Source organism: Homo sapiens, chromosome 6, assembly GCF_000001405.40.
Source record: "Homo sapiens chromosome 6, GRCh38.p14 Primary Assembly".
In the NCBI taxonomy this organism is placed as follows: domain Eukaryota; kingdom Metazoa; phylum Chordata; class Mammalia; order Primates; family Hominidae; genus Homo; species Homo sapiens.
In genome coordinates, this window is record NC_000006.12 from 169,151,607 (window position 1) to 169,272,443 (window position 120,837).

The following is a 120,837-nucleotide window of genomic DNA, read 5'->3' on the forward strand; positions in this document are numbered from 1 at the left end:
CTTTTCCAGTTATGGCTACTCTGGTTGTTCTCCAGAATCTTCCAACAGCTCTTTAGAAAATGTTGTACATATATAGACACAGGGAGAGGAACAACACACACTGGGGCCTGTTGGGGGGTATGGAAGGAGGGAGAGCATCAGGAAAAACAGCTAACGCATGCTGGGCTTAATGCCTAGGTGATGGGTTGATGGGTCCAGCAAATCACCATGGCACACATTTACCTATGCAACAAGCCTGCATGTCCTGTGCATGTACTCCAGACCTTAAAATAAAATAAATAAATACATAAAGTAAAATAAAATGAATAAAATGTCGTTCATGTTTAGAGTCATTCCCAGCAGGAACTACTTCATCATCATCACATAGATAAACACTATAACCACATTCTGATTCTGATCCACTCAGTATTTGAACAAAATATGTCGATATTTACACACACACAAGAATGAATAATAAGAGGGTAATTGATTTGCAGTCTTTTCTAGTTACAGCAGTAGGTAACATGAACTGATCAAGAAAGGAACTTTACCTGTATAATTAAGGATGTATTTTCATCAAGTTTTGCTTTTATATTTAATACTCTTAAAACATATAATTTTTATGTTGTTTTAACAAGTTAAGCATTAAAACAATAGTACTAACACAATCAGAAACTTTAAAAATATGCAGTCTTAATGACATCATTTTAAGTTATATTTCTCAATTACATATTTGTGTTGAAGAGGAGTATGATATAGTGATCCCTCAAATGTTTCTATTCTAAAATTTATTATGTAAGGTTAAAAATAATAATTAGAAAAATAGAAGGGAGTTGCAAATTCAAGAAACGTGTAATAATTTAACATTTTGACTGTTAAAAAGCTTTTCCTAGTATTTTTTCATGTGGATGATTCTGGTGTAAAGCAGACGTGGTATTTCAATGCCCCTGTATGTATTTGAAACTGGTGTGGCAATTTTACTTGACACGTCAATGATATTGTTTGCAACTATTTAAACTTTGGAGAAAAATTTAGATACCTACTTACAAATGTGCAGTCTTTTACATTCATGAGCAAAGAGCTTGAAGACTGCTCCCTTCAATCCTCCCTCTCCCTAGCAATGGTGTGATTGAAAACAGTTTCCTTCTTTTTTCTTGTGTCCACTGCCTTTGAAGAAATTCATTTTGGAAAGCACTCAATCCTGTTCTAGTTTACACAGATCATGTTCCAGGTGTGAGGCATACCCACCATCCTCATGGCTTTGTGCACAGCCATGTGGCTGTTGTTGGTTTTTGTCTTTCTTAAGTTTAAGTAATTATTTTGCTAGAACACTTCCTTAAGCAGTTTGTCCAGAGAAGATCACCTGGTTGAATATGTTTTATTGTGTTCCTTCAACATCTTGAATTATTCCTGTGCATTTTAATAATAGTGGTGGCACATCTGAAGATTGCTTATATGTGTCCCATTCTTTATGTGTCAGTATTTGAATACTGGATCTAAGAAAATGTAATTATAAAAATAGGTTTTCTGTAATTTAAAAAAATCTCAGAATACTGACACAGATACAAATCTAGCACAAGAACGAGGACTTCATTTCTGACCAGAACACAATGCATTATTTTATTCATAAAAATGTTAAATTATTTTCAGAATTAACACGTGAATAAGCTCATAAATTTCAGTAAACTCAATTGTTTTTTCCCCCAAAGTGCTTTACTGAGGTGTAGTTGACATATAAAAACCGCATATTCAATGTATACAACTTAATGGGTTTGGAAATAAGTAGACAGCTTTGAAGCCATCACTACAATCATGCCCTAAGCCTTTCTATTACTTCCAAAAGTCTCTTCCCACTCGATGATGCTGCTGCTGCTGCTGCTGATGATGATGATGATGATGATGATGATGTTGGCAATAAGCACACTTCACTGTATGCTCTGTGCTGAACTGTAGAGTTCTAGGGCTTCTTCATCTTTCATTAACACCTCCCTGTTTCCCTCTCCTCCAAGCCCCTGGCAACCGCCCTTCTACTCTCTGCTTCTGTAAGTTTCATTGTTTTAAATTCATTACATACATGGTATCTATCAAGCAGTATTTGTCCTTCTGCGTCTGGCCTATTTCAGTCAGTATAACATCCTCAGGGTTTATCCACGTGGTTGCAAATGGCAGGATTTCCTTCATTTTAAAGGCTGAATAATATTCCATTCTACATGCATACCACATTGTCTTTATCATACATTCATCAGTGGACATTGAAGTTGCATCAACGCCTTGGCTATCGTGAATAACGCTGTAACAAGCAAGGGAGTGCAGCTCCCCTTTGAGATCTTCGCGTCAGTGCCTTTGGATATATGCTCAGAAGTGAGATTGCTGGATCCTTGGAGAGCTCTATTCTTAATGTTTTGAGGCACCTCCACTCTTTCCCAGAGCAGCTCCAGCACTTTGCATGCCCACCAACAGTGCACAAGGGTCCAGTTGCTCCACATCATCAACCCACACTTGTTGTCTTCTAGTTTTGTGTTTTTTTAGCCATCCTCACAGGTGCGGTGATATCTCATTGTGACTTTGATTTAAATTTCCCTGATTATTAATAATGTTGAGTGTCTTTTTACATGTTTGTTGTCCATTTAAATGTCATCTTTAGAGATATGTATGTTTCAAGCCCTTTGACCATTTTAATTTTATTTTTGCTGTGCTTTTATTTTCCTTTTTGCTATTGAGTTGTGGAAGTCCTAGATGCCACCACAATGTGAAAAATTGCAGCTGTGTATAGAGCCCAGTGGTATTCTAAGAATCACTTTCAAGTCAAAGTCAACATGGTAAATACCTTGTTCTTTTACCTATTGGGAAACATCATCTTCAAACACGAAGTTTAATGGAATTTGTATGGATGTATAAACAACAAAGAATGCCATTAAAACCTATAATTGAGTGTTGTACCATGATGATCAGAGATTACACTTTCAGTAAAACTTTTTGGTTTACCATGCTTTCTATAAAAGGGAAGGCCTAAAATATGCTCCGAATGCATCCCCCATGTCTGAAATGGTGCGAGTAGCCATGGAAAGGCTAGCATCCTCATGGGAACAGTCTGACCGTTGAAACAGTAGGCTCACTGTGGTATATTTTACCTTGCGGGAAAGTCATGAGAAAACACACCCTGCTGGTTTGGAGGTTGCTGAAGAAACAGGCCACCGCAAGGGGATTGCATTACTGTGGCAGAAAGCTGTTCCTTCAAGACTTCCAAATTGGTAGTTGATACATTGTGGATGCTGGGGAGATTTCAGTACTCTACCAGCCCTCTCAAAAATATATTTTTAATATAAAAGGGTGTTGACATTAAAAATGTGTGCTAAGCAAGAGCAGAAGCGCTCCTCTGTACGCTCACCGCTCGCTCTCAGCACCGTCCAGCTGGTGCCTTGACTCTCACTCTCCCAGAATGATGAAGTTAAATGCCAAGAGAGTTAACTGAAACATTTTTAAAGGAGCCAACTTAGTATGAAAATGTCTCTATAATAGGCAATAACTAGTACAATTAATTCATGTAGGCCCCTGTTATAGCGCCCTCAAACTATCATGCTTCCCTCATCGGTGAGGGAATTCATGCACTGGATATTTACTGAACACCTACTACGTGCCAGGCATTATGGCAGGTTTGGGGAACATGACAATGGAAAAGAAAAAAGGGGAAAAAACCCTGCCCTTACAGGGACTGATATTTTAATGAACCAAAAAGGGAAAGATTACAAAAAAACAGATATAAAGGCCATGAATGACCCAGTTCATTAGAGAATGATGAGAGATGCATCAGCGAAGAGAAAAATTGAGCAAGACCAGTGGTCCAGGGTGCAGGGTGAGCAGGGCAGGTGGTGCCTTTACCATGAACTACGTTGTTGGGAGGTGGTTTTTGTATAAACCGAGGAACAGGTGGGGAAATTAGGCAGGTGGTGATCCCAGGGGACAGAGTTCCAGGAAGAGGGGAAAGCAGTGCCGAGGCCTCTAGGCAGGAACACCCATGGGTGTGTTCAAGGGGGAGCGAGGAGCCAGGGTGGCACAGCCTTCATGATGGAAGGAACTCCCCATGGAGAGGAAGGAGAGGAATAGGACAGCCATGGGAGAGCCACTGCACTCACTCAGGTGGGCAGTGATGGCGGCTCCACCAGGGCGTCACCAAGGAGGGAAGGAGGTGTGTCTGGACATGCACTAGGAGGGTAATTGGACGGACTGGATGTGATGTGTAAGATAAGGGAGAATTCAGGGGCTCTTCAAGGTTTTCGGCCTAAGCAACAGAAAGGACGGCATTGCCCTCACCTGAGGTGGGGTGGCTGCAGGTGAGGACGGATTGGAAAGGGAGATCAAGAGCTCAGTTTGGACATTTTGAATTATCCATGTCTACTGAGAGGAGAGGTTCGGTGGACAGACCCTATATGAGTTTTGGGGTCGGGGAGTGGTCTGAACCTGAGGTATGAATTTCGGAGTCAGAGGTGTGAGGATGGTGTTTAAAGCCATGTGGACAGAGAAGAGGAGTAAATCCGGGAATGAGTCTGTGGTTCCTTCGATATTCAGAAGCTGGGAACAGAGGGATTAGCAGAGGCAGCTGAGAACCAAAGAGCGGGACCCTAGAGGCCAAGTGAAGAGCAAGGAGTGAGCTGAAGACGCTGTCGGAGTTTCCCTGTGTGCTGACAGGCCCGTGGAAGGGGACTGAGAGGCACCGCCGGGATCACCCGAGTGCTGCCCCCACAGACACAGAGTGGTATGGACTAAATGGTGGGGGTGACGGCTGATGGGAGTGGGTGCAGAGCAATGGGGACGTAGCTTACTGACAGCATGGGTTGGGAGAATCTGTTCTGTTTTGTTTTAAGATGGGTGAAATCACATGTCTATCTGCTGTTGGGAATGACCTGGCATCCGTGGTTCATTTTCCTTTGTTGGTAACAGGCTCCCAGGGTGCTGTACACACACCCCTCCCTCGTGCATTTCAGAGGCTCCTCACCAGGCTTGTGATTCACATCCTTGAAGCAGGAAAGGCATGGATGGTCGTTTGATGCAATCAGCCACATAGTGCTATCTGGGAGTGACGGCCGGCGTCCAAGACAGTCTTCCCAGGTCCTGGCCTGCTGTGGCTCTCCCTGCTCCAGCCTGCCTGCCTCATGCTGGGGTCTGTGTGCTCAGAATATGGCAAAAGGGGGGTGTGGGCTTCTGAGACCAGGCCACAAGTGGCCGCAGCTTCCTGCCAGGCAAATCCTTGCCCTCCTGGATCACTCACTTGGGAAGCTGAGGTTTCTGATGGCCGCAGGAGTGTGCTTGGAAGCCTCACCTCCAGTCCCATCCAGTCTTCAGATAACTGCAGACCCAAGGGACCCCCTGAGCCTCAGCCAGCTAGTCAGCCAGCTAGGCTGCTTCTCAACTTCTGAGCCCAGAAACTGTGTGAGATGAGAAAGGGTTGTTTAATCAGCTAAAGTTGGAGGTGAATGGTTATGCTGCAATAGATAACCAATTCTCAGGGACAGATAGGCTTGGTAGACTGGAGATCTTGTCAACCTGAAGCACATGTTTTCTTTGAGGCTAGTTTCTACCAAGAAAAAACAGAGATGGAAGATTCTAGACCACTCAGTGCCAACTTTTTTGTATGTTTTATTTCTGTGTCCTTGCGGAGGTCACTCAGGCAAAAGCAGTGGTCTCTTGGCCGTTTACACACATATGACAGCATGTTTATCACACACTTGGTTACTCTCTGCAATGCTCCCTGTGGCTGGCACTATTCACCGTTTACGTCCTCACCACCCCATCAGGAAGACATGTAGGTTTAATCCCTACAGCCAGAGATTTCTGCAACGCCAGGGCACAAGCTTCTTACGTCGTCTTTGAAGGAGCACAGATGATTTAAAAGAAAATAACACTAATAGCCAACAACCGGGGACCCCTTCCTGCCTTATGGAAGCTTCCCCCACAGAGAATCCCATTTAATATTCATAGGAAGCCAATGAGGCCTCTGTGGCTCCCACTGGCCTGACAAGGAAGAAGAGGCCCCGGAGGGCACGGAGCCCGCCTGGAGTCAAAAAGCCAGAGACTGCAATGATCCCAGTTGCAAAGCTGGCACAACAGGCTGTACCCTTTTATGGGAGGGTCACTGCCATGCAGGAGAGGGGAGCAGTGTGGGTTGTGTGAGATTTCCTAGAGGTGCCTCTCGCCATGGCCCTGCCAGCACCTCTGGTGGTTCAATTATCACCGAGGAACGGCTCCAAGTCTGAAGGGTTTTTTGAACCTTTTCCCTGCTTTTCTTGCAATGAGAACTCTGAATGAGGGGCAGAGGAGAAGCAGATGCCAAATCGCCGAGAAGCACTCCAAGCCCTCTGGCAATGGAGTTCCGAGAAGAAAGAATGGGGCGCAGTTTCCAGGTTCTGCCTGCCCCTCCTACCCCAGCACTTCCCTCCCGCCCTGAACTCCTTCCACAGGAAAGGCTATGAAGCCCACCATCCCTGTCTGAGGTAGACCGGGCAGAAAACACGCAGGTTTTGTTGCGAAGTGGAATGTGCTAGTGTGCTGTCTGCTCAACCAGTGTCTTCTGCTTTGATTTCATTTTTATTTTTTTAAGAAGAAAATAAAAATCTCAAAGACTAAGTTCTCATACTGTAATTCCTGGAAATCATTCTGGAGTCAAATACTTTTGTCTGTTAAGAAAAAAAATAAAATGTAGAGATTTCCTGCTGCTCCGGGAGTGTCGCCAGCAGACAGGGGTTTCAGGCTCCCCCTGCCAGAACTTCTGAGCAACGTGGCAGCTGCCGGGACCGGGCCTCTGAGTGCAGAGAGCAGGCGTTGCCAGGAGCGGACTCAGACAGTGGAGGCCCCTCGCTGACCCTCTCCGGGGCCACTGCAAAGGAAGAAGAAAAGCACAGGCATCAGCTTCAACAATGCAAAACAAAGTAAGCTTGAATTCAGATGAGGGGCAGTTAAAATCGCAGCCTAGAAGTCCAAGTGTGGTTTGTAACACTCCAAACCCCATGTCAGCCTTCAGTGATTGTTCTGCTGACCATGTTGCTACAGAGCGGCTTGGGTTTTTCCTTGTGGCAACTCCCCAGGGTGACAGATTATTCGGCAATGTCACCATTTTGTAGATGTATTCGGGATTTCCAGCCATAAGCCATGGATGATATTGGGGATCCTTTATTCCTGGTGGGTGCCCATAAGAGTTTGCAAACTATACCCAAAAGGGCACGGGAACCCCTAAACTTTCCAGGCTGTCTTGGCACACGGCTCACTAGAACTGTTAACGCCGTCAAAGTATCTCTGACACGTCCTTAGCCTGTGTTTGAAAACCTGCAGAGATGGGATACGCCCCTTTACCAGAGACAGTGCATTCCGTCCACTGGGAGTGACACACGGCCAAGCCAGGCTTCAAAGAGAGAGGTTCACCGTATTCCAGTAGTGACTACTGGGATTTAGGGTTGGATCACCTTACCAGAGCTTGGAAGCTGCTAGAAGTTAACATTAATTTTATTGTTCTTTAAAATGAAAGTCCAGCAGGAGGGCCAGGATTTGGGCATCTCGGTCCTTCACGAAAAGAAAGGGTGATGTTGATTAGCCATGTTCCACATCCCCCGAGTTAAATATAGGAATAGTTCTGACATCTGACTCAAGAATGTGTTTTCTTGCATGATATTAAGGCAGATGCACAGATCCACGTAGATTAATCCCCTTCACTAGTAGCAGGGGCCCGATGAGGTAGCTGATGAGGAAGAGCCCCCGAGACCAGGCCCAGCGTGGGGCCACGGCCTTGGGATCTGGACGACACCCCAGCGGTTCTGTGCCGCCAGCAGGCCCTGCCGCATCTCTGGGCTGGAGCCCTGACTGTCAGCAGATGAGGCCATGGGTTGGGGTGTCTCTCCCACCAGAACGGCTTCGTGGGGTGCTCACTATCCCCTGGTCATGCTTCGGCACAGCTGGCACCGGCTCCCTGAGGGCCCACTGATTGGTTTTACACAAGTCTGTGAAGCTTCCCACAATGCACGATGTCCTTAGCAAATACAACACAGCCCGCTGGTATCGCCTCTTCCTTCACTACCTCCACAACCACTTGTGGCAGAGGAGGAGCCTCCAGTTGCACTTGGCCAAGGCGGCTTTTGTAAGAACTTGACGGGACCAAGCCACCCCCACGGCATCATTTCCACGGGAGAACACATCCCAGCGAAACTCCAAGGAAAGGGTAGTTTTGTGAAGAAAATGCTTGTGTTCTAGGACACAGCCCAGCAAGTCCCTGACTTTAAAAAATGTGTAAGAAACAGGAATGTAACATTGACGAAACATGCCTGCCAAGATGGACTTTCCTTGTGGCGAGACCCTTCCTTCTCCTCAATGCCTGGGTGCTAGCAGGGTAGCATCCCCAGCCTCAGAGCTCAAGCGTCATGATTGGGGAAATGAGACTGGGCAGCCATTCGGAAGGCCGGGCAAAGAAGAGTGTAAAGAGACATTGGTCTCGTGCTGCAGAATGAGTTACAAATAGTGAATCCTCAGCAATACTGTCTCCCCGTGGACTGGAATTTGGACCCGCTGCTGTGGCGGGCAGCTTTGACCCAATGAGGACCACGCCTGGAAGGATGTCAGAGCAGCAGGGACCTGGGTGGAGTGACCTGGTGGAACGGAGACGCCTGCCGGCTCAGCAGCCACAGCAGCAGCTGCCCGTCATGGGACAGCAACGTGGCAAGAATTCCCCACGGGTTCCGGGGGAGCCTGTGTTGCTGGACCCTTTGCCACACCACCGAACCTGGCCCAGAGGAGCAGGAATTGGCCGAGTTCCAGGCCCTGCACCTGACGGGGGCTTCCTCAGCCTCTCATGTGATCCTCGCAGCAGGCTAACGTGCAGGCCCTTCTGTTTTCCAGATTTGACAGTTGAGAGGGGAAAGCCATGTTTTCAAATGTTACAGTAGAAGAGGCAGGATGCAAATCCAGCCCTGGCTGGTGCTGAAGCTGGGGCAGGTGCATCTGCAGGGTGCTGCCTTCAAGGCAGAGGGGTGACTGCTGTGTTTCATGGCAGGGAAGCCCCCCTTGATGCTCACACCACCCAGGTCGTACGGCTTTGAGGACATCCCTTTCTTCAAACCCAGGTCATCTGAACAGTGTGGCCTGAATCCCAGGTTGGGAGTGAGTAATTCATCATCCAAACTGATTAGAGAATCTGAGTGAGGGACCTTCAAGTCAGGGATAGAGAACGGGCTTCGTCTTCTGGAGCTGCCATAACAAAATGCCGAAGACTGGGCGGCTTCAACCACACAAGGGCCTTTCGACACAGCCCTGGCAACTGGAAGCTGGGGGTCGAGGTGTGGGCAGGGCTGGTTCCTGGGGAAGGATCTCCTCCCGGCTGCAGATGGCCGCCCCTGGCTGCATGCCCGCCTGGCTTTCCTCGGTGCTCACTCACCCCGGTGCCTCTTCTGCTTCTTAGAAGGATCCCCAGCAGATGAGGGCCCCAGCCTGGTGACCTCACTTACCCTCCATCATGTGCTGAAGGTCCTTCTCCAAATGCAGTCAACGTGGGGATTAGGGCTTCAACTTAGGGCCCGGGGCGGATGCAATTGAGTTCGTAGCAGACGTTATCTTCGGGATCCCCTGTCTTCCCCCTGACCCTGTGAGGCTCACTGTGAGGGGAAGGGAGTTCCATTTCTGCTAAAGCCATAAACTGGAGATCCTAAGAACTTATGGGACCACTCAGTGCTGACTTGCATAATCTCCTGGTGGCTTCCCTGTCTGCACCCCATCTCTCTCGAAGCCTGGCCTCAGGCCCTCAGCCTGGCACCCTGTCTTCCAGCCTCCTCGGCTCCACTGCAGGGCTGCCTCATCCTCAGCACAGCCCCTGTCAGCTCAGCCTCTGCACCCATGCTTTGGCCACCTCCTCCTGTCCTCTCCACTCACCCTCTGGGAAAGGGGTTCATACAATCTGCTGGCCCTGCTGCCAGCTCTAACCCATTGATCCTATCACTGTTTTGGGGTCAGTCTCCCATCCTCCAGCTGTCCAAACTCTCCACCTTACATATTTGAATTCCATGACAAATCATTTTTAACACTGCCTTGCCTGCAATCTCACCATTTTTGGATTTCTGTTTATTGAACTTGCTTGGTTAAATCTTATTCTCTTCCATCTCTGTGTGCAATTACACAACTGGTCATCACTGGTAAAAATCTCAAAACCACCCACAGAGACAGTCCAGCAGGCCGCATCATGCCACCAGCCAGCCTCATGCGCCTCCCTCATGGTCTCCTACCCATCTCCTGGCTGACACTGGTGCCTTCTCCCTCTCCTCAACCTGCACCAGCTCGGGCCTCACCCTCCCGCTGAGCACCAGCCTTGCTCTCTCCTGGTCCCTGGCAAGGTGGGGGTGATCTGAAGGAAGTCTCGGTCTCCTCCCCCTGCCCTGTCCACGGGTGCCCCGGCCCCTGTATCCAGGGCCCTGCCCTCCACACTGGGGACCACGATGCACATCCCCGCCCCGCAGAGCCAGTCCGTGGCCTGGCCTGCCCGCCCCGTGTGCAGCTTTCTGCCAGCACAGCTCTGCTCACCCTCAACTTCACTGTTTTTCTCCTGGATTCTCCCCATCAGCAAACACACATGCTGTTATTTGTCCCATTTTAAAACACAATCAAAACAAAACAGAGTACTTTGGACTGCACTTTCTGCCAGCCACCACCCTCGAGCTCCTGGCCTGTGCAGCTGACCCCACGGCCAGGTCCTCCTTCACGTTCTCGCCACCCCAAATGCGGGCACCGCGGCGCCAAACCTGCTCTTCCCACTGTTGTCAATAACCGCAGCCTGGCCGAATCCAGTGATTCATTTCTGTCTTAATCTCTCCTGGCCTTTCGGCAGCGTTTAACGTGTGCGACCCCTCCCTTCTCCTGTCTTCAGCCTTCCTCGGGATCCGCGAGGCGCCCTCTCTCCCATCTCCCTCTCAGGAGTGTGTCTCCAGCCCCGCACCTGCCCTCTCTATTCTCAGTGCATCCCCGCCGCAGGCATCACCCTCTGACTTGTCATGCCATCCGCCCCCTCCCTCACTGTATCTACGCTTTATTACCTGCCTTGGCTCGTACAATGTCAGCTTTGCAAGGGGTTCTTCCAAGGTCTTATTTTCAATTGATCAATGCCGAGGATGGGGAGCAATGCGTGTACCAGAGGGGGCTGGGCACACGCAGGCTTGTTGTTGGATGGAGGAGAGGCAGCATCCCCTGCATGCCTGGGTGGTCCCCATCTCCAGGCCTGCGACAAGCACTTCTCATCTTCCCATCCTCTGACGGAGCCAGTCCCACCCACCACGTGGACGTGGGTGTTGTCTGTGGACCAAGGTCAGTGTTTTGTTGGTTTTTCTTATTGTTTGGCACCAGCATTACATAGACCAATAGACCTTGTTGTTCTCCGCCCGGAGGGGCTGGTGCTGTGGCTGGGGCACCGCCCTGGGTAGGCCCCGCCCCAGGCCATGCAGTTCCCAGGCTCCTTTCTGGGAGGGGTTGGTTCTCACAAAGGGGGAAAATCATGAAATGGCAAACCTGAGTCACGGCAGCACAGAGGACAGCCCCTGAAGGCATAAGCAGGAAGGGCATAATGCTTTCCAAAAGAGAAAACTACATGGACTTTACTGACTCATCACTGAGTTCTGAGATCACTGACACTTACACATGTGTCCACGCTGTTGTGAGTCATGGGGAAAAATGGAGGAGCAAAATGACCAAGTGGCAGGGTCTGTAAGAGTCTCTCACTGTAGGGATGGGCTGCCCTGAGGAGACACTGCCCAGGCCTGGGTGCCCCGGGCCAAAGTCCTGACCCTTGCAGGGCTGTGTCCTGTGGATGACATGTGGCACTGGACTGCTCACTGACAGGTAGGAACTATGCACTGAGAGGTGGGAACTGCTGGCCGGGGGGTGGGAACTGCTGGCCGAGGGGTGGGAACCGCCTGCTGAGGGGTGGGAACTACTGGCTGGGGAGTGGGAACTGGGCACTGAGAGGTGGGAACTGCTGACCAGGAGGTGGGAACTGCTGGCCCGGGGGTGGGAACTATGCACTGAGAGGTGGGAACTGCTGACCAGGGGATGGGAACTGCCTGCTGAGGGGTGGGAACTGTGCACTGAGAGGTGGGAACTGTGCACTGAGAGGTAGGAATTGCTGGCCAGGGGGTTGGAACTGCCTGCTGAGGGGTGGGAACTGCCCACTGAGAGGCAGGAACTGGGCTGAGTGCTCAGTTTTCCTGTTCTGCTGATATCTTCAGAGGCATCAGGATGTGGCTGCCTTTGGGGAAGCTGCATTTACCCAGCCAAGGATGCTGCCTCCAGAAACAGAAGTGGCCTCAGGCCAGAAATAGGGGTCTGCCTTTTTAATATATTGTGTTGGTTAAATCAGCAGTCCCCAAACTTTATGGTACCAGGGACCAGTTTCATGGAAGACAATTTTTCCATCAACTGGCAGTGGGGGCAGTGGGGGCAGTGGGGGTGGTTTCTTGATGATTCAAGTGCATTACATTAATTAATTAATTAGTTTGTTTTTTTTTTTGAGACAGTTTCGTTCTTGTTGCCCAGGCTAGAGTGCAGTGTCACAATCTCGGCTCGCTGCAACCTCTGCCTCCCGGGTTCAAGCGATTCTCATGCCTCAGCCTCCCGAGCAGCTGGGACTACAGGTGCCCGCCACCATGCCCAGCTAATTTTTATACTTTTAGTAGGCACAATGTTTCACCATATATTGGCCAGGCTGGTCTCAAACTCCTGAACTCAGGCCATCCACCTGCCTCCCAAAGTGCTGGGATTACAGGCGGGAGCCACCGCACCCAGCCCAAGTGCATTATATTTGTTGTGCACTTTATTTCTATTATTATTACACTGTAATATATAATGAAATAATGATACAGCTCACCATCATGTAGAATCAGTGGGAGCCCTGAGCTTGTTTTCCTGCAATGAGATGGTCTCATCTGAAGGTGATGAGAGACAGTGACAGATCATCAGGCATTAGATTCTCATGAGGAGCACGTAACCTAAATCCCTCGCATGCACAGTTCACAAGAGGATGTGAGCTCCTGTGAGAATCTGATGTTGCCGCTGATCTGACAGGAGGTGGAGCTCAAGGGGTAACTTGAACCATGGGGAGCGGCTGTCAATACAGATGAAGCTTTGCTCACCTGCTGCTCACCCCCTGCTCTGGGGCCCAGTTCCTCACAAGCTATGGAACGGTACTAGTCATGCTCCCAGGACTGGGAACCCCTGGTTTAAATCATAAGGGAAATCTCAGTTTAAATCTTTATTTTAAAAAAATAACAAAAATGAATTTTCTGCTTATGATGGCCTTATATTAACAGAAATGAGTAGTGCTCACATTTTGGAAGTAAGCCTTCTAAGTTATGATGATGATGATGATTTACTTTTCTATGTTATATATACATGGGCGGTATGAGTTCAACAGTCACTTGCGTATTATCAGCACATGTTAACTTAGGAGGATTCTAGAACTTTTTTCTTTCACAGAATTAGAAGTACCTTTTCCAATATTCATGCCATGAAGAGTTTGTTGGTGAGTTCTGATCCACCCCTCTCAAATCTGCCTATATATGGGGCCGTCCATGGTGATGGGGTGGACAGCTGGGCTCTGCAACCTGCCAGCGTTTTCCTGCTGTGCCCTGAGGCAGTGCTCAGGCTAGCCAAAGATCTGTGGGTGCTGAATGCAGCTGTCCTCATCGTGAGCTCCCTTTTTGTCACCAAAGCTGCTTCTCTTGGTTGATTCTGTTAGGTGTGGGGTGTATCCACAATTTCTTAGGTTAATACTTAAAAGATAGAGACGTACTCAATCCAGGTCCAGTGGAATGCCTTTGGTAGTGGGATTGTACCCAAAGTTCACAGAAGATAAATTTTATATAAAATGAGCCAGGTTTGCTTTGTACATTTCCAACTGTAGAATGAAATTTAGGGGACTGAATAGTCAGTGTCTTATTTCACTTGTGTCTTTGGATACAAATGTTTTTCTTTTAAAACTCCTGACTGCATATTCCTTGTGTGTGTGTGGCTTTTAGTCCTAGATTGTAAAGCTTGCCAAGTCTGCCTGCTGGGAACTGACTCCTCTATGCAGAAGCTCCCCTTCCTCTGACACAGTGCAGGTGGGTCAAAGCCTCCTCCTGCACTTTATCCTTGAATTACACAGGAACTTGCATTGAGGCCATTGAAAGGGTGATGGCTTAGAGTGCATGAGAGCCTGGCCACCATGTGCTAGTGACCGACTGCACCCGCTGTGGCCCTCAAAGGGAGTCATCATCACCTGCCTTGCCAGGCACTGTCTGGTGAAGCCCCTGACATCTCTCCCAAGCCTGTGGGCAGTGGGGATGCTCTCTATGGCACGGAAAGCCTTTCACAGTCAGCGTGAGATAGTAATCAGTGTAAAACTGAAATGCGTCTTCTCCTTATCCACTGAGGCGTCAGCTCCCCCGCCGGCAGCAGGTGTGCTGTTTTCAGTGGCTCTGGCACCCATGGCTGTGGGTTGTGCTCTAGCAGTGTCTTCATCACAGAGGCACTTCCCTGTGTGCTGCGGCTTTGCCACCAGGACATCTTCTGCACACACTGTCCTGGGTAGGCCTTAGAGCTATGTCTGGACCAGAGAGCTTGAAACTGTGCCTACAAACCTGCTTCTGTCTCCCTGTGAATTTGAATAGGGGAGGTTTGGAGATCATGAAGATGAGCCCTTAGCGACATAGAGACGACGATTCCCTTTTCCTACTAGCAGTGACCCTCTTAGCCAGCAACCTGAGTAGCAGGTTTATCTAGGCGTCTTGTCTCCTGGTCTGTTTCTAGAGCTTTCTGCTTTGCCTGGCTTTAGAGAACTTGCTTTCTGTCCATGCCCTGTAAGGGATGGAGTGACTGATTTGCAGTTTCCAGGGGGACAGTGACTTTGAGAAGATCCCTGCATTGCACACACCACAGGATTTTACCGTACAGCAGAAACACTTCTGCCTCTGTTCATGAGGTGGGCTGGTAGAGGGCGGGCGCGTCCCCTAGGAAAGCTGAAAAAAGGGGAAAGTAAGAGAGTTCTTGGTGGAAGTATTTTTGTTTGTAACTTTGCCTCCTATAAGATATTAGAGAAGAAAATCGTCCGAGAATGGGGAAGTAGGGGAAGAGAACGGATAATCAATCCCTGGATTGGAGCTCTAGTCTAGTTGATTGGTCAGGAAGACTGCAGAGGTTTCCAGGTTGGATTGTCAATTTCAGTTCATCACAACAAGGCCCAGGAATCAGAAACAGGGCTGCAATCAGCAGAAACAGCCCTGCTCTGGACATCTCAGGGGCCTGAACATGAGGGCTGGGTCCAGGAAGGACAGGGCAAATGACGGCAGGACAGCAGCCCAGCCCAGCCAGGGCTCACAGAAGCGCTCCCAGGCAGGGCAGCAGAGGGCCCAGCAATGCTTCTTGAGAGCACGCCGCGGACATGACTTCATGTGGATGTGCTTTCCCTTCTAGAAAGACACACGCCTGGGGCACCATCATCACTCGGCATCCCTTGATGATGGAACTGCCCTGAGACAGTTCCAAGGAGTGGCGGCCCAAGGCCTCACACTGGACGGAGGCTGAGCTCCACTGCGGCCCCGGCAGGCGGGCTTCCTAAGAGCAGCGTGGAATCCCGGGGCTCTGCGCACCGTGCCCGGCCCCGGGCTCCCTGACGCGAGGCAATGCCTGGGCACAGCGTACGGCCACCGGCACCTTCACTCCTCACCTGTGCACGCGAGTGTGGGGGATGAAGCGACATCGGTGTGTGGCGTCTCAGTGCAGCGCCGGCACACACAGCCCTAAGCAGATGCGGAGCAGAGATGACGGTGGAGTCACCCCGCGGGTGCAACCCCATCTTAGCAGGAGGGCCGGGTTTTGGGCAGCTCGGGCCTTCAGAAAAAGGATCATGTCAGCGTGCATGCCACGCTGCACGTCCCGGGAGTTAAATCTAGGAATAGTTCTGACACCTGACTTAGGAGTGTGTTTCACTGCAAGTATTAAGGCAGATCCGCAGACCCATGTAGATGAATCACCTTCACTTTCAGCTACTAGGAGGGGCCCCATGAGGTAGCTGATGAGGAAGAGCCCCCTAGACGAGGCGCAGCGTGGGGCCACGGCCTTGGGATCCGGGCGCCACCCCAGCGGTTCTGTGCCGCCAGCAGGCCCTGCCGCATCTCCGGGCTGGAGGCTTGACTGTCAGCAGATGAGGCCACGGGGTCGGGGTGTCTCTCCCACCAGAACGGCTTCGTGGGGTGCTCACTATCCCCTGGTCACGCTTCGGCACGGCTGGCACGGGCTCCCTGAGGGGCTGTTGGAGAACCCCCAGGCCCCCTGGGTCTTGCCACGGAGACCACCCAGCCTCAGGCTGGTTCTCAGGTGGCCCCTTCTCTACGCTTAGGACGTGGCTTTTCCCAAGCTCTTTCCCAGCTGCCTGTCACTTTTCTTCCCAGCTTTCCCTTCCGAAGGGAGCTCGGCTTCATTCCATGGCTTTCCAGTCACGTCATAAGCATTTCCTCGTCTGACCCACGAACTGATAAAACGCTCTGGACGGGGCGGCCTGCATGCTCCAGGGACTGCATCATCTCCGTGGGCGGCAGGGCGCCTGCAGGCACCCAGCCTTGCGCGGGGCAGGCGGTCTTCTGAGGGTGCAACCCTGTCCCCCCAGGGCCCTAAACACAGCGTCAAAACTGAGCTACCTCCACAAAAATTTTGAACAAACTAGAAATCATAAGGTGGTGAATAATGATATGTTACCATACGCAAGTAGAAAATTGAAAGTTTCAGCAAAAACTAAGTCCAAAGCAACAGCTGCGCCAGGACGGAGAGCCCACAGTGAAATTGCTGCGTGCGCCCAGGGCGGCGGCGGCGCCAGGCAGGCGCGGATCCCGCTGCGAGGGACTTGCCTGCTGACCTGGGGCCGCAGGGAGCTCTGCTTTATCAGGAGAATATTTGAAAAGCGATCTATTAAAAGGAATGCTTAAGTGAATTATAAAAGTCTGAGAAAGGAAATGGGAGAACCAAGTTATCTAAATTTTCTCAAAACTAATTATTAGCTGGGCGAAAATGTAGATATTCGGGGCACTGAGGGTGGTGAGTGCGATTTTGCTTGCACCATTGGCAAAGTATACCTTGAATTTATCAAAATTTTGTCATCATCTAGTCTTAAATAGTTAAACGGTAAGCAAACGACGCTAAACAAAATAAGGAGACAGAGAAAAGTGCGGACAGTTCTCACAGGAGTTTCCACTGGGGCTGCATTCCCAGGGCGCTGGCCGGGAAAGCTCAGTCCACTGAGCACAATATGCTTTCTCCATAGCGTGAGGGCTGCCACCATCTACCGAGTGGATCATTAGGCCTGTCTCCCAGAGACAGCAAAAAATGTGCAGAACTACGTACACATCCGTGGGCCGGAAAGCACTTTCCCTATAGATTCTGGTGCCCTGCGGCTCTCGGATGGGGAGATGCGCGCACTCCAGACCCCCACAGGCCCCCAGAGCACGGTGGAGGGTGGGGGCAGAGTCATAAGAGACGTTTTACCAAACATCACTGAATGCAGCTTTTTCTCTCCCTTGAGAAAAATGAAACACCCAGTAATTTAATTTTAAATTTAAAAGCTGCCTCTTTAAACTTTGTTGAAAAATACAGAATATGCCACCATTCTGCAGTTTCATGTCATGAATGGATAAAGTACGAGGAAAGGGAGGGGAGGAATTTGTAAAAGTTTAATGGAAAAGGCAAGAAGAAAGCTGGCCAAGAAAGAGAGAGGGAGAACCAAGAGAGACGGGATGTGGGGAGGAGAGAAAAGCGTGCAGATGAGGAGAGAGCGGGGGAGGAAGGGGACACAGACAGCCCGGAGCGTCCCTTTCCGAGGAGCGCTGTGGACAGGCCTGAGCAGCCTGGACGGGAGTGACTTGATGATGTGATGGGCGGATTTCCTGGCAAACTTTCCACCTCTTTCAGGTCACACCCATCTTCAGTCTCTGCTCACCATGACAGAGTCACAGCCACACCCGGGACAGAACCTGGGCTCCGGGCAGCAGGTAATAGGAGGATATTCTACCCAGGGCCGGAACAAGCCAGGTCCAGCCTCAACTGCTCTGTGGCTAGTAAGTGCGAGGATGCTGTGTCACAGGTGTCACACGTCACTAAGAGAACGTCGTGGGCGCACGGGGAATGTCTTTATGGCACTGTCTGGAAGCAGGCTGCATCTCAGCAGCTCCAGAGGTTACAGGGGCTGGTTTTCACCAACACAAGAAGTGTTAGAGACAGGAGACGTGGAGGAACCTGTCGAACCTGGTGGGGATCGAGTTTAAACACATCTGCACACACTTGGGTGTGTGTGTCCCAGCGCATCTCAGCCCTGAGTGCCCACACCTGGCTTCCCTGCCCCCCCACCCCTCCTACCCCACAGTCCACACTGCCCCACACCTACTCGTGTCCAGAAAGCTCTCGCTGAGCCTCCTCCCACATCAGCCACTCTTGGAGGACTGAGAAAACAGTGGTGGGGGGCCAGTTCCCAAATCCAGGCGCTCCTGGCACATCCAAATCCGGGACGACTGACCAAGGGCTCGCACTCAGCCTGAGGAAGCAAGTGGTCCTTTGACTCGGAGTAAGAACTGCTCAGAGGCCAACGTGCTCTGGCTCGGGTCCCCCTGGCACCTCCAGGCAGGTCTTTCTAATTTGGTTCCTGAACACGCTCCAGCTCCCATCCTGAGGCCTGCCCTTGCCCTTCCCTCCCCCATTGCTCTTCCCACCCTCCTCCCTTGCCATTCCCTGTCCTCATTGCTCTTCCCACCTTCCTCCTTCCGCTCCCTCTCAAGGCCCTGCCCTGTCTGGTTCACCATCCTCCTCTCGTCCTCTCCTGGCTCCTCCCCAGAGCTTGGTGTTCATTCGGACGCCTTCTCCCTGCAGCCTCCACCAGGGCCCTGGCTGCCCTCGCCCTCCAGCAAGTCACTGTATTTTACGTTCTTCATGGAGTTTTTTACTTTTGAGATTTATCAACTTTACATGCATGTTTGCTGCACCCCCTCACTAGATTTCATCTACATGGGAACAGAGACCCCTCTGCTTTGCTCCCTGCTGTAAACATCCCGGCTCGGGAAAGTCTCTATCTACAGACACTGCTGGGTGCTGAGTTTCCAGAGCAGTCAATGCGATGTGCGACTCCGTGGTGAGAACTGAAGATGCATGAGGATGAGGGGCGCTCGATCCCTGTCCTCTGTGATCTGGTACAACAGAATCAACCCCTGCATGGTGGGCCCCAGTGAGCAGCCTGCGGGATGCACGGAGCCACCCAGAAACACGTGAACTCGGTGGCAGCAGCAGAGACAGAAACATCTCACAGTACACCAGGAATGAAAGTGTAAAATACTTAGCATTTGACAAGGTTTCCAGTTATATGTTCTTCTTTGAGCATCAAATGAGGGTCCCATACCTATTTCTGTGCTCATGTTACAGACAGAATGGAAACACAGAGAGTTACAGAGATGTGATCCAGGTGGGGGCTGGGAAGGGGCTTCCTGCAGAGGTTTATACCCAGGCTCGTGGAGAAAATGCCCTACGAGGGACCAAGCCAAGGACTCAAGCAAACGCAGGGAATGAGACAGCGTTTCCAGGCCAGAATGCGGGAGCCCTTCAGCAGAATCAGGGGTTAGGAAGCTCGGTGACTTCAGGCAGGAAGGCGATGGAACGGGAACAGGGTCTTTCTGTTTCACGTAGGCGATGGAACGGGAATGGGGGTCTTTACTTTTCACGCAGGTGATGGAACAGGAACGGGGTCCTTCCATGTGGGAAATGCTGAGCCTGCGCTGCCAACCGCCTCCGGGTGAGACATCTTGTGGACAGCTGGGACAGGCGGCAGAGTAAGAGGCAGTGGTTTAGAAGTCAAATGCCCTTGGACAATTGTGGAAGCTTTTGATTTTATTATTTTATTATTAACTGAAAAAAATAGAAAATAGAAAATAGAAAAAAATAGAATTGGAGAGGAGGAATAAGTAGATGTTTAGCAACAGAGCGTGCAATGCAGCAGCACACTGAGAAAAGTAGCCCAGAAAGGACGGGGAGCTTCAGGAGGCGACAACTCACAAATATGACGGCCACTCACAGGCCAGTCCTGCAAACGACAGATGACTCCAGGAGAGGCCGGGCGTGGTGGCTCACACCTGCAATCCCAGCACTTTGGGAGGCTGAGGCAGGTGGATCACCTGAGGTCAGGAGTTCGAGACCAGCCTGGCCAACATGGCGAAACCCCGTCTCTACTAAAAATACAAAAATTAGCCGGGCGTGGTGGCGGGCACCTGTAATCTCAGCTACTCGGGAGGCAGAGGCAGGAGAATTGCTTGAACCTGGGAGGCAGAGGTTGCAGTGAGTCGAGATCATGCCATTGCAATTCAGCCTGGGCAACAGGGCGAGACTCCATCTCGAAAACAAAACAAAACAAAACAAATGACTTGAGGAGACGGCTTCAGAAAATACTGTTGTGTTTGGTGACTGAGTGGTTATTCATGTTCTTGGACAATGCTTTCCAAATGTTAGTTTGCCTACAGGTCACGCAAACATCCTGCATGTGAAGGCAGACTCCGGAGGTCTGGGAAGCACTGGGTTTTGGGTTTTTTTGTATAAAAGCTTCCAGATGGCACTGATGCTGCCTGTCAGGGGACTACACCTTGACAAGCCTGTAGAGACTGTGTTAGAAGGGCAGGGTGAACACCAGATCCCGTAGCGAGGTAAGGGGTAAGCAGGTGTGAGGAGGCAGGGCAGACACATGGCCGCCTTCTAGGAGTCTGAGAGTGGAGATTAGGATAATAGAAGCTTAATGGCATTTTAAGGTTAAAGATCTTATTTTTTGCTTTGTATTGATTTTGGACGGATGAGTCCTGGAAAAATTAATTGCCAAGGGTCACTTGGAAGAGAGTGGGTGCCGTGACATCGGTGGGGTCACCCAATGTCAGACTGGCGAGCATTTTGAGTTGCCCGTAACTGTTGTGCCTCAAGCTCCTGGTGTTCCCGGAGGCTGTGCCCTGGAGGCCCGTTGCAGAGAACACGGAGGCACATTCTCCTGCTGTGAAGTCAGCCCAGGCAAGGCAGGCGTGGCAGCCTGTACCATTGGTGTGGCCACGGGGCCGAGAGGGCAGGAAACAGAGAGAGGGAGGTTGGTTTCATGTTGCAAAATGCCGGATGAGTGGGCAAACCCCCCGCAATTCTGTCTGGCCAAATTATACTTTTAGGTTCAGGCCTATACTTTATATTTTAAAAGCTCAAATTATTTTATAATCTCCTGAAAATACATCATCTTGCCATTTGCTTTCAATACTGCACTGCGACCTTTTATAATCTTTCAAAAACATGTTCTCCCTTTGGATAAATGAGAAAATAAATAGTATTCAGTGAAGACCAACTACTGAATTATTTTAAAATATCTTGTTTATAAAAGGTTTTTACCAGTGAGAGGATTTAAGAGTTGCTTGGCTCTTGAAGCCAGCAGAGACTTCTGTGTGCATTGCTTCATTTGTGGGGGAGGACTCTAGCCCCACATGGCAGATGAAAAACTGTGCCTCGGAGGAGTTAAGCGAATTGCTGAGGATGGTACCACAGAGAGCGACTGAGGCGACAGCCAGCATCCAGCCTCCAGAGTTCCACTGTGCTTCCCCAAAGACAGGCGGGCTCTCCTCAAGCACATTTTTACTTTAGGAGCTGCTGAAACTGGGGTGTGGACCACGGGATCCCCCCTGACCAGCCTCAAGCCCGAGCCTGCGATTCTCTCATCCGCACTTCACCAGCTGAGGTGAAGGGTGGGCCTCCATTTTGGTTGAATTACATTCTCTCTCACAGAACCATCTGGAAACCCCATCACCTTAATAATTCAGTGTTGTTTGATGCTGTGAAAGGTGAAAAAGACTTCAATTCTTACTACCAAATTGTGCTGGGGAGTGACACAGATAGTCAGTCTCTCAGCAGCACGCACACCCTGTTAGAAGGGGGTATGGTTTTTACTTTCCGCTTATTCCCGGCAAATCCTGTGGCTTCCACTAAGCAAGGATGTCCTCTGAGCACCCTGACCCTCCCGATTCCCGTGCACCGCCCCAGCCTCCGCTGTCGCCTGCCCTCCACCTGGCGCCTCCGTTATTTACTTGTTCCCCAGGTTCAGTCTCGGGCGGCCTCGGCTTTCTCCACGTCTTCTCCCTGCACAGTGGCAACGCTTCCAGAACCCCAGCTGCTCTAACACCAGGCCCAGCTCCTCCAACCCAAGCGTCTCTACCCAACTGTGGGATCTGTCCGCACCTCCAGATGGGGAGGCCCACGTCTCCGTGTCACCTGAGGGCGGGTGTGTTTAGAAGCATGCTTTTGCATCTCCACCACTGGAGACACAGGGACTTGGGGTGTGTACGTTTTGTGAAAACTCAAACATGGGCCTCACCTTTTGGTTTTATGGATGTGAACCACGTCCCTGCAGTCATCAGAGTGGAATGCTGCTAGCGGCTGGCCCTAGGCTGAGTGTTTGACCGGGAATACCCACACACTTCTCTCAACTAACCCGTGAGGTTGGCATGTTCAGTACCTGGGGAGAAAGTGGGGTAACAATGACAGGACTAAAGCCCACAGCCTGGGGCCTGGCACCTGGCAAGTGCCCTCTGGGTGTTGGTGGAGTTCTTACTTGGATGACTTTAATCATTACAGAGGCTCCCTAAGGCCACACAGCTGGTAGGGGCTCTGGCCCCGTCTCATCTCACTCCAGAGCCCCAGGTGAGTGCAAGGCAGAACCTCTATGTTTCTGTCTCAGATTCTTCTCATTGCTTTGTTTTTCTCAAAACATTTCATTTTATCAATGATGAATACTAAAATTAGATTATTTTCTTTTTGTTGAAACTATATGTATTGATTTTTTGTCTTTGGAGTTGTCATAAAACACCTGTGGTCAAATCCAGGCCCTTCCAGTTACCAGCAATGTGACCCTCTGCACGCTAATCACCTCCCTGATGACTCAGTTTCCCCATCTGTAAAGGAGAAGCAATGGAAGTACTGGGCAGTTTAAATAACATAAATGTTGCAGAACACTTGGTACATGGCCAGACATGCAGTAGGTATTCCATAAAGGAAGCTATTTGTATTTTTTGTTTCAAATTCTATTCCATGGTGAACGTTTGTTTACTGTCTCAGATGTGATGTGAGATTCCATTTTGAATAGCTTTCAGGAATGTGACACGAAATTATCTTCCTTCTTCCATCAGCTAAAAACTACTGTATAAATGTTTCAAGCTCTGCTCCCCCTACTCTTACCAATGATAAACATGCCCCTAGGTTTCCCCTACAGCCACCCCAGCTCCTCGCTCTACATCTCCCTCTCCCCACCGCCACCTTCCGCCCCTGCCCTGCGGCTCCCACCGCCCCTGCCCTGCTGCTCCCACCGCCCCTGCTCTGCTCTGCTGCTCCTTCCGCCCCTGCCCTGCGGCTCCTACGGCCCCTGCCCTGCTGCTCCTTCCGCCCCCGCCCCGCTGCTCCTTCCGCCCCCGCCCCGAGGCTCCTTCCGCCCCTATCGCTCTGCTCCTTCCGCCCCTGCCCGGCGGCTCCTTCCGCCCCTGCCGCTCTGCTCCTTCCACCCCTGCTCTGCTGCTCTGGGCTTTCCCCGAGGCTTTGCTGCCCACACTCTTCTTGCTCGTCAGACCCACCAAGGTTGCAGAGAAAGGCAGACAGCAGCAGATGGCTAGGAAACGAATACTCAACAATAGGGTGATTTCAGAACTAAATTCCAAAGAATTCAGCCTACAGAGCAAAAACTCACTCAAAAAACCAAAAAGATGGAGATCTGTCTACATCAACGCCTGTTCTGAAGTTATTGAATTTCAAAAAAAAAAAAAAAAGGAACATTTTAGGTACCAAGCCAGGTGCTTTAAAGGAAGACAGACACGAGGCTGGCCCTGGATTCGTGAACAGTAGCTCTCACGCTCTCGAAATCGTGTCCAAAATTTTGTGCCCACCGTGATTTTCTGCAAGCACAAAGACAGCAGCGGTCAGGCGGTTTCAGTGTTGGACGGCCCCAAGGAGTTGTCCTTTAAAATCCTTCTTGCTGGTGTGATCCAGCCACGAATGAGAACAACCTGAATGAAGAGGTCAGAAACAGGAAGTGCGTCAAAATAGATTGAACTACAGAAAAACATCTGAAGCCATTTAAATATGGAACTAACATAAAAAATGTTGATCATAGGAAATGTATTGGACACGTGTACACAACCTGAGCTTAGGGAAGAGAGGGGATAAAAGAGCGTCCACAGATGCTGATTTTCCCATTCGGAACCAGGGGCCCTAAGTGTGACCTAAACCTGAACCATGGGTTTTAAAAAGTTCCATCTTCCTCACGTTTTTGTTAATATTTTGACGAACTTTAGAGCTGTATTTTGGGAGCTCTCATTTCTTTTGTAATTGCAAAGGACAGTTCTCCTTTATTTATAGTCCAGGTCCCTGTTTTATTGGTCAAATTCATTTAAAATTCTGTACTTCGTTATATTTTAGCATTTATGGTATAATCACATTTTTAAATGTGTTTTTCCTTCTTTTATTCTTTCCCATTCATGGAGAGGTTTGTGATAATGCTTACTGAACATTGGCATTAGTGATTTCTGGGTGGTAAAATTGGGATAATTTAATTTTGCTTTCTTTATGGTTTTGAGTTTTATCCCTAATTACAAAGTTATTAGTTTAAAATTTAAATATGAAAATTTTAAATTTTCAAAATGAAGTCATCAGGATGTGGGGCCTGGTGGAGGCTGGGGTGACTGACATCCCCCAGTTGACAGTGGTGGGTGGGAATAAGGTGTGGGAAGATGGGCTTATTCCAAGGGGAGGGGGGTTTGGCGTTGGCTTGAGATGGATCTGCCTGTGGGCATCCTGTGCCGACAGCCACTCGCCATGCAGAGTGGAGGCTGAAGAAAGCAGCTCGCTGCAAAGAGGCCAGCGGGGTACAAAGAAGTACTAACTGCAGGGCACCGAGCCCTGCGCAGGAAAGAGCGGGTTGTCTGGGAGGCAGGAGGAACTCTGTCCCCGAAGTCACAGGAGGTGCCCAGGCCTTGAGAGGAAGCAGCAGGAATCTCTGTGGGGCGTCCCTGAGCTCCAGTGAAGCCTCAGCCCCGTGTGGGCAGAAGTTGGGGGAACATCTGGAAAGCATGACCAAGGGGACGCCTGCAGGAGCTGCCAGAAGCAGTATGGCAGGGACAGGGTCAGAGGGAGGAGGCTGCAGGGTCCAGGAGAGGTTTCAGAAGCAGAAGAGGCTGGAGCTTGCCTATGCTCTGCGAGAGGGCAAATCCCAGGAGAAAGGAACACACAGGAAAAGGGGGGTTACTGGAGGTGTCCCGTTGGAGGGAGGAGGCTTTGGGGTCACTGCACTGAAGCAGGACAGGCCGGGCCTCTGAGGGCCAGGAGGAGGGTGCTGGTGGGTGGGGGTCTGCAGAGGGGTGCAGCGGGCTCTCAGAACCCACTTTGGCTGCTCCACCATTCAACACAGGGACTGCCGAGAGTGGCGGGCGGTGTTTCAACAAGAACTGAGTTGGGTGCTGAAGGCTTAGAAGAGCCCCTCAATCAAATTGGAGAAGAAGGGAATTGAGATGAAACAGCTTTGAAGTCACACAGGAAATGTGCGGTACCTGTCAGGCAAATGAGTTAATAAATACACAAATGGGTTAATGCAAATGGGAGATAGAAGTAGGACTTCTTTTTAGTGGCTACTACAATACGGATTTTTAATTTCACCTTTCTGCGTCTAGTAATTTTTGCATATTTTAGTAACTGTGGCATTCTATTACATACAACAGATGGTTACAGGCATTGTCTTCATAGAGAGCAAAATAAAACTCTAAGACCAATACAACAATATATGTTTAACAAAGAGGAAAGAGCCTAAAGTCTAAATGCGAGACTTTGGGGCCCCTGTGGGCCAGTGGGAAAGAACAGGCCTCTTGTTTGTAGGTGTCCATGTGCTTCAGACACCATGTCTTGGTTTCTTGGTCAGCCCATTTTCTACCAAGCTTGAGACCTCCGTTCTGGGCCTGAGGCTGAAGGACTGTTCGTTTATTTCATTTATTTATTGGCTCTTTCTCTTCCTTGCCACGCAGGAGGATGAGTAAAAACAGAGTGAGATACTTCGGAGCAACCTCGTGAGTTAAGAGCTTGTGAGCTTTCTCAGAGACGCTGGCTCCATCTTAATTTAATTAATGCAGAAATGAAGACTCGAACATTTGAGAATCTTTAAAAATCATATTTTAGCCAAAAGATTTATCTCACAGAAGATAATTTCCAACACAGCCAAAAGCAGCAAATATTTGCTAGTTCTATAATGTTTTGTGTGAATTTGATACTTGGCATATTTTCTGGTGTGTATTCGTCTCCAGGACATCTGTGCATGGCAGTTAGTCACGGAATTTAAGTTCAGTGTGGCATGCATCCTAGCGGTGGGAAGCCAGAAAGTAAAATGTGCAACCACCCCAAGAGAAATGCTTATAGCCAGGGAGCAAAGCATGAGTTTTCATCATGTTCTAGGCAATTTTAGGTGAATTTATCTTTAGATGGAGATTTCCTTTTTCTGATGTCTGTTCTTTCTTCAAAATTCACAGATTGCTCTTGATAAAGAGTGTTGAGTTGCCCTACACAGAGATGGAAAGGGGCTTTATAAATATGATGGTAATACACGATAAATTAAATTCATCTCTAAAGGCAGAAGTAAAATGCCTTGTCTTGTATCATAAATATCATTGATACTGACAAAATACAATGTCTCTAACAGTATATATCACACTCTCATTCATTCATTTATTCAACAAACATTTATTAATCACCTACTGTATATTAGACTTCTTGATAGATATGGAAAAATTATCCTTTTAAAGCAAACCAAGACAAAACAACTAGACTCATGTAATTTGGAAATTGGTTATTTGGGTAGATTTTTGGTTTCTAAACAAGAATTAAGTCCTTCTTTACATTGTTGGTAAAGATTTAGTCAGGATCTCAAAATAGTAATTTTTTTGTAACTGATAGAAAATATAGACATTGGGTTTCCACCTCACACATAGGAAGAAATTATAGGAAGTCTTTGTTTTTGGAGGAAGCCATCACTGCTTCCTAACACCCAGCAGTAATAAGACCTGGGTCACACCCTGAAGCTGTCGCGTCCACAGAGCTGAGTGCTCCCAAGCATGAGACACAGGCCAGCAAAAGCCATGTGGTCAACTCTAAATACCCAATGACACAGGTTCCTTTTGTTTTGGTTTTGGTTTTTCGTTCTTCTTTGGGGCCTCTCGTCCCAGGTAGATATTCTATGTCCTTCTGGTATACATTTTAATCTGACTTCCACTGAAGCAGGGACAGGACAAGTCAGCCCTTCAACTTGAAGCACCTCCTGCTGAGAGGTCCTGGAGCACAGTGGGTGCCGAGGGCTGGTTTCCTGGGCAGAGAAGTTGAGGCTTAGCTATGTCCGTTGCTGGCACTCGGTGGGGGAGCCCTGGGAAGGTTGTGGGTAAAAGTGGATTTTCCTCTCCCCGGTGCCAGTGCCAGGCCCAAACGTGGGCAACAACAAATAAACACACACTGCACAGGTTCTAATGCTTCAGTCCCCTGAAACGCCTGGGGTGTGCATTTGTCAACTGGATAAAAACAGCACATGCTCTGTTAGGGCTGTGTTAGTCCGTTTTCATGCTGCTGATAAAGACATACCTGGGACTAAGAAGAAAAAGATGTTTAATTGGACTTAACAGTTCCACATGGCTGGGGAAGTCTCATAATCATGGCACGAGGTGAAAGGCACTTCTTACATGGTAGCAGCAAGAGAAAAACTAGGAAGGAGCAAAAGTAGAAACCCCTGATAAAACCATCAGATCTGAGACTTATTAACTATAACAAGAACAGTATGGGGGAAACTGCCCCCATGATTCAAATTATCTCCCACCAGGTCCCTCCCACAACATGTGGAAATTATGGGAGTTCAATTCAAGATGAGATTTGGGTGTGGACACAGAGCCAAACAATACCATTCTTTCCCTGGCCCCTCCAAATCTCATGTCCCCACATTTCAAAACCAATCATGCCTTCCCAACAGTCAGTCACCCAAAGTCTTAACTCATTTCAGCATTAACCCAAAATCCACCATGCAAAGTCTCACGTGAGACAAGGCAAGTCCCTTCCACTTAAGAGCCTGTAAAATCCAAAGCAAGCTAGTTCCTTCCTAGATACAATTGGGGTAAATGTATTGGGTAAACACAGCAGTTCCAAAGGGGAGAAATTGGCCAAAACAAAGGGGTTCAGGGCCCATGCAAGTCTGAAATCCAGTGGGACAGTCAAATTTTAAAGTTCCAAAATGATCTCCTTTGACTCCAGGTCTCACATACAGGTCATGCTGATGCAAGAGGGAGGTTCCCATGGTCTTGGGCAGCTCTGCCCCTGTGGCTTTGCAGGATACAGCCTCCTTCCAGCTGCTTTCATGGTCTGGCATTGAGTGACTGTGGCTTTTCCAGGCTCACGGTGCAAGCTGCCAGTGGATCTACCATTCTGGGGTTGGAAGATGGTGGCCCTCTTCTCACTGCTCCACCAGGAAGTGCCCCAGTGGGGACTCTATGTGGGGGCTCTGACCCCACATTTCCCTTCTGCACTGCCCTGGCAGAGGTTCTCCATGAGGGCCCCGCCCCTACAGCAACGTTTTGCATGGGCATCCAGGCATTTCCATATGTCTTCTGAAATCCAGGTGGAGGTTCCCAAACCTCAGTTCTTGACTTCTGTGCACCTGCAGGCTCAACACCACGTGGAAGCTGCCAAGGCTTGGAGCTTCTATCCTCTGAAGCCACAGCACGAGCTGTCCATTGGCCCTTTCAGCCATGGCTGGAGCGGCTGGGACACAGGGCATCAAGTCCCTAGGCTGCACACAGCTCAGTGCCCACAAAACCATTTTTTCCTCTTAGACCTCTGGGTCTGTGATGGAAGTGGCTGCCGCAAAGGTCTCTGACATGCCCTGGAGACGTTTTCCCTATTGTCTTGGAGATTAACATTCGACTTCTGGTTATTTATACAAGTATCACAGCTGGCTTGAATTTCTCCTCAGAAAATGGGATTTTCTTTTCTATCACATTGTCAGGCTGCAAATTTTCTGAACTTTTATGCTCTGTTTCCCTTTTAAAACTGAATGCATTTACTACAGTAACCAAAACAGCATGGTACTGGTACCAAAACAGATATATAGACCAATGGAGCAGAATAGAGCCCTTGGAAATAATACCACACATCTACAACCATCTGATCTTTGACAAACTTGACAAAAGCAAAAAGTGGGGAAAGGATTCCCTATTTAATAAATGGTGCTGGGAAAACTGGCTAGCCATATGTAGAAACCTGAAACTGGATCCCTTCCTTACACCTTACACAAAAATTAATTCAAGATGGATTAAAGACTTACATGTTAGACCTAAAACCATAAAAACCCTAGAAGAAAACCTAGGCAATACCATTCAGGACACAGTCATGGGCAAGGACTTCATGACTAAAACACCAAAAGAAATCACAACAAAAGCCAAAATTGACAAATGGGATCTAATTAAACTAAAGAGCTTCTGCACAGCAAAAGAAACTACTATCAGAGTGAATAGGCAACCTACAGAATGGAAGAAAACTTTTGCAATCTACCTATCTCACAAAGGACTAATGTCCAGAATCTACAAAGAACTTAAACAAATTTACAAGAAAAAAATCAAACAACCCCATCAAAAAGTGGGCAAAGGATATGAACAGACACTTCTCAAAAGAAGACATTTATGCAGCCAACAGACACATGAAAAAATGCTCACCATCACTGGCCATCAGAGAAATGCAAATCAAAACCACAGTGAGATGCCATCTCACAGCAGCTAGAATGGCGATCATTAAAAAGTCAGGAAACAACAGGTGCTGGAGAGGATGTGGAGAAATAGGAACGCTTTTACACTGTTGGTGGGACTGTAAACTAGTTCAACCATTGTGGAAGACAGTGTGGCAATTGCTCAAGGATCTAGAACTAGAAATACCATTTGACCCAGTCATCCCATTACTGGGTATATACCCAAAGGATTATAAATCATGCTGCTCTAAAGACACATGCATATGTATGTTTACTGCAGCACTATTCACAACAGTAAAGACTTGGAACCAACCCAAATGTCCATCAGTGATAGACTGGATTAAGAAAATGTGGCACATATACACCATGGAATACTATGCAGCCATAAAAAGGATGAGTTCATGTCCTTTGTAGGGACATGGATGAAGCTAGAAACCATCATTCTGAGCAAACTGTCACAAGGACAGAAAACCAAACACCACATGTTCTCACTCATAGGTGGGAATTGAACAATGAGAACACTTGGACACAGGGTGGGGAATATCACACACTGGGGCCTGTCGTGGAGTGGGGGGAGGGAGGAGGGATAGCATTAAGAGAAATACCTAATGTAAATGACGAGTTAATGGGTGCAGCACACCAACATGGCACATGTATACATATGTAACAAACCTGCATGTTGTGCACATGTACCCTAGAACTTAAACTATAATAAAAAAATTAAAAATAAAATAAAATAAAATGATAGATTAAAAAAAAACCTGAATGCCTTTAAAAGCACCCAAGTCACCTCTTGAATGCTTTGCTGCTTAGAAATTTCTTCTCCTAGATACCCTACATCAGCTCTCTCAAGTTCAAAGTTCCAGAAATCTCTCAGGCAGGAGCAAAATGCCACCAGTCTCTTTGCTAAAACATAACAAAGGTCACCTTTGCTCCAGTTCCCAACAAGTTCCTCATCTCCATCTGAGACCACCTCAGCCTGGATTTCACTGTCCATATCATTATCAGTATTTTTGTCAAAGCCATTCAACAAGTCTCCAGGAAGTTCCAAATTGTCCCGCATTTTTCTGTCTTCGTCTGAGCCCTCCCAACTGTTCCAACTTCTGCCTGTTACCCAGTTCCAAAGTCACTTACACATTTTCGAGTATCTTTTCAGCAACGCCCCACTCTGCTGGTTCCAATTTACTGTATTAGTCTGTTTTCATGTTGCTGATAAAAATATACCCTAGACTGGGAAGAAAAAGAGGTTTAATTGGACTTACAGTTCCACATGGCTGGGGAGGCCACAGAATCATGATGAGAGGTGAAAGGCACTTCTTATGTGGCGGCGGCAAGAGAAAATGAGGAAGATGCAAATGTAGAAACCCTTCATAAAACCATCAGCTCTTGTGAGACTTGTTCACTACCAGAAGAACGGTATGGGGGAAACCACCCCCATGATGGAATTATCTCCCACTGGGTCCCTCCCACAACACTTGGGAATTATGGGAATACAATTTAAGATGAGATTTGGATGGGGACACAGAGCCAAACCACATCAGGGCCAAAACTATTTTAAAAGCTATTGTTTGTTGTCAGTCTTACAAAGTGGCTTTGTAAAGTCTATGGAAACAGTGAAAAGGAATTTTGAATTTTATTGAAAAAAGGTTGGTAGTGATTTTTAACTTGTGCCTGCAAGATGGAAAGCCCTTCCTTCATAGCAGCAAATCAGGGGAGATAAAAGCAGCATCGCTGCTCTCCCGAGTTCCCTCTGCCTACACCGAGGTTTAGGTCCCTCTCCCAGATCTAAGGGCCTTGATGCTAACAGACCTGTCATCTAAAACAGGAATGGGCTCTGCAGCGTTTAGACAAATTCCAAAGAGCAACTCCTTGCAGAGGATCTTTGAATTCTGTCTCTAGTCAGTGGCCACAGATGGTGTTTCTCACTAGATTAACCTCCAGCTGACGAGTCCGTAGGTTGGTGTCTTGTGTTCCGTGGCTTCAGTGAGATGTGGGGTGGATCACGCTGAGGAAGAGCCCAGATGTGAAGGCAGCCTGCCTGCCATCCTGCACCGCCTCGCAAGTCCTGTGAGTCTGGGTGAATGCTGAGCCTCACCGGGCATCCCAGGTAGATGGGTGCACCCTCTTTAATCACCTACTGTATTTGATGATAATACCTGATGAAGTTAACAGAAACTACTGATGACATAAAATAATATGTGTGGAAGTGATGAAAATTATTTCTATGTGGCTAACAAATATTCCTGATATTGACGTTCCTGTCCGTGACACTCACCTATAAGAACTTCCCCCTCCCAGCAACCCGATCCAAACCACAGAGGGTAAAAACATGCCATTTGGGAAATGAGTGTTTTAAGGCGAGCTTATCTTTTCCACCTTTCCAGAGGAGATGTGCCGAGATGATCACGCTATTACAATGGTGTATGATGAGAAACAAGAGAGCCCTTGTCCAAGGCTTCTAGTTATGAGGACATCTGAAAAGGCACTGTTTATCTTATCTGTTATCCCATCAAAATAAAATTAATAAAGAATGCGTATAATATGGATGAATAAACATTAACTTTCTACAAGAGAATTTTACATAATTGGCTTGAAAGGCTCCATCCTGGGACATGCTATTGATGACATTTTCTTTCATCTAAACCCAGCTCTGAATTTCTCCTGATGGTACACTTTTTATTTACTGCTACAATGAGAAAAAGTTTTATCGTGCTACAATCAGCAAAATTTGGCATTCATGATCTTCTATATTGTCTTATTAACTCTTCCTATTAATTAATACCAGGCAAATTTACGTTCTGGAAGATCTTTCTTCATCGAAGGCCAGTTGTTAAACGTGGAGGCGGCCTTTCAGACGGCATTCTGTCTTTCTGTTTAGTCCACATCACATTTCTGGAGCACATGCCTCAGGCAATAAAGTTTTCTCTATGCTTCATAAATATCTCCATGTGTGTTAATTTATGCATTAATTTTATGTGTCTATCTTGTGTATTAATTTTATTTTCTCAGGAAAGTTTCCCGGGATTCACAGGAAACTGACAAGGAAAGGTTTCACAGAGAATCGGAGAAAAGCTGAAATATCCCATTGATCTCATTCGCCATCCTTATATTTTTCAAGCTATAAACTGTAACTTCTTCTTAACAAATGCTAAGAGGCAAATGCTCCCTGGAAACAGGGTGGGATCCTGTGTAACTGTGGCCCAGATTTCTCCTGTGGAGACCAGCCCTTAATATTGCTCTGAAGACATTACATAAGTGGTTTTCAAGCTTCCAGAATTAATAGTTCTGGGATATCATTCAACAGAAACAGCTTCTAACCAAGGATCAGGATACCCAGCTCATGCCAGCAGCAGGGGCTCTGTCAACACCAACCCTCCAACTCCTTCAGGGACATTTGAGACCGAAAAACCAACCCTAGCAGTCCATCCAGGCAGTCGCCTGACCAGTTAGGAGATTTTATCTTTCCTTGCTCCCTTTCCCAAATATAAGGGTTAAAATTCTACCAGGAACAGTCGACAATTCCTTTGTGAGGACCAAGCCCAGTCTACTTTTCTTCTACGGCACCCCATTTCCACAAATTCTCCTCTCTGTTGCCAAAACTAGCAACCTCATGATGCCTTAGGGTGTCCCACAGCCGGCAGGCCCAGCTGGACGTGTCAATCACTGTGGCACCCACTGCGTCCCCACAGAGGTCAGAGACCCTCAGCCCCCCACCCCCCGGTATCACCCTTTATTCCCAAGCCTCTTACCAATGGGGCTGTACCGGACTGGCTGTCCATGCTGAACGGTGGGGAGGGGCTTCTGTACTCGCAGGGACCCTCCCCACTCGTGGGGTCAGTGCTGTTAATAGTGCCAGAGAGAGGCCATGGGGAGCACGTGGGGTGAATGGGGAGGTGGCCAACTGAGGCTGCCACAGCCACCGCTATGTCCACCCCTGTGGTCCGAGAGGGCCGGTCACTCCAGCGTGGCTTCTGCTCTCTCCAGAGTGGTGTCAGAGACTGTTTCAATGCGCTGGAAACCTGAAATGAAAGAGGTGCACAGGGCCGGACGCCGTGGCTCATGCCTGTAATCCCGGCACTTTGGGAGGCCGAGGCGGTCACGAGGTCAGGAGATCGAGACCATCCTGGCTAACATGGTGAAACCCCGTCTCTACTAAAAATACAAAAAATTAGCCGGGCGTGGTGGCAGAAGCCTGTAGTCCCAGCTACTAGGGAGGCTGAGGCAGGAGAATGGCGTGAACCCGGGAGGCGGAGTTTGCAGTGAGCCCAGATCGCACCACAGCACTCCAGCCTGAGCGACAGAACGAGACTCCATCTCAAAAAAAAAAAAGAAAAAAGAAAAAAGAAAGAGGTGCACAGGGCTGGCCACAGGGGCAGGCTGGAGACACGGCCCTTGCCACCGGGATCAGAAGGTCCCTCACTGTGTGCCGTGGTGATGCCCGGCCAAGCGAGGTGGCAGGGAGGCGGCCCCAGCACGCTGAATCCATTCCAAGGAGGCTGCTTCTGACCTGTGTCACCTGCTGTGACGTCAGAGCTGGGCCCCTACAGGCCACAGCCTGCTTTGCCAGAAAAATTCACTCAAAATTAGGCTTTTTGGACTAAAACTTGTTTTGTTTCTTACTATGATTACTAAGAAAGCCCAGGATACTCACATAGAACCGAAGCTCAGCCATTTCTCCTCTGAGTACACGTTGACATCACTGAAGCCAGGCACTGACCAAGCCTGAGTTCATGCAACACCATCAGCACACAGCCTGGTCTTGGCCTCCTCATGAGTTCTTTGCGAGGCCACGCATCCAGGTACCTGTGTTCCTGCACGGAGGCCTCTAGGTTCGCAGGAGACCCAAAGCAACGGGCCGTAGGCTCACTCAGGAGCAGCTCCTAGCTCCCCACTCCGCCACGGCCCTGCGGGAAACAGCGGAGGTAGAGATGTGGTGGTAAAGCAGAAGTGTGAGAAGCTACAGTCATTTTCCTTAGGGTTGGTAAATTTCGTGCCGGCCACCATGGCCATAGGCTTAACCCAAATTAATAAAGCCCAGTGTAAAGCGTGCTTAAGTTTATACACAAATAAAGTTAAACCCCAACTAAGCCATGAAAAGCTACCGCTAAAATAAAAACAAACTGTGAAAGTGACTTTAGTGTGTTCTGAGCATGACAGCTAAGACCCAGGCTGCGGTCAGCCACCCCCTACGCCTTGCCATGAGCTCAATAAAATGAGCAGTCACCGGCCCGAGTGCCGCCAGCAGCAGCCGGGACTGAGGGCAGCGCTTCGCTTCCTCGGAGGAGCCCACTGTGCCATCAACAAACCCTGAAGCCCCCACCGGCTGCTGCTGACCCGGCCACACGCCACCATCTTCAGCAAACCCTACGATGGCCGCAGAGTGAGCACCAGCATTTACACAAAAACATCAGGTCCAGGGGTAGCTCTGAGGTGGAAAGAAATGGACCACAGAACATTCCACCCACAACAACCTTTACGAAATTAAAGGCCAAAGGAGGATGTGGCAGAAGTTAAGAACAGACAGCGTAACTGAACAGGGCCATGACCACACACACGCCACCCACCAGCCGCCTCAACCACCTCCACGGACAGAAGCTCAGGTGTGGTGGGGGTGAGCCTGACGAGGTGGGCATCCTGGAGAGCAGGTCCGGGGAAGCCCCGTGCAGCCTCTGCACGGCACCTGCTCACACCCGGGAGACTTCACATTGACTCCACCACTCTGAACACAAACTAGTCCCAAATCAACAAAACTTAGCAATTATATGTATTTAGACCAAAACATGTATTCACAACAAAAGGTATAAGAGATAGAAATTTATTTAGGTGCTACGGGACACGTACTGTAAGAGAAAGATGACAGAATAATTTAAAGTACAAAAAAAAGCAAAGCTAATCCCTTATACCATTTGCATAATAAATTTGCTAGAATGATTTTATGAAGAGAAATTTAGCTAAAACCTCTGAAAGCAGACAAGTTACTTATGGACGGTTGCAAGAACAAACTCTCCAATGTGGCAAAACGTGAGCAGAACCAAGAGCAGAGAAAAGCCATCCCGACCTGGTGATCCTGCTTATCCAGAAGAGAATCTCAGCTCAACTTTAAATTACCCCAAGAAGTATACATCTTAATGTAAGTTTAAATGTTGATCTAAAGAGGGACAGCTCCTTAGAAACAGGAAGCAACCTTTTATCCAGAGTAATTTATTAAATTTCTGGAGTTGTTTAAAAGTAGCCACCAAATAAGAGCGTGTTCAAGTTAAACACTCAGCAGACCTTAGTTTCAGCTCTCTCTCGCCTCTCTACATTTTACTGGATTAATCTATTTATAAGTAGAAGAAATACTGTTAACACAGTAACGAAGAGCAAATTCTCCTTGTATAAGCTTGTGTTAGATCACACATCCACTGATAGGCAACAACTGGATAAAACTAAACTAATTGAACGATTGTTTATTCAAATAATTGTGAACCCAACACAGCCATGCACTTAAAAAAGATTTAAAAAGTCAAAAGAGTCGAGCAAATGTAAACCCTGCAAATGACCGCAAAGCTGCGGGCAGGCTGTCACCCTGTCCCCCCGCTCCCCGTCCCCCCTGTCACTGTCCCCCATCCCCCTGTCCCCCATCCCTGTCCCCAGTAGAAGGCCACCAGCCATGGACAGCACGTGGCTGGTGCCTCCCACAGCTGCCCGACCTCCACACAGAGGAGAGCTCTGGAGAGGGAAGAGCCTCCACCATCCAGAGCAGACAGCATGGGGCGAGGGGGCGTCTCTGGACACTCACGGAGATGAACGAGGCCTGCTGGTGAGGCTGCCTCCAGCAACAGTGAGTGAGGAGGTGCTGCCGGGGTGTTGGGGACCGCTGTAGGTGCTCTCTGAGTCACATGAGGTTTTGAAGGGTTTTGAGGAGGTGAGAAGACACTCAGAGCTTTGTTTTCAGAAGATCCCTCCAGCTGCTGGTAGAGAATGGAGGGAAGTAGGCCTGGGAGCGGGAAGCCCACTGCCTCTGCCCCAAGCTGCAGAGTGGCCATGGGGTTGGAGGGAAGGAAACTGAGCCCCAGTGTCCCAGGAGGCCTTGGAGACTGGCTGGATTGGAGGGGAGGGAGGGAGAATGCCAGAGGAAGACTGACAGCTCAGTCTGGAGACAGGTGAGCAGTGGGTTTGCAGCTGTTCCCTGCAGTGCTACCCACAAGGGTCCCCAGCGACAGCAAAGCATGACACCAAGGAAGCTCACATTTTGAGAATTTTACTTATAAATATCAAAACCACATGGACTCTGGTGACGTCATAATTCACGGTAAACCTCAGCTTTTAAACCAGAGGCTCAGACAATGGTGTGAGTCGCTGACTCACTCGGCAGCTGCAAAGTAAGGGGCGAGCTTGTTTTCCTTGAGCACCTGCTTAGGAGTCCTTTCACAGAGGTTTTTTTTTTTTTGGAGATGGAGTCTCATTGTGTCACCCAGGCTGGAGTGCAGTGGTGCCATCTCAGCTCACTGCAACCTCCACCTCCCAGGTTCAAATAATTCTCCTGTCTCAGCCTCCTAAGTAGCTGGGATAACAGGCATGCACCACCACACCTGGCTGATTTTTGTATTTTTAGTAGAGACCGGGTTTCACTATATTGGTCAGGCTGGTCTTGAACTCCTAACCTCAGGTGACCCACCTGCCTCAGCCTCCCAAAGTGCTGGGATTATAGACATGAGCTACCACGCCCAGCCAGGAGTCCTTTCACAGAAGTTCTGTTTCACAGTAGCACATGGTATACATTGTGGGGCTAGAACGAAGAAAGTGCAACGTTTCCCATATTTTTTGTCTGTTGGAAATGTTACACTAGACACACATCAATTAAGGTGACAGAAAAACTTGTGCAGCCTCCTGGAACAGTGAGCCTTTTTCCTTCTCGATCACTGGGAATAGACATCAATGGGGTTTTGCATATTTCCCTCTCACAGAAATCCTACTGGGCACTTCAGCGTAGCTTACACAGAAAGGCAGGTGCTGCACTCATCACCGAGGGCAAAGAGACACTCACAATGGCAGCTGAGCCGCGGGTGGGGTGTGCTGGGCAGAGCATCAGCTCCTGGGCTAGGGAGCGCAGGGGTGCAGGAGTTGATTTGGGATCCCATAGCTTCACTGGAACACTTTGTAAACTGCAAAATTGTATTTTTTGCAAGGTGGAATTTATTTACTCCTTTCATTTTCTGGGCTTCATTATTCAAATAATTAGTTAAGAGGATCAAAATATGTGTGTGATACTCAGCACATCAGACAATATTCTGCTTCTCATGGGCAAACACAGGGGTGTGAAATTCCTTATCGTTAATAAAAGCAGCTCTGTGGGACCCGTTACGTCCCCAAGCCGGAGCACCACGCTCCTGTGTGGCCTTCCCTTGTGGTTGTCGAATGTTGTCGTTGTTTGCCAAATGTTGGAATGCTTCTCTGTAAAAGAGTTTCTGGGAAAGTACCAAATCCTGAGCCCTGAATTCGTCCCTACTCTATTCACATCCTCCTCACTCCTCAGGACCTGTGAGCCTCAGAGCCACCAGGCAGGGCCTTAGCCTGCATTGTCAACACCACAGCCCCCTACCTAGAGAGTCTCTGGGATGCCACAGGCATGAACAAAATATGGCAGAAGGGTTGAGTGAGTGAATTAATACATTTTCATGATTATTTGACTTCAAAATATTTTCTAAGGCCACATGCAGTTACTCCCTCACTGTGGGATTCATCCACCTTCATAATACTCAACCCCACCCTCCCACACACACAGCAAGGCTTCCTAGGACAGGCTGAGCATCAAGCTTGGGGCTGCCCCATCTCCAGCTTCCCAAGCCCTGAAGCTCAGACATGAATGCTCTGGTCCTGCCCAGTGTCTCCCGGGCCCTGATTTGCACCAGTCCCAAACAAAGCCCTGCACCTCCCGGCCCTTCCCCCGGGCAGTTCCCTCTCCCCCATCAGTGGACCTCAGCACCGCGCCAGACATGCCTGTGGGAGCCCTGTGTGCAGCCAAAAGCAGCCCAACCGTAGGAATCTGAGTTCTTCCTGCCTTGGGTCATCGTTATCGAGCTTTTCTGGGAAATTTGGGATCTTAGTGTCTGGCAAAATTTATATTACTTATTTAAGGCAAGTGTTGCAATTTTCCATTTCATAATCAAGTAAAAGCTAGACATATTCTTACTAGCCATTAAGAGAACCACAAATGATTTGCTAATTTTTTTCAAAGAAATATTTTTATTTCATATGTTGGCACAAAATGTAATAGTTATTTCTGGGTTTGGAGCTTTCCCTGAATAAGAATTCTGGATTTAAAATGTTGAAGACTATTTCAATTTTAAAACTAAAAGAAAATATGCAGAACACTATGAAAAGTTTAATACTGCATAACTTAATGTTATTAAAATGTGTAAAACTTGCAGCATATTAAACTATAAGAGAAACCCAAACTCAAAAAAAGCTACACAAAAGTGGCTACAACTAAAATGGACCTAACATAACTCAAAAATTTCTACTTCTGGCCATAAAACAGTAGATACGGTCTCTGAAACCCCAATGTGGCCCTGATAACAGTCAGTGTGGAGTTGTTAGCATACCAAGAGGAATTCAGCGAAGGGAGGACAGAAAAGCCATCACACTGGTCACCCACTGTGGGCCTCCTGAAATTCTCACCCTGTCTCTGCAGACCTGCCGCACAGATGAGAAAACTGAGTTTCCAGAGAGCTGAATGATTTGGAGTCACACAGACCTACAGCGCGTGTCCCAACCCTGTGCCTCTCATTACATAATAGTGCCTGCTTTGTACAAACATTCACTTTCATTCGTGCATGAATGATTTTTTAAGGAAAAGGTTGTAACAGCTGCCTAAGAGTCAGGGACCAAAGTTAAGGATCCTGGCCCCTCACCGACTTGCTTTAAGACCTTATACCATTCACTCGGCCTCTACGCCTCCTCTTAGGGCCTTTGCTTGCAGAAGATGGTAATTCCACTGACCTGCACCAGCTCACTTGTTGTTAGAGTTAAGTAAGAACATAAAGTAGTGAGATAGGTCGTTTTTCTTTTTATATTTGACTGATGCTTCAAATATAATTTCATTTCATCTGGAATATATTTTGATAGCAATTTTTCTTTACATCATTTTACTGTTAAACACAATAAACAAATAGGATATTGAGACAGAAAAGTTACAAAGATTCTAAACCAATGACTGATGATCTCTGGTATCAAATTTCCTATTAGTTTTGAAGGCCTGGCTGGAAACCCCCTTTTGCTCCATTTTTATTTCTGACATTGACCCTGCCCCAACCCTGCATAAACCTAGGAGGAGATAATCATGGCCCCGTGTGATCCTGGGGGGAGATAATCATGACACCGTGTGATCCCGGGGGGAGACAATCGTGACACCGTGTGATCCTGGGGGGGAGATAATCATGGCACCGTGTGATCCTGGGGGGAGATAATCATGGCCCCGTGTGATCCCGGGGGAGATAATCATGGCCCCGTGTGATCCTGGTGGGAGATAATCATGACACCGCGTGATCCTGGGGGAGACAATTGTGACCCCGTGTGATCCTGGGGGGGAGATAATCATGGCCCCGTGTGATCCTGGGGGGAGATAATCATGGCCCTGTGTGATCCCGGGGGAGATAATCATGGCCCCGTGTGATCCTGGGGGAGACAATCGTGACACCGTGTGATCCTGGGGGGAGATAATCATGACACCGTGTGATCCTGGGGGGAGATAATCATGGCCCCGTGTGATCCTGGGGGAGATAATCATGGCCCCGTGTGATCCTAGGGGAGGCAATCATGACACCGTGTGATCCCGGGAAGAGATAATCATGACACCGTGTGATCCTGGTGGGAGATAATCATGGCCCCGTGTGATCCTGGGGGAGATAATCATGGCCCCGTGTGATCCTGGGGGAGATAATCACGACACCGTGTGATCCTGGGGGAGATAATCACGACACCGTGTGATCCTGGGGGAGATAATCATGGCCCCGTGTGATCCCGGGGGGAGATAATCACGACACCGTGTGATCCTGGGGGGAGATAATCATGGCCCCGTGTGATCCTGGGGGGAGATAATCACGACACCGTGTGATCCTGGGGGGAGATAATCACGACACCGTGTGATCCTGGGGGGAGACAATCATGGCCCCGTGTGATCCTGGGGGAGATAATCATGGCCCCGTGTGATCCTTGGGGTAGATAATGATGACCCTGTGTAATCGTTGGGGTAGATAATCATGGCCCTGCGTAATCCTAGGGTATATAATCATGGCTCCACCTAACCCTGGGAGGAGATAATCATGATCTGTGTCATCCTAGGAGGAGATAATCATGGCTGCGCATTGGGACGCCTCCTTTTCTCGGCTGGAAGATGTGCCCGGAGCGGACTGAAGTCACTGCTCTTGGTGCATCTGGAATGTCCTTCCAGTGCCTGCTTCTTCCTTTCAATGAGCTCCCTCTGCCCTTGGAACCCAATTCTCTCCTCAGCAGCAGCTCAGAAGATGACATATCTGTTTTTCCTAAAACCGAACCCTGGTGACCAAACCCTTGATCATGGCCTCAGAATCAGAGAAGTGTTTTTCTCCCTCTCTTTCCACCTTCCGCTCTTTGAATTCTCCTCTGTCCACTCCTTTTCCCAGTTTTCCTTGTTTCTCTCCCTCTCTTTCCACCTTCCGCTCCTTTGAATTCTCCTCTGTCCACTCCTCTTCCCAGTTTTCCTTGTTTCTCTCCCTCTCTTTCCACCTTCCGCTCCTTTGAATTCTCCTCTGCCCACTCCTCTTCTCATCTCCCCATCTTCCTGTATAATGGGCTTTATGCCTTTGCTTCCCCAAGCCCACTCTGTATTTCCTCCGTCTTTCATGATGAACTTTTTCAGGGCAGGTGGTGCATACGGACCTCCCTAACCTCTCCTCCACCCCTTTTTCTACAACTCCAGTTCTCAGCATCTGTGCTCAGCAGTCCCTGGGAAACACGCTCTCCTGAGGTGCCATTAACATTCTTATCTCCAGACAGAACAGTCTCTCCTCAAATCCCAATTTTGTTGGCTTCTATGCAAAGAGAAGCAGGAGGTAAAGAGATCTCTTCCCTGGCTCATCCCAGTGGGGAACCTGCGGACTCTGCCAATGAAGAAATGCTGAAGAATTGCAAGAAGGACACTGCTCCAAAGGAGAGGAGAGGAGTACAGATGCAAAAGGAGCTGTGCACAGCGGGAAAGGTGGCAGGAGCTGCACAGACACCCATTCCAGCGTCATTCTTGCTGCCTGTAATCAATTCCTGTTCCCTTATTCTGGTGGTCAGTGTTCCTCAACAAATCACGCAGAGCCCCTTCCAACAACTGGGTAATCTTTTTGGCAAAACAGATTCTGTGCTCTCCAGGGAATCTCAATCTGTGATATGAGATGCCGTCTTGAATTCAAAATGGTGAACCTCTCGGAAGACTCTTCTAATTTAGGTACATTGGATTCTAGCTCTTTTGGATGAAAGTGGGAGAAACACAGCTTAGAGACCAGAGAACATTCTCAGCACCTGATCACATCATTGTAGTCCTAGATGTCCACTCAGAGGTCTTTGCTGAGCACCAACCACTCTTGGAGGAGAACTGCTTGGAAACCAGGATGTAGATGCACAAATGTGCTCTGCCCTGACTCAGCTTGGAGCCCCCATCAGAGCTGTCTCCCTTTCCAGGAGAGTCTGCCTATCACAGACACTCTTAGTTCCCTGGACTGTGTCTTTTTTGACGAGCTCTGGTGTGAGCTACAGTGACAATGGACATTCCTATCACTCTTGACGGCATCCTACCTCAAGTAAACACTGTGTTTCTCACATTTTCTAAACCTACAGGTGGAGGCAGCCCAGAATTATGGGCAATTAAAGGCATGGAGAGTGAGGGAGTGGGAGGTGAGCTGATGAATAAATGCCTCAGACTCCTTCAGCTGAACATTTCTTCCTGGTTCCTCAACAGGATCCTGGGAAAATTGAGCTTCAGTTGCCCACAGCAGTAACCAACTCAATAATGTACACTTTAAATCTCTCTTGTAGGTTCCCTGCTCCCGGGTTCAGCTTCCTGGGGTCACCTCCAAAAAAAAAATGACTTGACCTCAAGCTCAGATCCAATGCTCTGCTTTAAGACAAAGCCCAATGAAAGTTTTCTTCATAGTTAGAGAATAAACACAAGGAAACTAATTGTATTATTATCAAGGCTATAATTATCATACTTTCATCAACATGAAACCATGATCATCCAGGCCCGAGAGAGCACTCCCACACAGATGCTCATGGGCCTTATGGGAAGCCCTCTCCCCTGCAGCTGGGCTCGGACCCTCACTCTCCACCTCCCCCTAGCCCTCAGCCCTAGGGCAGGCCATCCTTTTTCCAGTAACACAGTTTTGTTTTGTTTTGTTTTGTTTTTTCCCGAGTCAGCTACAATGGAGCATATTTAAGTTTTGAAAGTGCATTCCATTGGAAAGTTACACCCAGGACATTTTAAGATTTGGGTGTTTCTTAAACTCTTTAGTGTCCCATTCAGAGGTTATTGCATGGGAGTTGCCTTTGTGATGGTTGAGCTCATCCACCCTACACTGGTTTATCCTAGGCAAATTCTCCAAGGGTCCCACATTTTATTCCTTCTTAGAGGCTCCTGTCTGTGCTCCTCCCACCTCTCCCTGGGTCTGGCAAGAGACAGGGGCCTCAAGATGCCTGACTGCCTAAGGTAAGGGGAAAGTGCCGTGCACGCTACCGAGGCCTGGAATGTATCCTTTCCAAACACCCGTGGCCTAGCTTTATTCCTGCTGAAAGTGTAATGAAAGTTTTTATTATAAAGAGGTTATGGTATCTCACTGTGGTTTTGATTTGCATTTCTCTAATGATCAGTGATGTTGAACTTTTTTTCATGTTTGTTGACCATATGTATGTCTTCTTTTGAAAAGTGTCTGTTCATGGCCTTTGCCCACTTTTTAATGGGGTTACTTTTAGCTTATAAGTTTTTTATAGATTCTGAATATTAGACCTTTATCAGATGTGGTCTGCAAAAATTTTCTCCCATTCTGTAGGTTGTCTGTCTACTTTGTTGATAGTTTGTTTTGTCATGCAGAAGCTCTTTAGTTTAACTAGGTCCCATTTGTCAATTTTTGTTTTTGTTGGAATTGCTTTTGGCATGTTTGTCATGAAATCTTTGCCAGGGACTTTGTGCAGAGTGGTATTTCCTAGGTTATATTCCAGGGTTTTTATAGCTATAGATTTTATATTTAAGCCTTTAATCTATCTTGAGTTGACTCACATGAGGCAGGGTGGCTATTTTTATTTTCATTTTTATTATTATTATTATTATACTTTAAGTTTTAGGGTACATGTGCACAATGTGCAGGTTAGTTACATATGTATACATGTGACATGCTGATGCGCTGCACCCACTAACTCGTCATCTAGCATTAGGTATATCTCCCAGTGCTCTCCCTCCCCCCTCCCCCCACCCCACAACAGTCCCCAGAGTGTGATGTTCCCCTTCCTGTGTCCATGTGTTCTCATTGTTCAATTCCCACCTATGAGTGAGAATATGCAGTGTTTGGCTTTTTGTTCTTGTGATAGTTTACTGAGAATGATGATTTCCAATTTCATCCATGTCCCTACAAAGGACATGAACTCATCATTTTTTATGGCTGCATAGTATTCCATGGTGTATATGTGCCACATTTTCTTAATCCAGTCTATCACTGTTGGACATTTGGGTTGGTTCCAAGTCTTTGCTATTGTGAATAGTGCCACAATAAACATACGTGTGCATGTGTCTTTATAGCAGCATGATTTGTAGTCCTTTGGGTATATACCCAGTAGTGGGATGGCTGGGTCAAATGGTATTTCTAGTTCTAGATCCCTGAGGAATCGCCACACTGACTTCCACAATGGTTGAACTAGTTTACAGTCCCACCAACAGTGTAAAAGTGTTCCTATTTCTCCACATCCTCTCCAGCACCTGTTGTTTCCTGACTTTTTAATGATTGAGGATGGCTATTTTTAAAAAGCCAAAAAATAACAGGTGCTGGTACAGTTGCAGAGAGAAGAGGACATGTACATACCGCATGTGGGAATGTAACTTAGTTCAGATGTTATGGAAAGCAATTTAGTGGTTTCTCAAAGAACTTAACCATTCAACCCAGCAATCCCATTACTGGGTATATACCCAAAGGAATATAAATTATTCTACCAGAAAGACACATGTACCCATGTGTTCATTGCAGCACTGTTCACAATAGCAAACACGGCGTCAACCTAAATGCCCATCACCGGTGGACTGGATAAAGAAAATGTGGTGCACACACACCATGGAATACAACGCTAAAGAAAATGTGCACACACACCATGGAATACCACGCTAAAGAAAATGTGCACACACACCATGGAATACCACGCTAAAGAAAATGTGCACACACACACCATGGAATACAACGCTAAAGAAAATGTGGTGCACACACACCATGGAATACAACGCTAAAGAAAATGTGGTGCACACACACCATGGAATACGACACTAAAGAAAATGTGGTGCACACACACCATGGAATACGATGCTAAAGAAAATGTGCACACACACCATGGAATACCACGCTAAAGAAAATGTGCACACACACCATGGAATACAACGCTAAAGAAAATGTGCACACACACACACCATGGAATACGATGCTAAAGAAAATGTGCACGCACACCATGGAATACGACGCTAAAGAAAATGTGCACGCACACCATGGAATACGACGCTAAAGAAAATGTGCACACACACCATGGAATACGACAATAAAGAAAATGTGCACACACACCATGGAATACGACAATAAAGAAAATGTGCACACACACCATGGAATACGGTGCTAAAGAAAATGTGCACACACACACCATGGAATATGACGCTAAAGAAAATGTGGTGCACACACACCATGGAATATGATGCTAAAGAAAATGTGCACACACACCATGGAATATGACACTAAAGAAAACGTGGTGCACACACACCATGGAATACGACGCTAAAGAAAATGTGGTGCACACACACCATGGAATACGACGCTAAAGAAAATGTGGTGCACACACACCATGGAATACGACGCTAAAGAAAATGTGGTGCACACACACCATGGTATACGACGCTAAAGAAAATGTGCACACACACCATGGAATACCACGCTAAAGAAAATGTGCACACACACCATGGAATACGACGCTAAAGAAAATGTGCACACACACACCATGGAATACGATGCTAAAGAAAATGTGCACACACACACCATGGAATACGACGCTAAAGAAAATGTGCACTCACACCATGGAATACGACGCTAAAGAAAATGTGCACACACACCATGGAATACCACGCTAAAGAAAATGTGGTGCACACACACCATGGAATATGATGCTAAAGAAAATGTGCACACACACCATGGAATACGACGCTAAAGAAAATGTGGTGCACACACACCATGGAATACGACGCTAAAGAAAATGTGGTGCACACACACCATGGTATACGATGCTAAAGAAAATGTGCACACACACCATGGAATACGACGCTAAAGAAAATGTGCACACACACCATGGAATACGACGCTAAAGAAAATGTGCACACACACACCATGGAATACGACGCTAAAGAAAATGTGCACACACACCATGGAATACGACGCTAAAGAAAATGTGCACACCATGGAATATGACGCTAAAGAAAATGTGGTGCACACACACCATGGAATATGATGCTAAAGAAAATGTGCACACACACCATGGAATATGACACTAAAGAAAACGTGGTGCACACACACCATGGAATACGACACTAAAGAAAATGTGGTGCACACACACCATGGAATACGACGCTAAAGAAAATGTGGTGAACACACACCACGGAATACTACACAGCCATAGTGAAGTACAAGGGCATTTCTTCTGCAGCAGCGTGATGGAGCTGGAGGCCACTGTCCTTAGCAAACTAACACAGGAACAGAAAACCAAATACCACAGGTTCTCACTTATAAGTGGGAGCTAAATAATGAGAACACATGGACACATAGAGGTGAACAACACACACTGAGGCCTACTTGAAGGGGAGCGTGAGAGGAGGGTGAGAATCAAAAAACTACGTATCAGGTGCTGTGCCCATTACCTGGGTGACTAAGTAATCAGTACATCAAACCCATGTGACATACAATTAACCTATATGAATCTGCACTTGAATCCCTGAACCTAAAATAAAAGTTAAAAAACAAACAATAAAGAGGCTACAGTATAAAAGGCTATTTGTGAGTTCCACTTGTGAATAAGCAGCCTACAACTGATATACGTCGTCTATGCAAAGTTGTTTCACAAGAAAACTGAGCATCTGGTGATCTTTGCTCCTGACTCTTCTTGCTTACTTTTAATTATTTTAGAAATTCTATACAAATTTTTTTTTTAATTTTGTTTTTATGAAATAGAGTCTCTCTCTGTCACACAGGCTGGAAAGCATTGGTGCAATCATGGCTCGCTGAAGCTTTGACCTCTCAGGCACAAGCAATCCTCCTGCTTCAGCCTCTCAAGTAGCTGGGACTACAGGTGCTCACCACCATGCCTGGCTAATTATTTTTTAAATTTTGTGTAGAGACAGGGTCTCACTATGTTGCCCAGCCTTGTCTATAACTGCTGGCTCAAGCAGTCCTCCTGCCTTGGCCTCCCAAAGTGCCACCATGTGAACCGCCATGCCTGGCTTAAATTTTTTTTTATTGGTGATCAATGATTGTACGTATTTCTGGAGTACATGTGATGTGCAAAGATGCTTGTAATCTGAGTCTACAATTTTCCTCATAAGCAGGTTTACATTAACCTTCACAAGTACTTGTGTACACACACACAGAAACACGAAATGTGATGGTCAAGATGAAAATGACCACGTATTCTGCTTTTGACATCTTTTGATTTGGGGCAGAATCAATGTGCCTTTTCTCTGCTTGTAGCTTTGTTGATGCTGAGGTAAATCACATGTTGAAAGCATGTAAGGACAGAAAGTTCTGTCGATGAACGGTCAATCACCTTTGAACGTCTGCTCCCTCTCTTTGAGGGAAATGCTTTAGGGCAGGTGAATATTCCTGAGTATTCCTTGGAGACGCTTGTGTTCCAGAATTACAACCAAGACCTTTGCTTTCATGCCACGTCAGGAACATGTGTCCTCTGCTCTTTTCCTCTCAGCCTCAGGGGTGCAGATGTTGGGCTGCGACATGTCTCAAGGAGACAGTTTACCCCTTCAAGATCCCACAGATCCTTTCTGCATTCCCTGTGAGTGTGCTGACCCTATGCAATTGCAAAGCCACGAGGCCAAGCTTGTGGCCTCTGCTCCCCTTGGGGCCATCTGGGGGGTCTGGTAAATACTGCTCATCTCCACCCTTAGAATCACCCTGGTGCAGGCTGCACCAGACCTGCCTCCCAGTGCTGGAGAGGGGACACCAGGGGTAGAAGTCCCCATAGACAGCCCGGTCAGTGCAGCCATCTCTTCCTCCTGCGCCATCACATCTTTTGAGGGAAGCATCTTCACCTGCTCATTACCTGCAGGCTGAGATCCCAGGCTCTATACACAGTTGATGGACTGGGTTAGGGGCAAGCGTGAGTAGGGCCCAAGCTCCAGGCACATGTGACTCTGTGTCAGTTCCCATTCCTCTGGGAAGCATTTTTCCAACTCCCCATAGCTGGACCCTGCCTTGCGTCTTCAATGCAACTCTCCCTGGGTGGGCGCTTTCCTGCCCCCACTCTCCATCGCCCTCTCCAAGGGGGGTTCTATGCACAGCTCCCTCCCCCAAACCCCTCTGCCCACCCTCTAGCTCCCGCTAGCCATTTTATTATTCATCTAATAGCTACTCCAAAACACCTCAAATTAGCCATTTTGTTTCTTCTATTGAATTAATTTAATTCTTACAATAGCCCCATGAGGAATATATTATTTCTGCTATATCACAGATGAGGAAATTGAAGCCCAGGGGAAGCTAGTGACTTTCCCAGGGACACACAAGCAGTCAGTGGCTGGGCCAGACTGAGGGACATGGCCCCCTGTGCTCACCAGCCTCAACACGATACACGCTCCCAAAAAGCTTCACATTTCCTCAAAGGTGAGGTCAATAACATACTTCTCTGCAAATAAAAAATAATAATTAAATTTCACTGACTGCATATTATGTGTGAGGGAATCTGCAAACAGCTTCACCCATGTCCCGTCATTCTGGCATCAAAACACTCAGTCAGGTGCTGAAATGGGCATCCTCACTCCACACGTGAGAACCTGGAGGCACCCAAAAGCCAGGCAGTGGACACCCTGGAATTTACTCATCCCTACCTCGGGCAGGAGTCCTACCCTCATGCCATCAGCCTCCCCAGGTACACAGAGGATGTGTAATCATTACCTACCCAGGCAACAATTGAACTGAGCTAAGCTTTGGGTGGTATAAGATGCACTAACATTTAGACATGCCAGGATTCCAGCTGGGGCAAGCACATTCTCCTCCAGTGAAGCCACGAAGCCCCACTCTGCTCCTGAGAGGCCAAGAAAGAGACGGGCAGATGGTGAAGCCATCAAACAGCCCTCTGGACACAGCCCGGGAGCCCTGGCCAACAACACCATCCATCCCAAAAGCCAGCTTGGTAGTTCCCACCCTCATTCCTCATCAAAAGAAAGCATGATTACTCTGGCAGGAAAGAGCGGCTTCCCAAAATCCAAACTGGCAAGATGGTGGAATTCCTCATAAGAAAACTCCAGATGCTCCTGAGCTTGCTCTCCGGCAGAACGTCCTCAGCACATCTGGTCTGCGCTGTTGGATGAGACACACAACACAGCACCCACGGCAAGGTCCAGAATCCCTGTGGGCTGTGAGGTCCAGAATCCCTGTGCTGCCACAGCTGGGCACGGGCTGAGGGACCTCAGACAGGGCCTCCACGATTCTGAGCCCCAGCTTCCTCATGTGAGACCCAGAAATAGGTAGTGAACACAGGAATGATTTAAAAAATGTAATGGGCATGTAGCATCTACTCAGGGCTGGACACAGCCTTCAGTCACTGAATATACGTACACACACATACACACACGAAGCGCTATGGTATGTCAAGAAACATTCTGTCCAATACAACAGTTTTTAGAAATTTTAAGATCATGACCCCTTCAAGAAACAATGAAAGCAATGGAATCACCAGCCAGAAAAACAAAAGGCACTGTATATAGAATAATCCAGTATGGAGCATCCCGGGAGCCTGGCAGCGGGTGGAGAATCTCCGTGAGAATGTGACGAGTCCATACCTTTAGTCGCACGGTGCAGACCCCCGATGGGAACTGCAGAGGGCCTAGCAGAGGGGCCCTGGGAAAATTTAGGGGAGGCCACAGGAGGCCCAACATCGCTCAGAATGAAGATCCTCAGCCTACAATTTTCTCCTTAGCTACTTTTCTAGCGCTTCCTTCGCAAACAGAGGCAGCAGACTCAGGCAGCCACCTGCACTGCTCTGCCTCCAGCGCAGGCCTCCCGCGGCTGCTTCTCCTCTGCCTCTTGAAACTTGTCTGTGCACAAAAGCAGAGTGGAGGGAAAAGAACACACACGTGTGGGAAACTCTGTGCTGTGCACACGCGTGCATTAAATACACAGCCTCATTTGGCCTCGTGGAAACTCAGGGAGGCAGACAGTGTGTTCCCATCTTAGAGACGGGAGCAGTGAGGCTCAGTGAACATAAGTTACAGTGTGGGTGGCGTGGTGAAGCTGACATCACATGTGGCCGCCCCACTCCAGAGTGTAGTCTTCCCTCCACGTCTGCATCACCACCGGAGAGCAGCAGGCGTGAGAACAGGTGGACCTGGGGGAGCAGGGAGACTCGGGACTTCTCATGGCCTGGTCTGCCGTGGTCCACATGCTTACCTTGGTTTCTCAGCTGTATTGAGGGATACTTGGTGTTTGAGGCTGATCTCACACTGCTATAAAGAAATGCTTGAGACTGGGTAGCTTATAAAGAAGAGGTTGCATTGGCTCACGGTTCTGCAGGCTATGCAGGAAGCATGATGCTGCTCAACTTCTGGGGAGGCCTCAGGAAACTTACAATTACGACAGAAGGCGAAGGGGAAGCCAGCGCATCGTACATGGCTGGAGCAGGAGGAAGGAGGGAAAGGGAGGTATCACACACTTTTAAACAACCAGATCTCACGAGAACTCACTATCACAAAAACAGCACCCAGGGGATGGCACTAACCCATTCATGAGAGCTCCACCCCCATGACCCATTCACCTCTCACCAGGCCCCACCTCCAACACTGAGGATTACAATTCGACGTGAGATTTGGGCGGGGACACAGATCCAAACCATATCCATTGGTAAATGAACATTGTTTGCATTCAAGGTGTACAATGTGATGGTTCTATACGTATACACTGTGAGATGTTGACCCCAGTACAGCTGCTTAACGTGTTTATCACCTTACATAGTTACTGGGTGCGTGTGCATGCATGTGGTGAGAATACAAGATCTACTCTCCGCAAATTTTAAGTATTCAATACATTATACATTAGTTTGAGATGTAGTCACTGTTCTGTACACTAGGTTCTCAGAAACTGTTAATTTTATATGTATAAGATGATATATGTTTAGGCCTAAAGGCTTAGGCCTTTGCTCAAAGAAAAAGAAATGTCTTAAGGTGAGTTTATTAGTCTGACAATTTCATTTACTGAGTGTTTACTATAGTTATGATTGCTTCCCATTTTTTTCTTTCTTTTTTTTTTTTTTGAGATGGAGTCTCACTCCGTCGCCCAGTCTGGAGTGCAGTGGTGTGATCTCGGCTCACTGCAACCTCCACCTCCTGGGTTCAAGCAATTATCCTGCCTCAGCCTCCTGAGTAGCTGGGATTACAGGTGTCTGCCACCAGACCCGGCTAATTTTTTTTGTATTTTTAGTAGACATGGTGTTTCACCATGTTGGACAGGCTGGTCTCAAACTCCTGACCTCAGGTGATCCACCCAACTTGGCTCCACAAAGTGCTGGGATTACAGGCGTGAGCCACCACACCAGCCTCTTTTTTTCTTATTAAAGTGAAATTCACATAATGTTAAATTAACAATTTTAAAGTATGCAATTCAATGGCACAGTACATTCACAATGTTGTTAAACTATCACCAAGCATATTCATCACCCCAGAAGAAAATCTTGTACCCAATTAGCAGTCACCCTCATTTTCCCCTGCCCCCAGCCCCAGCAAATGCCAATCAGCATTCTGTCTCTATGGATATACTTTTTCTGTACATTTCATATAAACAGAATTATATCTATTGTGACCTTTGTGTCTGGCTTCTTTCACTTTGCACAATGTTTTAGGGGATTATCCATGTTGTAGCTGTATCAGTATTAAATTACTTTTTACAGATGAGCAAAATGTTGCTGTATGTACATGCCACATTGTGCTTAGCCATTTATCCATGGATGAACATTTGGGTTGTTTACATGTTTGGGCTACTGTGAATAATGCTGCTATGGACATTCAGGTATGAAACTATGTTTGTAGATCTGTTTTCAGTTATTTTGGTTATATATCCCTAAGAGTGAAACTTTGGGATCATGTGGTAATTCCACACTTAACGTTTTGAGGAAATGTGAAGCTGTTTTCCAGGGCAGCTGCACCATTTTACATTCCTACCAACAGTGATATATGGGGGTTCCAATTTCTCACTAATACTTCCCTTTTTAATTATTATTATCACCATTCCAGTGAGTGGCAGGTGGCACCCCAATGTGGTTTCCATTTTCATTTCCCTAATGACTGATGAGGTCGAGGGTTTTTTCATGTTATCTTTGGCCATTTGTATAACTTCTTTGGGGAAATGTCTATTCAAATCCACTGACTATTTTTGAGTTGAGTTCTTTGTCTTTTAGTTGTTGAGACACTAGACACTTATAAAATATATAATTTGCAAATATTCATCCCATTGAGTCATACATCTTTTTACTTTCATAAGTAAATAGTTTACTTATGAGATTACACAAAAGGTTTTAATTTTATTTTAATAGAGACCAATTTATCTAGTTTTGTTTGTCATTGCTCATGCTTTCAGTGGCATATCTAAGAATCCATTGCTGAATCTAAGGCCTCGAAAATTTACCCCTATGTTTTATCGAAGAGTTTCATAGTATTAGCCCTTACAGTAGGTCACCAATACATTTCTAAGTTGATTTGTGTATAGAATGTGAGGTAGGAACCATTTCTTTCTTTTGTATGTAGAGATCCAGTTGTCCCAGGGCCACCTGTGGAAGAGCCTGCTCCTTCCTCATTCAATGGTCTTAAGACTCCATTGAAATCAATTCACTATACATATATGTGTTTCTTTCTGGACTCTCAGTTATGCTTCATTGGTCTATGTGTTTATCTGTATGTCCATGCTACACTATTTGATTATGGTAGCTTTGTAGTAAGTTTTGAAATCAAGAAGTGTAAATCCTCCAACTTTGTTCTTCTTTTTCAATCTTGTTTTGAATTTTTAGAAGACATTGTAATTACATATGAATCTGAGTATAATTTTTTCTAATACTGCCAAAAACCACCCAACCATCAGAATTTTGAAAGCAATTGTACTGAATCTGTGGATTACTGTGGGGCAGTATTACCATCTTTACAATATTAAGTAGGTGATGTCAGCAATAAAGCAAAATAGAAGGTAACTAGCTCATATCCTCCCACAATAAGAATTCTGCATGCATCCACAATCAAGTCTCTGCTGGAGCCTCAAGATTCAGGTAGGAGTTTGGAGCCCAACACTGTGGAGGGTCATTTTAAGAGTTCAGACCCACTCTCGGGTGGCTGGTCTGCTGAACTTGCTCCCAGGCTCAAACCCAGAAATGACTCAGTCTTCCAAGGGGTTTGGCTACAGCCCCATTTTGGCCTTGAGGCTGTAATCCAAACCACCTGCCAAGGGATCTGGAAGGAATCACACACACTAGGGTCTTGGCAGAAGGGCTCATCTGCCTGCTAACATCAGTCTCAGTGGTGAACCTGACAGTTTCCCTATAGTTCAGTCCCAGTGCGCCCAAGCTGAGGTGCCAGCTCAGAGCTGCTTGCACAAGGACCCAGAGAGAGATTCACCCATCTGTGGCAGCCCGGGTGTCTGAGACTGCCTGATAGGATTGCCAACCTCTCTCCCACAGCAGATCCTTAGGTGACCTGGCCTCAGCTCTGACCCCTTCTGCTACAATCAGAGAACTATCCCATCTATACTGAGACCTGCAGGGAGATTTGCACCCTTCTGAGGCAATGAGACCAGACTCTCCAGCCCGCATGCCACAGCAGATCCTCAGGGGACCCAGTCTCAGCTTGGCCCCTTCTGATACAATCAGAGAACTAGCCCATCTATACTGAGACCTGCAGGGAAATGTGCACCCCTCTGAGCCACTGACACCAGGCTCTCCAGCCTGCATTCCACGGCAGATCCTCAGGGGGCCCAGGCTCAGCTCTGGCCCCTCCTGCTATAGTTGGTGAGCCATCTCATTGATGCGGGAACTTGCTAGGCAACATGCATCACTCTAAACCAAGATCAGGCTCTCCAACCTCTGTGCCACAACAGATTCCAAAGGGGCCCATTCCCAGCTCCAGCCCCTTCTGCTGCAGTTATGGAATGATTTTATCTGTGCAAGAACTGCTTGGGAGATACATACCCACCTGAGCCAATGTGAAAGACCCATAAGCCTTCTTCCAACAGCAGATTTCTAGGGGACCCAGTCTCAATTTCAGCCACTCTTGCTGCACTTGGGAACCCAGCCCAACTGTGCAGAGACCTGTTGGGTGGCACATCCATCTGGGCCATTGACACAGCCTTCTGGACTCAGCTTCCTGGCCAGCATTCCCACACAGCCCAAGTACATTCCCTGGGTCTTCCCCAAGGAAGACATGGGGAAAGTCATGTCAACCTCAGAGTCTTTACAAGACTTGTAGCAAGCCTAGACTTAGAGTGTCTTCTAGTGCAAATATGGCTGCAGTGGTCACAGGCTCAGGGAACTCAACAGTCAATCTACTTAGAATATACTTTTTCTATTTAGAAGAAGGACAGGCACAAACAAAGCCAGACTGTGAAGACTAAAATAAATACGTAATCTTTCAATGTGCTGACATTACCACATATCCATAAGCATCAAGGACATTCAAAAAAATGTGACTTCACCAAACTGACAGATTAAGGTGCCAGAGATCAACCCTAAAATGATGGAGATATGTAATCTCTCAGACAATTAAGTCAAAATAGTAGTTTTAAGAAAGTTTGATGAACTTCAAGAAAATACAAAGTATCAATTCAGAAATTTATCAGAGAAATTTAACAGAGAGATTGAAATAAATTTTGGGAAAAATCAAACAGAAATCCTGTGCAGAAAATAACAATGAATAATATGAGAAATGAAATAAACAGTATCAATAACAGAAATTGACCAAAGAGAAGAAAGAATCAGTGAGCTTGAAGAATAACAGTTTGAGGGAAAAAAAGGAAAGAAAAGAGAAGGAAAAGGTGAAATGGAATGAAGAAAGCTTTATAGGTTCTATGGAATGACATGCAAAAATCAAATATTCAGGTTATTGAAGATAAAGAGAAAACTGAAAAATAAAAAAGGGTAGAAACCTTATGCAAAAACATAAGGCTGGGTGCAGTCACTCATGCCTATAATCCCAAGAGTTTGCAAGGCCGAGGCAGGAAAATCACTTAAGCCCAGGAGTTTGAGGCCACCTTAGACAACACAAGTGAGTTCTTGTGTCTCCAGTAATTTTTTTAAAAATTAGCCAGGCATCACGGTTTATGCCTGTACTTCCAGCTATTCGGGAAGCTGAGGTAGAAAGATCCCTTGAACCTGGGAGAGTAAGGCTGCAGTAAGCCAGGATCTCTCCACTGTACTCCAGCCTAGGCAACAGTGAGATCCTGTCTTAAAATAATAATTATCATTATTAATTATTAATAATAATAGAAAACTTTCAAAATCTGGAGAAAGATATGAATATCCAGGTATAGGAAGGTCAAAGTCACCAGTCAGGTTCCACCAAATTAAAAATACTCCAAAACATGCTACAAGTACACTCCAAGGTCAAAAACAAAGATAAGCTCTTGAAAGTGACAGAAGTGTGAGAGAAGTGTAGGAAATGGCATATAAGGAAGATCCAATATGCCTAGCAGCAAACTTTTCAGCAGAAACTTCACAGGTAGGAAGGGAATGGGACAATATATTCAGAGTGCTGAAGAAAAAATACTGTCAACCAGGAATACTACACCCAGCAAATATGCTCTTTAAAAATGAAGGGGAGATAAAAAAACTTGACCAGAAAAACAAAAGCTGAGAAAATTTATTGCTACCAAACATGTTCTACAGGAAATGCTAGAAAGGGTTTTTAAAACTGAAAGAAAATAATGCTAATGTGATTGCTACACTAATATGGTAATCATGGTGTGTAAACTATTTGTGTATTTACTAAGAAGACTAAAAGGAAAAGCAATTGAAGTAAAAATGAATACAACAATATTTGAGAAATTGACAATATTAAAAATATGAATTGTGACATCAAGATTTAAAATGTAGTGGGAGAAGGGAGTTAATGCATACAGGTTTTCCTGGTTATTTCTTTCTTTTCATTTGTCATCAAAGTTAAGTTGGTATCAATTTTAAATAACTACTTATAATTATAGAATGCTTTTTGTAAGAATCATGGTAACCACAAAGCCAAAGTCTATAATAGGTACACTAAAAATAAAATTCAATGAGTTAAAACATACAACCAGAAGAAACCACTTAACCACAAAGGAAGGCAGAAAAAAAAAGAAGAAAGGAAAAGAAGAGTTACAAAACAACTAGAAAACAAGTAAGAAAATGGTAGTTGAAAGTCCTTACCTATGAATAATAACATTGAATGTAAATGGAATAATTATTCAATTCAAAGACATAGAGTGGCTGAATGACTTTTCTTCAAAAGAAAAATCAGCTATGTGCTGCCTTCAAGAAACTCATTATGTCTATAAAGTCACACATAGACTGAGAGTGAAAGAATAAAAAAGATATTTCATGCAAATGCAAGCCAAAAAAAGGGCAGGAGTAACTGTACTCATATCAGATAAAATAGATCTTAAGTCAAAAACTGTAGAAAGAGACAAAGAAAATTATGATAAAGGAAATTTATCAATTCAGCAAGAGGAAATAAATAAGCACTCAACACCACAGCGTGCAAATATATAAAGCAAATACCAATAGAACTAAAGGGAGACATAGATTGCAATACAATAATAGTAGGATAGTTCAACACCCACTTTCAACAGGGGACAAATCATCCAGGCAGAAAACCAGCGAAGAAACATTGGAGTTAAATTACACTCTAGATCAAATGGACCTAACAGACTATTACAGAATATCTTATCCAACTGCTGCAGAACTTATATTCTTCTCCTCAGCATATGGAACATTCTTCAGGATAGACCACATGTTAGGCAATAAAACAAGTCTCAGGAAATTTAAAACAATTGAAATCATATCAAGTATCTTTTCTGACCACAAGGAATAAAGCTAGAAATCAATAATAAGAGGAACTTTCAAAACTGTACAAATATGTGGAAATTAAACAACATGCTCATGAATGACTAATGGATCAATAAAGAAATTAAGAAAGAAATTACAAAATTTATTAAAACAAACAAAAATGGAAATACACCACATCAAAAGCTATGGGATACTTTTAAGAGGGAACTTCATAGCAATAAATATCTATATCAGAAAAGTAGAAAGACTTAAAATAAACAACTTAACAATGCACTGCAGGAACTAGAGAAGTAAGAATAAACCAAAAGCAAAATTAATAGAAAGAAAGATATAATGAAGTACAGAAAAGAAATAAATAAAATTGAAACTAAAAAATACAAAATATCAACAAAACAAAATGTTAGTTTTTTGAAAAGATATACAAAATCAACACCCTTAGCCAGACCCAGTGAAAAAGAGAGAAAACCCAAATAAATAAAAGCAGAGATAAAAAAGGAAACATCACAATTTATTCCACAGAAATTCTAAAGCTAATTAGAAACTAAACAACTACATGCCAACAAATTGGAAAACAATGATAAGAAGTGAATAAATTTCTGCACACACACAACCCACAAATATTGAACCATGAAGAAATCACCAATAATAAGTAACAACATTAAAGCACTAATGAAAAATCTCCCATCAAAAAAAAAAACCTCAAGACTTGATGGATTCACTGCTCAATTCATCAAACACTTAAGTAGGAAGTAATACCAATTCTACTGAAACTATTTCAAAAAACTGAAGAGGAGGAAATGCTTTCAAACTCATTCTATAAGGCCAGCGTTACCCTGATGCCAGAATCAGACAAGGACACACACACACACACACACAAACTATAGGCCAATAACCCTAATACACATGGATGCAAAAATTCTCAACAAAATACTAGCAAACTGAATTTAACAACACATTAAAAAGATCATTCACTGTAATAAAGTGGGATTCATTCCAGGGATGTAAGGATGGTTCAACATGTGCAAATCAATATGCATGACATAGCAATCAACAGAATTAAGGATAAAAACCATATGATCATTTCAATAGATGTTGAAAGGTATTTAATAAAATTCAACATCCATTCTGATTTTTAAAAAACTCTCAATAAATAAGGTATAGAAGGAATGTACTTCAACACAAGGAAGTCCATATATGATACACCCACATTTAATATCATACTAAACAAGGAAAAATGGAAAGGCTTTTCACTAAGATTGGAACAAGGCAAGGATGTCTGTTTTCACCACTTGTATTCAATATAATACTCAAAGTCCTGGCCAGAGCAATTAGACAAGAGAAAGAAAGTAAGGGTATCCACATTGGAAAAGGAAGACATCACATTATCCTTGTTTGCAGATGACACAATCTTATAGTTAGAAAAACCTAAAGACTACACACACACACACACACACACACACACACACACACACAAATCAGAACCAATAAATTAATAAAGTTTCAGAATAAAAAATGATCATATAAAAATCAGTAGCATTTATATACATTAACAGAGATCAATCTAAAAAGGAAATCAAGAAAGCAATCTCATTTACAGTAGGTACAAAAAACATACCTAGGAATATGTTTAACCAAGGAAGTAAAAGATCTCTACAAGGAAAACTATAAAACACTGATGAAAGAGAAGAAGAGGGTACACAGACACAAATGGAAAGATATCCCATGCTCATGGATTAGAAGAATGAATACTGTAAATCACCCAAAGTGATCAATAGATTCAATGTAATCTCTAGCAAAATACCAATGATGTTATTCACAGAAACAGAAAAAAGCATTCCTACAAGCGTAGGAAACCACAAAAGACTCCAAATAGCTAAAGCCATCCTGAGAAAAAAGAACAAAGCTGAAGACATCACACTGCCTGATTTCAAATTTTGCTACAAATGTATAGTAACCAGAACAGCACAGTACCAACACTAAAACAGACATGTGGACCAATGGAATAAAACGATGAATTCAGAAATAAATCCACGTACTTACAGCCAACTCATTTTTGGCAAAGACATCAAGAACATACATTGGGGAATGGACAGTCTCTTTGATAAATACTGCCAGGAAAGTTAGACATGCAGAAAAAAATGAATCGAGACCCCCCTCTTTTACCATATACATACATCAAATCAAAATGGATTAAAGACTTCAATGCAAGACCCAAAACGATAGAACTACTACTAAAAAATAATACGGAGAAACATTCCAGGACATTGATCTGGGTAAAGATTTTTTGGTAAGACCTCAACATTACAGACAACTATAACAAAAATAGAAAAATAGTATTATATCAAGCCAGAAAGCTTCTACACAGCAAAGGAAAAAATCAACGAAGTGAAGAGACAACCCACAGAATGGGAGAAAATATTTGCAAACTACCCATCCAACAAGGGATTAGTAATCAGAATATATAAGAAACTCAAACAACCCAATTAAAAACTGGGCAAAAGACCTAATAGACATTTCTCAAAAGAAATGGCCAACACGTACATGAAAAAAGGCTCAACATCACTAGTCATTATAGAAATGCAATTCAAAACCACAAGAAGATATTATCTGACCCCATTTAGAATTATCACAAAGACAAAAAATAGCAAATGCTGATGAGAAGGTGGAAAAAAAGGAACACTCATACACTGTTGGTAGGGATGTAAAGTAGTACACCCACTAGGGAAAACAGTATGGGGGTTCCTCAAAAAACTAAACTAGAACTACGTTTGGTATAGTCCAGCAATCTTACTGCTGGGTATGCATCTGACAGAAAGGAAATCAGTATATCAAAGAGACATCGGCCCTCTCATGTTTATTACAACACTACTCACAATAGCCAAGACATCGAATCAACCTAAGTGTTCATCAATAGGCGAAAGGACAAAGAAAATATTGTATATGCACACAATGGAATACTAGTCAGCCATAAAAAGGAATTAAATCCTGTCATTTGCAGCAGGATGGATAGATCTGAAGATCATTCTGTTATGTAAAATAAGCATGACACAGAAAGACAAATATTGCATGTTCTCATTCATATGTGGGAGCTAAAACAGTGGGTCTTGTGGATGTTGAGAGCAGGATGGCGGATGCCAGATGCTGGGGTGGAATGGTGGAGAGGAAGATGAAGGGGAGCTGGTTAAGGAGTACAAAAATACAGTCAGAAGGAATGAGCTATCACATGCAGTATAGTAGGAAAATTATGCTTAATAGTTTATTGTACATATCAAAATAGCTAGAAGAATTGTAATGTTCTCAATACAGAGAATAAAAATGTATGAGGTCATGGGTATCCCAATTACCCTAACTTTATCATTACACATTTTAAACAGATATCAAAATATCACATATAACCCAAGAATACTACAGATATTATAATGAATTAGAATTAAATCTTCCAAACTATACACGAGGGTGTCTTTCCATTTATATAGGTTTTAATTTATTTTGGCATTGTTTTTCTGTTTTCATAGTACAAGTCTTCTGCCTCCCAAGTTACATTTATTACGAGGTATTTTATTGTTTTGTATGTTATTGCAAATGGTATTGTACTTTTAACTTCCGTTTTAAATTGTTTCTGTCTGGTATACAGACGCACAACTGATTTCCATGTGTTGATCTTGTTCTCTGACACTTTGCCAACTTTTCCACTTCTTTAAAATCCAGAATAAGTATGGCCTGAGACAAGGGAGGTTTGTGTATTCATGATGCATATGTATAGTCACGTGTATGTTGCTTGCGTATATACCATTCAATAATCAATACATAAATATAAATAATATGTATCTCCATTTTAACAACTGTAATTTATTCCTAAAGCCATATTTAAAAATAATTACATTTTTAAATGGGAAAAGTCGTATGAAGAATTCTGTCCCACCTCAAGATAACTAAACAATTTTTCAGTAGAAAAATAAATCTAAAAACAGAAAAAATATTTTAAAAGTAAATAAATCGTACATAAAACGAAGCGCAATCGAGTTTTGTTGCACTAATGCTTTCTTCCTCTTTCTACACCATTTTGTTTGCAGAATCGGCCTTTTGAAGGTTCCGGGTTACCCTGCAGTGAAGCTGTCATTCAAGCACAGTCAGGGCCCAGGAGAGGGCGCAGGGAGGGCGCAGGCGCGCAGGGAGGGCTGGGCATGCGCTCGGCGGGGCCTCCGGCTCTCGGGGACGCGCGCGGGCGGGGCTCGCCGGGGCTGAACCGGCTGAGCTTCCCAGGGACGCCCCGACCCAAGCCCTGCAGTCCGCGCGCGTCAGGGGTGTGCGCTGGAGGCCGGAAAGTCGAATATCACTTCCCATCCTGCATTTGATGTGCTTTGGGGTTGAAAAAGCCCTTATGTGGTAAAAAAAAAAAAAAAAAAAAAGTCAGAAAAGTGGCAAAAGTCTTCAACGGCCTGAAAAAGGCCGAGACAGGAACTGAGAAGCTGGCAGTAGGTCCTGCTACTGCTGCAGGGGCGGCGGGCGCCCTGGGTGGGCCACGAGGCAGGGACAGCCGAGGCTCCGCGCTCACCCCACCCGCAAGGGGCCAAGCGCAGACTCAGGGGAGCCAGAGGGGCCGGACCGCTGAGCAAGGGCTGGGGAAGGGTGAGTCAGGGGCCCCTGTGGGACTGCACGGGGTGGGGGGCACGGGCCCGGACCTCTCTCACAAATGCCCACGTGGTCCCCAAGGCTAACGCCGGCTGCGTGGGCCGCAAGCTGCTCTGGGCCCGCAGCTCACTCCCCTGGGCACAGGGCTGACACCCGGGCGAAGCAGGAGTGTCCCAGCTTGCTTCAGCCCCTCCCCTGGGCCCCCAGGCTGGTGGCTCCAGAAGGACTTTACTAAGAGGGTGGGAAGCATCAGTGCAGGTACCTGCCCTGGGCTAAGGGCCTCGTGTGGGTGATAGCCCTCAGCAGGGCCCTCCCATTTGGGCATTGGCAGCCCACAGGGCTGTGGCCGTGGAGCTGGAGTGGCAGCTCCTGGATCACCCCACACCTGCGTTCCTCAAGGCCTAGGCACCACTTGCTCCATGGTCAAAAGCATCACTTTGTGAAACGCAGACTGAGCAAAGCTGGCCTAAGATTTTGGTCCTCCAGGAATGACGGAAGGAGCCCTCTGCCCCCATGTAGCCTATAGCTGGGACACGCAGCAGCCAGTGAGTTGGTCACGGTATGAAGGCTTCTCTCCTCCCGGCAATCACAGATCCCACGCTTGGATACTTGGGAGTGAAGATGTGTTATTTCACCCACCGACTCGTTCCACACGACCAAGGCCTGTGCCTGCCCTGAGGGCGAGTTGGTTGAGCCTTGTACAGACAACTCTCAGAGCGTGGGCCTGGGCCGAACCTTTCCCTGTGAGCAGCAGCATCAGCGTCTAGAACGACGGCCCTCCCGGTCCACGGTGGAAGGTGCGGAGCTCCCGTGGTGTGCTGGCAGCGATTCGCAGAAGGGAGATGGAGGGCCACAGGGCAGGTGCTCGCACGGAGTCATCGAGGTCCAGGGACACCTTCCTCCCAGGTGAGCTCACAAAGGCACCACACATTAATCCTGGGAGACAACCATTCTGATGTGGCTAAGGCCATCGACAGGGAACATGATTGTCAGGAAACCTCAACTTTTCGATAAATGACAGCAAAACCTGAATGCAGGAGAAATGTATCTCATTTTAATGCCTGACTTCTAAGCATCCTTATTCAACATATTATATGTATTTTTTGTTTCATGAGTAAAATGTACATTGAGCTTCCTCCAGTAGCTGTCCATAGACCAGCCACTATCACTGCCATCATTATTTTGTTTCTAAACTTTTCTTTTTACACATGTAGGTCTAGCTTTTTCCTCCATATTGATGAACTAAAACTCACTCATTTCACAACTCAAAGCCAGGGCCTTCAGTTCACAGCCCGTTGCCTCAGACGGCCTTTCCTATATCTTATTGCTTCACTGTCTGACTCACTCCAGCGTGTTTCAGCCAAGTATACTTGTTTTTATTCATCTTGCTCTCTTTTCCTCCCTCCCCCAACTCCCCCTCTTTCCCTCTGTCTCTTTGTCTCTTTCTCTCTCCCCCATCCCTCCCTCTCTTCCCCTTTCTCTCTGGATGCCCTCTCTCCCTCTCTCCCTCCCTCTCTTCCCCTTTCTCTCTGGATGCCCTCTCTCCCTCTCTCCCTCCCTCTCTTCCCCTTTCTCTCTGGATGCCCTCTCTCCCTCTCTCCCTGTTTTTCTTCTCTGTGTCTGCCTGCATAATATTCAGAAATCCCAACAAGAGCAGCTGGAGCTGCTAAAGAAACCCCAGCGTTCTGTGCTGCTGCCATTGCCTCCTCCAACTGGTGAGCCCGATCGGCCCATTTTTAGGCAGTGCTGTGGTTGGAAATGGGCCCTTCCTCTGGGGTCCGCTACTTCCCTCCACCTGACTCAGAAGAATGAGTCAAGAGGGAAGAACAGCTCGTATTAGGGAGAGGGTCCCGTGTGCTGTTGCCTTTTTCGGAATCATTTCAATCATGTTTGCCAAATTCCCTACGAAGTTCTGTTCCCTCGTTTGACAATGAGCAGAGGCAGGAGAGATGAATTGCTAAATGGTTGTATCCCACACCGTGCTGGGAGGCTCAGCAGAACAGAGACCTGTGTCAAGCAGGGCTTCCTTCTCCACCAGGCCCTTCAGCCTGCATTTTAACCTGTGACTTGCGAGGAGATAGCCCGTGATCACACCACAGGCCTACTTACATGACAGGAAGCAAAATGCCAATTCCTTCTACCCCTTTCCCCCACCCCGGTAGAAACCCTGCTAGTTCTTTTTAAAAAAGGGAGAGAGATCATGTATAGAAAACCTTTTTTACAATTTATTTCCTGTTGTTAATCTTTAAAAATGAGGTTCTAGCTAAGTGCAGGGTTTCAGTGGTGAAATTTTGACCATGTGAACACATAAATAAATATTTACAGTCTTTGGCAAAACACATGACGTTTCATCAACCTATACGATAAATTTGTTTAGAAAAACATAAATAATTTACAAAAAATATGGTACATTCTAAATACTCACATCATCGTCACTCCCACACCATTGTACGGTTGACCCCACAACACAGAAACAGAAAACCTGCACGCTGTTGACAGTCGCTACATTTAATGAAGTATCCCAACGCTTCGTTGGTCTCGGGAATACAGCTCCACACGCAAAAAAGTAAAAAGTGCAGCAAAACAACAACACAACGATCAACCTCAAAGGAAACAACAAAATTAATTTTATCAAAATGCAATGTGTACATTAAGACTAAAGTTATGGATTGTTCCTGTTTGGCATAGAAATGTGATGACTATTAACAGAAAGGGGAAAAAGATTTGCCCCCTATCCATCATCAGACAGACAGACTTCTCTTACTAAACCCCTTATGTGGAGTGGGATGAGTGACTATTTCCTGCAGAAAGATCATGCAACTTAAAGCAAAAAAACAAACCAACCAACAAAAAAAACAAAAACAAAAACAAACTTGTGCATATTACACATGACTGATTATTGGGTGTGCCTGGCAAGACTAAATGCTGATTCTTTTCAGCGTTTGAATTAAAAGAATTCCATATACAGCAGATAGATAACAGTAACAAATATTGAACTAAAATCGCTGGCAACATTATATATTTAAGGTTCCATCATAAACTCCTCATTATTCTCTATGTATTCTGTTACAGCTTCTAGCATGCTTCATCGTGACAACCTAATATTATCAAGCCTCATATTTTCACAGGATTATATACTTATTAGATGTTTGTTTCTAGAAATTATACTACATATGTGTTACTAGGCATATTTAAAATAAGTTACTGGTAAATGGAGTTGCATTCTATAGTCACTTAATAAATATTAACAAAATATTTATAACTGGAACCTTAATGAAATGTATCATCAAATCAGGTAAAAGCAACTTGTCCGCAGTTACCAAAGCCTAGATACGCGTTAGATGCGCCTTTTCCGGCCTGTGCGTCTGCTCTGGTTCCTCTCAGGCAGCAAAGCTGGGGAAGGAAGCTCAGGCAGGAGCCTCCCCGACGCCACAGCGGCACAAGCAGCAGCTAAAGCACCGCACTTTGCTCTGCTAACCTTTTACTTAAATGAGGTTTTGCCAAATCCACATCTGGAACCGCGTCACACCCATTTGCAAGGATGTTTGTTCTTTGATGAAACTGCATCTCTACTGCACATGAGGGCTTTCATTGTAGGACAAGAGGAGAGTTCGTTTATTTTTGTAACTGTTTTACATGTTCCGATTAGTTAATCGGTAGCTTATGTCATTTGCTATGCCTGTTGTCTTCTAATCTCTCCTTACTAAAACATTACTTCAAATTTGAATTGACCCTTGTTTATAATTTATTTAATGGGATTTGTGTGTCATTGTAGAGCAACTCTAATTCAAGAATAGTGACAACTTTAAGCACCAAAAGTAGTTCAGCAATATTTTTCATGCTTAATTTATCATAATGGCTTATGCACAGTATTCCCTTCAACTCCATATACACATAAATACAATAAGTAATTACATTTTATATGTAAACGTCATTCTTTTTAAACAAACAAGAAAAAGCAATGTAATGGCATGCCCAATTTTCACTCCACATAAAGTCTCATATATCACCAAACTGGTTTCCTCTAGTGGGTTAGATGTTCATCTCTGAGTTCCATTGATATTTATCCTCTGAAGGCACTTGGGTTTGGGGTTGCTGGCAGGAGGTGAAGAACCATCAGAGTTAAGGTCAAGGGACAGGAGGTGCTGCTAGAGAGAGAAGCCACAAGGACCACAATGAACTGAGGTGTCTAGGGACCATGGCATGCACAGGGCATTGCCGGAAATGCAGCAAATCTTGTTTAAATATCTACAAAAAGAAAAAAAAAAGCAATAAACAATTAGCATAACTGGGCCATGGGTAGTGATTTATTTTGTTTTACCTAGAACCAGAAATATAATTACTTTAATTAAAGATGAGATCTATCATATGGATGGATGGATGGATGGATGAAATGGATGGGTGGATGGATGAGATGGGTGGGTGGATGGATGAGATGGGTCGGTGGGTGGGTGGATGAGATGGATGGATGGATGGATGGATGAAATGGATGGGTGGGTGGATGAAATGGGTGGGTGGATGGATGGGTGGATGGATGGGGTGGGTGGGTGGATGAGATGGATGGATGGATGGATGAAATGAGTGGGTGGATGGATGGATGAGTGGGTTGGTGGATGAGATGAATGGGTGGATGGATGATGAGATGGTTGGGTGGCTGGATGAGATGGATGGATGGGTGGATGGATGGATGAAATGGATTGGTGGATGGATGAAATGGGTGGGTGGATGGATGGATGAGTGGGTTGGTAGATGAGATGAATGGGTGGATGAGATGAATTGATGGATGGATGGATGAATGAGATAGGTGGGTTGGTGGAGATGGATGGGTGGGTGGATGGATGAGATGGATGAGTGGGTGGGTGGGTGGCTGAGATGGATGGATGGGATAGATGAGTGGGGGTGGATGAAATGGATGGGTGGATGGATGGATGGATGAGATGGATGGGTGGGTGGGTGGATGGACTAGATGGATAGGTGGATGGGGCTGGGTGGATGGATGGATGAGATGGGTGGGTGTGTGGGTGGGTGGATGGATGAATGGATGGATGGATGAGATGGATGGTTGGGTGAATGGATGAGATGGATGGGCGGATGAGTAGATGGATGGATGGGATGGATGGATGGATGAGACAGGTGGATGGATGGATGAGATAGGTGGGTGGATGAGATGGATGGATGGGTGGGTGGGTGGATGGAGGGATGAGTGGGTTGGTGGATGAGATGGATGAGTGCATGGGTGGGTGGCTGAGATGGATGGATGGATGGATAAGATGGATGGATAAGTGCTGGGTGGATGGATGGATGATGAGTGGGTGGGTAAGTGGATGAGATGAGTGGATGGATGGATGAGTAGGTGGGTGGATGAGATGAGTGGATGGATGGATGAGTAGGTGGGTGGATGAGTGGATGGATGGATGAGTAGGTGGGTGGATGAGATGAGTGGATGGATGGATGAGTAGGTGGGTGGATGAGATGGATGGATGGATGGATGAGATGGATGTATTGATAGGTGGATGGATGGATGGATGAGTAGGTAGGTGAGTGGATGAGATGAATGGATGGATGGGATAGATGAGTGAGTGGGGGTGAATGAAATGGTTGGGTGGATGTGTGGGTGGATGGATGGATGAAATGGATGAGTGGGTGGGTGGGTGGATGGATTAGATGGATAGGTGGATGGGTGGGTGGATGGATGGATGGATGAGATAGTTGGGTGGATGGGTGGTTGGATGGATGAGATGGGTGGGTGTGTGGGTGGGTGGATGGATGGATGGTTGGGTGAATGGATGAGATGGGTGGATGAATGGATGGATGGATGGGTGGATGGATGAGATATATGGGTGGGTGGATGAATGATATGGATGGATGGGAGGAAATGAGATGCCTTGAAAGACATCCTAACATAAGGAGAAGAAAACCTCCACAGAAGCAAGCAGATAAATCAACCCCAACAGGGTTTTGCCCTGTTGGCCAGGCTGGTCTCGAACTCCTGACCTCAGGGGATCCACCCGCCTTGGCCTCCCAAAGGGCTAGGATTACAGGCATGAGCCACTGCCCCCAGCCAAACACATGATTTTCAATGTGTGATTCTTGAGAAGCATCCTGAGCCTTATTTACTGCATCTGTGGAAGGGTAATGCGCATTTGAAGGCATGGAATTAGAGCAGATGGAATTCAAGTTATCTTCCAGGTCTATAATATTTTGATTCAAATATACCTGTAGCGAGATAACTATAGAGAAACTCCTTCCTTCCTTCTTTCCTTCCTGCCTGCCTGCCATTGCTAATGCAAGGGTACCAATCTAAAATGGCGTCAGGAGCCTGGAAGTGGAGGAAATCTAGGAAACTCTAGGCTATGGCACAATGAGGATGGGTGGGACCTGTAAATAATTGGAAAGTGTTCTACCAGAGGCATCCAAATGCAATTAAAAACAAAACAATCCAAGCTGACCAAATGAAATGGCTGCTTGGAATGTGCAGGGGGCTCATGTGTGGTATTGTGCATTAGGTTTATTGCCCTGATGTACAGCTTTTGTAAGTGGAAGAGCGCACTGTGTACCCCTTTCCCTTTCTGGGTGCCACATGCCTTCCCCACTAACCTGAAGTGCTCACACTCACCTCTGCATTCGTACTTGAGGTCTGAGAAATAGACCATTTCTTGAGAGAAGACAAATAGACCCAGCCGCCCGCCAGCGTAGGTTTGGTCATAGATAGGTCCTGAGTCTGCCATGACCTGTTTTCCTTCATGCACTAAGACTCTAAAAATGGTGTTTAAAAAGAAGAAGAGGAAAGAAAGACAACATGAACTCTGTGAAGCATTCACCAGTGATGGAAGGTTGGCTCCGGACACAAGCTGTGGATACTCCGCCCAGGGCTTCAGTGCCCCAGGGGGCATTGCTGGCTTTCTCCTTTGGAGCTCCAGCCACCCCTGGTGCAGCACTGATCCAGGGCACGCCTTCCTTCTTGCAACCACACTATTGTCACAATCTGTGAGTTCACTTACAGTCACCCAGGCAAGGGCTTTAGAGGAGACTCTACCTTTGGTGGGGTGAGGAGGAAGCTTCCCACTTCCTGGGAAGATGCACCGGACTCTCCCTACTTCACCTTGTGCTAAAACCATGAGCTCACCGGCTCTCCTCCCCACTGTGGAAGCTGCGTGGGAGCAGGACTGGATACACCAAGCCCCCGACAGGAGGATGGGGCATCAATATGAATAAACAGGAGGCCCCCTAGGGAAACGTTCCAGCGAGGCCACGAGCCTGCACTTCACCCACACAGATCTGCCCTCTATTGCCAGGGACTCACACACTCCTGGCATCTGTGCAGAGTCCAGCCTGATCTTGGTGCTTATTAACTTTGAAAAAACAAAAACACCTTGATTTTAAATTGACCACATTTTGTTTGAATAAAAATCAATTATAAATACTGTTAAGCCAAGGGAAAAGATTCTGTTGGGCTAACTGTGTCAAAACTTCATACAACCGTGTTTTAAATTCAGCCATTTATATCAGGTACAAATCTAGTCTCCAATAAAGCACATGCTAATTCTGCAAAGATGCAGTTATTTTAATTGCAGGTGTTCTCCCCTGCCTGGGGTATTCATTAGGAGAAAATATGGTTATCATCCCAAAACAAAGCAGATTGTATATTCTCCTTTTCAACCATTTTTTAAAAATACTTAATATTTAGTAGAGATGCAGGATAGAAAAGAGAAAGCAGTTAATGACGAAGAATCCAGAGTAAAACAAAAAGTTAGAATTCACTTGAGCTTATTTGTCTATTAATGTTCAAATGTGCCGTCCGATGGGAAGCCCCTTGGAAGAAATGCAGCTGTGCTGACCTGCCCTCACCTGATGTAGCCAGTCTTGGGCCTGTGAGTCAGGTGCCACCTATAGGCCGTGTAGTCCTTCCAGCCAATGTTCCTGGGGTCGTGCCATAAGGTTCGCACCTGAGAGAGAACATAGCACTCTTGAGTGCCATGGGCACCCGGAGCCTTAACCACAGCTCTGTAACACCAAGCAGGAAGCAAAAACATGACTTTGCAAGTTCATGCTTAAGGCTCATGGTGCTCCATATCTCTCTGATGTGTTTATCATCCAAATCTCTACTGTGGATTGAAGCCCATGGACAGAGTGTGGCTCAGGGCTGAGAGCCAAGGCACCTGACCCTCAGATTCCTGGATTGAAGAGCCCAGGCACCTGATCCTCAGATTCCTGGGTTCATGTCTGGATCTTCTCTTTCCTTGATATGGGATGTTGGGCAAAATTCTTGAAGTTTTGATATTCAATTCTCCCTAGCTTCAATTTTTAAAATATTTTTTTCATATTATATCTTTGATCATTATGTCCTATGCTCACTCCCTATCTCCAGAAGAGGGTAAAAGAGGTTTAATTTGTAAAAGGATTAGCAACTGTATTTAACTGGTAATTATCAACTGTGTTGAGTTGTAACCCCAGGCACAGTGTCTATAATAAAGTAAGATTATTAAAATAACTGTGCCTGGAGTTAAAATTAATAAAGACAAAAGTGGGGTCTCTGGACTGGGCTAGTCCTGCTGAAACACTCTGCAGCCACAGTGGTGCAGAGGAGATGTGTGGGCCTGGCCAGCCAACCTCACCTGCCCCGGCGTGTTCCCCGTGTGCCACAGCGCGTTCCTCAGGTGCTCGCCCGTCCCCGTGGTGGAGTTCACCACCTTGAGGGACACGCCGGAGTAGCCATAGGCCCGCGTGGGCTGGTCCTCCCAGTAGGTCTGCGTCACCTGCTTCCACATCACCACATAGAAGCGGCTGCTTGACTGGTAACCAAAGACGAAGCCGGCATAGTCGTCGTCCCGGTCAGTGTTTACGTAGAATGTGCCACTGAAGTCCACAGACCCAAACTCGTCAAAACCTGGATGCAACGCCATAAGGTTTCGTTAGAAACACCTTTCAGGTGGCCGGGAGTAGTGACTCATGCCTGTAATCCCAGCACTTTGAGAGGCCGAGGTGGGCAGATCACCTGAGGTCAAGAGTTCGAGACTGGTCTGACCAATATGGTGAAACCTTGTCTCTACTAAAAATGCAAAAATTAGCCGGGCATGGTGGTGGGTACCTGTAATCCCAGCTACTCAGGAGGCTGAGGCAGGAGAATCACTTGAACCGGGGAAAAAAGGTTGCAGTGAACTGAGATTGTACCACTATACTCCAGCCTGGGGGACAAGAGCAAGACTCCATCTCAAAAAAAAAAAAAGAAAAAAAAGAAAAAAAAAAGAAACAGGTTTCAGGCAATCCCCAGCTTGGCCCTGTGACCATCTGACAGTGGATGCCCAGCAGGCAGGGCGGGCTCCCCTCATCATCCCGATGGGCTCTTTTACCATGAGATTAGTGGAATTGAAGGTATTTCTTTTAGATCCAACTTACAAGAGTTCTGAGAGGATTATGAGGTCCCATTTCATAGACCAAGTCTATAAAATAAAATGGTTTACTGAAATTTCAGAGACTTCAGAGCGGCAGGTGCATGTACCTGTCAAGGTTATTTAGGCAGACAGTTTCACAGACCATGGAAGGATGGGGGCTTCCAGAAAGACCACATGGCATCCCACCTGCATGATCTTAAAGTGCAGTCTGCATCTTCTGTGGGCGCCTCCCCCGGAGAAATGCTGGCACCACCGCCGTGTCTCAGAGACTCACCTACAGCGATGCCGGGGTCCGAGTTGGCTGTCTGAACCAGCTCCTTGCCTTGATGGCGAATGACCCAGTTGGGATCAATTTGGGTGGTCCCTTTGGGATCCAAGGGGACCATCTGGAAGTTCCTGAAGTCTGTCTCACTGATGGCATTGTTTTCAGGACACACATCATCAATATCTGGGATGTTGTCATTGTCAAAATCATCTTTACAAATATCACCCCGTCCATCACCTATGCACAAAGAACAAGCAAAAACAAAAACAAAAACAAAGAAGCAAAGTCGGTGGTCGGTGGTTTGCCATTTGCTTTTCCGTGTCTGAGAAACATGAGTGCATCTTTCCCAGAACATCTAAGACTGAGTGCTTTGCAGTGTTTTGTGGATTCGTGCTCAACAATCTCCAAAACATTTGACTTCACAGGAACCTCAACTCTTTTCACAAAATTTTTGTGATAAATACACAGCAAAGGCCAGCACAGCAAATTCACATAAAGCCATTTCTCACCGTGTTCCAAACTCAATGCTGCAGGTATAAAACCTGAATGGCTGTCAAGTAATATCAACCTGCATTTCCAGCTTTGTGTTTGGATAGTTTTCTGAATGTCTGTTATTACTTTTCTTAGTCATCCTTGCCTTTTATAGTCTATTTGGCATTAAAGCGGAACTCACACTAAAATGGTTTTTCCTAGGGAGACATGGACTTCCGCTGTTTAGTGGGTCCTTGTCAAGTTTTCAGCGGGGTTGTGGCATGGTGGGGAGTGGGGATGAGGTGGGCCTGGTGCAAACAGGGGGACCACGAATTTGCCACATGTGTCCAGTCTATCAGTCTACGGCGATGACGATAACCTGACAGGCAGATTGCAATGTACTGAATTAGCTATCACGTGGCCTGCCGTTTTGGAGGAAAGGCAAGTTGGATTGAATATCTCATCATATTCTTCAACTAGTTTCCGTTCTGTTCAAGAACATACTCCAGCTACCACGTGGCAGGCACATAGTTGGTATCAGGGCATTCTGAAATGCTGAAATGCTGCTCTGCCTATCAGCTTCTCTCTGTCCCAGTCCCTCCCTGGGGAAAGGCTGCATGGGGAGCAAGCCCCTGCATGCCCGAACACGGAGTCCAGATGAGGCTTGCTGTGCTCACTCCATCCCTTCATGCTGCTCGGGGAGAACACAGGAGCTGCCCTTCTGATCCCAGCATCTCCCACGTACTTCTGAGTCATGCTGTCTCAGATGCCCCTCAAGTCCTTATCTCCCTCTGTCAAGGACGTGGCTTCCAAAGAGAGCCTGTGTCAGCCAGGCCCCACTCCAAGTGAGGGCCACTTTCTCACAGCCTCCCCGGAAGCCCCAGAGCACAGCTGTGCCCTTGTTTATTACTCAGGGACGCTGACTTAGAGGACTGCAGCCCATCCAGCTCCTTCCTTGGGCCCCCGTGGCTATGGGCCACCTATTCATGCTCACTGCTGAGCAAAGCAGCTCTTCCTCTCATGCTTCACACTCGTGCCACTTTTGTTGGCTTTGCTTTCAAAAAAATCCTCCTTGTCCCCTGCCTGGCCCCATACACCAAATTCCCAATTCATCCTACGTTCGTAACCCGCATTCTTTCTAGGAGATCGTCAACAATCTGGAAGTTATATGGAGGCAGGGATTTCTCCTCCTCCCGACGTGCACACACACTTGAGGCAGCACACCTGTTGAAGGGCACACACACAGCCAAGAATGTGTTGAGTGTCAGGGGAGAAGAAACTCATATTGCATGGACCCACAGCTTTAAGAGGCCCAAAGTCATTGCCCTTTTTCCAGCAGCAGATTTAAGATGATCTCCGTGCATACATATCTCTGCCCTGGCGGGTTGCTCAGAAGCCATTTTCCTCCACGCCCATGAGCTGAGAGAGCACCCACCGTCCAAGTCCTCCTGGTCTGGGTTGAACACAAGCCGGCAGTTGTCCCTGTCATCGGGGACGCCATCGTTGTCATCATCAGGGTCACAGGCGTCGCCCTGGCCGTCTCTGTCATGGTCAGCCTGGTTGGCGTTGGAGATGTAGGGGCAGTTGTCCTGGTTGTTCTGGTGGCCGTCGTCATCTATGTCCTCGTTGTTGTCACACTGGTCCCCAACAAGGTCATTGTCCACGTCGGTCTAGGGGATGGGGCGTGAGAGAAACAGCAGAGGACTGCCAGTTTGAGGAGGTGGAGAGGAACCAGCAGGACGCAAGCCTGAGAGCCGGCCTCCTCGTCCTGCAGCACAAGCCCCAGGGCCACGCAGGGGCGGCTGGCCCGAGGTCACACTGACCCTGACGTCAGGACAAGCACTGGGGCCAGGCCTCTCGGTCCAGGAATCTCTCCACCCTCTGCCACCTCTCCACAGTAATTCACTTCACTAAAGGAAGATGTGCTTCTTCGCTGGAAAAGCATGAACTACCAGGTAATTATGTCTCTTTTTTACACCATTTGCGCCATTTACACCATTTACATCATAGGATAATATATCCTATGAGCTGCATCAAGATAACTGTCCTCCCTTGTCTCTTTCAAACGCAAACCTGGAAATGAAGCCAATTCCTATGTTGGCATCAGGAAAATGGGGAGAGAATTCTGTGAAGACACAACCTCGCTCCAGCTGATGAGGTGAAGGCGTCTATTCATTTGGCCTGTGGCCACTGAGATACAAGAATAGTGCTGAGATTTGAGTTGAATAAATGTTTTCAATTGAAATCATTGAAAACTCCATGTTATCCTGTCTTTGTGGAGCTCATGGAAAACTCCCAAGGCCCCATGGAGGGGACTGATGAGGACCTGAGACCCGCCTGCCCATGGCTGCCCTCATCTGGTCAGGGTTGTGCACCAGGGGCAGTTGTCACAGTGATCCCCCACACCGCCACCGTCCCCGCGTCCCTCTGATGAGGACCTCCAACCCCGCCTGTCTGCGGCTGCCCTCACCTGGTCAGGGTTGTGCACCAGGGGGCAGTTGTCACAGTGATCCCCCACACCGTCACCATCCGTGTCCCTCTGGTCAGTGTTGTAGACGTAGGGACAATTGTCTCGTTCATTGAAGACATCTGTAAGTGTTTAAAGGGGGAAGAAAACAAAAACAAACCAGAAGGACAGGTGAGTTTAGAAAAAGCACATTGTTTTTCCTATCACACGAAATTGCTTACAGCCACACTTCTATTTAATTATAATAAAAAGACGCCTAAGAATATAGTAAAATATAAAGACTATTAGATTTTAGAAGAACATATGACATATTTCATTACAGTTCAAATACCTTTCATTTGAAATAGAACCAACTTTTGGAGATTTCTGGGTAATGTTGCAGGAGGGGTAGTTGAATGTGCTGTCGCCGTGTAAATCTGAGCTTGCTAAATTGCTTATTTCTCCCTAATACCCACTTGGAAAGTATGTGTTGAGTTCCCAGGAGTTTATCATCCATGCACATGAGTAGGAAAAAAACAATGGCAGAGAGTGGCAGGGTTTTTAGATGTCATATCTTATCTTAAGAAATCTGAAAGTGATGAGTTGCATTGATACTGAAGTTACAAAAATATAAACTAGCACTGAACTAAACAATACCATCAGTGACAGTGTCACAAATGACAGAGCAAAATGTTACACGGCAGCGAGTCCACAGGAAGAGCCAGAACTGAGCTGAGACGCTCGCCTTGCTTTGGTCAGGTGAGGTCTGGAGAAGGGAAGTAAGGAACACCTAAAAAATAAAAATGGAAGGGACTGGAGCTTGAGATCTGCATCCAGCACATCACAGACGCCATCCTGGATGGGGAGCCGAGGAGCCCCCTGGCCACCACGAGCCCTCAGACAGCAACCCACCACATTCCCAGAGAACGAGAGGAGGGTGGAGGCAGAAATCAGTGGAAAAGATCAGACTGAGAAACCCGCTGTGAGACAGAACAGCAGGTTGGGGTGGCTCAGAAAGGGGGTGGCTGGCGCCGGGCTGGGAAGAGGACCCCACGAGGCGAAGTGTGGAGGAGCTGGGGCCGAGCTCCAGCGTGGAGGCGAGCCTGCCCCCAGCTCTTGCTGGTTCTACAGAAGCACTCGCCTGGTCTCCAGGCACCCCAAGAGAAGGGATGACCATGCGGTGACAGTGGCACTGGGTTGCAGAGCTCGCTTACCAAGGCCAGCGAACTCTCCGGATAAAGCAGCAACCGGGATCAGTGGCAGAGGTAACCACAATACACCCACGTTATTCTAACTCCTAGAAGCTCAGTTTGATGAAAACATGAAATGGCTTCTTGGAATTTTTGAATGAAGGGTGAACATTAGAAAAGATGCCATGAAGAAGCACGAGGCCCAGGACTGCAAGGCTGGGGTCAGAGAGAGGAGGATACCAAATGCATAGCTTTCTCTAGGGCGGTCCTGTGGCTGGTGTCCCCTGACCTTCAGGAAAAGGCAAGGCAGAATAAGCATGGGTCCCTATGGGAATAACTGAATGAATCATTTAATCTTATAGTAGTGTAAAAATGAAAGGAGCTTATCAAAATTCAGAATAAAACATGAAACTTGCCAATGCCTCCAATTGCGACCCTTAAAATGCATGCATTGGGCCGGGCGCGGTGGCTCACGCCTGTAATCCCAGCACTTTGGGAGGCCAAGGCAGGCGGATCATTTGAGGTCAGGAGCTTGAGACCAGCCTGGCCAACATGGTGAAACCTCGTCTCTACTTAAAATACAAAATTAGCTAGGCGTGGTGGTGTGCACCTGTGATCCCAGCTACTCAGGAGGCTGAAGCAGGAGACTCACTTGAACCCAAAAGGTGGAGATCGCAGTGAGCCAAGATGGTGCTACTGCCCTGGGCAACAATAGTGAAACTCCATCTCAAAAAAAAAAAAAAAGTGCACGCATGGGAAGGAGCAGAAGCACCCACCGTCCCCATCAATGTCCACGGAGCAGGCGTCACCCTCTCCATTGTTGTCTGTGTCGATCTGGGCAGGGTTGTGCACGTAAGGGCAGTTGTCACAGCGGTCCCCAACCTCATCCTTGTCATAGTCAGCCTGGCGGGGATTGAAGAGGAGCTGGCAGTTGTCCTGGAAAACCAAGAAAGGGAAGACTTTAACGAAGATCATAGGAATGTGTGTCGGGCCGTTTAGCACTTATAAGTTATGTACTCAAGGTTGATGAAAATCAATATAGAAATCAAACAAACACAAAAGCCAGTTAGGGCTGGACGGTGGCTCACACCTTTAATCACAGCTGGGCACTGTGGCTCACACCTGTAATCCCAGCACTTCAAAAAGCCAGTCAGGGCAGGGCACGGAGGCTCACACCTTTAATCCCAGCACTATGGGAGGCTGAGGCGGGCGGATCACCTGAGGTCAGGAGTTCAAGACCAGGGCCGGGCGCAGTGGCTCACACCTTTAATCCCAGTGCTTTAAAAAGCCAGTTAGGCCCGGGCACAGTGGCTCACACCATTAATCCCAGCACTTTGGGAGGCCAAGGCAGGCGGGTCACCTGAGGTCAGGAGTTCGAGACCAGCCTGGCCAACATGGTGAAACCCCATCTCTCCTAAAAATACAAAAATGAGCCGGGCGTGGTGGTGTGCGCCTGTAATGCCAGTTACTCAGGAGACTGAGGCAAGAGAATCGCTTGAACCCAGAAGATGGAGATTGCAGTGAGCCAAGATCATGCCATTGCACTCAAGCCTGAGCGACCAAAAAAAAAAAAAAAAAGAGTTAGCCCTCGCCAAACACTTTTTCCATATCAAATCATTTTATCATTATTTATGCATCTGTCTTTTGTTGAAAATTTGTAGATTGCTAAGGCAAAAATGGTATATCATACACTTCATGGTGAGGAGAGATATGTAAATATCAAATAAATGAATGGATTAGTGAGTCAATGTCTCCCATCAAAGTCAGATGTAAAAAAGCAGTGAGTAAAATCTTGATCTATTCTTGCTAGAGCTGTTTTGTGTACAAATACATTAAACCATTTGTGTTTGCAGCAATTTTCTTAGAAAAATGGTAATATTTTAAATGTTGCCATAAAGGCAAGTCTATCACTCATGGTGGTGTCAGCCTTGCCCATCACTGGCTCCTCAGCAGAAGGAGAGGAGGTCTTCTATTTTTTTGCAGTTAAAATAGAAAAAATTATTCAAAACATTTCCGGCAGCACACCCTGGGCAGCCCCATGCACTGAGGTAAAATCCGCTTTTGCAAAGGACTGTCTTTATAGTGACCTTTGGGAACTGCCTATGCACAAACGCTTGCAGGACAATGGCAGTTACGTTGACAAGGGCTGTTTGGTATAAAGTGGCCTCCTGTGGACCTCGCTGCTCCTGGAACCCAGGGCAGGTGCGCGGCACAAGCTGCTCCTACCTTCTCATCGGTCACACCGTCATTGTCATCGTCATCATCACAGGCATCGCCAATCCCGTCCTTGTCAAAGTCTTCCTGCCCAGAATTTGGCAGATGGGGGCAGTTATCCTGCAATTGGAGAAGGAAGAATACTTGGAAAAACATTTAGGAAAGCGCCTCTTTCAGGAATGCAGGTGAAATGAAACCAGCATGGCGCCGAGGAAGGAAGCGTGCCCCATCAGTCCTCGATCTCAAGCGGGAGCTGAGAGAGGAGCCAGGAGGCCAGAAGCGCATGAATTTCTTCTCAACTCCTGCCCTGGAAATTATGTCACCACTACTCACGAGGGAGACAAAAGAAACTTGTGTTCGGAGCCCAGAATCCCAGTGAGGTTGCCAAACAACTGCAGAAACAAGAAGAGAATGACAAGGTATTGCTCTGAGAGAACATGGGAGAGAAAAGAGGCTTTAGTGGTGCTTTCCTTCCCACAGACTTCAGCTCATAAATCAAAATGCCAAAGCTTATAAACGTTTAACCCTCACCAGTCAAAAAATCTCAAAGAAAAGAGTCTTTCAAATATGTATGTGATATGTTCAGAAACCAGGGCTGAGAACTTGAAATTATCTGCTAACTCAGCTTTTCACGGTGAGTGGGTAATGCATGTAATTGGGCAAAAACTCCTTTCATTTCAGTCCAGTTATACCATAATTTAAAGCTGAGCTGTGCAGACACTAACAACTTGAGGGAATTGGAAATCCAGGAAAAGGTAGAGAGTAGCGTGTCCGTTTCAGTTTCAGTACAAGAGCCCCAAGGGTGTGTCATCCCCGTGGCTCAAAGCACATCACTCGTTGAATCAGAAGACAGAACCTGGGGTCTTGTGCTGGAGCCCAGAGTTTCAGCACTTACAGATTAAGAAAGGAGAGCATGTTGCTTGTCATGGAGGACACGGATCCCAGACGGGGGCCCCTGGCAATGGGGAGGATCCAGCACCTGTGTGTCGGGTTAATATGGGAACGGGCACAGGGGTCCCTTGTCAAGTCTCACTTTTAAATCCTTTTGTGTATGTGTATATATACATATAACTTTGCAAATTATATACCATTTTCGAAGTTATTAAATTTCCATCTAAAATTCCACAATGATGGAAAGAATAATCGGGATATCTTCTAGCAGCACGGACTCAGCTGCAGCTGACCTTCTGAAATCAGGGGCTTCAAGAAGGGTAGGCTGGGTAGCCAAGGGGTGTAACATAGGTTGGGATCAGTGCCTCGTTGATTTTAAAACATACTCATATTTTGTTTCAGTGAGTATTTGGCATCTTTAATCAAGCGGGACTGACAGAGAAAATTAACACAAAATTTGCAAGAATGATTAAATATTAAATAAATGAATATATTTATATTTTCAAATGATATTTTGTGTCAGTTTGTGGCATTTCCATGTCTGACCTTCTTAAGGCATAAAACTGCACTAAAACATTTTGGGGCACCCTGTGCGGTGGACTGAGTGGCAGTCCCCACGATGGATGTCCGCGTCCTAGTGTCTTGGCGCCCGGGGATGTCACCTGATATGGCTGAAGTGAATTTCATCTTGTATGGTAACAAGTGGAATTAGGTCAAGGACATTGAACAGTGAGGCTCATCCTGGATTATCTGGGTGGGCCCTAAATACAACCACAGGTGTTCTTATCAAAGAGAGGCAGAGGAAGTTTCCGGAGAGAAAGGCACTGGAGAAAGTGGTGTGAAGCCGACCAGAGGTCAGGGCCATGCAGCCACCAGCGCCAGAAGCCCAGCGACGCCTGAGCCAGAGAAGCTGGGAGAAGCAGAGGGAGCACGGCCCCGCTAGCACCTTGACGTTGTGTTTCAGGCCTCCAGAGCTGTGAGATAACAGATTCCTGTTGTTGTGAGCCTCCCGGGCCGTGGTGTTCGTTCCAGCGGCCACAGGAAAGCAGTCCAGCCTGGGATGGGCCCCGAAGGAGCTCCTTCTTCCAGCTGAGCAGCTCCTTATACTGCAACACGCTTGGGCTTTGGGAAGAAAACCATGTCCTAACTCTTTCCAAGTGACATAGCCTGGCCAGACCTGCCTGAGACACAATGGCCTCTGCACAGCCTGGAGCCGAGCGTGGAGCCGGCGTCCTCCCTCTGCTCAGTTTCAGGCGTTAACGATGCGCGCAATTGCAAATATGGGCCGACGTGCCCGAGGTTCTCTGTGCCCAGCAGTGGGCGGCGCCAGAGTGTGCCTGTGTCTACTAAGGACCTCCAGAGAGGGGACCAGGGGGATGCATTCAACCTGGTGATCAGGCAAGAGGCCTGAGAGACCCTCCTTCCAAATTCCCTGTGCTGCCCCCGCCCCCCGTCCGCGTAGCGTCCCCGGCGCCAGGAGGAGGGCTGACCGCCGTGGCCCCGTGTGCCCTGCGAGCCCCGCGCCTCACCTTGATGCAGTGGTAGGTGGCGTTGGTGGCGCAGACCAGATTGAGGTTGGGCCAGCCGTCCAGGTCCGAGTCCTCCCCGCAGATGAGCCCGTCGCCCGCGTAGCCTGTCTGGCACTCGCACTTGTACATGGGGTCGCTGAAGTGGCCCAGGTAGATGCACTCCGCGTGCTTGTGGCAGTTGTGTGTCTTGTCCTTGCATGGGTTTTCGGGCTCACACACCTACGGGGAGAAGGGCTGCGGGGTTAGCGACAGGCAGGACGATGGCTCCGGAGGCGTCGAGGCGGGGCGTCGGGCACCGCAGGCCCCAGCAGGTCCGGTCCCAAGCGGACCCAAGTCCTGAAGTGGGAAGGGCTTTCTGGACACGCACTTGAGGTGCTGTTCGTTCCTGAGGCTCCGTTTGTGACTCAGCCATCGTTTCTGAGCCTCGGCTGCAGCTCACCAAGGGCTGCGCTAACAGCGGAGAGGTGGCGGCCTGACCCTCACAGGCCCGGCTGAGCACGCCCCGCACCCCGCGCGGAGAGCAGCGGCCCAGCCGAGCAGGTGCTCAGCTTCCCCGGGCCAGCCCCTCCCATGCCTCTCCCGGGCCACGCCACCCCTTCCTCTCCTTCCTCCTGCTGCTTTTCTGAGCTCATCTGATTTTTCCAAAGCCGCTCGCAACACACAAGGAAGGCCGGCCTTGCGTACTTGCTTTTCCGTCTTGGCTGCTTCCAGGCCGACCCCGACGGGCTGGTTCCCTCTGTATCGGGGCGGGCAGGGCAGGCAGTGGAAGCCAGGCTGAGTGTTGACACAGCGAGGCACCTTGCTGGTGGAGAAGCAGATGTCGGGGACCAGGGCACACTGCGGGGACAAGCAGACATGAGAGGCCGCTCCCGACCTCAGGGCGCCCACAGCCCAGGGCGGGGTCACCCACCTCGTCCAGGTCCTCACAGTGGGTGCCATTGCCCAAGAAGCCCACAGGGCAGGAGCCGCATGACCAGGACCCATCGGGGAAGCTGCTGCACTGGGCTCCCGGGAAGCAGGGGTTGGATAAACAGCCATCTGGGTGGGAGAAGGCGGAGCAGAGTTCACCACGCGCCCTGCGCAGCACAGAAGGAAGCCCGCCCTGTGGGCCGTCAAACACTCTGGGATGTCTTTGTCATCGAATTGTGTAGTCAGGAACACTCTGGTGTGATTCTGGATGATCATCAAGAGGCATCATCTCCAAGACCGCATTGCTCAGGTGGACACAGTGCAGCGGGTTGCAGAAGCACGTGTACATTATGACTACACGCCACGGGCCACACCACACAACTACCCACACGCCACCTTCCACAACACACAACTGCCTACGCACCAGGTTCCACAACACACAACTACATGTCAGGTGCCACACCACAAACCTACCTACGCGCCACGTTCCGGATCACACAACTACCCACGTGCCACCTTCCACACTACACAACTACCCACACACCATGTTCCAGACCATACAACTACCACGTGCCACCTTCCAGACCACACAACTGCCCATGCACCACCTTCCACAACACACAACTACACCCCAGGTGCCACACTGCACAACTACCTATGCACCACATTCCAGACCACACAACTACCCATGCGTCACTTTCCACACCACACAAATACCTACGTGCCATGTTCCAGACCACACAGCTGCCCACGCACCACCTTCCACAACACACAACTACACCCCAGGTGCCACACCACACAACTACCTATGTGCCACGTTCCAGACCACACAACTACCCACACGCCACCTTCCACACTACACAACTACCTACACACCATGTTCCAGACCACACAACTACCATGTGCCACATTCCAGACCACACAACTGCCCACACACCACCTTCCACAACACACAACTGCCCACACGTCAGGTGCTATACCACACAACTACCTACATGCCACATTCTAGACCACACAACTACCCATGTACCATGTTCCAGACCATACAACTGCCCACGCACCACCTTCTACAACACATAACTACATGCAAGGTGACACACCACACTACTACCTACATGCCACGTTCCAGACCACACAACTACCATGTGTCACATTTCACACCACACCGCTGCCCATGCACCATGTTCCACACCGCACAACTACCTACACACCATGTTTCACAACACACAGCTACTCACATGCCACGTTTCACACTACACAACTACATATTCCAGACCACACAACCACCCAGATGCCACAGTCCACACCACACAACCACCCAGATGCCACAGTCCACACCATGCAACTACCCACACACCATGTTCCATACCACACAACTATCTACATGCTATGTTCCCAGCCACACAACTACCCACATGCCACAGGCCACACCACACAACTACCCACACACCACATTCCACACCACACAACTACCCACACTCCACATTCCATGCCACACAACTACCCACACACCACATACCATGCCACACAACTGCCCACATTCCACAGGCCACGCCACACAACTACCCACATTCCACAGGCCACACCACACAATTACCCACACACCACATTCCACGCCACACAACTACCCACATTCCACAGGCCACGCCACCTGGCATCTTTTTTGTTTTTACATTAGAAATACAGGAGGACTGAAACACAGATGTTAAAAGTAGTTATCTTTGCGTGTGCAACTAAAATTGATTTTTCTTTTCTGTGTTTTTCATCTAGTTTCCCAAAGCGTTTGTGCTTTTCATCAGAATGGAAGCCCGGGTTTCAGTGCCCCCGCTTCTACCCCTCACTCACCCACGGGGCAGCTCCTCTTGTTGCACATCTGACGCTCCTGCACATCCCCCACGCAGGCCTTCCCTCCGTACTGAGGCTCAGGGCTGTTGCAGACCCGGGTGCGCTCCCGGATCCCACCGGCACAGGTGACAGTGCAGGCCGACCACGGGGACCAGGGGCTCCAGCGGCCATCGACTGCGGGGAAAGCCAACCAGGGGGAGCTCAGAGCAAGACCCGGGGTGGAGAACGTGAGTTGGCTGAGTGAGAGGGAAGAGCAGGTGGGACATGGTGTTCCCTACACAGCCCCACAAACTGGTTTCTCCCCAGGTTGGCTGACTACAGGTCAGAGCGTGATCGCACCACTACGCCTGCTGCAATGGTGGATTCCGGGAGTGACTCAGAAGCCAGTGTTTCCAATGGCTTTGCTGCGATCTCTTGGCCTCCAGAAGACAAATCATACCACCTCTTCTTTTTAATAAAAGAATTTTTTTAATAGAGAGGGTCTCGCTATGTTGCCCAGGCTGCTCTCAAACTCCTGGCCTCAAGCAATCCTCCTGCCCCAGCCTCCCACAGTGCTGGGATTACAGGCATGAGCCACCGTGCCCGGCCCCACACCACCATTTACACCGAGAAGCTCAGAGCTCCTCGCCAAGCTGTCCCTCTGCCATGGAGGGTGGCCTCAACTCAGAAGCCTGGTATGACACCGAATGTCCTCACAGGCAGTTCCCATGAGGCGTGAGCACAGCTGAAGGCAATCCCTGCACACCCTCTTTTTCTCAGCACATCCATGCACTTCCCGAGCCAGGCCTCCCTGGGGAAGCCCTTGATGCTTTGGGCCAAGCGCTCTGTAACTCACACCCTAGTCTGCACAGACGCAGGGAAAGGCTATTTCAGAGAGACACAGTTCTGTGCATCTGCGGCATCCTCTGTCCACACTCACTACTCAGTCCAAACTCACTCCCCGTCCACACTCACTGCCCATCCACACTCACTCAGTCCACACTCACTCACTTCCATCCACACTCACTGCCCATCCACACTCACTGCCCATACAACTCACTCCCCCATTCACACTCCCTCCCCATCCACACTCACTCCATCCACACTCACTTCCATCCACACTTACTCCCCATCCACACTCACTCCCCTATCCACACTCACTCCCCCATCCACATTCTCCCTCCCCCATCCACACTCTCCCTCTGTCCACACTCACTACTCAGTCCAAACTCACTCCCCATCCACACTCACTCCCCCATCCACACTCACTCCCCCATCCACACTCTCCCTCCACCATCCACACTCTCCCTCCCCCATCCACACTCCCTCCCCATCCACACTCACTCCCCATCCACACTCACCATCCACACTCACTCCCATCCACACTCACTCCCCATCCACACTCATTCCCCCTTAAACACCATCCACACTCACTCCCCATCCACACTCACTCCCCATCCACACTCATTCCCCATCCACACTCATTGCCCCATAAACACCATCCACACTCACTCCCCATCCACACTCACTCCCCATCCACATTCACTCCCATCTATACTCACTCCCCATCCACACTCATTCCCATCCACAGTCACTCCCCATCCACACTCACTCCCCCATCCACACTCACTCCCCATCCACACTCCCCATCCACACTCACTCCCATCCACACTCCCCATCCACACTCATTCCCCCATAAACACCATCCACACTCACTCCCCATCCACACTCATTGCCCCGTAAACACCATCCACACTCACTCCCCATCCACACTCACTCTCCACATTCACTCCCATCTACACTCACTCCCCATCCACACTCATTCCCCATCCACACTCACTCTATCCACACTCACTTCCCATCCACACTCACTCCCCATCCACACTCATTCCCATCCACACTCGCCATCCACACTCACTCCCATCCACACTCGCCATCCACACTCACTCCCATCCACACTTACTCCCCATCCACACTCATTCCCCCATAAACACCATCCACACTCACTCCCCATCCACACTCATTCCCCATCCACACTCACTCCATCCACACTCACTCCCCGTCCACACTCACTCCCGTCCGCACTCACTCCCATCCACACTCACTCCCCGTCCACACTCACTCCCCATCCACACTCACTCCCCCATCCACACTCACTCCCATGACAGAGCTGCGGTGCTGGATCATTCTTCCTTTAATTACAGTCTGTCCTGAACTGGAATGAAACGGGGCTATCTCAGAGGAGGTTTGCGCTGAGCACAGGTGAGCAGAATTAATCACAAAGGATGGGTTCATTACCGAGCCAGGCCCGGGATGGCAGCCCCCTTTGCTGCTCGGCTGGGGCTGGGCTGGGCTGGAACAGGCCCTGACACCCCGGATCCCGGCTCCAGCTGTGGCTGCTCACTGTGAGCTGCCTGCAAGCCCGCCCACCCAGGGCCCCGCCTTCACCGTACTTACTTGGGCATGGGGCGCCCTGGCAGGCTTTGGTCTCCCGGCCACTCCCTTTGCAATTCTTGCCCCCCATCTGGGGCACTGGGGAGTTGCAGAGACGGATGCGTGTGATATTGCCAACTCCACAGGTCACAGAGCATGAAGACCAAGGTGACCAGTGGCTCCAGCCGCCGTCCTGCCGGACTAACACAAGAAGCGGAGAGAGATCAGGCTGTGCCGCCTAGAGGGGTATTTGCCTGTAAGCGGTGTGCCTTATTAACCGAGGAGCATCTCACAGCTGCTGAGGAGAGGGAAGGAGAACCCCTCCCATCAGCTGGGAGAAAGAGCCTCACCTGGCTAGAATCCTTGCAAAGGCCCAGCACCTCGTGAGGGCAGCTCTGTCCCTTGCAAAGGTCCCGATGACTGAGAGAAACGCGGCCCCACCCCCACAGGCACGCGGGTGTCACCTGCCCGACACTCACTGCGGGTGTCACACTTGCTCAGACTGCAAGCCCGTGTCTGGATGGAGGGCCCCAAGCAGGTGTTGCTGGTGACGTCACAGGACCGGCCTCTCTGCTGGGTCCCAGAGCCACACGTCACGGAGCACTGGGTCCACTCTGCCCACGGAGACCAGCCCTCCTCACCGTCCACCGCTGCCAGAGGAAGCAAACACGGTGGCATCAGGCCCTGCCTCACAGACGTGCCACAGAACAGAACGGGCACAGGGCAGCTGGCGTGGGGCCACAGTTCATGCATCCAGGAATCTGAGGGGCCACTGCCTGGCTGGGGCAGGTGGACATCCCAGTGGCTGGGCCGTGGCTCCGTGGGACCCAAGTTTGTGACCTGCACGGGAGTTCAGGGACTGCCTTTCAAGAGAAGAGCAAAAACGCCTTTCTGGGTCTACTATTAGGGTGCTGAGGGGAGCTAAATCCATGTGTGTCCAGGAAAGTCTCTTAATCGATTTTATAAAATAGCTTGCCAAAGACAGTGTTGAATCTTTTCTACATGAGGTTTCATTAAAGTTACAAAAATGTAACGTATTTCCATTTAACCTCTGTTCGCTGATTTACATAATGTAGTGAAACATTTCAATTATTGGTGAAAATTACAGGTCACTTATTTCCAAGTAAACTGAAACAAGCTAATAAAAAGGAGATTCCCTGTAAAGAAATTCTTCATAGGTAATCACAGCCGCTAAATGGGGGGAAAGAGCAACCTGACGCCAGAAATCATTCCCGTGAGGAGAGAAGCCCAGTGAATGCGCCATGACTCAGTGTTCTAGAAAGCAGGGAAATGAAAGAAAAGAAAAATGGTCAAGGAGGTCTTTTCCTGGTCATGATGCTCCTGATAACATAAAATGTCTCCTTCTAGTCTAATGTGGGCCCTTTGATTATCAAGATTATATTTTTATGCTTTGCCAGGAGCATTCTGACTTTGTGAATACCTAACAGGCACTTTTACGCATATTGAATTGTTGGTTTTAATTATAAGACTAACTGTATAGGGGATACATTTTCTGCATGTTACAGGCAATAAATTTGAAACTCAGAAAAATCCCATTTTATTCAAAATCACAGAGTGGCAGAGCGTGAGCTCTGAGTCCCTTCATTCTCTGTCCACATCAGAGGTAAGGTGCCCTGAGGATGACACAGCTCTGGGGCCACAGGGACATTCTGGGAATGTTTGGGGGATGGTGACTAGTTTAGTTTGGGAGAAGCGTTGCCTGATCTTAGTGCAGCAGCAACTTGGGGTGTAGACCTGAAGCACCTTGCCAACGGCACGGCACTGGGGAGCCACGGATGGCTCAGGAGCTCTGGGTGGGGTCAGCAGAGCTAACTTGGGAAGGGAACTCGGGGCAGGGGTGGGAGGCAGCACAGAGACCTGAGGGCAGCGTTGGGGCCAACTCAGTCTCTGAACGTGCACTGAGTTTCCAGGGTGGCCCAGGAACCCCCAGGGTGCCCACACGTGGTTCCTCTCCATCTCAGGTTCTGTTCCTTAGAATGTATTTCTATCCCTTAGAACATATTCTTCGGATAACAGTCTTTGGTTTTTGTTTGTCTGATTTTCTATTGTTTTTTCCAGGAGTGTGTGTACAGTGATCACTTGCTGCCATAACACAGTCACAGATCTACGTGTGTTCTCTGACTCTCAGCTGGGGCTCCATCGGGGCCTGCTCTGGGCTCACCTGCGTGACCACTGGGCTCAGCTTCCTCGTCTGAGAAGCATCAGGACTGGCCTTCCCACCCCCGCGTTCCCAGGGCTTCCACACTCCTTTCTAGCCATGAGTCAGTCCTCAGTGGATGACCAGTGGCCTGGGGTGGCCCTCTGATTCTCTCACCTGTACTCAGGGGGCTGAACCTCACTCTTCTCTGCCAAAACCAACCAATGAATAAATAAACAAACAAGCATGGAATTCCTAAAAATGCAGGATGCGCTTGCCGGCTGGCGATACTCACAGTGGAGGCAGGAAGGGCAGCATTCGCCTTCCACAAAGGATGGACTGGCGCAGGTTGCAGGCGGGCAGGTGATTTGGTGGCAAATGGTTTTAAATTTCTACAAGTGAAGAAAGGCATGCATGGAACACTCATTTAAAAGGAGGGGACGCTGGTACAAGGGCTGAGACTAGAAGGGGTCGACAGAATGGCTGAATGTTTTCCATCCTACGGACCATACATTACAGAGATGTGAAAATAAGGGCATCTTTTTCTCCCATTAGTGCTGACAGCCTAACAAGAACAGGGCCCCCAGATGGCTCTTTGCATCCATTCCATTCCTTTCTCCCTTCACTGAGCAGCAAGGATGCAACAGAGAGCTCCAAGCTTCCTGGAAGGAGGGAAGAAAAGACGGGCAGCAGGAACTCCTGTTATCTAAGGTAATGCTGAGGCCATTGTCAGCAGAAATAGAGTAACATTAAAAGCTAAATTGTCTGTCTGTAAGACTTCAGGCAGTGGCTTGTATTTCCCCCAAACGTTTCTGCTGAGCCTCAGGCTCTGTTGGAACCGGATGGAATTAAATGCAGAGTCTAGGGCCATGTCTGGCTTCTCTGTTCCTCCTGTTTCTAACCAACTGGGGACGCTGGCCAGGTTGCTCCCCCTCTCTGGGCTCTGGTTCTTTATGTGCAAACAAAGAGGTTGATTCAAGTCCTAAATACGGTTCCTGGCCCTTCTGTGTTTCTTACACTGAAATTTCCTCACATAGCTGAACCGGTTTCACACATCAGCACTGAACGCTGGCATTTCCAGGCAGTCAGGTTCTGCCAAGTGTCCGATGGTGGCCTCTTCCCCCAAGAGCCGTGTTCTGGGGCCTCACCTTGCAGGTACACGTGGTGCAGCTGTCCACCACCCACGTTTCATTTTCCGCAAAGAACCGGCCATCCTGCCAGCAAGCTGACATGTTCCTTGTCTTAGGAGGGCCACCAATGAGCTCCCAGAGAAACTGGTTATCATTCGACTGGAAAATCAAGTGAAACATTTAAGTGTAGACAATAATACTACATATTTAGTCATCATGCTTGTGGATGAAAAACAAAGTTCCTCCTTCATTAAAAAGCTCTAAAGTCAAGTAAGACTTGACTCATCCCTGGGTGGAAGTTCCGGAAGTTGTCCTCCATCCTCACGGGGCTTTCTGAGCCACAGCTTCGTCACTGCCTGGGCTTCTGGGGCTCCCCATCCACCTGCCTTCCTGGAGAGCGGAAATCGCGTGGCTCACATCACACCTGGACCAGTGCAGAGCAACGCTGGGGCTCCTTCGACTGGGGACGCCAGGTGGGACTGGGGTGGGAACTAGGTCCCCAGGCAGCAGCCATAACGACAGGCAGGGATACAGCCAAGCTCCTGCCCTCGCCACCCTCCCTGCCCCGGTCTCCTGCCATCGACCCCCTCCCTGCCCCAGGCTCCTGCCCTCGCCGCCCTCCCTGCCCCGGACTCCTGCCCCTGCCGCCCTCCCTGCCCTGGGCTCCATCTCCTGGCATCATTTACTTCATGCCCTCTGGGTACGAGTGACAGTCAGCATCACTGCACCCTGGTTAGCCATGTGTATGTTGTGGGGCACCGTGGCCCGGAGCACCTCATTATGTTCAGTCCCTTTCTCTAAACTGCGAGCTGCCCGTCCTGAGCCCCGCAGGCATCGCTCTCTCTTCCTGGCCGCGCTGTGCCGCTCAAACCCATTTCACTCCTGCCAGCCTCACAGGAACTTCCCGTCCTGCCTCTTCAGCTATGCCAACATGCAGTCCTTGAAATAAAATTATTTTCCTCTGCAGGTGTGTGTGTGTGTGTATGTGTGTGTATGTGTGTGTGTATGTGTGTGTGTGTGTGTACACTCATACCTACAGATTTACCAAGGAGGTAAATTTCCCAAAATTAAGAATTTATTTTGGAGACTGTGCCCAGGACTGTTTTCCTTGGGAATACTTCCCAAGATCTACCCAACTTCCCTCTAACAATGCTGAATATTGAGCAAGGATCCTGAGGAGCCCGGCAGACACCTCCCCTGTGAACTGTGGGTTTTTACATCGAGCATGAGGCACTGCCAAGCCAGGGAATGTTGATACCTGCTGAGATGGGCCAGCGGCGGAGCTGCCCATGCCCTATGACCCCCGCGGCCCCTGCGTGAGTACCCACCACTCTCTTGAGGTTCTCGCTGAGCTGGTTCACGAGGACGTGGAGCCCCGAGAGCTCCTGGACCATGTTTCCCAGCTCCTCGCACGAGCGTTCGCACACCTCGGGCCTCCTCTCCGAGCTGGGGCCCACGTACTCGGTGGTGACATGCGGACCCAGGCGCAGCGTCTCTGTGTTCTCACTGATGGCGTTGATCTCAGCTGAGGGCAAGCGTAGAAGGGCCGTGAGCATCACAGAGGACGGGGCCAGCAGCAGGGGCTGGGAACAGAGGGAGGATGACCCGCCCTGGCTCCCGGAGCGGCCTGGTGCTGGGAGACACAAGGCGGAGGACTGGGCCAGCAGCAGAGGCCAGGACCACAGGGAGGACCATCTGCCCTGGCTCCCAGAGTGGCCTGGTGCTGGGTGACACCAGGAACAGCAGGGACAGGGGACAGTGGCTATTTCCCACGCTGCCACATGTCACAGAAGGAGCAGAGCAGAAATTAGCTCAGGAGTGGGGAGACGCATCAGCATAGGAGAGGCCTGCACAGTCCAAACGCAGGAGCACCAGTGGCCACGCATGTCACTCAGACCCAGGTCCCCTCTTTGCAAAGCTTCCGACCACAAATCTGCTTCTTGAACACATCCCCCATATGTTCTGACGGCTCCTCTCGACTCTTCATCCTTTTTTTTTCATCCCCAAACACCCTTTCTTATGGCTCCTTGCTCTGCTTTAAAGAAAATTCACTATCCTCTTGCTCAAACAGCCAGTCCCCTTGAGACTGTGCCTTGCTCCTCCTGGCCTTCCCACCTTCCCACTGCTCCTAACTTCCCACCTTCCCCCAAATTCCCACCTTCCCACATTCCCACCTTCCCACCGCTCCCACCTTCCCACCACTCCCACCTTCCCACCACTCCCACCTTCCCACCACTCCCACCTTCCCACCTTCCCATCTTCCCACCTTCCCACCACTCCCACCTTCCCACCTTCCCACCTTCCCACCGCTCCCACCTTCCCACCTTCCCATCTTCCCATCTTCCCACCTTCCCACCACTCCCACCTTCCCACCTTCCCACCACTCCCACCTTCCCACCTTCCCACCTTCCCACTGCTCCCACCTTCCCACCTTCCCACCTTCCCACCACTCCCACCTTCCCAGTGCTCCCATCTTCCCACCTTCCCACCACTCCCACCTTCCCACCTTCCCACCTTCCCACCTTCCCACTGCTCCCACCTTCCCACCTTCCCACATTCGCACCTTCCCACCTTCCCACATTCCCACCTTCCCACCTTCCCACCGCTCCCACCTTCCCACCTTCCCACCACTCCCACCTTCCCACCTTCCCACTGCTCCCACCTTCCCACCTTCCCACCACTCCTACCTTCCCACCTTCCCACCGCTCCCACCTTCCCACCTTCCCACATTCCCACCTCTCCCACCTTCCCACCTCTCCCACCTTCCCACCACTCCCACCTTTCCACATTCCCACCACTCCCTCTGAAGCCCTAGATCGTGGGACCTGGGTGGGTATGGCATGTAATTTACAAATTGACCTGAGGCGAGTCAGGGACGGAGGCGGGGTCCAGTCCTCAGGTCAGCGGGGCCTGCGCAGTTGCAGTCAGGGCCCAGGCTCTAGGCCGGAGCTCACCTCACCCCCATGTAGGACCCTGCTCCCTCTCAGGGGTGAAGATCCCATCTTTGAAATGCCTGACTTCTCTCGGACAGTCCATTATTGAGGAAAGACTTAGACATTTTACAGCGCTGTCAGGCATTCCGTGATTGAGTTTTTAATCACTTGGTTATAAACTGTGCTGCAATTCATACTAAGCTCAGAAGCTTCCCCTCGGATTCATGTTGCCCATAACCATGTACAATCAGGTCAATATCAACACATTAATAGAGACAAAGAAACCACCCTGAGTGGATTTTACCCAGCACACTAATCTTTAACTAACCTAGGGTATTTGTTTTTCATTCCTCTAAAAGTTAAACAAAAGACCGCATATATCTTTGCTTCTGCTCTGGCTCTGACAGGAATGTAGTTTTACCTGGTAGTAAAACCTTCCAGCTAACTTGCATTTCTCCAGGCTTCTGCCAGTATTCTCAGTTGTAAAATAATAATGGCTCAGCCTCTTCACAAGGTTACTCTCACTTTTAACAAACAGTGGAAAAGGGGATGTCATTACCAAGAACCAATCCATGAACTAGCTGTTTGTATAAGACCAATTTTCCTTAAGTCTGACATAACCAGTGAAGAAGAAGTCTTTGTTGTGTTGGCAAAGATCTCCAAATGGGACATTGGCATCCACCTGGCTTTGAGTAGACTAACTCATGGGTGATTGCCACATATGGTCCGGTAGATATATGTATATAGATCCATACTTATTCTACACATCTGGAGATAACAGATCTAGATTTCTCTGTGTTTTTTTTTTTTTTTTTTTGGAAGATCTAAGAGTTTCCCATAAGTTTTAAAGGTTTGCTTTTGATAGTTCCAGGGATTATTGACTTGTACCTGTGAGCCTAGGAAATACCTGCTGAAGGAGGCTGCACCTACTAGGGTGTATGCTGGTAACACACACACACACACACACACACACACAAGGTGTTTGCTCACATAGAGGTGTAAGTCACGTTTGTCATAGTAGGTTAGTTTTACTCACTGACCATTATGACAACTGACTCAACATGCCATGGACAACCTTAGCTCTAGTTTAACTGAACCCACGTGAAATTATAGTACAAACATGTGATTAGGAACACCGCGAAGGGTATATTTTCTTTCATACAAAGAATATTTGCATATATGTTTTGTTTATAAAAACAATATTTTTCTATATTAGTGAAAATACACACGCACGCACACACACACACACACACGTATACATATAAATATATCAGACTGAAAAAACATTATTGCAACAAAAAGTACCCAAAAGCCCCACAGCCAACTGCACCCCAGGAACCCCCAGAAGAGCACTGCCTCATGAAGCTGAGGCCCTGGCACGCAGAGTGCTGGAGCCAAGATAACTCTGCCTGTGCTGCAAATCACCCCTCAGGTAACAGGCACAGTGAGGGTCGTGGTGGGGGTGACAGTTGGAGCTGGAATGAGGGTTGGTCTTAGAACACCCTTCTCCCTGCATTGATGATCAAATGTCTCCTTGTTCTCCTTCCTCACAGGACGTGCACAAGGACCCGGACCTGCAAAGTGTAACTGAAGAGTGGGCTACGCACCCCGGTTCTGAAGTAGGCGGTGGGATCACAGAGTCATTGTGCACCAAAGATACCAAATCTCACATATTCCTGATGTATAGATTCATGACATAACAGTTTACGCTTGTCATAATTTGGAATTGAAATGGCCTGGCCTTCGTGTGCACACGGCCACACCGTGTGGCAGACGTGAGCTCCGCTTTGAGGCTGTCAGACAGACCCAGGCAGCAGCCCTGCTCCCTGCTCACTGGGGAGCTCAACATGGCAGCCACACAGCACTCCCTTGGGTGCCAGCCTTCATCTTTGTAAAATGAAGAAAGTGAAAGTGCCCATCTCACGTAGTCATTCTGAAGATTAGATGATGTACGGCATTTAATGAACCTGTCATAGTGACCTTCAGAATTAAATGCTCAAGAAAATATTGGAAAGTGTGCTTGGAAATATGATTCACAATTGTAACTAACAGAAAAGATGAGATCATCTGTCAATGATTTAAGTAGCATAGATTTCCATCATATGATGGAGTCAACAACTATGAACAGTATAAGAAAACTTCTAGGCCGGGCGTGGTGGCTCACACCTGTAATCCCAGCACTTTGGGAGGCCAAGGTGGGCAGATCACGAGGTCAGGAGATCGAGACCATCTTGGCTAACACGCTGAAACCCCATCTCTACTAAAAATACAAAAAATTAGCTGGGTGTGGTGGCGGGTGCCTGTAGTCCCAGCTACTCAGGAGGCTGAGGCAGAAGAGTGGCGTGAACCCAGGAGGCAGAGCTTGCAGTGAGCCCAGATCGCACCACTGCACTCCAGCCTGGGTGACAGAGTGAGACTCTGGCTCAAAAAAAAAAAAAAAAAAGAAAACTTCTGTAAGTCAAGTTCGACAAATATCTATGACTTTCCTTAGGCAGACAAGCATCACACATTAATATACTGGAAAAGTTGTCTATATTTCAACTCATATTAAAGCACCAGCTATTTATATTTTGTCTTCTATAATAAAATTATTTGGATGATTAAAATCTACTTAAAATTAACTGTTTAATCAATTTATTATTTTCAGATATCAACATGTCTAAGTTGACCAGCTAAGTCACTCAAAGACAATAGTGGTAGTTACCCAAATATTTTTACTTAAATTTTTACAAGCATGAATGCACACACATACACACACACACATACACCATGTCACAATAGAAATCCATCCAAGCCAGTATATAAAATGCATTTTTCACAACACACCTACCTCCCTGGCCTTGCTGGCAACCCTTCTTGCTTAGAATATCTTCCACAGAGTTTTCAAACACTAGGTGGACGTTCTGAAGCAAACCCTGTAAGTATACACAAGCAGAAAAATAGAGCAACAGATAAACATCCAATGTTTGATGCCAAGCTAACTGACATTCTAAAAATACAAGTTGGAATCTTCAAGTAGTGAGAGTATTTCCTTCTACGTAGCAGGTTTGCAATCTCTTTATAATCAGTTTTTCTGTATATAGTACTTTTGAAATTTTGTTTTTAAGCATGACACAAGAAATGGAAGTGTAATGTAAGAAATCTACCTAGAAGAAGGAAATGTTTCATAAATAAGAGTGAGATGGCCCTTGGAGAGGTGTGGCCTGCTGTGTGTTCTGGGCATGTTCCCATGGACGTTCAAGGCCATTCGTTCCTTGCAAGTCACTCATGATTAGCGAGTTTCTGCATTTGGCAAAGAGGCTCACAGAGTCCCACTGGTCCTCTCAGAGACACAGACCCTGGGCCTGCAGGAGCGCCTTCCGCAGCTGAGTTATGACGGGGCTGGGCCAGTCCTATATGGTATGGAACTCCTGGACACCCATGAGAAATTGACTCAACAACAAGCTATGCATCTCTAGACCTTTTACTCAAATTACTGAGTTTAACCATGTACTTATTTCCAAGGCCCTACACGTCCGGGAGGGAGCAATGTACCATACACCATTGTGATTCTAAAGACCTGCAGTTTAAGATTCATTTCCAAACATATTTTAACCAAAATGGACATGAAACCATTCCCTCATAAATCACTAGCCCTTTCCCTTGGAAAAGGGCACCTGCTACTTTGCTCTCCCATCATTTCGCTACTAAAGCAAACATTTAGGAGTGGTTTTGGTTGTGATCAAAAAAGTCTGGGATTGCTAGAAACATTTGAATAGGGTTGATTCCTTGATCATCAAACCAGCCTCAATCTCAACTGACGATAATTAGTGCAGTTAGGGAAGCACACCTGGGGCAGCCCTCTCTGATTAATCGTGGTTTAGAAAGGCGTGCGTTGTGTGTGTGTGCGCTTGTATGTGGTGTTTGCATGTGAAAGGGTGAGTGCCTGTGTGAAAGTACGTATGTGCTGACAACTGCCTGTGGCTCTGCATGCATTGTGTGTGCACGTGTGCCTGTTTGTATACACATGTGTGATGGATGTATGTGCATGCATGAGTTTGCATGAGGTGTTTGTGTGTATGTATACGTGTGTATGAGTATGTGTGCATTTGTGCATGTGTATGTGTGTGTACATGTGTGGTTCTGTGTATGCATCTATATGATGTTCATGTGTTTATGTGTGGGGGATGTGTGAGTGTATGTATGGTGTTTGTGTAGGTATGTAAATGTGATGTGTGTGACTGTGTATGGTACTTTTGTGCACGTGTGTATGTGTGTGTTCACATGTGTGTGGTGTGCGTGCATTGCATGGCTGTGGGTGGTGTGTGCACACCTGTTTTGTGCACACATGTATAAGTGCTTACATATGGTTGTGTGCACATGTGCATGCATGAGTGTGTTCACATGTATGTGTGTGGTGTGTGTGCATGTGTGGTATGTGCACACGTCTGTGAATGTGAGTGCATGCATGGTGTTTATTTGTGTATGTGCATGGGTGCCCACGTAGGGTGTGTGCACGTGTGTGCATGTGTGTGTTCACATGTATGTCTGTGTGGTGTGCATGTGTGCACATGAGTGTATGAATGGTGTTTATGTGCGTCTGCATGTGCGTGCCCATGTATGGTGTTTGTGTGCACATGGGCATGCATATGTGAGGGTGTGTTCACATGCATGTGTATGTGGTGAGGTGTGTGTGTGCGTGTCTGTGTGTGTGTGTTGCGTGGTGTGTGTACATGTGTGATGTATATACATATGCGAGTGTGAGTGCATATGCAGTGTTTGTGTATATGTCTTTGGATGTGTGTTCATGTGTTTGTGAGCATGTGTGTTTGTGTGTGTGTGTGGTGTGTGTGCATGTGTGCACATGCCTGTGGCTGCGTGTGGTGGGCAGTGTGTGCATGTGCATGTGGTGTGTGCACGCATGTGTGTGAGCACATGCCGGGATGTGCAGTGTGCTTCTCTAAGGCCAGGCTCTGCCTGCTCAAGCATCGCATCACCAGACGCATTAGCAGATCAGTTCCCAGCTAAGCTCTTTCCTCCCTCACGGCGGCCACCTCCCTGCAGAGCGTACCCTGAAGTGACTCTCTCTGGCAGAGCCTTTGGCCACGTACATCCGGCTCTTTTCCGCCTGCAGGTGCTCGTAGAAGGGCTCGTCCAGAGCGAAGCTGTCTATGAGGTCGCAGCCCACGTGCAAGCTGTAGGTCTCGCCAGCCACCTGCACGGTGACGTTCTTCCACTGCGAGTCAGCCAGGCCGACGTCCTCCAGGGAGACCACATGCCGGGTGCCGTCAATCCAGTAGGTGAGATCCAGCGTGTCCGCGGGGCCGTTGGAGACGATCTCGAACTGCCTCTGGGAGAGACCGGGGCCCTCCAGAGCCAACAGCGTGCCCCTGGACTTGCCGTCCTGCTTGAGCTGGGCCGTGAGGAAGAAGCCCTCCTTCTGCCGCATGATCTTGGTGATCTTGCTGAGGTCATCTGCGTTCACCGGTGGGATGTAGTCAAAGCGCACGAAGCGGTAAGCCGGCACGCCGGGGTCGGGCCCGCGGAACTGCTTGGCGCCAATGGTCTTGCGGTTGATGTTGCTGATACTGAAAAGGTCGAAGGTCGTGTCTTTGTCCTGGTGACCAGCTGCAAAGGGAACCGCAGTGGAGAAGGGTGACGTAGGGGAAGAGGGCGAGGTTGGCCTGACCCAGGGTGACAAACCAGAACCTCGCGTGTAAGGAAATTAACGAGGCCTCCCAATATCCCGCAGCTTCTCTCCCTTTTTTATGGGAATCCTGGAGCCACCTCTGATGAAAAGCCACTATCCTCCGTGCCAGTGCCGCTACTCAGAGTGTGGGCCCAACGCAGCTGCGGGTCTGTGGGGTCAGTTTCTGCCCCTGGCTGGTCGAGGAGCGTGTGCCAGAAGGTAAATCGGTGGAGACAGGCAGCGCCCTGTCCGTTCAGCTGGCCCTTTGCATAGCCCGACCTTCTTGGTGAGGGAATCCCGGCCTCGCTTGACATCCTGGCACATGTCCCAGGTCACTCTGTCTGGCTCTTCCATCTCAGATCTGAGGCTGAAAAGCAGCCATCCTGTCTACCAGTTGATTGCTCAGGAAAAAACCAAATAAATGAATAAACTGGGAAAGACATGGATCTTTAGCCTTGCTATTGATAGAGTGTCAGAAAGCGGCTAAATCGTATGTTGCTTTCTTGTTGAGATCAACTGCCTAAAACCAGTTATGTCAGCAGGTTGTTATTTTGTAAAAATGTATTCTCCAACTCTTAATGCACCCTGTGGGTAAGGATCTGAAAGAGTGGTCAGTATCAAGTACAGAAACAAATGGTTTTAAGTCACCACCTAAGCTATTGGCAAGAAAAGTGATCAGATCTCACGAAAATCATAATAGTTTAAATAATTCAAAGCCAGGCGCGGTGGCTCACACCTGTAATCCCAGCACTTTGGGAGGCCGAGGTGGGTGGATCATGAGGTCAGGAGACGGAGACCATCATGGCTAACGTGGTGAAACCCCGTCTCTACTAAAAATACAAAAAATTAGCCAGGCATGGTTGTGGGCGCTTGTAGTCCCAGCTACTCGGGAGGCTGAGGCAGGAGAATGGCGTGAACCCGGGAGGCAGAGCTTGCAGTGAGCCCAGATCACGCCACTGCACTCCAGCCTGGGTGACAGAGCAGGACTCCGTCCCAGAAAAAAAAAAAAAAGTAATACACTGAACAGAAAGTTTAGCCAAAGCCTTCCTTTTCATCTAATATTTAGCAAATTAGAACAGGATAATACACAGGGTTGCTGACAGAAGTGGGCAATGGACCACTTTCCATAGAGTTACTTGGCAAGAATTAAAAGCTTTGATTCAGCAATTCTAATTTTGTAACCTATCCAAAGGATATAATCACAAATGCTACTTAAGATTTATCCACGTCAATATTTTTTGTGTCATCATTTATGCTAATGAAAATAAACCAATCTAAGTGGGAATTGATTGAAAAAGATCAGGCTTTATCTGTGATGAAATATTATGTGGTCATTAAAAATCATACTGTAGAAAAGTAAACACATGGGAAAATATTTAAAGGAGGAAGAAAGTGGAGCAAAAAGAATTCAACAAACACCAAATACTTGCAGTGTTGTGAACATCCTCTATAGAAAAAAGGATAAACTGTGCAACTCTAGGTGGAATTGCATTTTTCTCTAACACCTGAATTTTCCAAAGATAAATTATCTCATGTCATATTGGCTCAGAAGTAAGTTACTATTTGATTTATAAAGGAGCTAGAAGGTCCTCACGGGTAAGATTGTCCAACCACACACTTTATTTTGTCATCTCTCCCCTTGCAGCTAAGCCATATCTCACAAGCCAGAGAGAGACCACAGGCTCTGAGGACACTCACCTTGCGTGCTGGGCCACACCCACAGAGCCAGCAGGACCAGCCTCCAGACCATCCTGCCTCCTGCAGCTGAGCTCCTGGGAATACAGGAAACCCTTGTTAGTGATGAGTCCACAGCTGCAACCCTGCCTGTGAGCGAGACTGGCCCAGTGACTCACATGACCATTGAATAACAGTTTGCATATAAAACTCAGCACCAACTGGATTTGTGGCAAACTGAGAGCGAAGGAGGAAATTTACTCTTCAAGCAGGATTCTTCTAACTATAAGATTTGTTGAGCTAGCATTTGCCGGCAAGCACTGCACATCACGTTCTAAATATTCCTATTATTTCATCTTCATAATAGCCTGGGAGGTATGTGCTGCTCTAATTGTCCTCATTTTACAGATGAGCAAATGGAAGATGGGCAAGTTCAGCGCTTGCCTGGAGTAATTCTGTTCATACGACTCGTAGACAGGACTTAGATGTAGAAAGTTTGAATTTAGAAAAATATCCAGCCTGACAAAAATAATCTGTGAACGCATTTTGTGTAAATATCCAGCAAAAAACAGTTATGCATAACCTAATTAAATAGAATGAATATCAACTGTAAAAAAAAGTTACAAATAAACTTAATTTGGTGAATTATACTTACAAAACAACAGAACACTTGACTTAGCCATCATTTTGACCCTGCCTCTTTATTTTCCTGCAGGCCTGTTTTTCCATTCTTGGGGATTTTAAGTTGGCACAGCTCAGTGGAGGCTGGCCCCGAAGTCAGGAGATGTGGTCCAAAGCCCGGCTGGGCGATTAACCCTGTGGATCTCAGCTTCTCCTCTTCCGGGCGAGCATGAGCCTGAGGGTCCCAGGGCTCCCCAGGTCCCTTCCAGCAATTGGTCACACCCTGCTCTAGGTTGAAGGGAAGACTGAGACCCCAATTCTTCCCATATTTAGAATATCAAAGGCCGTTAACTTCTCATTGTTAATCCAAGGACTCTCCCTCTCCAGAAACAACATTTGGTAACCTGGAAATCCTCACCTTCCAGGAATAGAGAAACATTCCTCAGAAGAAGAGAAATGCTTGGCAGCACCTGCAGACCCCCCACCCATCTGCTGCTGGGACCCCCCCCCCAAACCATCTGCTCCCCCCAGTGCCGCCCCAGGGGTCCTTGGTGATTGTTTCATCTGTCCTGGCTCCGGAAGCAGCACGGCCTGCGGCCGGAGTCAGCACCAGGCTGAGCAATGCTGAGCACCAGCTGTGCAACCTAGGGAAACTTACTTAACTTCTCTGTCTCAGTTTCCTCATCCGTAGAATGAAACGTAGCGTCATGTAAAATGCCCACCTCATCGGGTTGTCATGAGAGATGAATTCGGCAAATGAAACTTCACCAGGGGCTGACTTAGCCCAGCGAGCCACAGGCATGGGTTACCGGAGCAGAATGTGCCTCTGGGTCTGGGGCGCTTTCTACTCTAACTGCCCGAGGCAGCTGCAGTAATAATGGTGGTGCTGATAGGGCCTTTCTATGGAGCTCTTAAGAGGGTTTAATGACAGGAGCGAACACTTGGCCATGAGCTTAGAACAGTACCTGCATGCAGTAAGCACCACAGAACGGTGTTAGAATACACAGCTCAGGTACAGCCTTGGCAGGCTCTTCCCACCTCCCCACCTCATCAGCCCACACTGCCGGGTACGTCGCAGTCCCCTAAGGACAGCTGTGTGGGGCTGGCCCTGCAGAGGCCAGCCAAGAACAGGATGGTAAATGCGAAAGTTCTGGATGCCCAGCTTCATAAGGACAGGTTAGAAAAACTAAATCAAACTCCTTTGACGAAACCAGATCCTACTGTCTCTGCCTTGAGGTAGATTCTTACAAGAGCAGGAGGCTAACAAAGCATCCCCTGCTGCGGATTGTCAAAGGACAGTGAGGCTCCATCCCACAGGAAGGATGAGCAGCCAGGCTACCTGGCCTCAGCCCATCCAGGGACACCGGGCATGCATGGATGGAGCCACGGATGAGCCAGTGCCGCTCACCCCTGCCCCAGCCTCTGCACGCCACACATCCACGTTTATGCTTGTGTTTTTCCAAAAGAAAGATTTCGGTGCCTGTCTGCAGCAGAATGTAGTTTGAATTTGCAAAGGTCTTTTAAAACTCTTTTCGTATGAACAATCAAAGTAAAAGATAGCTTTGCAGAGAGCTAATTGTTTACCGGCCGTCCACCACCAACAGCAGTCTGATTAAACACCAGACTCCTGGGTGCTCAGCTCCCAGTCCTGGGCAGCCAAACCCACCTTCCTTAAGTGGTAGCCAGGCAACCTGCCAGCTCGCTTTTCATATGCAAACTGCCCCAAGACTGTTAAAAGTCGCTGTGTGTCCCGGCAGTCACAGGATTTTCCATAGACTTACCACAAATACTCTCTAGTTATGTTCAAAACCACTTTTCAGCTGCTAATAATGTTAACAATCAGAGTCTCTCTTTAATCTACTAATAATGTTAACAATCAGAGTCTCTCTTTAATCTACTAATAATGTTAACGATCAGAGTCTCTCTCTAATCTACTAATAATGATGTTAACAATCAGAGTCTCTCTCTAATCTCCAGTTACTTTTCAGATATTCCGGGAGTTGTTTCTAATTCTCTCCTCAATAACAAACTCTCATGTGGAATCTTCTTCTTCGGAAACTGAAAACATAAAGCGTTTACCCGGGTTCCCAGGCAGGTATATACATTGAAATAGCAGCAGCCACAACCCTCAGAGAGGAAGGGGTGCCCGGCTGGTGAAAGCACAGCCACGGAGGAAAAGCTGAGGAGCGGCCACGTGCCTTGCTCTTCAAGCGGGCAGTAGAAACACCACGTGAAGAAACACTTGCCATTTAGTGTTAATAGATACACCACCCACCTTAAGTTAAGAATCGAAATTGCTCCTTTTTCTTCTCCGCTTCTTAGAGTTCGAGAACTCTAATTTCTTAAAATTAGAGCACCATTAAATAATTGATTGAGTTTAAGAAATAATCGTACCTGGTTTGCCAAAAAGATGCAGTGATGACTGGTTTCAGTGTTCCGGACCGAGTCAGAAAGGCGCAGGCTCTGCTGGAGCGAGAGACCGGCCCTGCAGTGCAGGATGCTCCGGTGGACGTGGCCGAGCGGCTCCCGGGCAGCGCGGCTTTATATGCCGCTTCTCCTGTGCAGGGCTGTCAATCAGACACACGAGGAAGCACGTTTAATTCATTCCTTCGAAGGAATGACATCATCCCCCTTCTGATCTCACCATTTGCTCCGAGTACCTGCTGCAGGGGTCCAAGTCCAGCCCCTCTGTACTGGATGCCGTCTCCTCCTCCTGCACCCCGGCCCCTGCCAGACAGGCCTGGGAGGAGCCAGACGGAGAGAGGGAAGGCAGGGACTCACTTTTCCTGTCTTCTCTCAGGAAATAAGATGCTATAAATAACACTAGCAAGATTGGCTAGAACTCCTCATTTTGCTTAAGAGAAAAAAATGCAAGTTCTATGCCTTAAATATGTTTCGAATTACTCAATGTGATATTGGTCTTTCTAAACCAAATGAGTGACTCTCAATAACACATGAAATACATCGGTGAGTATCAATAATCAGTCTGTATATTAATAAAGTTATTATGGTCAATAATCAAGTGTATTATGTGACAAAAATGAAATTTAATATAAAAGGAAGTTGCCAACATTTATCTCAGGCAGTTAGAGGACTGAAAAGCTGTACTGCAGCTTTGGGAAAATTCATTTTTACCCAAATTCTGCTTCATTTGCTCAGTGAGGATCCCCTAGAAGGACGTCTCCCAGTGGACGTGCAATACCCGTAGAAGGGTGTGTCCCAGTGGACGTACAGTACCCGGCCAAGTCCCCTTGGTGCACACTTGCACGTGGCCCCATCACAGGAACAACCTGACGTGCAGGCACAGAGCAAGGACTCGAGAGAACGAGAAGCAGTGGCAGCAGCTAACCCCCGCCCCTCCCACACCTCAGGCATCACCCGCAATCAGGGTGCACTCTGCATGGGGGTGGGGGGCACCGCTTCTCAGAGGTCAGGGTGGACGATGGATGCGGAGGGGCTGCTTCTCCCAGGTCAGGGTATACAGTGGAAAGGGGAAGCTGCTGCTCTAAGGTGGGGGTTGATGGTACATGGGGGAGGGGCTGCTTCTCCCAAGTTGGGCTGGACAGTGGATGGGGGAGGTGCCACTTCTCCCAGGCCAGTGTGAAAGGTGGATGGTGGAGAGGCTGTTTCTCCCAGGTCAGTGTGCAAGGTGGCTGGGGATGTGTTGTTTCTCCCAGGTCAGGGTTAATGGCAGACAGGGGAGCTGCTGCTTCTCCTGGGTTGGGGTGGACCTTGGATGGGGGAGGTGCTACTTCCCCAGGTGGGGTGGATGGTGACTGGGGAGCTGCTGCTTTGCCCGGAGCCACCTGCACCTGCTTCATGTCGGCACCTGCCTGTCAGGTTCCTTCACGTTTGTGTGGAGTTGTCAGCCTGGCCATGGATCCGTCAAGTCCTAGTTAGAGAACATTAAAGCGAATTTCTGTGGACACAACCCTTACTGTGTCTGTGGCAGGGGAGTGTCTCTTAAGCCTCCTGGCATTCCCCCACAGGGGTCCAGCGCTGCAGAGGTCGGCAGGCACCATGAAGAGCAAGCCTCACTTTCTGGCCTCTGTCTTCAGGGAGGATATGCGAGCGGGTGTGGGAGAGGGAAGGAGCTTTCATTTGTGAAAACCTCTGTTTTTCCTAATGGCACCTGTTTATTTATCACTTGGCAAACATCAGTTTCCGACACATGCACAGACAAAAGCCTCCAAGAGTGTATGTGTCATGTTTAAGGTACGTTATTTTGCTTTTTAAGCTATTAGGGACAAAGTCATCATTTGAATTAAAAAGTAGTTTAAATAGATTGATGTTATCTCAAATTCAAAAAAAGTATAAACCAGTTCCCCTTAAAGAATTTTCAGTGGATAATTATCCATTCATCAGTTTGAGTTTTTCTGCCTCCAGGTTAGTTTTTCCTGGGGCCAGAACATGGAGGGCGGCATCCCCTACTCTGCGTGCCACGGCCTCTCCTGTTCCTCAGTCCACAGAATGCGTGTTTCCTGATTAAAGCTGAAGACAGGCAGCTCAGCTGCTCAGCACTTCAGGAGCATGCGGTGAAGACCGTGACACTCACTGGGGAGCAGGAAGGTATGTATTCATGACTCCACGTGCCGATGGGCAGGTACAGAGAAGATGGGCCTCCTTCTGTAAAATCTGGCAGCCCAGAATCAGGGAAGTCTGTTTAGAGGAGACAGAAGGTAAGCCGATTGGAACATGGCCCGTGAATGGGGTGTCCCCAGTTGAGAAAGTATTTCAGGCAGAGAGAGTGGGTAGGTGTTCATGGTGCAAAGAACAGCAGGCTCCTGGTGCGGCACCCAGGCCAGGTGCATGGAATGGGCTTCATAGACGATGGAAGTCACAGAGAGTTTCCTGGCAGGGTGAGGCGGGACTTCATGGGCCCACTGTGCAGGGGACCAGAGGGGGAGTAGAGGGGACAGCCCCTGGTCAGCATCTTCCCTGGGCCCCCTGGGGGTGAGGAGGAAGGGAGATGTGAGGATGAAACAAAAAGCAGTCAGAGGCTTCGTCAGGAAAGCCAGCGATGCTGAGGGAAGCATCATCACATGTGTGCGCGGGAGGATGAGGGACAGACACGCAGCAGGTGGAATCATGTCCCCCCAAGTTCACATCCACCCCAAACCTGTGAATGAGCTTACTGGAAATACCACAGTGCTTGTGGATGAAATCAAGTGTAGATGTCGTCGAACTGATGTAGGACAGGCTCCAAATCTAATGGCTAGTGTTCTAATAAGAATAAAGAATATGAAGACGGAGACACAGGGCGAGCTCCGCTTGATGAAAGAGGCAGAGACCACAGTGATGCAACCACTAGCCAAGGTCACCAAGGGCTGCCAGAAACACCAGAACTGTGGGAGACAGGGAAGGGGCCTCTGCCAGAACATTCCGAGGACGTGCAGCCCTGCCACACACTGCATTTAAAACTGCTGGACTCCAGAACCATGGGACAATACATGTGTGTTGTTTGTGATACTTCATCATAGCGGGCCCAGGGAACTAATACAGGCACACCTTGGAGATACCGCAGGCTCGGTTCCACACCTCTGCAATAAAGTGAGTTGCATGGATTTGTGCTTTCCCAGTGCATATAAAAGGGATGTTTACACTCCACTATTGTCTATTAAGGGTGCAATAGCATTATGTCTAAGAGAACAATGTGCATATCTTAATTCTAAAACATTTCATTGCTCAAAACTACTAACCGTCATTTGAGCCTTCAATGAGCCGTCATCTTTTCGCTGGTGGAGAGTCTTGCCTCAATGCTGGTGGCTGCTGACTGATCAGGGTGGTGGTTGCTGATGGTTGGAGTGTCTGTAGCAGGTTCTTAGAGTAAGACCACAATGAAGTTTGCTGCATCTATGGACTCTTTTATAAAACGTTTCTCTGTAGCATATCATGGTTTTTGATAGCAGTTTACTCACACAATAACTTGTTTCAAAATTGATGTCCATTCTCTGAAATGCTGCTGCTGTTTTTTCAACTTAGCTTATGTAATAGTCTAAATTATTTGTTGTCATCTCAACATCTTCCCCAGGAGTGAAGCATTTCACAACATCTTCACTGGGAGTACATTTCATCTGAAAAAATCATTTTCTTTGCTCATCCTTAAGAAATAACTCCTGATCCATTCAAGTTTTATCATGAGAGTACAGCAATTCAGTCCCATCCTCAGGCCCAGCTTCTAACTCTACCTCTCTCACTCATTCCATCACATCTTCAGTGACTTCCTCTACTGAAGCCTTGAACCCTCAGGGTCATCCCTCATGGTGGGGTTTGGAAGAATCAGCTTCTTCCAAACTCCTGTCAGTGTTTATATTTTTCCTTTTCCCGTGAATCATGAATGTACTAGTGGCATCTAGAATGGTGAATCCTTTCCAGAAGGTTTTCAGTTGACTTTGCTCATATTCATCAGAGGAATCACTCTCTATGGCAGCTATAGCCTCATGAAATGTATTTCTTAAATAGTAAGACTTGAAAGTCCAAATGACTCCTTGACTGATGGGCTGCAGAGTGGATGTTGTGTTAGTTAGTAAGCATGAAAGCAACATCATCTCATTGAGCATTTCCATCAGAGTTCTTGGGTGACTAGGTGCATTGACCAAGAGCAGTAATATTCTAAAATAGATCATTTTTTGAGCAGTAGGTCTCAACAGTGGGTTTGAAATATTTAGTCAGCCATGCTGAGAACAGATTTGCTGTCATCTAGACTTTGTTGTTCCATTTAAAGAGCATAAGAATAATACCTTTAGCATAGCTCTTAAGGGCTAAAGATTTTCAGATTGGTAAATAAGCACAGGCTTCAACTTGAAGTCACCGGCTGCATTAGCCTCTAATAAAAGAGACAGCCTGGCCTTTGAATTTTTGAAGCCAGGCATTGACTTCTCCTCTGTAGCTATGACAGTTGGAGATGGCCTCTTCTAATGCAAGGCTGTTTCGTCTTCATTGAAAATCAGCTGTTGAGTGTAGCCACCTCCACAATGATTTTAGTTAGATCTTTTGGGTCACTTGCTGCAGCTTCTCCATCAGCACTTGCTGCTTCACCTTGCATTTTTGTCTTACAGAGATGGCTTCTTCCCTAAACTTCATGAACCAATCTCTGCCAGCTTCGAACTTTTCTTCTGCAGCTTCCTCATCTCTCTCAGACTTCACAGAATTGAAGAGAGTTAGAGCTTTGCTTAGATTAGGCTTTGGCCTCAGAGAATGTTGTGGCTGGTTTGATTTTCTCTCCAGGACACTCAAACTTTCTCCCTATCAATCAGCAATAAGGCTGTTCTGCTTTCTTATCAATGGAGTGTATTATATCCGATGGGCATATTTCAGTGGAAGCCGGATGGATGAGTCTAAAGCCTGGGCGATCCTTCATTAGAGATGATGTTTAAATCCATGGGCAGGAGACAGGTGAGGCCACTGGAAAGAGGAAGGCAGGAAGGGGCAGACAGAGCCTTAGGGCATGGACCTCTGGCTGGAGCTGAACCACAGGTGTGGTGAGGGAGAGGGCTCCCTTCTGCCCCAGAAACTCCTGTCCCTGAACCGTGGTTTCCGTTGTCAGGTTGTGCATGGACTGCGTCAGAAACAGCAAATCCTGGTGTGGCTCTGTTCCTTTCACAGTGACGCAGGGGGGTTGAAAAGCAACTGGACACATTGAATGTGCAGAGGCCTGAGCTGAAGAAAAGAGCACGGGCTGGGGACCAGGGCCAGGCACACTCGTCACAGCCCTTCTGACTCAGAGGTTTTTATATCACCTCCCCTTGCTCTTCTCTCTGGCCTGAACCTGCTTTCTAAGCACCCCAAGGTGATCTGGGGATACTTGCCGGATGGGCGCTGCTTGGAGCTTGTTAAAATTATCAAAAGAACAAGCAGACAGACTTCCCCTGCACGGCTTCTCCACCTGGAATGCGCACACAGGACACTGGGCCTGGCCCAAAGGCAGATTCCGACTCAGTAGGTGTGGGGTTGGGGAATCTGATGGTGGGTTTTGAACAAGCTCCCCTGCTCCAAGATCACGCTTGGAGTAGCAAGACTTTAGTGACTGTAACTCAGCAGGGCACTGTTATCCTGGCCACCACCCTGGGGTGGGTTTGTTGTCACACTCATTCTACAGAGGAGAAATCAAAGGTCCTGGCTCTGGCCTCGCCTTGTCGACCCTTGGGTCCTCGGGACCAGGATCCTTCCCTGGAGAGGGGCCCAGAATTCCCAGGGCCAGGGCTGAGGCCAGTCCCTCTGGCTTTGATTCCACCCAAGCTGCACTGACTTGGAGCATACACAGGAAAAGGAATGGGGGCTACTTTGTCGATTTGTTTGAGGCTCCATTTGCTCATCCATTTATTCAAAAATTACTCATTGAGCATCTGTGGCACCTAACACATCCCAGACACTGCAAACAGCACAGTACACATGAGGCATAAACAGGTCCCTGCCCTTTGGGGCTCCTATGTAGCCTGGCCTGCTGCCTAATTGAATTCCCACTAAGCCTCATGGAACTGTGGTCATCAGCTGATGCTCTGTGTCTTGTGTGACTGGAGCCCCCTACCTCACAGGTAACCGTAAGGGGTGAGCAGGAATCTTCTGCTCATTTCTGTTGTGCATAAATTCTAATTATGTCCCGGACACCACAGATTCCCTTTCCCAGGTGTTGTGCAAACATTCCAAGGCACGTGGCAGGGCCTTCTCGGACATTTGTGTGGCCCCCTTCTTCACCTGCCCAGCCATCACTCCCCTTGTAAACCCAGCGTGGACCTGAGCCCATGCGCTCCACATCAGGAGGCCCAGGGGCTGCGTTCATGGCCCAGGCTTCCTGTGGGCATAGCCCAAGCCCCCTCCCCCTATCCCCTGCCCTGGAGTGGAGGTCATCCCTGGAGTGGAGGGAGGCCATGCCTGGAGTGGAGGTCATGCCTGGAGTGGTGGGAGGTCATGCCTGGAGTGGAGAGAGGTCATCCCTGGAGTGGAGGTCATCCCTGGAGCAGAGGACATCCCTGGAGTGGAGGGAGATCATCCCTGGAGTGGAAGTCATCCCTGGAGTGGAGGTCATCCCTGGAGCAGAGGACATCCCTGGAGTGGAGGGAGATCATCCCTGGAGTGGAAGTCATCCCTGGAGTGGAGTGGAGGTCATCCCTAGAGTGGAGGGAGGTCATCCCTGGAGTGGAGGTCATGCCTGGAGTGGAGTGGAGGTCATCCCTAGAGTGGAGGGAGGTCATCCCTAGAGTGGAGGGAGGTCATCCCTGGAGTGGAGGTCATGCCTGGAGTGGAGGAAGGTCACCCCTGGAGTGGAGGAAGGTCATCCCTGGAGTGGAGGTCATGCCTGGAGTGGAGGGAGGTCACCCCTGGAGTGGAGGTCATCCCTGGAGTGGAGGGAGGTCATCTCTGGAGTGGAGGGAGGTAATCCCTGGAGTGGAGGTCATGCCTGGAGTGGAGGGAGGTCATCCCTGGAGTGGAGGGAGGTCATCCCTGGAGTGGAGGTCATGCCTGGAGTGGAGGGAGGTCATCCCTGGAGTGGAGGTCATCCCTGGAGTGGAGGGAGGACATCCCTGGAGTGGAGGTCATGCCTGGAGTGAAGGTCATGCTTGAGCAGGTGGATGTGTGTCACTTCATCCTCTTGCACTGAGCTGCCTGGACACCCAATTCATCCTCCCTATCCCAAGAGCCCCTTATTTCCTGGGTCATGCCTGTTTCCCTGCTGGACTGGAAGTGCCGGTGTTTCAGACACTGAATGTCTCCCTCACTTCCCCTCTTTGCCTCTCAGCCCCTACATTCACCTGCCCTCCATTTGGGGAGTTTGGTTTCCAGATTGTGGAGACTTTGATCTGGCCCAGCTTGCCTTCCTCCTGTTCTGCATGGGCCATTTGGATGACTAGCTTGGGCTGCCTTTTCCACCTGCTGAGACCTTTTGCCCCTTCATCACACACATTGACCTTGCCTCCAAGACTGCCACAGATGCGAGTTTGCTGGCTGTCCCCTCTGTGGCACTGGTCACTGACGGGAATGCTCATGGCCAGGACTGCGCACAGAGCTCACGGTCCTTCTCATGCCATTCTCAAATCGCTGTCCTCTGTCTGCCTTCCCTCCTCCCTACGTTATCAGCACCGCAGGCATCTGCTCCCTGGACTCAGAGTCTGTCTCTAATCACAGGGCTCAGAGTGTTCTATCTCTTTTAGGGACTCCCACTGTAACGGGGGATCTTTGGGACTGCACGACCACTTTAGAAACTTCTGGAATAATGGAAGTTTCAGGAAATGCATCTGCACAGATACTGCATCTTTACAAACTGAAGGTCTGTAGCAAGTCTGCAGGTGCCATTTCTCCAACAACAAGTGCTCACTTCATGGCTCTGTGTCATGCTTTGTAATTCTTATGCTATTTCACATTTTTTATTATTATTCTGTCTGTGCTGGTGACCTGTGATCAGTGGCCTTCAGTGTTAACTACCTTAATTGTTTGGGGCCATCAACAATTGCACCCATGTAAGATGGCGAACAAAATCGATGAGGATTGTGTGTGCTCTCACTTCCCCACCGAAGGCCGTTCCATCTCTCTCCCTCTCTTCCGGCCTCCCTCTTCCCTGAGATGCAACAATATTGAAATTAAGCCAATTAATAACCTACAATGGCCTCTAAGAGTTCAAGTGAAAGGGAGAGTTTTGATTTCTCACTGCAAATCAAAAGCTAGAACTAATTAAGCTTAGTGAGGAAGGCATATCAAAAGCTGAGACAGGCTGAAAGCTAGGCCTCTTGCTCCAAGCAGCGCCCATCCGGCAAGTATCCCCAGATCACCTTGGGGTGCTTAGGAAGCAGATTCAGGCCAGAGAGAAGAGCAAGGGGAGGTGATATAAAAACCTCTGAGTCAGAAGGGCTGTGACGAGTGTGCCTGGCCCTGGTCCCCAGCCCATGCTCTTTTCTTCAGCTCAGGCCTCTGCACATTCAATGTGTCCAGTTGCTTTTCAACCCCCCTGCGTCACTGTGAAAGGAACAGAGCCACACCAGGATTTGCTGTTTCTGACGCAGTCCATGCACAACCTGACAACGGAAATGGTTCAGGGACAGGAGTTTCTGGGGCAGAAAGGAGCCCTCTCCCTCACCACACCTGTGGTTCAGCTCCAGCCAGAGGTCCATGCCCTGGGGGCTCTGTCTGCCCCTCCCCACCTCCCTCTTTCCAGTGGCCTCACCTGTCTCCTGCCCATGGATTTAAACATCATGTCTAACGAAGGATTGCCCAGGCTTTAGACTCATCCATCTGGCTTCCACTGAAATACGCCCATCGGATGTAAAACTCCTCCCCGCTCCCCAGGAACAGAGGCCACCCCATCCCAACCTCCCCCAAACCAGCAAGTGTCCTGATCACTAGGCTCCACAAGGCAAGACCTCTGCGTCACCTCTGATTCTTATCCCTCCCTGGAACTGGGGTCCAATCCATCTGCAAGTCCCAAGAGCGCAGCCCTGGCCCAGGCCCCCTCCGTACCTCCTGCACTCGTGGCCACTACTGCAAACCCAGGGTTCCACCAGGCCCCCTCCGAGCCTCCTGCCCCCGCGGCCACTACTGCAAACCCAGGGTTCCACCAGGCCCCTCCGAGCCTCCTGCACCCGCGGCCACTACTGCAAACCCAGGGTTCCACCAGGCCCCTCCGAGCCTCCTGCACCCGCGGCCACTACTGCAAACCCAGGGTTCCACCAGGCCCCCTCCGAGCCTCCTGCACCCGCGGCCACTACTGCAAATCCAGGGCTCCACCAGGCCCCTCCGAGCCTCCTGCACCCGCGGCCACTACTGCAAACCCAGGGTTCCACCAGGCCCCCTCCGAGCCTCCTGCACCCGCGGCCACTACTGCAAATCCAGGGCTCCACCAGGCCCCTCCGAGCCTCCTGCACCCGCAGCCACTACTGCAAACCCAGGGTTCCACCATCTTCTCCCTCTGGATCCTGGCCATGGGAGTGGTCAGCGGACATCCTCACTCAGGGTCCCCAGGAAGCCACCTAGCCACCTTCTGACCAGCACAATCATAATAAAATGGGGACAAGCCTGGGGCCCTCTCCTAGGGAGCTGAGGCCACATCCCACAGAGTGCTCAGAACAGATCCCAGCCTAACAGCAGAGAGAGGTCAGTGGCTCACTAGTGCCAGGCATCCCAATCCTCCATCCCTGCACCCACCCTCCGAACAGCCCCTCCCCACACAGCAACCACAGGGACATCTGTGACGGAGACCCCACTGGAAAAATCCCCCAGGGACCTTCCAGTGCACTTAGTAAGAGCTGACTCTCACAGCTTCCTCCCATAGTCTGGCCCTGCCCCTTCCAAGCTTCCCCTCCCTCCCAGCTGCCCTTCTGTGCCTCAGATGCCGTCCTTGAGCTCTCTGTCCTTCTCCCATCACATCCTCAGAGGCTGGGTCTTTAGTCACCCAGACCCCAGGCCCAAACCCTCCTCCAAGGGTCTTCTCTGACCACTGGCCCCAAAACCCCCACCCTGCATCCCAGTCCCTTTCTGGGTCATTTCACTTTTTCCTTAGCATCTGTCAGCTGGCTGTCTCTGAGGTCAGCTGGCTGTCTCTGAGGTCAGCTTGCTGACCATTTACCACGCACATCCGGCTTCTTGCCCACCAGCATGAGCTCCTCTAGAAGAGAATCTTGGGACCAGCACCCAACCTTCCTCTCTCGGTTGCTCTGCATCCCCCACACAGAGCAGAGTGCAGCACAGAGCCAGTGATGGACACTGGCTGAGGGCATGAGTCTCTTGGCGGATGGGCCCGCTCTTGGCTGTGAGCCCGGGTGTTGGTGTTTAGCTGAGAGAGATGGAAAGTAGCCAAGCTGGTCTGACCAGAATCTGACTGGTGCTCACCACATGCCATCAGAGGAGAAGAAACTCTGGTTTTCACACAGAAATGAATGAACTAATATCTTTGTTCATTTGTTAAGTCAATCATAAACTTACTAAATACCATAAACCGAGGACTCTGCTAGTCAATGATCATGAACTAGCTGTGAACATAGCACTCAGCACCCTGAGCAGGTGCCGGCTGCAAACGTAGCACACAGAACCCTGAGCAGGCACCGGCTGTGAACGTAGCACACAGCACCCTGAGCAGACGCCGGCTGCGAACGTAGCACACAGCACCCAGAGCGGGCGCCGGCTGCGAATGTAGCACACAGCACCCAGAGCAGGTGCTGGCTGTGAACCTAGCACACAGCACCCTGAGCAGGTGCCGGCTGTGAACGTAGCACACAGCACCCTGCTTTTGTGGAGGGAGAATCCAGTGCAATGATGAGTTTTGAGGCTGCTTCTTACAGAGTTCTTTATCTGAGACATCAATCTCAAATCTAAGGAACAGAGCTGAGCTCCTACTTTCCGGAATTGAGAAGGACGGCTTCTGCCACCGGAAATCTGTGAGTGTCGCTGGCTCTGCAGAGCTTTCACTGTCACAGGTTCAGAATCCCCACTCCTGGTGGGCCCCAGAAAGCAGCTGCTCAGCATGGTGGGAGAGAGCAGGGCAGGGGCTCTGAGGATGGCGGAGGAAGCAGAGGGCCTGGTCCTGTGCTGTGGACACTGAGTTGTTTCACAGGGATGGGCACAGGAGCACAGGTCCAGGCCTCTCTGCATGCTGGAAGCAGTCGGTGCTCAGAGGAAAGAGAAACATCAGAGGCAGATCCAAGGTACCCAAATGGAGGCTGAGAGGTGGATGCAGGTGGGTACCCCAGACTACTGGTGAGTGAGTCCCTGACAGCAAAAAGAGAAGGGGTAGGTCTGGACCTACTTTTCGTATCCACAGGGATTGATGCCATCCACAGGGATAGACGCCATCCACAGGGATAAATGCCCGCCAAGTCTGGGCCTTCCGTTCAATGCATCTCCTCTGATCCTCACAAGCAGTGAGCATCATTGGCCGCATTTTACAGAGACTGAGAATCAAAGAAGCTAAGTAATGTGCTCAGGCCAAGGGCAGCAGAGCCCGCTGGCATCTGCTGGGCCTGCATCAGCTCTGTGCCTGTCCCCAAACATCACTGGGATACTCGGAGTTCTTGGAAATACTAGTGAAGGTGCCAGGTTGAGGGCCCAGCATGCCACGGAAAACACAGCATGGACCGCGGAGAAACAGGAGGGATAGAAGCCCTTTTTCAAATGCATCCCTGAGATCCCCCAGTGCATTCCCTGAGGGTGTCGGGGTCCCTTGATGTGCCCTCCTCCTCCTGAAGCTGGCACAAAGGCAGGGTGGGAGGGGAACAGCTTTGCAATTAGGATGAGCTGAGCTTTGCAATTAGGATGGACTGAGCTTTGCAATTAGGATGGGCTGACTGATAGCAACATCCACAGAAGCAGACATCAGTGCCACGAGGGTGGATCAGGCTCTGGGAGAGGATCCAGCTAGAGGTGGAGGAAGCACTTGAGGAAGGAAGTGCAGGGAAACCCCCATCTATGAAGTGGCAGGAATCAGAGCTTTAGGTGCAGCGCCCACACACATAGCATTAGCCCCCGTCTGAGGGGAGGTGCTAATCCTGGCTTGGGATGGCATTTAGGGCAGAGTGTGAAGGCACCCAAAGGAAGAGTCTTGGAACCCAGACAGGTGCCTGTGGCCCCGCAAGTGCAGATAGTGGGTTGAAAAGCAGCAGGGACAGGGGAGCGATTCTCAAGATGAGCTCGTCTTTGGGAAGCAGGGGAGCAGCCAGCGCCCTCGGCAAGGACTGAGTTCTCATAAGGCACCGGGCAGTGTCTCTCCGCCACCTGGGCCTCTCCCGGCTCCCCACCTCCTGTCTCTGAGCCGTGGTCACTCTGTGATGTTGCCTCTTAACAGTGTGGGCTCAGGGGCCACACACAAGGCCTCAGCTAAACAGGCCACAGAACAAGGAGGAGACCAGGAGGAGAGGGAGGGGAGGAGCAGCTGAAACTGAACAGATGAAGCTGGAGACACTGGCCTGGCCATAGAGACAGAAAGGCAGGTGCCCATGCCCCATGGCAACCCGGCTCCAATGCACACAGGTTTCCTGGAGGCAAACCCTGGTGTCAGGTTCTTTAATTCTGCACGGCTACTGTGCAGTGGAGGACACTGGGGCCACAGTACAATCTTGAGGTCACCTGGGCCCTGGCAGCAACATCTGGGGAGAGACCAGGAATCCAATCCTGCTCCTCTGACGAAGGGAGTGAGAAACAGGCCTGGCTGGGGGCCAGGGCCTTGCAGGAGCCAGCACAGGTTCTAAAAGGGTCCAGGCTTAGTGAGGATGCCAAGTTTAAGAGAGAAAATCCAAGGTGGGCTCATGCATGGAGTTGTGGGTGTGCAGAAGCATTGCCCCAGGACCAGGAGATGCTGGGGCTGGGCTGAAAACCTACGTCCGGCCTTGTCAGGAGGGACCCATGCAGAAGGGGAGGGCTGGGCTTAGGGTGTCCCCATTTCTAGAAGGTTCTTGAATTGGGAGAATACAGGGAACACAGGGATGGAAGAATAAGCCAGAGTGACGAGAGATTAAGGGCATTTCCCGTGACTGGATCCTGTGCCTGTTGTTAGTAAGGGAGCAACCTCTTCCTCTTATGAACAAGCCAATACGCTTCTCTCCAGTGTGGGAGCTTGTGTGTCCCAGGGCCCCCAGGGGTGGGGCAGGGGGTGTGCTGTCACTCCCATACACAGGGGTCAGTTGAGAGATCCTCTGGGGGTGGCTGCAGCCATCTCTTTTCCATGCAGAACCCGGGCTGGGCGGTCTCTGCTAACACTCATAAGGTCTCATCGGCTATTGAACCTGCAGAGCAGCAGCCTCGTTCAGTGAGAAGAAAGGGTTTTCGTCATGTCTTCAACAAGGATCCACTTGCATGCATTCATGTTGTCTAACTTGATAGAGATTCCTGGTACTTTTATTGTTTACAAATCCTAAAGGCTGTCATCCTATTAGTCATAATATAGAAAAAACCAGGTTCTGCCACACCAACCAGATCTAGGAATGGGGATGGCTGTTTTAGACACAGTCGGACCTATTTCCTGTCATCATATGTGATTAAGAAGCATGAACATTCATGTCACGTTTCAGCAGGATTCTGTCCTCATTTGCTTAACTTCAGGGGTGTTTTCTCTATATTCGTCTTCTGCAGGGAAACATGTTGGTCCTGAGTCACTCTCTGTGTGGTGTCCTGGGAGGATGCACACATGGCCGTGGCGTTTTCACAAACAGATTCATGTGACTGACATTTGCACAATATTTTTGTAATTAGGCAGGAATTTGAGCATGGAGACCAAGTTGAGGATGCTCAGCCATCGCCTCTGTGCTCACCACTCACTTGCTGTGTGCATGTGCGTGCCTTATTATTGTGGAATTTATTATTTAGTCAAAAAGGGCAGAAGAATTTCAGTGATTATAAAATACCCTAGCTAGCATGAGAGATGTAAATATGACTCCCAATATTGAGCAAGCTTAACCTTTTGCAAAAGGCCATCATGGAAAGAGTTTAGAGTATCTTTCTTTTCAGTGTCATTGTAAGTTAGTGATAAGGCCAAATTTTGCAAGATTCCCTAAAGTGTATGACCTCATAAAGAGGCCTCAGGTCCTTCATTTTCTACTCAGTTTTGGACGGTTTTGAAAAGTGCTTGGCAAACTGTGTATTACCCAGGGCTCTCCAGAGAAACAGAACCAATAGAGTGTGTGTGTGTGTGTGTGTGTGTGTGTGTGTGTGTGTAGAGAGAGAGAGAGAAAGAGATCTAGTATGAAGAATCAGATCACGTAATTAGGGAGGCTGACAAGACCCTAAGATCTGCAGTCAGCAAACTGTTGACCCAGGTTAGCTGGTGGTGTCGTTCTTGTCTGGAGGCTGACAGGCTCAATACCCAGGAGGAACCAATACTTTGATTCCAGCCCCAAAGAAGGAAAAAGCCTGATGTCTCAGCTCAAAGGCAATCAGGCAGGAGTTCTCTTATTTGGAGGAGGGTCAGCCTTTTTGTTCTGTTCAGGCCTTCAGCTGATGGGACAAGGCCCACCCACACTGGGGACGACCATCTGCTCTACTCAGTGTTCCAATTCGAAGGTTCATCTCATTCAGAGCATCCTCACAGATACCCCAGAAGTAGCATTCAACCAAATATCTGGGCACCCCATGGCCCAGTCAAGTTGACACATAAAATTAACCTTCACATCTTACATGAGCAAAAATTAAAAGCCCCAAAAGAAGAGAAAGCAAATGGATGGCCTCTGTTGAGTGGAGTTTCCCAGTGAGCACAGGTCAGCCATGAGCCATGCAATGACACTTATTAAGAACACACTCACTCCTCCAGCAACTGCCTTAAAGCTTCAGGGAAGGGAGGGGGGATAAAAAATAAGCCATAGCAGGAGGGGTTTAAAAGGAACCCATTTAGTTTAAATCTTTGATCCTGAAAGTGCTTCCTATCACATGCATTTTGGTGTGCTTCTAATTTTTGAAGATATGAAAAATGGAAAAGATGGAAATTTCTCTGATCGTCAAGTATTTTATTTCACTCATTTAGAAGAGCAGTTAGATGCGGAGAGGCTTTTAGGGTAGAATCAATGTTTGAACAACTAAAACTGCTCAGATTAAATGAAAATATAGGTGTGGATATGTGGATGTTTTTCTGGGGAGAAGGTCTATGGATTTCAGTTATACTACAGGGAGGCCCATGGCTCTAACTGGATTAAATGTTACTGCCTATAGTTACCTGGAACTTTGGAGTTTATAAAGAACTGCTGCGCTAGAACAAAAGCTCCATGAGAACATAAATTTTTAGTCTCTTTTCTTCCAGGGCCTAGAACAGTGCCTGGCATTAAGTACCAGCAATGAGTTTTCCCATGACATTCTTATTCTGGTCTTTGCATCTGCCCTGTACAGTAGATCATTAACAGCAGATAAATCACAGAAGCCCAGGGATTTTGAATACCCTCTGCAAAATGAGCCTGGAAGGCCAGAATCTTGCTGCCTTTCTCACTGCAAGTCCGGGCTCCACTCCTCAAACCAGGGGCTAAGAACTGCTGGTGCAGGAACCAAGGGTGGAAGAGATGGGCTGTGGGATACGGACCCCGCATGGAGCCATGCACCCTTGTTGCTGTCATTGCCGAGACCCTGCATGGAGCCATGCGCCCTTGTTGCTGTCATGGCCAAGAGTAAAGTTCATTTCATTGCCTGCTATAAAAGTAGAGATAAAATTTAACAAAATAAGTGAATTCCAAGATTTGCTCATGCATGTTCCAGCTCAGTTGTTTTGCAATGACGGAGGCAGGTGGGGCTCTGGACCCTGTTTACTATAATAAGTGGGAAGTAAGCTGGATGAGAGAATGTCAGCTGGAGCAGAAGTTGGAAACAGCCTTCTGCTCGTGGTGTGGGAGTTGACAGCAACAGAGGAATACCAGAATAAGTAGCTGAACTTAGAAAAGAAGTTAAAATTTGGAAACTGCTGTGGTTGTAAGAGAGATGAAATTGGAAGCAAAATCTATGAGTCAGTTCCTCATTCAAACATTGCAGGCCATGGGCCCTGAGACAAGAGATTTAGTATGTCTAAACCCTGTTTTATCTGTGCTGTCCCAGAAGCAGTCCAGAGTCTCTTCCTCAGAATGATGTGCCAAGGTCTTATAGGAAATTATAGAACAACGCAGGTTAATGTGTAAATCAAATAATAAAATGTTATCTGCCTTTACCAGCCCACATCTCACTTTCATTAGACTTGTCTGTACAAGACACTGAAGACTAAACTCTGATGTTTTATCTTGCCCGAATTCCTAAGGGGACTGGGGAGTCATGCCCTCTGATGAGTTTTACTTTCCAACCTGACTCTGGCATAACATTATGAGACAAAGAAGAAAATCAAAACATTTTACCCCAAATCATGTTTCTTTGTCATATTCTGAAATGGCCCTGCAAAGCTGTTCTTTGTGGGGGAAAATTTGCATCTGTAAAGAATCTCTATTAACATAGCTGCATATTTTTCTTCCAGACCCTCCCAATTCTAAAGAGATTAACTAAGATCTGAATAGGAAACATTTGTCACCTATTGTCTCTAAGGGCAGTCACTATAAGACTTCAAAAGAATTTTGGTCTCCACAATCTTTCTCTTAACCTGAACATTCCCTTTCTATACCAGGTCTTTAGACAAACTCAACCAATTGTCAACCAGAAAATGTTTAAATTCACCTGTAGTCTGGAAGCCCTGGCTTTGAGTTGTCCTGCCTTTCTGGACCTATCCAATGTATTTCTTAAATGTATCTGATTGATGTCTCATGCCTCTCTAAGATGCACACCGACCACCTTGGGCACATGTTCTCAGGACCTCCTGAGGGCTGTGTCACAGGCCGTGCTCACTCATATTTGGCCCAGGATAAATCTCCAAATATTTTACAGAGTTCAACTCAACGACTTTCAAAGTGCTTTATAATCATTAGCTCATTCAACTTTATAACACTGTATAAGGCAGAAAAAATAATTTTCTTAATAGATTTGTTCCTCTTAAATCATGCAAAATTCCATCCCATATTTCCAGGCTGGGATAAAAATAGTCACCGCTGGGCAATTCCTAAGAGGTAGAACATATAGTGAAGCCACTTGGGTATATATTCCAACTCCTTTGAGTCCAGAGTGGACTAGAAAAACATGTACCAAAAATATTTTGTCCTTTTATTCTCGCTTTTTAGAACTATTTCTTCTTTACCCACAAGATAGTGCCTGAAAAATTATCATTCTTCCACAAAGGCCAATCACTAATAGAAAAACCAACAAATAGGAGGGACTCTTTTACATCCAGAGAAGGTTAAGTAGCAGCAATGAGATTTGCCCTTCCACCTGAAGCCCCCCCACCCCAAAAAAAGACTGTATAAAATATATTAAACAAAATATGTAAAGAAACAAATTTCCAGATACTAGATATCAACAATTAATGGGAGTGAAGCCATAACGTGAGGAATAAGTGAGCTGGGCTCTGTGATCACCCAACTGACTGCTGGAGATTGTCTCCAGGCCCCAGAGCAGGAAGGCGGCAGGGAAATCCCAGCGGGCTCCCTGCACTGAGCTGACAAAAGTGAGAGCCTGGGGAGACGGAGAAGTGAGGACTCACAGGAGAGAGGTCTTTAGAAGACAGAGCTGAGCAGAGAGAATCGCAGAGATCTGAAGCATCGGGGCATTCCTGTGCGGAAACCACACCCTGCGGGAGAGGGTGCCCCATGCTCATACAGCACCTGCAGATGTGCCTGCCCCACTGGCTTGAGTGAAAAGCTTTATGTTTCAAAGGATTGAGGAAAGTACTTGGAAAGCTCTTGCCTATCGTGAGGAATAATTGGCCCGAAACTACATGCTGCACTCATTCCACCTCATGAATCTTAAAAGCAAGACCTGAAAGGATTAAACTGTTTTTAAGTAGTTTAGATGAACCCTAAAATAAAATTCAAGAATATGTATAGAGAGGTTAAAAAATCCAGCATTCCACAACACAAAACTCACAATATCTTGTTTTCTAATCATAGATTACCAAGTGTGCAATGATGTTGGAATGTAGAATGTAAAATGAGAAGAAAATTCAGTCCAGTGAAACTGCCCCAGAATTAACACAGATTTTAGAATTAGCATAAAATGACATTAAAACAGTTTTTATAACTGTATTTCATGTGTTTAAAAGGTTAAGTACATACATTGAAGATATAACATACACCCAAATAGAACTTCTAATGTGTGAGATGAAAAATACATGTGTGTAGATTAGACTTTGCAGAAAGTTTAGTGAACTTAGAAACCTAGCAACAGCCACTATCCATAAGAAAACACAGGGAGAACAAAGCATTTAAGAAAAATAAACAGAGCATTAACAAGCTACAGGATAATTTCAAGCAGACATATACATATAATTGAAGTTTCAAAGGAAAGGGGACAAGAAAACAATAATGCAAAAAATGTCCACAATTTGAGCATGATGATGTAACATATTGATGAAGCCAAATCGACCCTAATCATAAGTAAAATTAAGAAAACTACATCAACGTACATAATAATTGAATTGTCTAAAATGAGTGGTAAAGAGAAAATCTTAAAAGGAATCAGAGGAAAAAATGCATTCTGTACAAAAGAACAAAGCTAAGACAAGACTTTTCTCTAAGAAACAATCAAAGTAAATAAGAAGACAATAGAGTCCCATCTTTAAAGTACTGAGTTTTTTTTTAAACATTTCAGCCTAGA

At 47.9% G+C, this 120,837-nt stretch overlaps 1 protein-coding gene and 4 long non-coding RNA genes across 12 annotated transcripts, besides 14 other annotated features; 2 read left to right on the forward strand and 3 right to left on the reverse strand.

Annotated features, from left to right (window-relative positions):
- Positions 1 to 6,485: 6,485 nt before the first annotated feature.
- Positions 6,486 to 11,383, reverse strand: LINC01615 (long intergenic non-protein coding RNA 1615). 2 transcript variants are annotated; one of them, NR_132622.1, is made up of 4 exons: positions 10,528 to 10,695; positions 9,462 to 9,608; positions 7,439 to 7,530; positions 6,486 to 6,850 (listed from the first exon to the last, which is right to left on the reverse strand). It is a non-coding gene; the product is annotated as a long intergenic non-protein coding RNA 1615 (long non-coding RNA). The 2 variants fall into 2 exon arrangements; NR_132623.1 differs by lacking the exons at positions 7,439 to 7,530; positions 9,462 to 9,608; positions 10,528 to 10,695 and adding an exon at positions 11,037 to 11,383.
- Positions 11,384 to 23,697: 12,314 nt separating this feature from the next.
- On the reverse strand, positions 23,698 to 31,134 carry LINC02544 (long intergenic non-protein coding RNA 2544). The gene is made up of 3 exons (NR_125863.1): positions 31,078 to 31,134; positions 27,670 to 27,788; positions 23,698 to 24,065 (listed from the first exon to the last, which is right to left on the reverse strand). It is a non-coding gene; the product is annotated as a long intergenic non-protein coding RNA 2544 (long non-coding RNA).
- Positions 24,627 to 25,127: an enhancer, noted in NCBI's record as "H3K4me1 hESC enhancer chr6:169576328-169576828 (GRCh37/hg19 assembly coordinates)". NCBI's record gives its function as "activates a minimal SCP1, AML or CMV promoter by ChIP-STARR-seq in naive H9 embryonic stem cells {active_cell/tissue: H9 hESC(naive)}" and the evidence as "EXISTENCE:reporter gene assay evidence [ECO:0000049][PMID:30033119]".
- Positions 33,696 to 34,195: an enhancer, noted in NCBI's record as "H3K4me1 hESC enhancer chr6:169585397-169585896 (GRCh37/hg19 assembly coordinates)". NCBI's record gives its function as "activates a minimal SCP1, AML or CMV promoter by ChIP-STARR-seq in naive H9 embryonic stem cells {active_cell/tissue: H9 hESC(naive)}" and the evidence as "EXISTENCE:reporter gene assay evidence [ECO:0000049][PMID:30033119]".
- Positions 36,232 to 36,733: an enhancer, noted in NCBI's record as "H3K4me1 hESC enhancer chr6:169587933-169588434 (GRCh37/hg19 assembly coordinates)". NCBI's record gives its function as "activates a minimal SCP1, AML or CMV promoter by ChIP-STARR-seq in primed H9 embryonic stem cells {active_cell/tissue: H9 hESC(primed)}" and the evidence as "EXISTENCE:reporter gene assay evidence [ECO:0000049][PMID:30033119]".
- Positions 36,734 to 37,233: an enhancer, noted in NCBI's record as "H3K4me1 hESC enhancer chr6:169588435-169588934 (GRCh37/hg19 assembly coordinates)". NCBI's record gives its function as "activates a minimal SCP1, AML or CMV promoter by ChIP-STARR-seq in primed H9 embryonic stem cells {active_cell/tissue: H9 hESC(primed)}" and the evidence as "EXISTENCE:reporter gene assay evidence [ECO:0000049][PMID:30033119]".
- Positions 61,345 to 61,694: a silencer, noted in NCBI's record as "silent region_17794". NCBI's record gives its function as "represses an Ori minimal core promoter by ATAC-STARR-seq in GM12878 lymphoblastoid cells {active_cell/tissue: GM12878}" and the evidence as "EXISTENCE:reporter gene assay evidence [ECO:0000049][PMID:35858748]".
- Positions 61,606 to 87,959, forward strand: THBS2-AS1 (THBS2 antisense RNA 1). The gene is made up of 3 exons (NR_134621.1): positions 61,606 to 61,972; positions 62,568 to 62,881; positions 87,619 to 87,959. It is a non-coding gene; the product is annotated as a THBS2 antisense RNA 1 (long non-coding RNA).
- On the reverse strand, positions 64,179 to 102,240 carry THBS2 (thrombospondin 2). Of its 7 annotated transcripts, none has more exons than NR_167744.1 (22): positions 102,118 to 102,240; positions 99,127 to 99,200; positions 96,811 to 97,367; positions 94,591 to 94,675; positions 90,156 to 90,352; positions 88,846 to 88,986; positions 87,993 to 88,089; positions 86,019 to 86,189; positions 85,564 to 85,740; positions 83,128 to 83,301; positions 81,284 to 81,411; positions 81,058 to 81,210; positions 80,374 to 80,592; positions 77,966 to 78,073; positions 76,516 to 76,675; positions 74,574 to 74,692; positions 73,539 to 73,773; positions 71,642 to 71,869; positions 70,591 to 70,862; positions 69,814 to 69,921; positions 68,592 to 68,731; positions 64,179 to 66,223 (listed from the first exon to the last, which is right to left on the reverse strand). NR_167744.1 is itself a non-coding variant. In NM_003247.5 (22 exons), the coding sequence occupies exons 2-22, from the start codon at positions 99,176 to 99,178 to the stop codon at positions 66,216 to 66,218; spliced, it is 3,519 nt and encodes a 1,172-aa protein (NP_003238.2). In that variant the 5' UTR covers positions 99,179 to 99,200; positions 102,118 to 102,240; the 3' UTR covers positions 64,179 to 66,215. The 7 variants fall into 7 exon arrangements, 5 of the variants coding, with proteins under 5 accessions (NP_003238.2, NP_001368871.1, NP_001368868.1 ...); NR_167745.1 differs by having other exon boundaries at positions 69,824 to 69,921; positions 85,890 to 86,189; NM_003247.5 differs by having other exon boundaries at positions 69,824 to 69,921.
- Positions 72,427 to 73,626: an enhancer, noted in NCBI's record as "CDK7 strongly-dependent group 2 enhancer chr6:169624128-169625327 (GRCh37/hg19 assembly coordinates)". NCBI's record gives its function as "activates an origin of replication core promoter dependent on BRD2, BRD4, P300/CBP, MED14 and CDK7 cofactors, with strong dependence on CDK7, by STARR-seq in HCT116 cells {active_cell/tissue: HCT116}" and the evidence as "EXISTENCE:reporter gene assay evidence [ECO:0000049][PMID:35650434]".
- Positions 73,745 to 74,348, forward strand: LOC124901470 (uncharacterized). The gene is made up of 2 exons (XR_007059889.1): positions 73,745 to 74,058; positions 74,189 to 74,348. It is a non-coding gene; the product is annotated as an uncharacterized LOC124901470 (long non-coding RNA).
- Positions 81,674 to 81,874: a silencer, noted in NCBI's record as "peak6323 fragment used in MPRA reporter construct". NCBI's record gives its function as "represses an SCP1 promoter by STARR-seq MPRAs in K562 erythroleukemia cells {active_cell/tissue: K562}" and the evidence as "EXISTENCE:reporter gene assay evidence [ECO:0000049][PMID:32103011]".
- Positions 88,277 to 89,476: an enhancer, noted in NCBI's record as "P300/CBP strongly-dependent group 1 enhancer chr6:169639978-169641177 (GRCh37/hg19 assembly coordinates)". NCBI's record gives its function as "activates an origin of replication core promoter dependent on BRD2, BRD4, P300/CBP, MED14 and CDK7 cofactors, with strong dependence on P300/CBP, by STARR-seq in HCT116 cells {active_cell/tissue: HCT116}" and the evidence as "EXISTENCE:reporter gene assay evidence [ECO:0000049][PMID:35650434]".
- Positions 99,776 to 100,289: an enhancer, noted in NCBI's record as "NANOG-H3K4me1 hESC enhancer chr6:169651477-169651990 (GRCh37/hg19 assembly coordinates)". NCBI's record gives its function as "activates a minimal SCP1, AML or CMV promoter by ChIP-STARR-seq in naive H9 embryonic stem cells {active_cell/tissue: H9 hESC(naive)}" and the evidence as "EXISTENCE:reporter gene assay evidence [ECO:0000049][PMID:30033119]".
- Positions 100,802 to 101,314: an enhancer, noted in NCBI's record as "OCT4-NANOG-H3K4me1 hESC enhancer chr6:169652503-169653015 (GRCh37/hg19 assembly coordinates)". NCBI's record gives its function as "activates a minimal SCP1, AML or CMV promoter by ChIP-STARR-seq in primed H9 embryonic stem cells {active_cell/tissue: H9 hESC(primed)}" and the evidence as "EXISTENCE:reporter gene assay evidence [ECO:0000049][PMID:30033119]".
- Positions 101,315 to 101,826: an enhancer, noted in NCBI's record as "OCT4-NANOG-H3K4me1 hESC enhancer chr6:169653016-169653527 (GRCh37/hg19 assembly coordinates)". NCBI's record gives its function as "activates a minimal SCP1, AML or CMV promoter by ChIP-STARR-seq in primed H9 embryonic stem cells {active_cell/tissue: H9 hESC(primed)}" and the evidence as "EXISTENCE:reporter gene assay evidence [ECO:0000049][PMID:30033119]".
- Positions 111,354 to 111,856: an enhancer, noted in NCBI's record as "H3K4me1 hESC enhancer chr6:169663055-169663557 (GRCh37/hg19 assembly coordinates)". NCBI's record gives its function as "activates a minimal SCP1, AML or CMV promoter by ChIP-STARR-seq in primed H9 embryonic stem cells {active_cell/tissue: H9 hESC(primed)}" and the evidence as "EXISTENCE:reporter gene assay evidence [ECO:0000049][PMID:30033119]".
- Positions 114,500 to 114,999: an enhancer, noted in NCBI's record as "H3K4me1 hESC enhancer chr6:169666201-169666700 (GRCh37/hg19 assembly coordinates)". NCBI's record gives its function as "activates a minimal SCP1, AML or CMV promoter by ChIP-STARR-seq in primed H9 embryonic stem cells {active_cell/tissue: H9 hESC(primed)}" and the evidence as "EXISTENCE:reporter gene assay evidence [ECO:0000049][PMID:30033119]".
- Positions 118,252 to 119,012: an enhancer, noted in NCBI's record as "OCT4-NANOG hESC enhancer chr6:169669953-169670713 (GRCh37/hg19 assembly coordinates)". NCBI's record gives its function as "activates a minimal SCP1, AML or CMV promoter by ChIP-STARR-seq in primed H9 embryonic stem cells {active_cell/tissue: H9 hESC(primed)}" and the evidence as "EXISTENCE:reporter gene assay evidence [ECO:0000049][PMID:30033119]".

Excerpts from the sequence above, each read along its gene's own strand:
- THBS2 (NM_003247.5), bottom strand. The coding sequence starts at position 99,178 with ATGGTCTGGAGGCTGGTCCTGCTGGCTCTGTGGGTGTGGCCCAGCACG. Across the intron at positions 88,987-90,155 it reads GCGAGAACCTCAAGAGAGTG|TCGAATGATAACCAGTTTCT; the intron begins GTGGGTACTCAC and ends TTGATTTTCCAG. Across the intron at positions 74,693-76,515 it reads CGTGGACATTGATGGGGACG|ATGTCTTCAATGAACGAGAC; the intron begins GTGGGTGCTTCT and ends AAACACTTACAG.